This window comes from Rhinoderma darwinii, chromosome 2 (assembly GCF_050947455.1).
Source record: "Rhinoderma darwinii isolate aRhiDar2 chromosome 2, aRhiDar2.hap1, whole genome shotgun sequence".
Lineage (NCBI taxonomy): Eukaryota > Metazoa > Chordata > Amphibia > Anura > Rhinodermatidae > Rhinoderma > Rhinoderma darwinii.
Window position 1 is genome coordinate 143,013,816 of NC_134688.1, and position 144,179 is coordinate 143,157,994.

The following is a 144,179-nucleotide window of genomic DNA, read 5'->3' on the forward strand; positions in this document are numbered from 1 at the left end:
TATGTAAATAGTCCAAGCACAGGGGTACCTGTAGTGGTTCAGACAGTAGCAACGGCTAGGCACAGATGGGACTTTGACAGCAGATACCAGACTTGGTGTAATACAGCAGGCAGAACCTGTGGGAGAACACGACTCCAACAGGTTTAAGGCATAGGAACAAATAGCACGGGATACAGGGTACAGGTAGCAGGGCACGGGAACAACGGGACTTCAATTTCGAAGGTAAAAGGCCAGCAAGATATTGTCATGTATTAAAAGAGGCTTGTATTCGTGGGACAGGGATATAATATTACCACTTTAGAAAGCATTAGTTAGGCCTCATCTAGAATATGCAGATCAGTTCTGGGCTCCAGTTCATAGAAAGGATGCCCTGGAGTTGGAAAAAATACAAAGAAGAGCAACAAAGCTAATAAGGGGCATGGAGAATCTAAATTATGAGGAAAGATTAAAAGAATTAAACCTATTTAGCCTTGAAAAGAGACAACTAAGGGGGGACATGATTAACTTTTATAAATATATTAATGGCACAAACAAAATATATGGTGAAGCCATGATCCATGTAAAACCCCCTCAAAACACAATGGGCACTACCTCCATCTGGAGAAAAACAAAAGGTTCAATCTTCAGAGGTGACAAGCCTTCTTTACTGTGAGAACAGTGAATTTATGGAATAGTCTACCGCAGAAGCTGGTCACAGTAGCTACAGTAGATGGCTTCACAAAAGGCTTAGATAATTTCATAGAACAAAAAAAATATCAGCTCCTATATGAATGTTTAGAATTTTTGTTTCATCCCTTCCCTTTTCCCATCCCTTGGTTGAACTTGATGGACATGTGTCTTTTTTCGACCGTACTAACTATGTAACTTGCTGATTTATTCTCCACTTGTAAGAGGCAACGTTTTGGCTCACTGTGGAGTCTTCCTCAAACAATTACAAAGTGAGTAGGGCCTAGTCTCTATAGTCAATCTAATACAGTCACATCTAATTAAATTAATTAAAAAAATTATTTAAAAGTTAATCAAATAAATATTTCCCCAAAAACTATTTTACATTTGATTCATCAACATATTACATAGTAAAATAAATAGTGCATTTGTGTATATCAAAATCAAAATCAACACGCACATAAATAGCCTTCATAATAACAATGTATCAATTCATATATCAGTGCATAATTGTTAACCCCTTCAGGACTGAGCCTGTTTTGGCCTTGAGGACAAAGCCGATTTTTTTACAAATCTGACACGTCACTTTATGTGGTAATAACTTGGGAATGCTTTTACCTATCTAATCGATTCTGCGATTGTTTTCTCGTGATATTGTAATATTGCACTTTATGTTAGTGAAAAAATTTGGTTGATAAATTCAATATTAATGTGTGAAAAACGTCAAAAAATTACAAGGCTTAGAACTTTAACAGCAATTTCTCATATTTTCAAGAAAATTTCAAAAAGCTATTTTTTCAGGGACCAGTTCAGGTCTGAAGTGGCTTTGAGGGCCTTATATATTAGAAAGTCCCCATAAATTACCCCATTTTGAAACTGCAACCCTCATAGTATTCATAACAGCATTCAGAAAGTGTTTAACCCCTTAAGGTTACGGCCAATTTTGGCCTTGAGGACAGAGCAATTTTTTTTACATTTCCCTCTTTGCATCCCGACGCTCATAACGCTTTTATTTTTTGTACGACGTAGTTGTATGAGACTTTGTTTTTTGCGGGACGAGTTGTTCTTTATGTACGTACCATTTTTTGGTACAAATACATTATCGTTTAATTTCTATACATTTTTAATTAGATTAAAATGCAGAAAAAAGCAGTTGTGCAGCAGTTTTAATATTTTTTTTTTTACACCATACACCGATCATCATAAATAATGTTATACATTTGTAGTACATGTTGTTACGGTCATGGCAATACCAAATATGTCTATATTATTTCATGTTTTGGGACTTATATTTTAAAAAGTTGATTTATTATAAAAAAATGTGTATTTCTGTGTATTTTATTTACTTTTTATTTATTTATTTATCATTATTTTTTTTTTACATTCATTTAACTTTTTTTTTAATCCCATAAAGGTATTTATCATTTTGCTTTTTATTTCGTAACTGTAATGTACTGGCATAGATCTATATGCCAGTACAGTAGCCTGTTACTGATCGTACACAGGCAGTTGTTAGGGCATACCTCAGTATGCCCTAACAACAGGAAATATGTTCAGACAGCCCTGGGGTCCTTCACTGGACCCTGGGCTGTCTGGCCATACGAGTTGTTGGCTTTGATCGCGTCACAGAAAATCAATGTGCAGTCCCCTCTCCTTGAACGCCGCGATCAGCTGTCATCGCTGCGTTCAAAGGGTTAACAGCGGAGAGAAGATGTTTCTCTCCTCTCCACTGTCAGAGCAGGGCCGTGGCTGTGTATTACAGCCGTTGCCCCGCTCTCGATCGCGCGCACAGACGCGCGCAGGGACGGCTGTCACACAGGACGAGTATGCTCGTCCTAATGCGCAAAGTGCTCGCCGCTCCGGACGAACATACTCGTCCTGTGTCGGCAACCAGTTAAACCCTTAAGGCGTTTCACAGGAAGCAAAGTAGAGGTGACATTTACAAATTTCTTTTTTTTTGCCAAAATTCTATTGTAATTAAAAAAAATCTGTAACACAGAAGCTTTTACCCAGAAATGCAACTCAATATTTATTGCCCAGATTCTGTAGTTTTTAGAATTATCCCACATGTGGCCCTAGTCTGCTACTGGACTGAAACACAGGCCTCAGAATCTAAGGTGCACCTTGTGGATTTTGGGGCGTCCTTTTTTTAGAATATATTTTAGGCACCATGTCAGGTTTTAAGAGGTCTTGTGGTGCCAAAACCGTGAAACCCCACAAAAGTGACCCCATTTTGGAAACTCCCGATTACAATGGCAATACCCCATAAATGGTAATAAACTGTTGTTTGGACCCACAGCAGGGCTCAGAAGTGAAGGAGCTTCATTTGGATTTTGTAGAGCTGATTTTGCTGGATTGGTTTTCGGTGACATGTCGCGTTTGCAATGCACTGGAGTGACCAAAACAGTGGTAACTCCCCGAAAGTGACCCAATTTTGGAAATTACACCCCTCAAGGAATTTTCTAGGGGTATAGTTAGCATTTTGACCAAACAATGTTTTGCTCAATTTTTTGGAATTAGTCTGTGAAGATGAAAATCTACTTTTTTTCTGAAAAAACATAGAAATTTTTAATTTTTACAAGAAATAAAGGAGAAAAAGCACCCCAACATTTGTAAAGAAATTTCTCCCGATTACGGCAATATGCCATATGTGGTAATAAACTGCTGTTTGGACCCACATCAGGACTTAGAATGGTAGGAGTGCTATTTGGCTTTTGGAGCTCCAATTTAGCTGAAATGGTTTTCGGGTGCCATGTCGCATTTGCAAAGCCCCTGAGCTACCAAAACAGTGGAAACACCCTAAAACTGACCCCATTTGGGAAACGACACCACTTAAGGGATCTATCTAGGAGTATAGTCAGCATTTAGACCCCGCAGGTCTTTTGCAGAATTTATTAGAATTAGGCCGTGAAAATGAATATCTACATTATTTCCCCAAAATTTTTTAACTTTTTTCATTTTCACAAAGGATAAAAAAGGAAAAAGCACCCCAACATTTGTAAAGCAATTATTCCCGAGTACGGCTTTACCCCACATGTGGTCATAAATGCTTTTTTATAAAAAAATAATTAACCCTTTCTGGACTGATTCATTTTTTTGTTTTTTGTTTTTCCCCTTCCTTCCAAGAGCCATAACTTTTTTATTTTTCCGTCAATAGGGTGGTGTGAGGGCTTATTTCTTGCCGGAGGAGTTGTAATTTGCAGGCTGAAATTGGAAAAAACTGTGATTCCTCCATAGTTTTTTGGGTTTAGTTTTCATGGCTTTCACCATGCAGTAAAAATGACAACTTACATTTTTTTCTGCGACTCAATACGATTACGGTGATACCAAATTTATGTAGTTTTTTATATTTTAATACTTTTACAAAGAAAATCTATTTGTTAAAAAAAAAATTGTTTTGGTTCACTACAGGCATAATTTTTTTTATTTATTTTTGGACGATTGAGAGGTGTGAGGGCTTATTTTTTGCAGGATGAGCTGTAGTTTTTATTGGTACCATTTTTTGGTACATACAACTATTTTGAGCACTTTTTATTACAAGTGATTTTAGAGCTAAGGTGACCAAAAAATAGTGATTTTGGCGTTTTAAATTCTTTATATTTTACGGCGTTCACCGTGTGAGTTAAATAATGGTATATTGTAATAGTTCAGACTTTTACGGAAGCAGAAATACAATTTTTGTGTCCTTTTTAGTTTTTTTTTTGACATTACTTTAGAGAAAAAAACGGGGAAAGTTTTTTTTTGGACTTTAAATATTTATTTAATTTTTTTCACTAATAATAACTTATAAACTTTTTTTTTTCACATTTTATTATTCCCCCTAGGGGACTTGAACCAGCGATCATTAGATCGCTGGTACAATACTATGCAATACTAATGTATTGCAGTGTATTGTCATTTTTACAGGCTCCTGTAAGGGTATGTACACACGACCTATTTTCAGATGTAATGGATGCGTTTTTTACGCCTCGAATTACGCCTGAAATGACGGCTCCAATACGTCTGCAAACATCTGCCCATTGCTTGCAATGGGTTTTACGATGTTCTGTGCAGACGAGGTGTAATTTTACGCGTCATGTCAAAAGACGGCACGTAAAATTAGCCCGCGTCAAAGAAGTGCAGGACACCTCTTGGGATGTATTTGGAGCCGTTTTTCATTGACTCCAATGAAGAACAGCTTCATTTATGTCCGTAAAAGACACCGCGAAAAACGCAAGTACATGCAAAAATGTCTGAAATTCAGGAGCTGTTTTCTCCTGAAAACAGCTCCGTAATTTCAGACGGATTTTGAGCTGTCGTGTGCAAATACCCTAACAGTGCGATTGCTGTACCGATCCGTTAGTCCCGGGTGTTAGCTGTAATACACAGCTGACAACCGCAGCATATGGCGCAGGCTCAGCGTGTAAACCCGCTCCATACATAACCCCCCACACCACGACATGCTATTAAGTCGTGGTGCGCAAAGGGGTTAATGCACAGTGTTAGAACCTATAATACTACTTAGGCAGCATTATAATCACAAGACATAGTCTGTAGTTAAGAAAACCTATATACGCCTCATATAATTATATCCAGAAAAAGAGTCTTTTAGACATATGTAAGTCCAAAAAATGTAGATTTTATTATTCCACAAATTGGAAACCCTCCCAAAGGTACCCATACATATACATACAAAATTAAAACATACTTAAAATTGCACAATCTCCGAAGTCATCAAATGACCACCATAGCCTAATAATTATAATACTGCATAGTATACATCAGGTAGCATAACAGTACAGAGAAAGAGCATGTAGTCTTTAACTCGTAAGAGGTCCTAATGGTATCTGCCTCCACTCTGCCTAAATAACATCTGTTAAAGATGTTAAACTGGCTACCACACATACAGTGAAGGAAATAAGTATTTGATCCCTTGCTGATTTTGTAAGTTTGCCCACTGTCAAAGACATGAACAGTCTCGAATTTTTAGGCTAGGTTAATTTTACCAGTGAGAGATAGATTATATAAAAAAAAACAGAAAATCACATTGTCAAAATTATATATATTTATTTGCATTGTGCACAGAGAAATAAGTATTTGATCCCTTTGGCAAACAAGACTTAATGCATGGTGGCAAAACCCTTGTTGGCAAGCACAGCAGTCAGACATTTTTTGTAGTTGATGATGAGGTTTGCACACATGTTAGATGGAATTTTGGCACATGACCTTAATGTGCTTCTTTTTGAGCCACGCCTTTGTTGCCTTGGCTCTATGTTTCGGGTCATTGTCGTGCTGGAAGACACTGACACGAGCCATTTTTAATGTCCTGGTGGAGGGAAGGAGGTTGTCACTCAGGATTTGACGGTACACGGCTCCATCCATTCTCCCATTGATGCGTTGAAGTAGTCCTGTGCCCTTAGCAGAGAAACACCCCCAAAACATAATGTTTCCACCTCCATGCTTGACAATGGGGATAGTGTTCTTTGGGTCATAAGCAGCATTTCTCTTCCTCCAAAGACGGCGAGTTGAGTTAATGCCAAAGAGCTCAATTTTAGTCTCATCTGACCACAGCACCTTCTCCCAATCACTCTCAGAATCATACAGATGTTCATTTGCAAACTTCAGACGGCCTGTACATGTGCCTTCTTGAGCAGGGGGACCTTGCGGACACTGCAGGATATTAATCCATTACGGCGTAATGTGTTACCAATGGTTTTCTTGGTGACTGTGGTCCCAGCTGCTTTGAGATCATTAACAAGTTCCCCCCGTGTAGTTTTTGGCTGAGCTCTCACCTTCCTCAGGATCAAGGATACCCCATGAGGTGAGATTTTGCATGGAGCCCCAGATCGATGTTGATTGACAGTCATTTTGTATGTCTTCCATTTTCTTACTATTGCACCAACAGTTGTCTCCTTCTCACCCAGCGTCTTACTTATGGTTTTGTAGCCCATTCCAGCCTTTTGCAGGTCTATGATCTTGTCCCGGACATCCTTAGAAAGCTCTTTGGTCTTGCCCATATTGTAGAGGTTAGAGTCAGACTGATTAATTGAGTCTCTGGACAGGAGTCTTTTATACAGGTGACCATTTAAGACAGCTGTCTTTAATGCAGGCACCAAGTTGATTTGGAGCGTGTAACTGGTCTGGAGGAGGCTGAACTCTTAATGGTTGGTAGGGGATCAAATACATATTTCTCAGTGCACAATGCAAATAAATATATATAATTTTGACTATGTGATTTTCTTTTTTATATATATATATATATATATATATATATATATATATATATATATATATATATATATATATATATAATCTATCTCTCACTGGTAAAATTAACCTAGCCTAAAAATTCTAGACTGTTCATGTCTTTGACAGTGGGCAAACTTACAAAATCAGCAAGGGATCAAATACTTATTTCCTTCACTGTAAGTGATAGGCATAGTTACATCTCTATAACCTGTGGCTGACATGATAGCTGTTGATGGTCTCAGGAGAGGAACACCTCATTGGTCCTCATTGGCTTCCGTACACGGCAGCCCGGAGGCAACTGTCTGGCCTCCGTTTGCTGTGACAACCATCGGCAGCGCCCGTGATTGAATGTGGGGGCTGCCAATCTGCTTTAAACCCCTTAAATGTGGCAAATCGCAATCGACTGCAGCATTTAAGAGGTTAATTGCCAAAATCAGTGGCGATGGGCTGCTGATCGGCAACAGGGAGTGCAGGGAATACGCCCTACACTGTTATCCGCCGCTGCGGTGTAGTGCCAAGCGGCGCTTAATTGTTAGAAGTCCAGATATGACCCATGCACACTAGTGCGCATAACAGGGACTAAAAAATACCCCACTGCGCATGGCTATCGTTTTGATTAAATAATAGTCCAAAAACTTAAAAAACATGTGCAGATTTAGTGACTGAGAACACAGTTGGTGTTCAAAATGCGTTAGCGTTTTTGTCATTTGCCTTTGGGTACTCTTAGCCTAAGAGAGGTTTGTGTACTGTTTTACAGAAGACGCTGGATAGTCAAAAGTGAGCTGAACTTTTATTTTTAACACATTTACTGTAGTATCTCAGTAACAAACTGTTCAATAAAGATATCATGTAATTAATAATGCCCGATGAACAGATTAAAATAAAATGTTGGCAGTACAGCCCCAAAAAATAATAGAAGTCAAGCACTAAATTATATGCATAGAAATTATAACTCATCTTGCAAAAAGAAATCAAAGCTTAATACAGCAACCTCAACCTTTAAAAAACAGTTTTATAACTAACGGAATGCAAATAATAAAAGAAAAACACATTTAATTTGGTCCTAAAGACAGAAAAGGGCTTGGTCCTTGATGAGTTAATTAAAATGATCAGTCTTGACACTACAGTACTTTTGAGTTTCACTATATCGAGTTGACATTAATATATGAGTCTGGATTTAACAATGTTCGTAATGTATAATATGCCAATACCATTTATGTCTTTTTACATACAAAATATTGCTCCTCCATAAAATTGTTGGACACGGTTACCAAAACAGTTAATGCATTCATCTTTACCTGTGCTGTATTTATGCACTCTGCCACCATTTTTGCAGACTCCAATACTTGAATAAGAATAATACCATGATTTAATGATGTATGATGTTCAAGGCCATAGTCAAAGTTCTTCTGCTGTAGTTCATTCTATTCTAGTCTATTTAATGATTTGTTTGTTGCATTTTCAGCAGTCCATAAATGTCTGTATATTTGTTAACACTTGTGTTTATTATTTCTGTTGGGAAAACCATGAAGGATATTTCAAGTGATTTTTCACATTTTTAAAACTATTCCTGTCACTTGCTTCACGTTTTCCTTTCAACAGCATCTTAAAATATTACATGTACAATAAAAAACGTTATATACTATATATCTGATTTTATATTCATTAAAGGATAGATTCAATATTATCCAGTGTACAAGGAATAGCTTCTAGAGTATTTCCTTAATTTAATGTGCATTTATAAGTTAAAGTGAATTTAATGTGAACTTCGGCTCTTGAATTTACTTTTGTGTTTTTTAATTTAAATATGTCTAAAATTATGGGCTGATTCTTGTTTTATTTATTTTTTTATAGTGGCTGGAACATTCTGACACATCGCTCCAAATTCCCTACATAGACATTAATTTAAAAGATAACATGCTGGCTGCTTGCCCTCACCACTAGATGGAGCTTAGGAGTTTACTGCATAAAGTTATGCATTAAACTCAATGCTAAGATAGTATGCAGTAAGCTCTTCAGCTCCCTATAGTGGCAGCTGCAGTTAGCCAACATGTTATCCTTTAAATGTATGTCTGTGCAAATGATTTGGAGCCCTCTTAAGTGATTTGCTTTTGGTCTTAGTGTAGAGACTAGCAAGAGGAAGCAGATTTTTTTATACAGGTTGACTGTTTGCATAATTTGGATAAAATATTATCTGATACCTCATGTTTATCATTTTTACAGGATGCAGTTTGGCCTTGTGATGTTTTGGGAAAATGGGGTGTTAGTACTGTGTGTGGTGCACTTAGAAGGTGCTGGGCAGCCTGCATGTTCTAATAATATGGACGTGACCAATAGGCTGTAAGCCAACATGGTGCACTCAAAGCCGCCATCAGGAATTTCTGGGCCCCATACAGCCAATGAGTTACTGGGGGGTGGCAGGGGGAGACATGTTGGTAGAGGCTCTGGGGGGTAAACAACACTAGATAGCAAGGGCTCTATGAGGGAGCACAGGGGGAGACACACATGGCAGAGACTCAGGGGACAAGGGAGAGACACTAGGAGAAAGGGCTCTGTGTGGGCAAGGGGATGGAGGGGCAAGGACTGGGCAAGAGGCAAGGGTAGGCAAAGTAGAGACAGTAGGTGGGCAATGGCTGTGTCAGGGGCAATGGGAAGATATCAGGTAGCAGGGCTATTTGCGGGGAGAAGGGTGGCAAGGAGGCATATGGGACCTGGTAGTGGCTGTGTGAAGGTGCAGGGGCAGACAGTAGGTGGATAGAGGCTCTGGTGGGGTTTAAGGGGAGATCAAAGGTGGCAGAGCGCTGTGGGGAGAGGGCTAGGAGACAAAAAGTAGCATTAACAGGAGAGGGGTCAAGCAGTAGAGATAATCTGGCAGGGGTTCTGTGAAGGAGCAGGGGGATGCAGTGGGGGAGCAGGGGATCTATGGAGGAGCAGCGGGAGACAGTGGGTGGCAGGGGCTCTGTAGAGTGGCAGGGGAGACAGTGGGTGGCAGGGATTCTTTGGAGAGGCAGGTGGAATGAAATAGTGTGACAGTGGCTCTAAGAGGGAGTATGGGGAGACAGTGGATGGCAGGGGTTTTGTGGAGGGGCAGGGCAGAGACAATGGGTGACAGGGGCTCTGTGGGGGAGTAGGGGGAGGAACATAAAAAAATCATTGGACTGAAGCTGCTACTGGCTGTACAGAACAATGACAGGCAGCAGTTCAGTACCTCCTTTACGTACCTCCCACAGTCACTCACCACTGCTTCTCTTGACTGAAATTGCCTCCTCTTCACACGCAGCATGAATGTCACAACGTTGTAAGTATGCGGAGAGTATAAGAGAAGGAGCCCGCCCAGCATTTACCGTCGCCCACCACAGCCCTCTGAACCCCAGTCCAGGAGTGTATAGTTTTTATGGGAAATAACAAGCTCTATTATGCCGCATGGCCCGTTCCTTTTTTCAAGGTAAAATTATATTGGCTGGTGGACCCCCTTATTCATACTTGTGGGCTTATCTGTGTTCAATTTTTATACTAAGCAGATACCGCCCCTCTAAGCAATAGGTGTGCAAGCTGTTCATCAGTTTTTTGCACCAGTGTGACCTCTCTCAAATAGCATTGTGACTACCCTGCTTCCTGCTGCGAATTGGTGTTTCTACCTCCCCTTATAACAGTAAGGCCAGGATCACACACACAGTTTTAATATAGTTTTTGGAGCTTTTTTTTTTTGCTTCGTTTTTTTAGCCAAACACTAGAGTTGATCCAAAGAAGGGAGATGCATGAGTTTTTTCTTTATATCTTTCTTTCATTTTGGATTTACTTCTGGCATTGCCTCAAAAAAATGGAGCCAAAAACTGCTTAAAATAACTGCATCAAAACTGTGTGTTGAGCTTTTCAGAAAAACAGAGCTCTGACCACTATGAGGGTATGTTCACACGGAGTGTTTTCAGACGTTTTTTGGGCCGTAAACATCCCAAAGTACGGCTAAAAAATCAGAAGCAGAATGCCTCTGAACATCTAAACTCCCAAAATTATACCTGATACAAAAATGACATCACTTCACAATTGAGTAAAAAAATGAAAATCTTTATTATCCCTTTAGGGAAAAATTACCCACAAATGACATACATTTAAAATAACAAATAATTAAAAACACCCCGGATTGGATTGTCCACCATAATCCATAGTAATAACCATGTAATTACATGCAGATTATTGCGGAGTATTGCAGAGTATCACATAGAGATCAGGGGTCTAGAATATGATCTACTTGATATGGCATGAGTATATTGCATGACACATGTATATAAATACTAAGTTTGCAAATAGCATGAATATCTATGATAGTTTTATTTACCTGTGGTGGACATGATGACAAGTATCCGATCCGAGGACCACCTCGACGCGCGTTTCGCTTCCTTTGTCAGGAGGTGACTGTGCTAGTTGTTTCCCCTCTTAAATACTGACCCTAATGTGATGATGTTTACTGGCGCATGGCAGATCACACTCATCTCCATACGTCAGACCATCCGCGTCACGGCTGGAAGTTGTACCAGGAAACCAGGACTCGTTCTCAAACCATACTTTGACAACTACCGGTCTGACGTAAAAGAGATCATGTGACCCACACGCGCACCCATCATGTGCCAGGTAAGTGAAACAATTAGTATCAATCGGTATAGGAAAGATGTCATCATCATTATCAGGTACAAGGAGCCAATAAACTGTTTACATGGATAGAAGATTTGTTTACATGGATAAAATAAATAAATATATATATATTTATATATACATATATGTAACTGTGAAAAACAGGTGTTTGTACATAAATATCAGGTCTGTGCATATAGCTGTAATATAATGTACATCAATGGCTGACATAACATGTCTGAGTTTATACATATGTCCCTAGAGATAATCAAACAAACCAATACTATGATGCTTACAAAATATGTATCATTCCATATATAATAAATTAATATATAACCAAAATAAATAAGAGGACCGTGAAAAAGCCGGACCATATCCCCACCCTCATATAATAATAATGAAATAAGAAGTGCAAAAAATAAAAATATATATGAATCTATGGATTCGTGGATGATCACACCAATCAGAAGACCAACCCGGGACATCAAAACCCGCAGGGCACAAAAGTGTCCAGCAGGAAGGGCGCCCGGGACAAGCAGGTCCCAATCGGCATGAGCATCCCGGATCCATATAGTATGTGAAAATTAATATATTATATATAGTGTATAAAAAATATATATGAAAAAAATATATATATATATATATATATATATATATATATAAAAATATATAGTGTTCCTATACTTAAAAATATAATATAATATAATAAATGTATCTGTAAATATATAAATATATTTAATATCTTAATTATGTGCCAACACCACAGTGTATATCAAAAAAGTGATAAATTATAAAATTGTGAAAAAATATATATAATAAAAGTATATTAAAAATATACCAAAAACCGACATTATAAATAAAAATACAATTAATACCTATATAACAGTAATTGATATGTTCACATAGATATGCAATATCATAAAGAAATTATATATTACATAAGGTATCTATACCCAGAAAGGATAAATATGACAACACTCAGAAATTTGTATATATCAGTATCTTTGTTCATATTCAGATATAATGAAATTAAAATTACACCCTTCCATATTCATACAAAAATATATATTAATACTATTATTCATTCTCTAGATCTTCATATCATCCTGCACGTGTTGTTTTTAGCTCTGTTCAGTATGACCTCAATCTTTTCGGTATTCACATTAAGTTAAGGTCCAATTTCTCGACACTAGCAACAAATAAAACAACATTAGTCATAAACCAATGACTATAAAAAAGATACAAAACTTTGTGATTCATTTAAGCCCCTTGGGGACAGAGTGTCTAACGTTATAATCCACTTCATTTCCTTTCTTAAGAGGTTTTTTACACTGTCCCCCCCACGATTTCCCAAATAGATACGATCAATTCCCTTTACTTTGAGCAGCCTCCAATTACTGCCATGACATTCCTTGAAATGTCTTGCAAGAGGTTAGCTTCTGTCACCAAATGCTCTCTCATCATCCCCATTATATTGAATACCCTTAATGTCCTGGATATGCTCCATTACACGTATTTTTAGTTCCCTTGAGGTCATCCCAATATAGATCTTTCTACAGGGACACTGTGCATGATAGATGACATTTCTTGTATTGCAATTTACAAAATGCACAATTTTGTACATCTTGGTGCAATCCGAGCCAGAGATCATGTCAGTCCTCTCCAATACCTGACAGGCTCCACATTTTCCACATGACACATTTCCCCATTTTGGCCCTCTTGATCCAAATAGATATTGATTGGATATGGGGGGAACATAATGACTCCGAACAAGCATATCACAGAGATTAGGGCTCCGACGAGGTGTCATGGCTGGAAAAGGAGTGAGTATTCTAGACAGACATTTATCGGTTTTCAGAATAGACCAGTGCTTATTGAAGATCCCACGCATAATATTCTACTGCTTATTATACCCTGATATGAATCTTACCACGTCTTTATCAGACCCTTTTCTTCCTTGAGGTTTAAGCAGATCAGTTCTAGTCTTGGTCATAGCATATTCATATTCACAAATCACTTCTGATTTTTTGTAGCCTCTATTGAGGAATCTCTTCATCAGATCCTTGGATTGATGTTCAAAACCATCCTCAATAGAGCAAATCCTTCTAGCTCGAAGGAATTGCCCCCTTGGGATGGCCCTAATGATGTGTCTAGGGTGGGAGGAGTCAGCCATTAGATAAGATTTAAAAGAGGTGGTCTTTCGAAAAATATCGGTATTAAGCTTACCATCAGCTTCAACTACTATTTTTAGATCCAGGAAATCTATTTCGGTTTTACTGTATTTGCTCACAAGTTTGATGCCCATTTCATTAGTATTCAAATGATTCAGAAACAAGTTGAGCTCATCCTCAGTGCCCTGCCAAATGAACAAAACGTCATCAATGAAACGCCTCCATGATACCACATGCCTATCATCACAATAATTTTAATTTGTTATAAAAGATCTTTCCCAGAAGCCCATAAATAAGTTTGCATAGGATGGGGTGCAAGTTGCCCCCATCGCAGTACCCCGATTTTGCAGATAGTACTTATCTTAAAAAATGAAAAAATTATGTCTCAACACAAAATCCAAGAGTTCCAAGATGAGTTCAACCATTTCAGTAGCCATATTCCCTGTCTGCAGAAAAAATCTACAAGCTTGTAGACCATGATCATGATGGATTGATGTATACAAGGATTCTACATCACTTGTAACCAGATACATATCCTGTTCCAATCTTAGATCTTCAAGTAATACAAGAATATCAGTAGAATCACGGATATATGATGGAAGAGTTTCCACATGAGGTCTAAGATAAAAATGAATGAATGCATGTCATCTTGCAGATTCCACCTATTCCCGAAATAATCGGTCTGCCAGGAGGGCATTTGACATTTTTGTGCACCTTGGGTAAAAAAATATAACGTGGGTACTTTAGGTTCTCTAACCATCAAACTCTCATGGACCTCCCGTGTGATGATGCCTCTATCTACCGCTGTTCGTAAAATGGTTTCTAATTTGGAACTGAACAGACTTATGGGATTTTGCCCTAAAACCCTATAGGTATCCCTATCATTTAGTTGTCTCCCTGCCTCTTGGTCGTACATATCACAAGGCCATACCACAACATTTCCACCCTTGTCCGCAGGTTTAAATATAATATTTTTCATTTGTTTTAATTCCTTCAACGCCAACCTCTCACAGGGCTTCAAATTGTCGCCAAAATTATTAGATACAGTAAAGGAAATAAGTATTTGATCCCTTGATGATTTTGTTAGTTTGCCCACTGTCAAAGTCATGAACAGTCTAGAATTTTTAGACTAGGTTAATTTTACCAGTGACAGATAGATTATATATAAAAAAAATAAAAATAAATCATATAGTCAAAATTATATACATTTATTTGCATTGTGCACAGAGAAATAAGTATTTGATCCCCTACCAACCATTAGGAGTTCAGACTCCTCCAGACCAGTTACACTCTCCAAATCAACTTGGTGCCTGCATTAAAGACAGCTGTCTTAAATGGTCACCTGTATAAAAGACTCCTGTCCACAGACTCAATTAATCAATCTGACTCTAACCTCTACAACATGGGCAAGACCAAAGAGCTTTCTAAGGATGTCAGGGACAAGATCATAGACCTGCACAAGGCTGGAATGGGCTACAAAACCATAAGTAAGATGCTGGGTGAGAAGGAGACAACTATTGGTGCAATAGTAAGAAAATGGAAGACATACAAAATGACTGTCAATCAACATAGATCTGGGGCTCCATGCAAATTATGACCTCGTGGGGTATCCTTGATCCTGAGGAAGGTGAGAGCTCAGCCGAAAACTACACGGGGGGAACTTGTTAATGATCTCAAGGCAGCTGGGACCACAGTCACCAAGAAAACCATTGGTAACACATTACGCCGTAATGGATTAAAATCCTGCAGTGACCGCAAGGTCCCCCTGCTCAAGAAAGCACATGTACAGGCCCATTTGAAGTTTGCAAATGAACATCTGGATGATTCTGAGAGTGATTGGGAGAAGGTGCTGTGGTCAGATGAGACTAAAATTGAGCTCTTTGGCATTAACTCAACTCGCTGTGTTTGGAGGAATAGAAATGCTGCCTATGACCCAAAGAACACCGTCCCCACTGTCAAGCATGGAGGTGGAAACATTATGTTTTGGGGGTGTTTCTCTGCTAAGGGCACTGGACTACTTCACCGCATCAATGGGAGAATGGATGGAGCCATGTACCGTCAAATCCTGAGTGACAACCTCTTTCCCTCCACCAGGACATTAAAAATGGCTCGTTGGGTCTTCCAGCACGACAATGACCCAAAACATACAGCCAAGGCAACAAAGGAGTGGCTCAAAAAGAAACACATTAAGGTCATGGAGTGGCCTAGCCAGTCTCCAGACCTTAATCCCATCGAAAACTTATGGAGGGAGCTGAAGATCCGAGTTGCCAAGCAACAGCCTCAAAATCTTAATGATTTATAGATGATCTGCAAAGAGGAGTGGGCCAAAATTCCATCTAACATGTGTGCAAACCTCATCATCAACTAAAAAAAAAACGTTTGACTGCTGTGCTTGCCAACAAGGGGTTTGCCACCAAGTATTAAGTCTTGTTTGCCAAAGGGATCAAATAATTCTTTCTCTGTGCACAATGCAAATAAATATATTTAATTTTGACTGTGATTTTCTTTTTTTTTTTTTATATAATCTATTTCTCACTGGTAAAATTAACCTAGCCTAAAAATTCTAGACTGTTCATGTCTTTGACAGTGGGAAAACTTACAAAATCAGCAAGGGATCAAATACTTATTTCCTTCACTGTATCCTTCTCAAATCCTCAGTGACCAATTTAAAAAAGATATCCACCTGTGGACAAAGAGAAAGGATGGAAATGTTGTGGATTTCTTACAAGTACACAAGGGAAATTTAGCTGTAATTGCCTTCAAAATTTTCCTCCCGCAGTTCCTCCAATAATTATTTGTTATTTTAAATGTATGTAATTTGTGGGTAATTTTTCCCTAAGGGTATGTTCACACAGCTTATTTACAGACGTAATTCGGGCGTTTTATGCCTCGATTTACGTCCGAAAATGCGCCTCGATAGCGTTGGCAAACATCTGCCCATTCATTAGAATGGGTCTTACGGTGTTCTGTGCACACAGTCTTTTTTTTTAAGCCCCGCTGTCAAATGGCGGGGCGTAAAAAAGACGCCCGCGTCAAAGAAGTGCCTGTCACTTCTTCAGACGTAAATGGAGCCGTTTCCTATGGACTCCATGGAAAACCAGCTCCATTTAACGTCCGTAATGGACGCAGCAAAAAGCGCCTCAACATGCCATTACGGCTGAAATTACGGTGCTGTTTTCTCCTGAAAACAGCCCTGTAATTTCAGCCTTTACGGACGCAGCCGTGTGAACATACCCTAAAGTGATAATAAAGATTTTCATTTTTTTTACTCAATTGTGAACTGATGTACTTTTTGTATCAGGTATAATTTTGGGAGTTTCGATAACTGATAGTTGTATCTGATGGAATAGTGCATCCTTAGGATACATTTCTGTTGATGCCTCCGAACATCTGCCCATTGATTTCAATGGGAAAAACGTTGTTATGTTCCGACGGGGCGTTTTTTTTACGCGGCCGTTTTTCATAATGGACACGTAAAAAAAACGGCCGTGAAAAAGAAGTGTATGTCATTTCCTCAGCCGTTTTTTGAGCCATTTTTCATAGACTCTATAGAAAAACAGCTCCAAAAATGGCCATTAAAAACACTGTGAAAAACAAGACTTTGAATAAAAATTGGCTAAAAATCAGGAGCTGTTGTCCCTTAAAAACAGCTCTGTATTTTTCAGACGTTTTTGATTTTGTGTGTGCACATACCCTAAAGATGTATTAAGAATTTGAACAGCACAGAATTGTGGACCTAAATGCAACATAGGTGTAAAGGATTTGCCAGACACAGCTTCTGCGTCGACGCCCATGGTTAATCAGTCTGCACCTGCTCCTAGGTCTGATAGAGTGACTCGATCTGCTACCACTCAGGCTGGTAGGCTCAGGAGTGGGAGAACCTATCACAGCCTGGCCAAACGGTTCTAGCGCCCGCCCTCGGTCTATTTATACCTTCATTTCCTGCTTGTCTTTGCCTGTGATTCTTTCCTGTTTCCTGGCTCTGCTGCTCCTGCTATTATTATTGACCTTGCTTCATTTTGACCCTGGCTTTACTGACTACACTCCTGCTCTGCTTTTGGTACCTTGTACACTCCTGGTTTGACTCGGCTCGTTCACTACTCCTGTTGCTCACGGTGTTGCCGTGGGCAACTGCCCCATTTCCCTTAGCTTCTGTGTACCCTTGTCTGTTTGTCTGTCGTACACATATTGAGCGTAGGGACCGTCGCCCAGTTGTACGCCGTCGCCTAGGACGGGCCGTGCAAGTAGGCAGGGACTGAGTGGTGGGTATATTAGGGCTCACCTATCTGAATCCCTACCCCGTCATTACAATAGGGTTAAAAGGATGAAGGTTATGCTGTTGCTCATAGAATTTAATAACATGTTTCATCTTTTATATTATATGTATGATATGATAAAAGAATAGATGAACTACTATGTGAAAGATCCTCAAGTTTTCTATAGCAATAGTTCTCAAATTTTCAGAAATTGTCTTCCTTAGGACTTGTCCACACTAGCTTGTGTGGACGTACTGTAATATAGTCAATTGAACTGTATTTTTACAGGAAATAAATATAATTAACAGGTGAAGTAGCTAAAAAAAAAAGGGATTGATTAATCTCATAAAGCAATAATTCAATGTGTTTTGGTCAATCTTGTATTTACAATGACTAATCATTTGCTGCTCATTAAGCTAATCACTTTAAATCCAAGGAAAAAAATGTCAGCTGCTGCGTAACTACCAATTCTCCAGATGCTTAATAGAATTATCCATTTAATTAACAAGATATGTCTTTTAAATATATTGCATTGAGAGTTTATTTGGAAAATGCCTTGACAGGTCCAGGTGAGAGCCGAATTACTAATACCAGCTTTATTATAACCCTTAAGATTTAGGGCTCATAAACACACATGAGCTCAGACCACGGAGCCTTTACAGGAGAGCATGGAGGCTGCACAGCTCCTTAGTACAGAGTCACACAGATTCTATGCATTGCCATTGAAGATCTATTGAACAATGTACTGTATGTACCTTGCAAAGATATTCTCCACCATTAATATATATTTACAGGTGATGACACATTATATTTTATATATACAGGGTGGGCCATTTATATGGATACACCTAAATAAAATGGGAATGGTTGGTGATATTAACTTCCTGTTTGTGGCACATTAGTATATGGGAGGGGGGAAACTTTTCAAGCTGGGTGTTGACCATGGCGGCCATTTTGAAGTCGGCCATTTTGTATCCAACTTTAGTTTTTTCAATGGGAAGAGGGTCATGTGACACATCAAACTTATCGAGAATTTCACAAGAAAAACAATGGTGCTTGGTTTTAACGTTACTTTATTCTTTCATGAGTTATTTACAAGTTTCTGACCACTTATAAAATGTGTTCAAAGTGCTGCCCATTGTGTTGGATTGTCAATGCAACACTCTTCTCCCACTCTTCACACACTGATAGCAACACCGCAGAAGAAATGCTAGCACAGGCTTCCAGTATCCGTAGTTTCAGTTGCTGCACATCTCGTATCTTCACAGCATAGACAATTGCCTTCAGATGACCCCAAAGATAAAAGTCTAAGGGGGTCACGAAACTTGGCAAGCAGTTTGCCAACTGTAGCATGGGAGATGGGTGGTCTCGTACGGTGTCTTGCATTGAAATCTGCTGCAATGACCTGGGTACTGCGTTCACCAGACATCATTATGGGTGTCAGGTCCGAGCATTCCTAGATGAACAGTTTCCTGGAAAGTGGATTGGTCGTCGTGGGCCAGTTGAATGGCCCCCTAGGTCTCCCGATCTGACCCCTTTAGACTTTTATCTTTGGGGTCATTTGAAGGCAATTGTCTATGCTGTGAAGATACGAGATGTGCAGCAACTGAAACTACGGATACTGGTAGCCTGTGCTAGCATTTCTTCTGCGGTGTTGCTATCAGTGTGTGAAGAGTGGGAGAAGAGGGTTGCATTGACAATCCAACACAATGGGCAGCACTTTGAACACATTTTATAAGTGGTCAGAAACTTGTAAATAACTCATGAAATAATAAAGTAACGTTAAAACCAAGCACACCATTGTTTTTCTTGTGAAATTCTCGATAAATTTGATGTGTCACATGACCCTCTTCCCATTGAAAAAACTAAAGTTGGATACAAAATGGCCGACTTAAAAATGGCCGCCATGGTCAACACCCAGCTTGAAAAGTTTCCCCCCTCCCATATACTAATGTGCCACAAAAAGGAAGTTAATATCACCAACCATTCCCATTTTATTTAGGTGTATCCATATTAAATATATTAATTGTACATTGTTTACACATGTTACATGCATTAGACAAAACATCCTTTCAGTTACGTTTAGCAAAATGAATGTATATCTATAAAACATGAAGCAAAGACAATCCTTGTATAGTGTTAATGTGAAATATTTAGTGTATTAATGAAGATTAAGTTTGCATCTAAAGCTTAAACAGATGAAGTGAGGTTGAAAATATAATGTAGGGATTACATTTATAACCTTTCAGACATTACATTACCATACAATAAAAATACATTATGCATTTTCTGATAAACTTATTTCTGCTACATCTGTTGATAATCACATTCATGTAAAATTAAAAAAATAAATAAAAACATTGTTTAAACTTGATACAACCTCCAGAGTATTTTACATGTACTTCTTTTATAACTAGTCTACTTGTTTTATACAGCTACTGTCAAAGCTACCAAGCCACCCACTGCTCTGGTAAATTATTTTATCTTTCAAAAAGTAAATCGTTCTGTTTTTAATTGGAAGCTACTGGTGGAAGAATTTATTCTGTTTTTTCTTGATGTCAGTTCTCTATGTTGCCTCTGAGAGCATTTTACATTTGCTTCTCAATGATGTTTCACATTTCTCGTTGATGCTGGCAACAGATGGATGCACAAGATTAATTTTTATCCTTCTATCTTGGACTACATGTTTAAAACAAGGAAGGCATGTCCAATCTAGGCTCCATTTTTGGTTCTCTGATTTGATCTGGAACCACCAGGGACTACTAGGAAATATCTTCTTTCATTACATGTAGCAATAAATTGTTTCATGCTGTCAGAGTTAGAGCTGGAAATGTCTACTTAATAGGAAGTTTATGATTGCATATTCTATGAGACTTCTAAATGCTTAATAATTTAACAAAATACAGTCAACTCTGCAGTGTTCTGGTCAAAGCTCCCAAGAAGGTTAGTTAAGATCAAGGTCGTTATTATAGAAATGCTTAGAATTTGTGCAGATTTAAAAAAAACAAAAACATACTAATACTATATATAGACTTAACCAATACATTTTTAAATAATATATATGTTGTACACATGATTACAAGTCATATTGGTAGTATGCCAATTATTTTTACATCTCTTGCATTTAACAGATTTCAATATTGGGCCTGCAGTTCAATTCTTTCTAAGAAGATGTTCACACGCTGAAGTAAAAACGGCTGTAAAATATGGAGCTGTTTTCAAGGGAAAACAGCCTCTGATTTTCAGCCGTTTTTAAAGTATCAAACATTTTTTTATGCGTTTGTTCCAGACGTTTTTCAATTGACACAATGAACAACGGCTCCAAAAACGGCTCAAGAAGTGACATGCACTTCTTTATACAGGGCGAACAAAATACAGTTTTTCCCATTGAAATCAATTGGCAGAAGTTTGGAGGTGTTCAGCTTCCGTTTTCTCAGCCGTTTTTTGGGCCATTTATGCCCCAAAAAGGGCTGAAAACACTGCGTGTGATCATACCCTAATAGATGACAAGGAATCTATTTTGCTTCCATTCCATATAAAACTGCTCTATTTTGTTCATTTAGCTCAAATATACTGTCACATATGAAGCCAATCATTTGCTACACAAATCCTATATGTGCACTCTCTGTTTATGATACACTTAAAGAGAACCTTTCACCTGCCCATACATGTGCAGCTGAGTACAGCATGTAATAGGCAGGGCTTTACAAACACTGTCTCACTTAAACCCCTTCGCGCAAAATGACGTAACTGTAAGCGATGAGGGTTAAGGGGGAGTATGGAGCGAGCTCACAGTCTGAGCTCGCTCCATATACAGCGGGTGATGGCTGTTACAAGCAGCCGACACCTCCCTGCAAAGAGGGGAATCAAAGTTCACTTTGATTCTGCCCGTTTAACACCTTAAATGCTGCGATCAATCGCGACCGCTGCATTAAAAGTGTTAGAATCAGGGCGCGCCCCCTCAAACACGCGATCATGCCCCCCTGTGGCACGATCGGCCAGTTACAACAGTTGCTTTGGCAGCCTGGCCGAGCAAAATACCCCAGGTCCGTCATCTTTGTACTCCTTTGAAGATCTGCCTCCAGCAGGGCTTCAAAGGAGACTGTCAGAATCACGATATACTGCAATACATTAGTATTGCAATATATCATGCAAGCGATCCAATGATCGCTGCTTCAAGTCTCCGAGGGGGACTAATAAAAAAAGTAAAAAATTGTTAAATAAAGATTTTTGTTATGATCCAAAAACAATAAAGTATTAAAAGTAAAAAAAAAACCTTTTCAAATTTTTACCCTAAATCAATGTTAAAAAAATAGAAGTTAACATAACTGGTATCGCCGCGTCCGTAAAAGTCAGAACTATCACAATATAGCGTTGTTTAACCCGCTTGGTGAATGCTGTAAAAAAAATATATATAAAACACACAAATTGCTCTTTTCTGGTCACCTTAGCGCTTCAAAAAAATTAAATAGAAAATGATCAAAAAGTAGCATATATCCCAAAATGGTATCACTGAAAACTACAGCTCGCCCCGCAAAACTTAAGCCCTCACATCGCTAAATTGATAGAAAAATAAAAAAGTTATGGCTCTCAGAATACGGTGACACAAAAGTTTTTTTAAATTTAGCAAATGGTTTTATTTTTTAAAAGTGGTAAAACATAAAACAAAACATATAAATTTGGTATCATCATAATCATATCAACCTGTAGAATAAGGTGAATATGTAGTTTTTACCGCCTGATGGACGCAGTAAAAACAAAACGACCCAAAATATGACGTTTTCGCTGTTTTTTGCCCATTTCACCCCACAAATAATTTTTTTTCAGTTTCCCAGTAAATTATGCAGTACAATAAATGTTGCCATGAAAAACTACAACTTGTCCTGGAAAAAACAAGCCCTCGTATGGTCGATATAGACAGAAAATTAAAAAAATTATAGCTTTTGAAAGGTGGGGAGAAAAAAACAAAAGTGAAAATTTAAAAAATGGCAGTGTCCAGAAGGGGTTAAAAATTCCTATCTTCCTTCGTTATTTACATATCGGTGCCGTTATATTTTGCGCCCGATATGTAAATAAGCCCCTGAACTGTCAATGAGATGTTTCTGTCTAACTAAATGGCAAGGGGGTGTGATGTCTTCGCTCTGACACTATCCAATCAGCTACGGACAGTGTCAGGGCGGCTTGCGCTGTGTCCCCTCCCGCAAGAACACACACAGACTGGTGGTTCTGCAGAGAGCGCTCTCTCAGTCTGTGTGTGTATCTCTGTAGGGTGTGCCCCAAGAAAGAAAAGTCCAATGTTGTATGGGCAGTTGTCACAAATCACAATGCCTAATTTAACCCCTACCCACACCAGGACGTAACTGTCCGTCGTTGCGGGAGGTTACTTCCCGCACGAGGACGTATAGTTACTGAGTTATTCCCGGTGCACACTGTCGGGAGGTCAGCTTTCGCCGACAGCCGACACTCCCCTCTTGCCGGCCAGCGGTCCTTTGCCGCTGATTTCAGCGAATTAACCCCTTAAATTCGGCGATCGGGTGCAATCGCCGAATTTTAGGGGTTTCTAGCATATCGGCAGACCCCCGTCCGAAATCGCGAGGTCTGTCGATAGTTAGTATGGCAAACAAAAGCCAAACAATGGCTTCCGGGTCTGCCATGGACGGAAGCCCATCAGGACCAACCTTCGGCTGGTCCTGATAGGCTTCCTGTCAGAGTGACAGAAAGTCACTGTGCCGTTCCCGATGCACACTGTCGGCGACAGTGTGCATCGGGAACTTCGAGATCAGCTGTCCCCGACAGCTGACACTCTCCAGTGTTGCTCATCGCCGCTGATTTCAGCAATTAACCCGTAACATGCGGGGCTCGATTGCGATCTCCGCATGTAGCGGGTTTGTAGCGCATCAGCAGCCCCCATGCAATCGTGGGGGCTTCTGATGCTTGTGATGGCACCCGGGGGCCAGACAACGGCCCCCAGGTCTGCCATGTATGTCAGCCTATGAGGATCAGCCTCTGCTGATCCTCGTAGACCAACTGTCAGAGTGACTGTGATGTCACACTGACAGTTGGAATACATTACACTACCTAGGTAGTGTAATGTATTCTAGCAGCGATCAGAGCTGCAGGTCAAAAAATGAAAGTGTAAAAAGTAAAAAAAAAGTAAATAAACAAAAATAAAAAGTGTAAAAAGTAAAAAAAGTTAATAAAAATGTTTTATAAAAGTGTAAAAATAAAAGGTTTTGTTTTCCTATAATAAGTCATTTATTATAGGGAAAAAATGAAAACGTTAAAAAAAAGTACACATATTTGGTATCGCCGCGTTCGTAACGACCCAATCTATGAAACTATAATGTTCATTTTTCCGCACGGTGAACGCAGCAAACAAAATAAACTGAAAACTGTCAGCATCGCTATTTTTTGGTCACCACCCCTCCCAAGATATAGAATAAAAAGTGATCAAAAAGTTGCATTTACCCCAAAATGGTACCAATAAAAACTACAACCAGTCCCGCAAAAAACAAGACCTCCCACAGCTTTTTTGACGAAAAAATAAAAAAGTTACGGCTCAGAATAGCGTGTCTCAAAAAATAAATAATTTTATAGAAACTTAATTTTATTGTGCAAACGCTGCAAAACGTAAAAAAAACACTATACACATATGGTATCGGCGTAATCGTACCGACCGGCAGAATAAACTAAAAGGTAATTTATTGCGCACGGTGAACGCTGTAATAAATAAAGAATTTAAAGCGCCAAAATTGCTGTTTTTTGGTCACCTTAGCTCTAAAAAAGATCCTGAGGGGCCAAAATGCTCACTATACCCCTAGAAAAATTCCTTGAGGGGTGTAGATTCCAAAATAGGGTGACTTTTGGGGGGTTTCCACTGTTTTGGTCCCTCCGGGGCATGGCAAACCCGACATGGCACTCAAAATCTGCGCTCCAAAATCCAAAAGGCGCTCCCTCCCTCCTGAGCCTTGCTGTGGGTCCAAACATCAGTTTACAACCACATATGGGGTATTGCCGTAATCGAGAGAAATTGCTTTACAAATGTTGGGCGGCTTTTTCTCCTTTATTCCTTGTAAAAATGAAAAAATTCTATGTTTCCACAGAAAAATAGGTGATTTTCTTCTTCACAGACTAATTCCACTAAATTCTGCAGAAAAAAACCGTGGGGTCAAAATGCTAACTATACCCCTAGAAAAATGCCTTAAGGGGTGTCGTTTCCAAAATGGGGTCACTTTGGGGGGGTTTCAACTGTTTAGGTACCACAAGACCTCCTCAAACCAGACATGGTGCCTAAAATATATTCCTAAAAAAAGGAGGCCCCAAAATCCACTAGGCGCTCCTTTGATTCTGAGGCCTGTGTTTCAGTCCATTAGGACACTAGGGCCACATGTTGGATATTTCTAAAATCTGCAGAATCTGGGCAATAAATATTGAGTTGTGTTTCTCTGGTAAAACCTTCTGTGTTACAGATTTTTTTTTATTACAAATGAATTTCGGCAAAAAAAATGAAATTTGTAAACTTCACCTCTACTTTGCCTTAATTCCTGTGAAACGCCTAAAGGGTTAAAATACTTTCTGAATGTGGTTTTGAATACTTTGAGGGGTGCAGTTTTCAAAATGGGGTGATTTATGGGGACTTTCTAATATATAAGGCCCTCAAAGCCACTTCAGAACTGAACTGGTCCCTGAAAAAATAGCCTTTTGAAATTTTATTGAAAATATGAGAAATTGCTGCTAAAGTTCTAAGCCTCGTAACGTCCTAGAAAAATAAAAGTACGTGAAAAAAAATGATGCAAACATAAAGTAGACATATGGGGGATGTTAACTAGAAACTATTTTGTATGGTATTACTATCTGTTTCACAAGCAAATACATTTAAATTTAGAAAAATGCATATTTTTGCAAATTTTTGCTAAAATTTTAAGTTTTTCACAAATAAATATTGAATTTATCGACCAAATTTTTTCACTAACATAAAGTACAATATGTCACGAGAAAACAATCTCAGAATCGCTTGGATAGGTAAAAGCATTCCGGAGTTATTACCACATAAAGTGACACATGTCAGATTTGAAAAAATCATCTGTGTCCACAAGGCCAAAACAGGCTGTGTCCTAAAGGGGTTAATTTTATGAATATAAAAAAAAATGTACAGCTAAAATTAAAAGGAAATATTTTGGCGTCTTTCAAGCTATTTATAGATTACTGTAGTTTAGGTTTCTTTTTGGAGGTGATTGAGCCTTTAAACAAAAAGCATAATAAAAAAAGACCAAAAACAATCCCTTGCCCCCTGAAACACGAAAAATATAAAAGTGTCTGTCAAAATGCAGTGATATATCGCTCCTGCAGGTAAAAAAAAAACTGTGTCCTTATGTGGTTAAAGTCACTTCAAGAACTTTACTTTATAAGCTATGTCCACCTTTGCAACCAATCTTTTTTTAATGCTACAAATGCTACAATGCATCTTAAAAAAAACCCAAAGAAAACAACAATAATCTTGGTTAAAATGTCCCTACTTTTTTTGTCTACAACTGTTGTGCTGAGCTATGTGTCTCAATGGTTAGAAACTGCTATCAGTCTGAAAGCACTCTTGTTTACCTCCCCTAACATTGCAAAGTAGCAAAGTATAAAGTAATGAAAACCACTTTAGGGTCTCATCTATTAAGGTTGGACACTGCCCAGTCGGCCCAGGCTGCCACATCTCTGCAAATTTTTCATGTGACTATGACTCCCAGCTGGAAAGTTCCCTCGGTAGATAATTTGGCAGATTTTACTGGTTCAAACTGGAAATTAGGCAGATCTTTTGAAGATCAAGAGCTTTGTTGCCATAAGAACGTTGGAAGATAAATTACAATAGATGGATTGCTAATGGCACCAGTTCTGGTGTGAGCTGGATTGTGGTTGAACAGATAAACTTAATGGCAACTACTATTGCAGACCAGAGGGGGATAATTTGGGAGCGATACCAATATTATTTACAAAGTTGCAATCAGTGGTGTAATTATAGGGAGCTCAACTGTCGCAATTGAGACCGGGCCCAGTGTGATCCTGTCTGCTGGGCCCTCTATCTAAGCCTACCACATGGTAGGCTTAGATATATGACCGATGTGTGATCCTGTCTGATATACCCTGTATCTAAGCCTACAACATGGTAGGCTTAGATACTTGGCCCATGTGTGATCCTGTCTGCTGAGCCCTGTATCTAAGCCTACAACATGGTAGGCTTAGATACATGGCCCATGTGTGATCCTGTCTGATGGGCCCTGTATCTAAGCCTACCACATAGTAGGTTTAGATATATAGCCCATGTGTGATTCTATCTGATGGGCTCTGTATCTAAGCCTACCACATGGTAGGTTTAGATACAAGGCCCCAGCAGACAGTAATTTTATACTGTATGAGATGACTGTATGCTGAGAGCCCGGTATCTAAGCCTACCATGTGGTAGGCTTAGATACAGGCTCCATCAGACAGGATCACACATAGTCCGATTCTGTATGCTGGGGCCCTGTATCTAAGCCTACCACATGGTAGGTTTAGATACATTACACACGTGTAATCCTGTCTGCTGGGCCCTGTATCTAAGCCTACCACATGGTCTCCAGAAGACAGTAATCTTATACTGTATAAAATTATTGTCTGCTGGGCCTGTATCTAATCCGACCTTGTAGTAGGCTTAGATACAGGGTCCACCAGACAGTATCACACATGGGCCCTGTAGCTAAGCAAACCACATGGTAGGCTTAGATACATGACCCATGTGTAAGCCTGTCGCTGGGCCCTATATCTAAGCCTACCACATGGTAGGCTTAGATATATGGGCCATATGTGATCCTGTCTGCTGGTCCCCGTATCTAAGCCTACCACATGGTAGGCTTAGATATATGGCCGATGTGTGATCCTGTCTGATGGGCCCTGTATCTAAGCCTACCACATGGTAGGCTTAGATACTTGGCCCATGTGTGATCCTGTCTGATGGGCCCTGTATCTAAGCCTACCACATAGTAGGTTTAGATATATAGCCCATGTGTAATTCTATCTGATGGGCCCTGTATCTAAGCCTACCACATGGTAGGTTTAGAAACAAGGCCCCAGCAGACAGTAATCTTATACTGTATAAGATTACTGTCTGCTGGGCCTGTATCTAAACCTACCTAGTAGTAGGCTTAGATACAGGGTCCAACAGACAGTATCACACATGGGCCCTGTATCTAAGTCTACCGCATGTGTTACTAATAATTTTTTTTTTGTGTTTTTCTTTTTTTACAGGTTCGGTTGCTGTACAGGGAAGAGCCGGGTGCGATGCAGAACGCGACCATCTCCAGTGATGGTTGGGCACTGAGGCAGCCGCAAGCTAGTATTATTAGGCCGGGAAAACCCAAAAATAGTGGGTCTTCCCAACCTGATAATGCTAGCTTGCTGCTGCTGTGTTGTATTTCGCTGGGTATGAAAAATGGGTACACCCCACATCACTTTTTATTTTAAAAAATAAATAATTGGAAAAAATGGTGTGGGTTCTCCCCTATTTTTCATAACCAGCCAGATACAACATAGCAGCAGCAGGTTAGCATTACCAGAGTGCAAAAAAGGGCCAAGGTTTCTGGCCTTTCCCAGTCTAATAATACCAGCCTGCAGCCGCCCCAGTGCCCGGCCAACACTACAGATGGTCGGGTACTGGATTGCACCCAGCTCTTCCCAGTACCCCTGGTGGTGGTGGGTGGGTATTGGGGTAATAATGGGGGTTAGTGCTAGCATTCACTGGCTAGTATAAAGCCCTGCCTTAGTAATTGGCGGTAGTAATAAATTTTATTTAGTATATTGAGAACAAAAAAAAAGTTCTGGAATCCGAAGTAGTCAAACAACCGAACTAAAAAACACAAATACACAATTTTTTTTTTAGTAGTAACACATAAACCAGCAAAGCAATTATTATACTTACCTTTCCTGGGTCCAGCACTGGAGCTGCAATGTCAGCGAGCTGGGCCCTATATCTAATCCTATCATGTGTGATACTGTCTGCTGAGCCACTGTATCTAATCCTATCATGTGTGATACTCTTCTGCTGAACCACTGTATCTAACCCTATAATGTGTGATACTTTTTCCTGAGCTACTGTATCTAATCCCATCGTGTCGAATACTGTCTGTTGGGCCTTATATCTAATCCTGTCATGTGTGATAAAGTCTTCTGAGCCACTGTATCTAAACCTATCCATAGCTATAGGGTCATAGCGCTATAGATATGCTGACATACTTATATATACAGCTGGTCCCAGGTGCTATAAATCAGGCCTCAGTACTCTGTAGAGCCTGCTCTGTGGCTTGAAAAAACAAGTGGGTTGTAGATCAAGTGGAGTTCCAAAAACCGGAGTTGAAAAGAGGAGTTAAAGCCCCAGTAAGTGCTCTTCTACTTCTTTATCTTTTTGATTAACAACTGTTCGCTGTTTTTTTGTAACTGGGATAATGGCCAGTAAGATTGGAGGTTTTCTTCAGTGCACAGTTTGCCATATGTATGCACGACTGGAGCCGGAGTTCCAGGGTGAATATCTCTGTGGCAGATGTGAGCATGTTGGTCACCTGGAAGCTATTATTAGAGATCTGGAGGAGCAGAATGCAACACTGAGGGCAATAGACAATCTTGAGCTGAGCTTGCTGCTCACGGAGCATGCAGTTAGTGGGTTAGAACTGGAGGGTGAAGACATGGGTGAGCAGGGTCAGGTAAGTAGCTGGGTTAATGAAGTTAGGGGCAGTAGAAAGGGGTCAAAGAAAAGGAAGGCCGATCCGGTTTCTGACATTCCAGGCAAAATTGCCAAGTTGGGTGATGATGCGAGGGTGTCAGTCTCAGAAATGGCAGCCCTAGTGGATACTGATCTCCCTAACAGCCGGGAGAACAGCCCAGCTATTAGTCGGCGGGATGGTAATGCAGGTAAGCCAAGACAATTGATAGTCGTAGGGGATTCTATAATCAGGAAGACGGATAGAATAATTTGTCGCCAAGACCACCTCAACCGAATGGTTTGCTGTCTCCCTGGTGCCAGGGTTCGGCATGTGGTGGAACGGGTGGACAAATTGCTGGGAGGAGCTGGTGATGATCCAGCTGTCGTGGTCCATGTCGGTACCAACGACAGAATAAATGGTAGGTGGAGGAGCCTTAAGAATAATTTTAAAGAACTAGGCTACAAGCTGAAGGGAAGGACCTCCAAAGTAGTATTCTCAGGAATACTGCCTGTGCCATGCGAATCACAGGAAAGACAGCGGGAGCTCAGGGAGTTAAATGCATGGCTGAAGTCTTGGTGTAGAGGATAAGGATTTGGGTTCCTAGAGCACTGGGCTGACTTTTCATTGGGGTACAAACTGTATTCTGCAGATGATTTGCACCTAAATGGAAGGGGGTCCGCTGTGCTGGGGGAGAGAATTCTAGCTGGGGTGGTGGAGTATTTAAACTAGGGCTGAGGAGGGAGGTCAATGTAGAAAAAAAGGGGTAGCCAGGTTAGAGAGGGGTCAGACTATATTGGTGGGGGGGGGAGAAACAGAATGTGGGGAGAGGACTAGACAACAAGATAAGGAGATCCTTTCGTTACAAAACATCAGTGTAAATAAAAAGGCCCAATTAATGTCAAATCACATTTCTGATAATAAAAGTGAAAAACTGACAGGCAAGTTAAAGTGTATGTTCACAAATGCCAGAAGTCTAGCAAGCAAAATGGGGGAGCTGGAGGCCTTGATACTGGAAGAAAATATAGATATAGTTGGTGTTGCTGAAACATGGCTGGACTCTTAACATGACTGGGCTGTAAATCTACAGGGTTTTACACTTTTTCGGAAAGACAGGACAAATAGGAAAGGGGGTGGTGTATGTCTGTATGTGAGAAATGATATGAAGGCGAGTCTGAAAGAGACAATAGTGGGTGAATACTGTGAGGAGGTTGAAACCTTGTGGGTGGAACTAGAAAGGGAGGTAAACACTGAAAAAATTACTTTTGGTGTAATCTATAGACCCCCCAATATAACTGAGGAGATTGAAGTTCAGCTATATAAACAGATGGAGCGGGCTGCACAGGCGGGTACTGTAGTGATAATGGGAGATTTTAATTTCCAGATTATTAATTGGTGTCATGGTTCAGCTTCAACTGCAAAGGGGAGACATTTCCTCAACCTGTTGCAGGAAAATTTTATGGGCCAGTTTGTGCAAGACCCGACTAGAGGTGAAGCTCTGTTGGATCTGGTAATGTCTAATAATGCAGATCTTGTTGGGAATGTCAATGTTCGTGAAAACCTCGGTAACAGTGATCATAATATAGTTACATTTTACCTATACTGTAAAAAGCAAACGCAGGCTGGGAGGGCAAAAACATTTAATTTTAAGAAAGCCAATTTCCCCAGGATGAGGGCTGCAATTCAGGATATGGACTGGGAAGAACTAATGTCAAATAATGGAACAAATGATAAATGGGAGATTTTCAAATCTACTTTGAGTTATTATAGTGCAAAATTTATTCCTATAGGTAACAAGTATAAACGACTCAAATTAAACCCCACATGGCTTACACCTTCTGTGAAAGGGGCAATACACGACAAAAAAAGGGCAATTAAAAAATACAAATCTGAGGGTACAGCTGTAGCCTTTGTAAAATATAAAGAGCTTAATAAAATCTGTAAAAATGTAATAAAATTAGCAAAAATACAAAATGAAAGGCAGGTGGCCAAGGATAGTAAAACAAATCCCCCAAAATTCTTCAAGTATATAAATGCTAAAAAGCCAAGGTCTGAACATGTAGGACCCCTAGATAATGGTAATGGGGAGTTGATCACAGGGGATCAAGAGAAGGCAGAGTTACTAAATGGGTTCTTTAGCTCTGTATATACAACAGAAGAAAGAGCATCTGATGTAGCCGGTGCCAGTGCTGTTAATATATCAGTTGATATACTGAATTGGATGAATGTAGATATGGTCCAAGCTAAATTAAATAAAATAAATGTGCACAAGGCCCCGCGACCAGATGGGTTACACCCTAGAATTCTTAAAGAGCTTAGTTCAGTTATTTCTGTCCCCCTTTTCATAATATTCTGAGAATCTCTAGTGACTGGTATAGTGCCAAGGGACTGGCGCAGGGCAAATGTGGTGCCTATTTTCAAAAAGGGCTCTAGGTCTTCCCCGGGTAATTATAGACCAGTAAGCTTAACATCCATCGTGGGAAAAATGTTTGAGGGGCTATTGAGGGACTATATACAGGATTATGTGACAATAAATAGCATTATAAGTGACAGCCAGCACGGTTTTACTAAGGACAGAAGTTGTCAAACTAACCTAATCTGTTTTTATGAAGAGGTGAGCAGAAGCCTAGACAGAGGGGCCGCTGTGGATTTAGTGTTTTTGGACTTTGCAAAGGCATTTGACACTGTCCCTCATAGACGCCTAATGGGTAAATTAAGGACTATAGGTTTAGAAAATATAGTTTGTAATTGGATTGAGAATTGGCTCAAGGACCGTATCCAGAGAGTTGTGGTCAATGTTTCCTACTCTGAATGGTCCCCGGTAATAAGTGGTGTACCCCAGGGTTCAGTGCTGGGACCACTATTATTCAACTTATTTATTAATGATATAGAAGATGGGATTATTAGCACTATTTCTATTTTTGCAGATGACACCAAGCTATGTAATATAGTTCAGTCTATGGAAGATGTTCATGAATTGCAGGCAGATTTAAACAAACTAAGTGTTTGGGCGTCCACTTGGCAGATGAAGTTTAATGTAGATAAATGTAAAGTTATGCATCTGGGTACCAACAACCTGCATGCATCATATGTCCTAGGGGGAGCTACACTGGCGGATTCACTTGTTGAGAATGATCTGGGTGTTCTTGTAAATCATAAACTCAATAACAGCATGCAGTGTCAATCAGCTGCTTCAAAGGCCAGCAGGATATTGTCGTGTATTAAAAGAGGCATGGACTCACGGGACAGGGATGTAATATTGCCACTCTACAAAGCATTAGTGAGGCCTCATCTAGAATATGCAGTTCAGTTCTGGGCTCCAGTTCATAGAAAGGATGCCCTGGAGTTGGAAAAAATACAAAGAAGAGCAACAAAACTAATTAGGGGCTTGGAGAATTTAAGTTATGAGGAAAGATTGAAAGAATTAAACCTATTTAGCCTTGAAAAAAGACGACTAAGGGGGGACATGATTAACTTATATAAATATATTAATGGCACATACAAAAAATATGGTGAAATCCTGTTCCTTGTAAAACCCCCTCAAAAAACAAGGGGGCACACCCTCCGTCTGGAGAAAAAAAGGTTCAAGCTGCAGAGGCGACAAGGCTTCTTTACCGTGAGAACTGTGAATCTATGGAATAGCCTACCGCAGGAGCTGGTCTCAGCAGGGACAGTAGATGGCTTTAAAAAAGGGTTAGATAATTTCCTAGAACAAAAAAATATTAGCTCCTATGTGTAGAAATTTTTCCTTCCCTTTTCCCGTCCCTTGGTTGAACTTGATGGACATGTGTCTTTTTTCAGCCGTACTAACTATGTAACTATGTAACTATGTATATATAAAGGCACACACATTTTTTTGTGGGGTATATATATTGGGGCTATTGCCCCTGATGTTTTGAGACCTTGAGACCTTATCACGCCCCTGGCTGCTAGTACTGCATCGTTGGGTCACTTGGGAGGCCCAGCGATGCTGCGGAAAGCTGTGGGCTGTCGGCCATGAGAAGAAGTTGGGGGCCCCAAGAAGGACTTTTGCACCTGGGCCCATGAGCCTTTACACCCCTGGTCTACGCCCCTAGTGGAAATATTTTGACATTTGAAAGATATTCTCTATTTTAAGAAGTGTTACATTAGATCACATATTCATTATTGATTAATATTCCCCATTATGTTTCAGGTAAGTAATCAGACAAACAAACAAACAAACAAACAAACAAACAAACAAACAAACAAACAGTTCTTGCGGTATTGGCTGCGGGTTGTGCCAAAAAAATCTAATGATATTTTCAAAGAATCTGCTTTTATGAAAGCTTATAAACTGTACTTTGTTCGGACATGTCACGACTATGTATCACCTGGTCACCCTTTCTTTAAATTTTCTGTGTAGCGGCAGAAAAAAAGATTCCCCCAGCCATAACAGCTCATCCCCAGTGATGCTTCATTCTAACAATGGGTAGTCGTGATGTGGCAATCTTTTTATGCTGTATTGATTTCTAAGTTTCTAAATAAGTGCAGCTTAATTTTATATACTTAAAAAGGCTCTGTCACCAGATTTTGCAACCCCTATCTCCTATTGCAGCAGATCGGCGCTGCAATGTAGATAAGAGTAACGTTTTTGTTTTTTTTTTAAACGAGCATTTTTGGCCACGTTATGATCATTTTTATATTTATGTAAATGAGGCTTTCTAAAGTACAACTGGGCGTGTTTAAAGTTAAAGTACAACTGGGCGTGTATTGTGTATCTACATCTGGCCGTTTTTACTTCTTTTACTAGCTCGGCGTTGTGAATAGAAGTATCATCCACTTCTCTTCACAACGCCCAGCTTCTGGCAGTGCACAGACACAGCGTGTTCTCGAGAGATCACGCTGTGACGTCACTCACTTCCTGCCCCAGGTCCTGCATCGTGTCGGACGAGCGAGGACACATCGGCACCAGTGGCTACAGTTGATTCTGCAGCAGCATCAGCGTTTGCAGGTAAGTAGCTACATCGACTTACGTGCAAACGCCGATGCTGCTGCAGAATCAACTGTAGCCTCTGGTGCCGATGTGTCCTCGCTCGTCCGACACGATGCAGGACCTGGGGCAGGAAGTGAGTGATGTCACAGCGTGATCTCTCGAGAACACGCTGTGTGTCTGCACTGCCAGAAGCTGGGCGTTGTGAAGAGAAGTGAATGATACTTCTATTCACAACGCCCAGCTAGTAAAAGAAGTAAAAACGCCCAGATGTAACGAACACAATACACGCCCAGTTGTACTTTAACTTTAAACATGCCCAGTTGTACTTTAGAAAGGCTAATTTACATAAATATAAAAATGGTCATAACTTGGCCAAAAATGCTCGTTTAAAAAAAACAAAAAACGTTACTCTTATCTACATTGCAGCGCCGATCTGCTGCAATAGGAGATAGGGGTTGCAAAATCTGGTGACAGAGCCTCTTTAAAGGGAACCTGTCACCAGCATTTTAACGATCAAACCAGCAATACCTGGTGAAAGTGGGTAAAAAAAATGATTGATATGTAACCTATAAATATCTTATAAGTAGGCTCTGTACCTTAAGCATTCCGTTTTTCAGTGTTCCCGCACCGTATGCAAATGAGCAGAAAAGAGTCAAATCTTTATTTGAAAATAGTCATAATTTCATTCCTCCAGCGTTTCTGAGTTGATGCCGCCTCCTTCTTTATGATTGACAGCTCCTCTGCCTCCACTTCACATGAAATCCCGCGCTTGCGCATTGAGACACCAAAGCTGCTGTTATCATCAATCTGTCCATTTACATACCAAAAATAGTGTTATTGATGTTGTATCCTGGTAGCAACAGCGTCTTCTCTCTTCGCCGACCGGAAAGGCGTTATTATGTGCAGTATGACGCAGTAAGGGAGTGTGCACGACAGCGGCGCATGCACCGTCAATTGCTTCAGGGACGAACGAATCAGGGAAGGGTAGTGTAGCATGCATGTGCGATATTTTTAACGAGATTTCGCCATTTAAGGGCCGTACAGGTGGTGGCAGTGGGCAGTATTAACAAGCTACGTCATAGAGGGAAAATGTATTACCATAAATGGCACAAAGATTTTAAACAACGATATTTACAGAAAGAGGAGGACTTTATGAGAGGGGAGAACAGAAATTAACTTTGGACAGCTGCGGCCATTGAGGGGTCAGGTGAGTTTAACAGGTAATAGGTTGATTACAGGATCCCTTTAAGTAATAAAGAGAGAAAGAAATGAAAGATTTACAAACATTTTATTGGGAAATTCTATTCTAGTATAGACAATATTTCTCAAAATGGGCAATACCTGTTAAATATTACAGCGTTAACTACTCTTAGGCCAGGATCACACACCACTTTTGATGCAGTTTTGACACATTGTTTTTTAAAGCCAAAGCCAGAAGTAGATCAAAAAGGAGGAACTTCTGTGTTTGGCTCAGAAAACTGAGCTAAAAACTGCTTTAAAATTGTGTGTGGGATCTTAGCCTTACAGGTAAACTCTTGGACTTCCAAAACTTAAGCCTTTTTTCTCACTTCAAGTAAGTTTGTTGCCTTCAAATGTTTCCTGAAGTAAGTGTCTCCCAAGACACGCTTGAGTGTTTTATACTCAAAAGTTGTATGATGTCCCCCTGTGTGAAGATATTAAAGGGGTTTTCCCATCAGGGACATTTATGGCATATCCACAGGATATGCCATAAATGTCAGATAGATCCGGGTCCCACACCTATCTCTAGAACGGGGCCCCCCAAACCCCCTTCTACGTTTCTATGTTCCGGCTGATTCGTGTGATTCCCGACCATGAAGAAGAAAACAGCGTAGCTAGCTGAGCTGCGCTGTTTCTTTAAGTCCCAAAGTAGTGAATGGCAGTTACGGAAACAGTGTAGCATGCGAGCTATGCTGTTTCTGTAACTACCATTCAGTTCTACGGGACTTACGGAAATAGTGGGGCCTAACCGTTCTACCAGCGTCTCCTGACTTGTCTCCCACCTAGCACATCTGGGACGTCATTGGTCGGCAATTGCAAAGGGAAATGCCAGCAGCCAATCTTGATGATTTGCGTGCCCAAGTGCATTCAGTATGGCATAATATTCCTCAGATAACCATTAATAACCTCATTGATAGCATGCCAAGGCATTTAAGTGCGTGTATTTCTGCACGTGGCGCTCATACTAGATACTGAATAAATTAAGGTGTTTGAAGTATTTTGTTTACATTTTTTACAATTTGCACATCATTAGCATGTCTATCGATCCTGTGATTTCCACAATTCCAAAACTTTTTCTCCTTGGTGTTGCAATTTCAATGTTGAGGAGTGTAGATATGCCCCTGGGTTGAGTGCAGTATAAGTAAGCATTCTTCTGTCAGAGCATACAGCATAGAGATACCCTAAGGCCAGTTTCCAAAGGGTCGAATATGCTGCGTAAAATCTGTGCAGCGTATCAGACCTGAAACCTGCAGCACCTTCCGTTCGAAAAACTGCACCACATTGTGGTGCGGTTATTCCAACAGAATTTCCGGTGCGGAAAGCAGCACTGTGGAAAGAAAATAATCTGTTCATATTTACTAAGGTTGTCACGATACCAGAATTTGGAGTTCGATACCGATACTTAGAGTAGTCTTGGGATACTCTCTACCAAACCGATACTTTCCCAACAATAAAAATCCAATAAAAATATCCTTCTGTTTTCTGATGTGAGGCACATGGTATTATCAATTTTGAACCTGCGCATGCGCAGCAGTAGTGCTGTCTAAATCCCAGCCTGCACTCGGGAACTGGCAACTGTTCCCGAGTGCTTTTGCTAAACTTGCATTTCAGCAAGACTGTATGCACCTGGGAACCGGCGACTGTTCCCAAGTGCAAGCTAAGATTTGGACAGCGATGCTACTGCAGTACCAGTACTTGTAGCAGACGCTGAAATAGTAAATTATAATCACTCGGGAACAACCGCCGGTTCCTAGGTGCATACAGTCTTCTACAGTGATGCAACTGCGCATGCGCAGTAGCGCACGCTGAAATACAAGTTTAGAATAAGCACTTGGGAACAATCGCCGGTTCCCAGGTGCAAACAGTCTTGCTGGAATGCAAGTTTATCAGAAGTATTCGGGAACAGTTGCCAGTTCCTGAGTGCAGGCAGGGATTTGGACGGCGCTATTGCTGTACATGTGCAGTAGCAGCTACAGGCTTGTAGTCACACCAAGCATTCGGGAATAATCGGAAGCTTCCGAGTGCAAACAAAATAAAGCATGTTCATGAGAACATTCAAAGTGACCACAAAGCCATACTATGGTCTGGATGAGTCTTTTCCCGACCATAGCCAGAGGAATGTGTTATGGTCGGATCCAAGGGCATCCAGTAACACAACAAAACTTCTAACAGAGGCATGGTAATAATATATCTTTATAACAGTACATTTTAAAAAAGAACATGTAATTGCACAAATGTGTAACTGCCATTTATGGACACATTTAACTGTATTTTAATTTGTGGGAAAACCCCTTTAAATTCTGCACCGCAGGACAATTTATTAACGTTTATGCTGCATTTTTTTTTTCATTTTTTGAACCTCATAAACTTTGCTGCTACTGTTAATGCTGAGGAATTTCTGCATAGAATTCCATTGTGGAAATTACACAGTGTTTACATTACGTGGGAACCCAGCCTAAAGCCTCATATAGTATGTGTTGGGAATGTAGTCTACTGCTCAATCATGAACTGCATCTATATTTTGGACCAGACCTAAAGGATTGGGCACCCTTTCCCACAGCAATGGGCATTTTATACCTAATAAAAGTCTGGCCATGGTGGTGAGACCAAAGAGACTTTTATTAACTTCATGGCTTAGAACTGCAGGACTAACTCTGCAGGTCAGGACTCATCAGTTTATCTACATCTGACACAGTGAAAACCACTTAGTTAAGATGGAAATGTCTTCAAGATGTATTTTCCAGTGGACTGACTTGTTTAGATCAAATTGTTTCATTGTGCTACCACAGCTTGGCTTTGCAGAGACTACTGGGTCATGGCAAAGTAAGTTTGTAACACATATAATTCATGTAGCCTATTTATTACATGCATACCATATAGCAGTACGACATAAAAAAACTGATGATTTTTGTGCAATGTCAAGCACAATAACAATCTAGCCGCTGAAACAGAAGATAAACTTTTATCACATAGTTGTAGGCTTAGAACAATATGAATTGTTTAATGGTAGTGGCAGGCTTCTGCAATCCATTGTTTAACCACAACTGATATTTTCGTTATGATATTGGACTTATATTTTTATAAGTAAAATTTCTGGGGTTAAATTCCTTCCAGTAAAAAAGAAAACACAATATTGTTAAATATTTTTAGATTTAAAAAAATAAAAAATAAAAACTTTTGGACAGAAACAATTGTATCTAATTATTGTCACATATCTGTACAATGTGACATCAGCATTTCAGCATTGTACTCTTGTAGAACAGCAGTGTCTTGTCATAATCAAAGGTAACCGTTATGTACTGTAGTAAGCTACAAATTGTTTGATAGAAAGTCAAAGTTGTATAACATTTCAAAATTAATTAAAAATAATAGTGGAGCATCATACTAGGATAAAAAAGTCAAAATAAGTAAAATTGCAATTGATAACAGTAGGCCATTCTATTTCTTTATATCAGAAATGATCACTGCGCAGTTGTGTACTCATCACTGTCAATATAAAATTGTTACAAAAGAAAAATAAAGAATGTCACAGTTAAACAATAAGCGTATTGCCTACTGTTTTTATGGTGATCATTTAGACATACTGTGGTGCAGCTATTCACAGTTATTCCCTCATTATTCTTACCTTAAACTATACTCTGAAACGAAAACATTGGAAGTTCTAGGAAATTCCCCAAGGAAAATGTTCAATTTGTAAAATCTTCTCAAAAAAATCTGTAATACATTAATGCCTACAATATGGAATAGTGTAATACTTTTGGCATAGCATTTAGCTAGCTAGGAAACCAGTAGATATAACTATTGGGAGATCTTTGATAGGTCCTGAGTGGTTTACCAATGTTTAAGTTCGACAATAAAGATGCTTCAGTCCACAGTCTTGAACTCAAAGGTCATTATAGGATAGTCAAGCCCAATGTGCCCAACTATAATCCTGATAATTATTATCACCATAATCCGCTGGTGTGCCTGAAATTTGTTTCTGTTACTAAAATGACTGATATAGCCTTCTTCTGCTCCGATGATTAAGTTATTATGTGATAACATTTGAATATGCTGCAAATATACAGTGGCGCAGTATGTACTTATTCCACTTCTATAAACTCATACAAATGTTTCAGAGAAAGTGGGCAAGGATTCAGAGACTTGCCAAGCGCAACTAATTTTTTTCGGCACTTACAGAAAACTATGATAAATACGGTCCGATCCGGAATTGCTTTTCCACTATGACAGGTTTATCAACAGGACATTCGCTCCGGTGATGAACTTGGTGCATTCTGCTCTGGAGGAGAAAACTTTTAAAGGCTTATGATATCTCATTGAAATATAGTAATCACATGAATATATTGTTTTTATTACTTTTGGGGCAAATACTTAAACATGGCCAAACATGTATTGATATGATAGTATCTTAAAATGGTGAGAACATTGTTTATGGCTTAAACAAGGGAAACAAGATATTTTTACAATGGTGTATTTTGTAATATCCTGGCCTAGATGAGGGGTACGTTCACACATTTTCCAAAGTATGTTTAATTTAAAAAAAAGTTGATGATGTCATTAAAACAGCGTTTAGTGCTGGTACAAAGGAAAAGTGAAGTAGATGCCTATGGCAGCCAATCACATTGCTGCTTTCATTTTTCAAAAGGCCTCTGAAAAATGAGAGATGAAAACTGATTGGTTGCCATTAGCAACTACTTAACTTGTCCTTTGCACCAGCTTTGATATATCTCCTCCAGTGTCTTTTTTTATAGGCGTTTTTCACCTTTTTTTGAAGTAATATTAAGTTATATGGAGAAAAAAGGCAGAAAAAAATGCCATCCCTTTATCATGTTGCATTTGAAAAAAAATAAAAAAAAATAAATTACACTGACACCTCGAAAACCTAAATTCTTTGTGTGTAGACTCCTACAAAACATCTGGCCACAGCATTTTAGTCTACAAAAAATGCTATTCAAAATGCCACAGAAAATGCTTTGTGTAAAACAGTCCTAAATTTGATTATGTGTAAGTGTATATGATTTAAAAGGCATCAATTTTGAGTTTTGATATCCTTTGTAATAAATTATGTACTACTTCATGGTAATATTTCCAATTTGATTTCATTATAGATTTAACAATAGGTAAGAATCCTATATCTTCCAAGTGATCATCTCTGCCTCATTTTTGGATTTGTGTCCCTGTTTTTTAGCACTGTATTAAGATACTCATCAAGTCAAGCAATGTCTATCCAATCCAGAACTTTACAGTGTTTGCACCACTGAACTAAGGTCAAAAGGGTCAATTTGCCTACTGGGACATATTACAGTTTGCTAATTGGGAACAGTAGAAGGGGATGCTAAGAATGCATTAGTTTTGTGTTACTCTGTTTATTTTTCTTGCAACACTCATTCGTTCTTGAGAAAGTCATTTTTAACCTTGATCCTAGAAAATAAGCTGTGTTTTTGGGGGAAAGAGATAGATTCTGTAAATTAATGTGTATTCTAAAGGAATCAAAATAACTTATATGTAAGTAACTACATGTCCATATTTATGGATGATATTCTCAAAATGGAAAATGGTCAATCCCTAGATCGCTGGCACCCATCCGTGCTGTTTATCTGAGGTGCTGCAATACTCTGGGATGAATATATGTGTGTATATATAGATATATATATATATATATATATATATATATATATATATATATATACACACACACTACCGTTCAAAAGTTTGGGGTCACCCAGACAAATTTGTGTTTTCCATGAAAACTCACACTTATATTTATCAAATGAGTTGCAAAATGACTAGAAAATATAGTCAAGACATTGACAAGGTTAGAAATAATGATTTTTATTTGAAATAATAATTTTCTCCTTCAAACTTTGCTTTCATCAAAGAATGCTCCATTTGCTGCAATTACAGCATTGCAGACCTTTGGCATTCTAGCTGTTAATTTGCTGAGGTAATCGGGAGAAATTTCACCCCATGCTTCCAGAAGTCCCTCCCACAAGTTGTATTGGCTTGATGGGCACTTCTTGCGTACCATACGGTCAAGCTGCTTCCACAACAGCTCTATGGGGTTGAGATCTGGTGACTGCACTGGCCACTCCATTACAGATAGAATACCAGCTGCCTGCTTCTTCCCTAAATAGTTCTTGCATAATTTGGAGGTGTGCTTTGGGTCATTGTCCTGTTGTAGGATGAAATTGGCTCCAATAAAGCGCTGTCCACAGGGTATGGCATGGCATTGCAAAATGGAGTGATAGCCTTCCTTATTCAAAATCCCTTTTACCTTGTACAAATCTCCCACTTTACCAGCACCAAAGCAACCCCAGACCATCACATTATCTCCACCATGCTTGACAGATGGCGTCAGGCACTCTTCCAGCATTTTTTTAAGTTGTTCTGCGTCTCACAAATGTTCTTCTGTGTGATCCAAACACCTCAAACTTTGATTCGTCTGTCCATAACACTTTTTTCCAATCTTCCTCTGTCCAATGTCTGTGTGCTTTTGCCCATATTAATATTTTTCTTTTATTAGCCTGTCTCAGCTATGGCTTTTTCTTTGCCCCTCTGCCCTGAAGGCCAGCAACCCGGAGTCACCTCTTCACTGTAGACGTTGACACTGGCGTTTTTTGCGGGTACTATTTAATGAAGCTGCCAGTTGAGGACCTGTGAGGCGTCTATTTCTCAAACTAGAGACTCTAATGTACTTGTCTTGTTGCTCAGTTGTGCAGCAAGGCCTCCCACTTATCTTTCTACTCTGGTTAGAGCCTGTGTGTGCTGTCCTCTGAAGGGAGTAGTACACACCATTGTAGGAAATCTTCAGTTTCTTGGCAATTTCTCACATGGAATAGCCTTCATTTCTAAGAACAAGAATAGACTGTCGAGTTTCACATGAAAGCTCTCTTTTTCTAGCCATTTTGAGAGTTTAATCGAACCCACAAATGTAATGCTCCAGATTCTCAACTAGCTCAAAGGAAGGTCAGTTTTATAGCTCCTCTAAACAGCAAAACTGTTTACAGCGGTGCTAACATAATTGCACAAGGGTTTTCAAGTGTTTTCTAAACATCCGTTAACCTTCTAACACAGTTAGCAAACACAATGTACCATTAGAACACTGGAGTGATGGTTGCTGGAAATGGGCCTCTATACACCTATGTAGATATTGCTTCAAAAACCAGAAGTTTGCAGCTAGAATAGTCATTTAGCACATTAACAATGTATAGAGTGTATTTCTAATTTAATGTTATCTTCATTGAGAAAAACTGTGCTTTTCTTTCAAAAATAAGGACATTTCTAAGTGACCCTAAACTTTTGAACGGTAGTGTATATATATATATATATATATATATATATATATATATACTTCTCTTGCATGCTAGGCAAAGCAAATTTTCCTGCAGCCATCGTTGCCTAAGTACAAATTCTTACTGTCCCCACAAGGGTAGTCAGATACACCGATCTGCCATAATATTAAAACCACTGGCAAGTGAAATGAATAGTATTTATTATTTCATGACAAAAGAAATTTAATGACTTGAAGTAGCACTCCAAGTATATTTTAAATCACCCAGTTTTAACAGCAACGTTTCACCTTCTCATTGAAGGCATTTTTTTGGATTGGTATGATCTTGTGAGAATGCCACCTATTAAGGAGTGGGATATATTATGCAGCAAGCGAACAGTCAGTTCTTAAAGCTGATGTGCTGGAAGCAGGAAAATGGGCAAGTGCAAGGATCTGAGCGACTTTGACGAGGGCCAAATTGTGGTGGTTCGACGACTGGATAAGAGCATGGTCAAAATGTCAGGTCTTGTTGGATGTTCCCAAGTATGCACTAGTTAGTACCTACCAAAAGAAGTCCAAGGAAGAACATTCGGGGAATCGGCGACATAGTCAGAAGAGCTATTGTTGCACAAACTGCTGAAAAAATTAATGCTGACTATGATAGACAGGTGTCAGAACAAACAGTGCATTGTAGCTTTCTGTGTATGGGGCTGCACAGCAACAGACCGGTCAGAGTGCCCATACTGACCCCTATCCTCCACCAAAGCGAATAGAACAGGCATGGAAACCATGTGCTGAATGCCAATACAAAAAACAGTAATCTCTATCAGGAAAGTATACAGTGGAATTCGACATCAAATGTACAGCATAAATACGCAAAAGTAGTAATGATAAAACCATCCATGAACTGTTGGCCTTTATGTAGCACCCCTCGAGTAATGCCGTTTTCCACTCTTATTTATTTATTTATTTATTTATTTATTTAACTTTTTGGATAGTTATTGCCCTGGGGTTGGAGAAAGCTAGGATAACATGATCTGTGTCAGCCCAATCTCTTTAATGGCAGAGTACTATACAGCTTGATCTGTCTTTAAAGTTAGAATTGTAGATATATAGATGTATACATCAAGAGTACAAGCTGTGCTACTCTACTTATATAGTTCGCCATAGCAAACTAAATAGCTAGCGTGCCATGGTGAACTACTTAAATAAAGTGGTGTGCTGTCTGTACTGTACCCTAGCTGTATGGGCTATTAGCAGCTAGGACGCAGAGCTATAGATTGGCAGAGGGAAAGGCTTAAATGTTATGTAAAGTTTGTTGAGGTGGGCACATTAGTACTCTATTTAAATGTACATGTGTTGTATTTCGGCAACACATGCACCATAATAGCCAGTATTTTATTAATGATGTTACACGCTATTTATAATGCTATAATGCTCTCTATAGTGCTTGATTTGTTTTCATACACCACCCTACAGCTAATTCGACCTGGGAAATGAAGGCATATCTTAATGGCTTCTGTGCATCCAATGTACCACACACCATTTTAAAAGTTTGGTCATCTTATATGGCAGAGGGTCTTTTGGGCCCCCTCCGGAGCCAGGGCCCAAGTGTGACTTCTACCTCTGTAAATTCTATAACTAGACCACTTCATCCAGCAATTCCCTACTATACATTACCCAACTGGTAATTCAGATAGTGACGAGGCAAACCATTTCTCTGAAATAAAGTCTGAGGAAATGAACTTATGCTCCAAGCTTTGCTCACTCACTGAATCTGATGGTGTACAAAATGTTTAACATCTCGATGCAGTTTGTGTTCTTTTTAGTAGATCTTATGCTGGTAGAGATCTCACTATTAAAATACAGTTAGGTCCAGAATTATTTGGACAGTGACACAATCTTCATGATTTGTGCTCTGCATGCCACCACATTGGATTTGAAATGGAAAAAACTAAGCTGCAAATGAAGTGTAGACTTTCAGGTTTAATTCAAGGGGTTGAACAAGAATATCTTGTGAAACGTTCAGGAATTGAAACCATTTTTCTACGCAGCCTGCTCATTTCAGGGGCTCAAAAGTAATTGGACAAATTAACGTTACCGTAAATAAAATGTTTTTATTTAATACTTTGTAGAGAATCCATTGCAGGCAATGACTGCCTGAAGTCTGGAACCCATGGATATCACCACACGCTGTGTTTTCTCCTTTGTGATGTATAGCCAGGCCTTTACTGCAGCTGTCTTCAGTTGTTGCTTGTTTGTGGGTCTTTCTGCCTTAAGTTTTGTCTTAAGCAAGTGAAATGCATGCTCGATCGGGTTGACACCTGGTGATTGACTTGGCCATTGCAGAATATTCCACTTCTTTGCATTAAACAACTCCTGGGTTGCTTTCACAGTATGTTTTGGGCCATTGTCCATCCGTACTGTGTAGCGACGTCCATGCTGTTCCAAGCCTTCTCCATACTATATTCCTCCCATCATTCTGGTACAGGTTGATTTTAGTTTCATCTGTCCATAGAATGATGTTCCAGAACTGGGCTGGCTTCTTTAGATGTTGTTTGGCAAAGTCTAATCTGGCCTTTCCATTTTTGAGGCTTATTAATAGATTGCATCTTGTGGTGAACCCTCTGTATTTGCTCTCATGAAGTCTTCTCTTTATAGTAGATTTAGATACTGATACACCTACTTCCAGGAGTGTGTTCTTCACTTGGGTAGATGTTGTGAAGGGGTTTTTCTTCACCATGGAAAGGATTCTGTGATCATCCACCCCTGTTGTCTCCTGTGGACGTCCAAGCCTTTTGGAGTTCACGAGATCACCAGTGCGCTCACTTTTTTTCAAGAATTTACAAAACTGTTCATTTGGCCACTCCTAACATTTGCGCTATCTCTCCGATAGATTTCTTCATTTTTTTCAGCCTAACGATGGTCTGTTTCACTTGCATTGAGAGTTCCTTTGACCACATGTTGTGGGTTGACATCAACAGCTTCCAAATGCAAATGCCACACCTGGAATCAACTCCAGACATTTTACCCGCTTAATTCATGATGGATTAATGAGAGAATAGCCCATGCAGCCCATTAAATAGCTTTTGAGATAATTGTCCAATTACCTTTGGTCCCTTGAAAAAGAGGCAGCTACATTTTAAAGAGCTGTAATTCCTAAATCCTTCCGCAAATTAGGATGTGAATATCCTCAAATTAAAGCAGAGAGTCTGCACATTAAACCCATATTGATTATATAACTTTATATTCAATATGTTTTGGTAAACAGCTAAAATGCCAAAACTTGTGTCACTGCCCAAATAATTCTGGACCTAACTGTATATTGTAACACAAAAAGAGTGCCTCAATAGAATAATTTGGTCAAACACCAAAGTCATAGTTTAAACACACATGCGAAAAATCAGTGTTAAATGACCCAAACATTTTGAAAATAAAATAGTTTTTAAGTCCTCACAGTAAAGTACTGAGTGGGCTACTGGCCATAGCATCTATACCATATATAACTACATTGTAAATAAACAGCCATAGTAAGTCACATAACAAAAATAAAAAACTGTGAAATAGACCAGAATCAATGGACAGAACTGGCAAGGTAGCCAAAAAATGAATAAAAGAGAAGTTGACAGACCATGCAGATATACAATGGGGTAAAGAGTAGCGATGTGCCAGTAATCCACTTACACCCAACGCGTTTCGCCACCAGGCTTTGTCAGGGGGAAAAGGATGAAGGCTCTTTGACAGTATGAGGTGCATATATATATATATATATGTCTACAAATCTTAGTTTAATTGGATTTACCTGAGGTATGGTTGGTATGATCGTGAAAACCAGAAGTGAACTAGTTTGGGGCAGCAACTCCCCATATTCAATAAGCAATTTTGTAAAAAACTCAGTGAGAACGGAAGTAGGTGTAAAAACCACAAGGATTGGATGAGGTAAGTGCCAATCAAATCTAGCAACCGGAAGTAGGTCAACACGAAACCGGAAGTGAGCTAATTTGGGGCGGTAACTCCCCAGGTCCAATAGGAGACTTCATAAAAGACTCAGTAAGAGCAGGAATCGATGTAAAAACCACCGGGATTGGGTGGAATGAGTGTCAATCAAAGGACCGGAAGAAGGTCAATACAGCAAATGATGAATCCGAAATGGAGATTAAACGGAAATGCATCATTTGGGGAAAAACTAATCAATTGGTCAAGCAGTCTTTCCATCAATAAAAAGGGGCGGTAGCAAAGTCACCAAGAGTAGGGAGGGTACAGAAACTTCCATACCGAATGGGGCATGCGCAGAAATTCAGCTGTGCAGGCACCGTCCAGGAGGGAGGTCCGGGAAGTGGGCAGGAGGGAGAGAATGGGAAGGAGTAAATGGGAAAGGCGAGGAGCAAGTGACAAATAAAACAATTTACTGTAGCAAAAGAGGTGATAAAGTGCTGTGTGCAAAAGATATACTACATATATAGCAATGATGAAAAATATTTCATAATGACAACGATATAAAAGTCATGATCAAACAACAAACTTAACAAGCAATATCACAATAAAGTAATAAACAATAAATATCATAAAAAATCATACACGCACACTACTAGTGTAAATTATGCAAAATGTAAAACCTGAGTAATAAGGTAAGTACACATAATGAAAACATAATGTGAAGGATGCAAAGTGGCATAAATGCAAAAGTGTGAAAATGGACAAGGGAAAAAAAAGGGGAAAGGAAAGGAGGGGAGGGATGGAAGGGAAACAATACATCACTGCTGTAAAGTGCAAACATGATGTAAACAAAGTCAGAGAAAACATTTTGATGAAATCAAAAGTATTCCCCTTAACCCCTTAATGACCAGCCTATTTTAAACCTTAATGACCAGGCTATTTTTTACGTTTTTCCATCGTGGCATTCCAAGAGCTATACATTTTTTATTTTTGCATCAACATAGCTGTATAAGGTCTTTTTTTTTGCGGGACAAGTTGTATTTTTTAATAGCACCATTTTGAGGTACATATTATTTATTGATTAACTTTTATTAACTTTTTTTGGGGGGGGAATAGAAAAAAATCTGAAATTTTGCCACTCTTTTTTGCATCCTAAATCTACGCCGTTTACCGTGTAGTATAAATAACACAATATCTTTATTCAGCGGGTTGTTACGATTGCAACGATACCAAATTTGTATAGTTTTTGTATGTTTTACTACTTTTACACAGTAAAAACGCTTTTTTTTCAAAATTATTTGTTTTTGTGTCTCCATATTTGAAGAGCCGTAACGTTTTTATTTTTTTGCCGATGCAGTTGTATGAGGGCTTTTTTTTTTGCGGGACGACTTGTAGTTTTTATTGGTACCATTTTGGAGTAGATGCGACTTTTTGATCACTTTTTAATCACATTTTTTTAAAGTCAGGATTCACAGAAAACAGCAATTTTTCCGTCGTTTTTTATTACATTTTTTACGGCGTTCACCGTGCGGGTTAAGTAATGTAATAGCTTTATAGTCGGGGTCGTTACGGACGCGGCGATACCAAATATGTGTAACTTTTTAACTTTATTTTGTTTTTTTAATAGTAAAGCAGTTTGTAAGGGGAAAAAGTTGTTTTTTCATTTTTTTTCAAATTTTTTTTTAAAATTAACTTTATTAAACTTTTTTTTACTTTTTTACTAGTCCCATCAGGGGACTTTAATATGCGATTCTGCGATCGCTATTATAATACACTGCAATACTTCTGTATTGCAGTGTATTACTGCCTGTCCGTTTAAAACGGACAGGCATCTGCTAGGTCATGCCTGCGGCATGATCTAGCAAGCATTCATTACAGGCAGACCTGGGGGCCTTTATTAGACCCCCAGCTGCCATTAGAGACACAGACACTTGGCGATCTTATCGCCGGGTGTCGGTGGGAGAGAGAGGGATCTCCCTCCCTCTCTCCAAAACCACTCAGATGTGGTGCTCGCTATTGTGCACCGCATCTGAGGGGTTAAACTGGTGAGATCGATACTAATATCGATCTCAGCCGGCAGAGCAGGGACGCTCCCAGCCCTCGGCTGCCTCTTGCAGCTGAGAGCAGGGAGATTTGACAGCTCCCTGCTCTGTTTACTTATTCCGATGCCGCGACGTAAAAAGTCTATGGCATCGGAATAAGGCCCGTTAGTGACCGACGTAAAAACACTATGGGCCGGTCACTAACGGGTTAACCCCTTTGGACGCAGCCTGTTTTGGCCTTGTGGCACAGCCAATTTTTTCAAGTCTGACGTGTCATTTTATATGGTAATAACTTAGGAATGCTTTTACCTATCCAAGCGATTCTGAGATTGTTTTCTCGTGACATATTGTACTTTATAATAGTGGAAAAATTTGGTTGATATATTTTATATTTATTAGTGAAAAACACCAAAATAAAGAGAAAAGTTGCAAAAATTTGCATTTTTCTAAATTTTTTATGTATCTGCTTGTAAAACAGATAGTAATACCACACAAAATAGTCACTAGATAACATTTCCCATATGTGTTTTTTTCACATCCTTTTATTTTTCTAGGACGTTACAAGACTTAGAACTTTAGCAGCAATTTCTCACATTTTCAAGAAAATTTCAAAAGGCCATTTTTACAGGTACCAGTTTAGTTGTGAAGTGGTTTTTAGGGCCTTAAATATTAGAATCCCCCAATAAATCACCCCATTTTAAAAACTGCACCCATCAAATTATTCAAAACAGCATTCAGAAAGTTTCTCAAGCCTTTAGGCGTTTCACAGGAAATAAAGCAAAGTAGAGGGGAAATTTACAAACTTCTCTTTTTTTTGCCGAAATTCATTTGTAATAAAAAAAATTCTGTAACACAGAATATTTTACCAGAGAAACGCAACTCAATATTTATAATATCCTACATGTCGCCCTAGTGTGCAAATGGACTGATACACAGCCCTCGGAAGCAAAGGAGCACCTAGTGGATATTGGGGCCTGCTTTTTTTTAGATTATATTTTAGGCACCATGTCAGGTTTGAAGAGGTCTTGTGGGGCCAAAATAGTGGAAACTCTCCAAAAGTGACTCCATTTTGAAAACGATACCCCTCAAGGAATTTATCTAGGGGTATAGTTAGCATTTTGACCCAACAGGTATTTTGCTATATTTATTGGAGTTAGTCTGTGAAAATGAAAATCTACTTTTTTTCTGAAAAAACATAGAAATTTGTAATATTTACAAGGAATAAACAAGAAAACTCACCCCAACATTTTTAAAGCATCTTCTTCCGATTACGGAAATACCCCATATGTGGTAATAAACTGCTGTTTGGACCCACAGCAGGACTCTGCGCCATTTGGGTTTTGGAGCCCAGATTTTGCTGGATTGGTTTTCAGTGACATGTCGTGTTTGCAACACCCTGGAGGGACCAAAACAGTGGAAACCTCTCAAAAGTGACACCATTTGGGAAACTACAGCCCTCAATAAATTTTTCTAGGGGTATAGCGAGCATTTATACCACACAGGTTTTTTTTTCAGAATTTAGTAGAATTAGGCCGTAAAAATGAATATCAACATTTTTGTCCACTAAAATGTTGAATTTTTTCATTTTCACAAGAGATAAAGGAGAAAAAGTCGCCCTAAATTTGTAATGCAATCTCTCCCGAGTATGACAATACCCCACATGTGGTAATAATTAATTTTTTTAATAGAAATTAATTAACCTTTGCAGGACAGATCCTTTTTTGCTTTTACAATTTAGTTTTTCACTCCCCGCCTTCCAAACACCATAACTTTTTATTTTTCCATCAATAAAGTGGTGTGAGGGCTTATTTTTTTTGGGATGGGTTATAGAATTTCTATTGACACCATTTAAATTACCTTATAATGTACTGGGAAACCGAAAATAAAATTATTTTCAGGGTGAAGTTGGAAAAAACTGTGATTCCTCCTTTGCTTTTTGGGTTTAGTTTTTACCACTTTCACCATGCGGTAAAATTAACAACTTAACTTTTTTATGCGAGTCAGTACGATTACGGTGATACCAAATGTATATCTATTTATTAAAATTTTACTACTTCTACAAAGAAAAAACTATTCGTTAAAAAAAAAAATTGTTTTGTATCAACACATTCTGAGAGGCATAACTTTTTTATTTTTTAATCGATTGTTATTTTTGGCGGGACGAGCTGTAGTTTTTATTGGTACCATTTTTTGGTACATACAACATTTTGATCACTTTTTATTACATTTTATTTAGAGCTTTGGTGACCAAAAAACAGTGATTTTGGCGTTTTATATTCTTTATTTCTTACGGCGTTCATTCGGGTCGATACGATTACGGCGATATCATATGAATATAGTTTTTTTAATGTTTTGAAGCGCTTGCACAATAAAATCACTTAATTATAAAATAATTTATTTTCTGTGTCACCATATTCTGAGAGACATAACTTTTTTATCTTTCAGTCAAAAAGCGGTGTAAGGGCTTATTCACACGAACGTATAATACGTCCGTGCTACGCGCGTGATTTGCACGCACATCGCACGGGCCTATGTTACTGAATGGGGCCGTTCAGACTGTCAGTGAATTTCACGCAGCATATGTCTGCTGGGTGAAACTCATGACATGTCCTATATGTGGCCATGTTTTGCGCTGCACGCACCCATTGAAGTCAATGGGCGCATGCAAATCGCGCTCGGCACACGGAAGCACTTCCGGGTGCCGCACGTGATTCGCGCAACAGCAGTAAAAACAATGAATGAAAACAGAAAAGCACCACGTGCTTTTCTGTTTGTAAACATAAAACCAGAGTGTCATCATGATGCCGGCTACACGAAAATCACGCAGCCACGCACCATATGCTGATGACACACGGACCTGCAGCATTTTTTGCGCGTGCAAAATGCACACACTCGTGTGAATCCCGCCTAAGGGCTTGTTTTTTGCAAGACGGGCTGTAGGTACTTTTTTGGGGTACATGCGACTTTTTGATCACTTTTTATTCAATTGTGAGGTCTGCCGCCGATGTGCTAGAAACCTCTAAAATGTGGCGATTGCAATAGAGCGAAGAACTGTAACCGCACGACCTTATTACAACCAAAAATCAAATCAATGAAGACGTGTCTCCAAAATCAACCGGTGAGACTGATAGCTGACTTGATAGCTGACAGAGCTAGGGAGGTTAAAGCTATTTTGTCCAAGTTTTTGCCTATTTTGACACAGCATAACACACTAAAACAATTAATTTCTCCCCAGCCTTCTATTACTTACCGGAGATCTAAAAATTTGAGAGATACTTTGGTACACAGCCATCATCGTGGTACCCAGCCGATAAATGCTTTTGGATCACGTGATCCAAAATGGGATTGTTTCAGATGTGGTAAGTGTGTATCATGTACCAATATTGTATCCATTGATATTTTTTGGAACTCCATACACAGTCGTGATTTTAAAGTTACCCATCACATCGACTGCGCCACAGTTGGTGTTATCTACTTTGCAGTGTGCCCATGTCACAAGATCTATGTGGGCATGACTTCACGACAACTGATACGACTGATTAGAGCAAATGTTCTCGATATTGATGCAGCAAATAATGTCTGGATCCATCTACTCTCAAGACCATTCCACGCCACTTTAAGATGTTTTACAATTGTGATAGTTCTCTCTTCCAAGCCTGGAGATTTGATCCGATTTTTATCAGCATGCAAGGAGGAGGTTGGAAAAAACTATTAGCCCAACGTTAGTCAATGTGGAACCACAAGTTGGACACAATAACTCCTATGGGTTTAAATTAATATAATGGTTTTGTTCCCTTCTTATAACTACTCTGTATTTCTAATACTACTCCACGTTTCCTATGCATTCACTCAGCAACTGTTGTTGCTTTTTATCATACATTTTATATATTTTTCATCTTTATTCCTCTGTATTTTTATTGTACACTTCAGGATATGACTCCTTCATATTGCAGTTTATGTTCTCTTAGTAATTACTAAACTTCTTAATCTTCCTTTTTCCCTAGGCATGGACTGACGATCCAACGATTGGACATTTTTTATCAATTTTTTTATTTATTTTTAACTTCGTTATTAAGGGGAATCTTTTCGATTTCATCAAGATGTTTTCTCTGACTTTGTTTACATCATGTTTGCACTATGCACTTTACAACAGTGATGCATTGTTTCCCTTTCTTCTCTCCCCTTCTTTCCTATCCCCTTTTTTTCCCTTGTCCATTGTATTGTTATTGGATACTTCATGTATGTATATATTTATGTATATCTCATCATACCCATTTATTATGGACACAAGTATAGGGCTTTATATCTTTTGATATTGTATCTTAGCCTTGATTTTATATGTTACATTGATATTCTGCTGGCATTGCATCACGTTTCACATGATCCTATCGTTTTATTTTTGTTTTGCTGTGTCCATTTTCACACTTTTGTATTTATGTCACTTTGCATCCTTCACATTATGTTTTCACTATGTGTACTTACCTTATTACTCAGGCTTCACATTTTGCATAATTTACACTAGTAGTGTGTGTGTATGATTGTTTTAATGATATTTATTAATTATTACTTTATTGTGATATTGCTTATTAAGTTTGTTGTTTGATCATGACTTTTATATCGTTGTCATTATGAAATATGTTTCATCGTTGCTATATATGTGGTATATCTTTTGTACACAGCACTTTATTACCTCTTTTGCTACAGTAAATTGTTTTATTTGTCACTTGCTCCTCGCCTTTTCCATTCCCTCCTTCCCTTTCTCTCCCTTCTGCCCACTTCCTGGACCTCCCTCCTGGACGGTGCCTGCACAGCTGAATTTCTGCGCATTCCCCGTTCGGTATGGAGGTTTCCCTCCCCTCCCCACTCTTGGTGACTTTGTTACCACCCATTTTTATTGATGGAAAGACTGCTTGACCAATTGATTAGTTTTTCCCCAAATGATGCATTTCCGTTTAATCTCCATTTCGGATTGATCATTTGCTGTACTGACCTCCTTCCGGTCATGTGATTGACACTCAGTCCACCCAATCCCGGTGGTTTTTACATAGATTCCTGCTCTCACTGAGTCTTTTATGATGATTTGTGAATGCCATGTGAGACCTGTAATGACCAGTGGGTTGTGGACCCACTGTGCTACTAAACTGGTTTGACTTTGGACCTCCTTTAATGGCGTTTTGTAAGTAGCTTTCCAGGTATTCACCCTTTAACCCCCGTACGGGATTATGGGCATCACAGCGGGAAGACTACCAGGTTGCTACCTCTTGATGTAGTCCCGGAGCGAGTAGCAGCTGGCCCTATGGACCAGTGAAGCACACAGTAGAGTCAGGTACTGTCATTTGATAAAGTAGCAAGCGTGAATAGGTCAGAGGTCACAGTTTGTGTCAGGTAGCAAGTTTCAGGCTTGCAGTAGGGTACAGGTTGCCAACAGGTAGTGGCCAACAGGCTAGTATCAGGAAGCAGAATATTTTCTAGTAGCAGGATACAGACTGGTAGTGGGTAGCAGGATTTGAATGGAGCCTTTTCAGGAGCAAAGCCAAAGTTGCTCAGGGATCAAGTGATCCATTAAACTGCCATAAATAAGCAATGAGCATCATGGATTGGATGGGGATGATTGTGAATGTACGCACTGGTTCTCTAAGAGACGTAAACGGAGCGCGAACGCATTCACATCACAATCATCACATCAGCGCCCACCGGGGGAGACAGGATGCCAGCGTCATGGACCGCCAATACAACAGGAAAGCAAGAGCGCCGGTAGCTGGGGTGAGCATTAAAAATCCTATTGCTTATCAGTAGATTGGGCTGTGTTGCACTACAAATGTATGCTGTATTGGTACACTACAAAGGGCCTCTCTCATAGACTGGTGTATGGCTTAGCCTATAAGCTACTGTAACGTTTATGGCCGAGGGCCATCGTCCCGGCCATGGACGTCTGTGTTCTCGGCGGCATCTCCCTCCAGGGAGACACCGGCACTCACTTCCGGGTTCTTAAAGGGCCAGTACGCGTCTAGTTGTCATTAATCAGTAATTAGCCCAGAATGCTGCAGGACCATAAAAAGGGATGTGACCACTTGATCCTTGCCTGAGCGTTGTTGTATACCTAAAGTTTGTCTTGCAAATGGTCTCCCAGTGTTTTCCAGTTCCCAGTGTTACCCGTTCCTGCTGCATGTTCCCTGTATCTCATGCTACCATGCCTCTGTGCCATCTACAGTGAAAGTCAAGTTGTGTCTTTCGCTGCATCTACTGTGCCATCTACAGTGAAAGTCAAGTCGTGTCTTTCGCTGCATCTACTGTGCCATCTACAGTGAAAGTCAAGTTGTGTCACCGCTACTGTCTACATTGCCTCAGGTACCCCTTCTGGACTATAGACATTGTTTTGTACCTAGTTGGCCAGCTGCAATCCCGCTACGCGGTACGGCCCAGTGGGTCCACTCCCCGCGCCGTGACAGTGACATCACAAACATGACTACCTGTTACTCTAGAATTCTTGTGCCAAGTATCATAAGACAAAAAAAATACAGTAAATGCACCAGAAAATACTTCAGATACCAAACATGAGGTGCGGATAAACAATCACTATATACGATATATGACAAAGAAAGATACAGCAGAAATAAAGGCTTGCAGGTTAAAGCAGTCGTACAGACTTTTCTCCAGTTTAGTTTGCAACAATTGTATTAACTCTTCTTGAAAATTGTCATTAATAGGTTGCAGATCCAGCAGCATACAACACTATTGAGACATGACTTCCACTCTCTCAATCTGTTAAAGCATTACATTAATTGCCCTGCTTTGCTGTAACTCTTTACTGATGTTACCAACGTTTTTTTTTTTTATTAGGGAGAAAACATTTACATTTTTCTTTATCTATTTTTTTTTTTTAATTATAAGATTCTTTTATGTAAATTTATTGATTGACAAAAAAAAAACTCCTATGGCATTGTACAGTACTTTTCTTTTTACTCCGTAAAAGTGTTCTATTGAAGGTCAAGGTAAATTGAATGTAACACTAACTATATATTGACCCTATGTTTTAACAAACACTATTTGTCATCTTATTTGATCTGTGACTGCAGATCATTATTCTTGATACATGTGTATCTTTTCCAGAATCTGTCACCCATAATAATCGGTTTGATAGAAAAAGTGAATAAACTGAATTTCTATTTCATTTGTGAACTAAAGGTATACACTGTTTCTTCTCTTAAACTAATCTGATCACATTACAAGAGGAAAGAAATTAAGAATATATATAATGTTGAGATGTTTTCTGTGAAAAACAATAGCAAATTTAATGGAATTGTCTGATGAAAATAAAGATGATTTATTATTTTTCTTTTCTGAAATGAATAAACTTTGTAATATACTTTCTTTTCCAAACCTGCACAGACACAGGTTTTCAGTTCCCATCACGTGGACATGGTAGTTCAGAGCCGCCGTTCTTATGGTGACGCGCTATCACAGACTTTGGGGGAGCTCCACCCACCTCTCTGTGTGTCGATGACGCGGTTGAAGGGGCTGGCTGCCTGGTTTAATTAATCAGCTAAGCCAGCCCCCTCATCCATCACAGCTGATTCGGAGACCGAGAAGGAGGGCTGATGAACTGAACCAGACAGCCGGCCCCTTCATCACATCACCTTTTTGGAAAAGAAAGTATGTTACAAAGTTTATTAATTTCAGAAAAGAAAAATAGTAAGTCGTTCATATTTTCATCGGACAACCCCTTCAAACCTTTTTACTCTGTAAAAGAATAATTAACAAAGATGGAACAATGATGCTTGTATTATAACCTCTTTCTGACCGCCCACAATCTTCTGCAGCAGGCGGTGCCGATTCAGGTCCAAAATCATGGATTGATAGCAAAGCACAAAGGAAGAGAGTGCAGGGTGAAATCTAAAAATCAAGATGGTGTCTGATCAGAAGCAGACAGGAGGATGAACTGTAGGGAAGTGAGTACAATATACATAAAAGAAAACTAGAGCATGACAGGCATTCATGTGGGGGGTGCCGGGATGGAAAGTTATAGGTCTTCTCCATTTGAGGTATTATACCAATATGTTTTATTTTTTTGTTGCTAGAAGATTTAGACAAGCCTTTATTAACCCCTTAAGGTCTGAGCCTGTTTTGGCCTTAAGGACACAGCCTATTTTTGCAAATCTGACATGTGTCACTTTATGTGGTAATAACTCCAGAATGCTTTTGCCTATCCAAGCGATTCTGAGATTGTTTTCTCGTGACATGTTGTACTTTATGATACTGAAAAAAATGTTGTCGTTAAATTCAATATTTATTTGTAAAAAACACCAAAATTTAGAGAAAATTTGCAAAAATCTGCATTTTTCTAAATTGTAACGTATCTGCTTGTAAAACAGATCGTAATACCACACAAAATATTTACTAGTTAACATTTCCCATATGTCTACTTTATGTTTGCATCGTTTTTTGAACGTGCTTTTATTTTTCTATGACCTCACAAGGCTTAGAACTTTAGCTGCAATTTCTCGCATTTTCAAGAAAATTTCAAAAGGCTATTTTTTCAGGGACCAGTTCAGTTCTGAAGTGGCTTTGAGGGCCTTATATATTAGAAACCCCCTATAAAACACCCCATTTTAAAAACTGCACCCCTCAAAGTATTCAAAACCACATTCAGAAATTATTTTAACCCTTTAGGCGTTTCACAGGAAATAAAGCAAAGTAGTGGTGAAATTTACAAATTTCAATTTTATTTTTTTACAAAATTCATTTGTAATACAGTTTCTTCTGTAACACAGAAGGTTTTACCAGAGAAATGCAACTCAATATTTATTGCCCAGATTCTGCAATTTTTAGAAATATCCCACATGTGGCCCTAGTGTGGTAATGGACTGAAATACCGGCCTCAGAAGCAAAGGAGCACCTGGTGGATTTTGGGGCCTCTATTTTATTAGAATATATTTTAGGCACCTTGTCAGGTTTGAAGAGGTCTTGTGGTGCCAAAACAGTGGAAACCCCCCAAAAGTGACCCCATTTTGTAAACTACACCCCTCAAGGAATTTTTCAAGAGGTATAGTTAGCATTTTTAGCCCACAGGTTTTTTGCTAAATTTATTGGAACTGGTCTGTGAAAATGAAAATCTACTTTTTTTCTGAAAAAACATACGATGTTTTAGTTTTTACAAGGAATAAAGGAGAAAAAGCACCCCAACATTTGTAAAGCAATGTCTCCTGATTACGGCAATACCCCATATGTGGTAATAAACTGCTTTTTGGACCCACGGCAGGGCTCAGAAGGGAACGAGGGCCATTTGGATTTTGGAGCGCAGATTTTGCTGCATTGGTTTTCGGGGCCATGTCGTGTTTGCAAAGCCCTGGAGGGACCATAACAGTGGAAACTCCCCAAAGTGACCCCATTTTGGAAACTACACCCCTCAAGTAATTTTTCTAGGGGTATAGTGTGCATTTTGACCCTACACGGTCTTTGATGAATTTATGGGAATTATGCCGTAAAATTGAAAATCTAAATTTTTTCTATTAAAATGTAGTTTTAGCTCAGATTTTTTAATTTTTACAACAGATAAAGGAGAAAAAACACCCCAATATTTGTAAAGCAAACTCTTCTGAGCACAGCAATACCCCATATGTGGTAATAAACTGCTGTTTGGACACATGGCGGAAGTTAGAAAGGACGGAGCGCCATTTGACTTTTGGAGCTCAAGTTTTGCTGGAATGGTTTGCGGCACCATGTCACATTTGCAAAGCCACTGAGGGGCCAAAATAGTGCAAACCCGGCAAAAGTGACCCCATTTGGGAAACTATACCCCTCGTGGAATTTATCTAGCGGTATAGTGAGCATTTTGAACCCACAGTCTGTTTGTGGAATTATTGGGATTATGCAGTGAAAAAGAAAAATCTACATTCTTTCCACTAAAATGTTGAATTGTTTTCATTTTCACAAGGAATAAAGGAGAAAAAGCGCCCCAACAATTGTAAAGCAATTTCTCCCGAGTACGGCAATACCCCATATGTGGTTATAAACTGCTGCTTGGATACACCGCAGGGCTCAGAATGGTAGGAGTGCTACTTGGCATGTAGATTTTGGTTGATTGTTTTTTGGGCGCCATGTCGCATTTGCAGAGCCCCTGAGGTACCCGTACAGTAGAAACCCCTGAGAAGTGACTCCATTTTGGAAACTTTACCCCTCAGGGTAATCATCTAGGGGTGTACTGAGCATTTTGATCCCACAGGTGTTTCATAGATTGTATTAGAATGAGGCAGTAAAAATGAAAAAAAAATTTTTTTCCCAAAAATAAGTAGTTTTGCACCCAATTTTTTTTCCCACAAGGGGTAATAGGAGAAAAACAACACATAATTTGTTACCCAATTTCTCCTGAGTACGGCAATACCCCATGTGTGGCCCTAAACTGCTGTTTGGGCACATGGCAGAGCTCAAAATGGAAGGAGTGCCATGTGGCTTTTAGAGCACAGATTTTGCTGGACTGGTGTAGGGGCGCCATGTCGCATTTTCAGAGCATTCTTAGGTACCAGAGTAGAGTATAAAACCATGAGAAGTGACCCCATTTTGTAAACTACACCCCTCAAGGCATTTATCATTTGCCTGGACATATGACAGAGCTTAGGAGTGACAGGCGCATGTGAGACCTATTTTGGTGATTTTCGCAGCATTAGCCCACAACGGCAGGGCTCTGAGGTCAAATAGTAAAACAAACCCCCAAGTAGTGACCCCCATTTTTGAAACTGCACCCCTCAAGGCATTTTGACCACACAGGTTTTTTTTTCTATTAGAAATGAATGCTCAGTGGATAGTGCAAAGTGAAAATTGCAAATTTCCACAGGTATGTGCCATTTTAGTGCACAATATTTTGTGCCCAGTTCGTGCCACTGAAGACAAATACCTCAAACTGTTAAACGGGTTCTCCCGGGTATGGCGATGCCATATATGTGGACGTACACTGCTGCTTGGGCACGCTGCAGGGCGCACCATTTGGCTTTTGGAGCGTGGATTTTGCTCGCTAGTTGTTTTGTTTGGGGTTTTGCTGGTATTTCAGTTATGATGTGGGGGGGCATATGTAATCTGTGCGGATATGTGGCCGGTGTCACACTGATAAATGGCGCCCGATCTTATCCGCTTTTTGACACTTTGCACATTTTGCATCGCCATATTCTAAGAGCCAAATTGTCTTTATTTTTTCTCCACCGGAGCCGTGTGAGGGCTTATTTGTTGCGGGACAATCTGTAGATTTCATTGGTACCATTTTGGGGTACATGCGATTTTTTGATCACTTTGTATTTCATTTTTTTGGCAAGCAAGGTGACCAAAAACCTGCAATTCTGATGTTTTTTATTATTTATTTTTTTACGGCGTTCGCCATGCGCTATGAATGACAATTTTACGTTATTCTGTGGGTCGGTACGATTACGGTGATATCAGATGTATATAGTTTCTTATGCTTTGCAGCGTCTGCACGATAAAATCACTTTTGTTTCAAATAATTTTTTTTTGGTGTCACCAGATTCTGAGAGCCATAACGTTTTTATTTTTCCGTCAAAAAAGCGGTGGGAGAGCTTGTTTTTTGCGGGACGGGCTGCGTTTTTTAATGATATAATTTTGGGGTACATGCATTTTTTAGATCCCTTTTTTTATTCTGTTTTGCGAGGGGTTGTGACTAACAAACAGCGATTCTTGAATAGTTTTTTATTAAAATGTTTTACGGTGTTCACCGTACGGGTAAAATAGCGTGATATTTTTATAGTTTGGGTCGTTACGGACGCGGGGATACCACATATGTGTACTTTTTTTATGTTTTTTGTTTTTTCCTATAATAAAAGACTTATTATAGGAAAAACATTTTTATTAACTTGTTTTAACTTTTTTTTTGTCCCACTAGGAAACTTGAAGGCATTAAGCCCTGATCACTATTCTAATACACTGCACTACCTACATAGTGCAGTGTATTAGAGCTGTCAGCTATTCACTGACAGCAAGCCTATTAGGCTTCGCCTCCCGGCGGGGCCTAATAGGCTTCCGTACTAGGAAGCGATTGTTAGGCTATGGTTACCATAGCAACCATCGGAACACTCGCGGGTGCCGATGGTTGTTATTAGCAACCATAGGGTACAATCTAATCACTTAGATGCAGCGATAGCTGCATCTAAGGGGTTAATCGGCCGGATCGGAGCCTTGCTTCGGTCCTGGCCGTTAGGGCACGATGTCAGCTGTGACAAACAACTGACACCCGCGCCCGTGGCAACCATCGTGGTTGCCGACAGGCTACAAGCCACTTCGATGCATCGATCACGTTGATCGATGCATTGAAGGGGTTAATCGGCCGGATCGGAGCCTAGCTCCGGTCCTGGCTGTTGCAGAGGGGCGTCGGACAGTGATTTCCCGGCGGTGATAATGCTGGCTCAGCTTCTGAGCCAGCGTCATCACATACACACGTCATAGAGCTGTGATTGGTCAGTCTGCTTTGACTGACCAATCACAGCGATCGACAGCAGGGGACCGCTGTGAATGGTCCCCTGCCGTCTTACTGTGCCGGTCAACTGTCATAAACAGTTGACGGCACAGTTCTGTCACCTTGTCCTTTGACAGGGTGACAGTTTTTAGCCAGGACGCACCGGTACGTCCCTGTGCCTTAAAGCACTTCAATGCAGGACGTACCGGTGCGTCCTGGTGCGTTAAGGGGTTAAGTTGCACCCTGTATTTTAAGTTTGGAAGTGATATACAGCTATTACATCTATTCTTTGACACACTCCTAGTTTATTCATAATTATTAGCAATATTGTATGTTTCATAAATGCTTTTTGTACTGTTTTGGTGTACTCTCAACAGACATTTTTTTTATATAGAGTTCCATTTATAATAATATTATAAGTGGCATTTACATATTATGTGCACACTAAGTTATTCTGCTGCATAATTTGTCTTTTCTTTTTTTACAATGCTTTGCAAATACTAATGTTAAAAGCTCAATCAAATTGCAGGTAACATTACAGAAGAAGAACGAGAAACACTGTTCATGACTCAAATCCCTTGTGCTGGATTTACAATGTTTAAATATACAGTCAAATGCTAACCTATAAAAATCACTTGCAACCTTCTATCAAGAGCACAGTGATATTTCTGTAATCCCTAAGATGGCTGTCAATTGAAAGAGCAGCATTAAGGTAAAATACAAAAGTAAACAAGTTGTTTCCTTTTATAAAGGTGAAATTAGCAAAGGAAATTGTGAAACTGAATCTTCTGGTTACGTGACGAGCATCTACTTAGCTGATCAATAATTGACTAAGAATAAATGAGCATTTTCAGTTCACCTTGTCTAAATAAGATCACCAAAGGTATGCTACAAATATCTTAACAAAGTCATTTCTAAATAACAAGGATTTGTGAGGCTAATATATAGAATATTTCAGTAATATAAACAATTCATTTTTAAAATAAATTGTGGGGAAAAAAATGACGTGATTATGTTCACACAGTGTGTAGCATACTGTAGCATAATAGTAATACTTATAATAAAAACACCTCTGCAGTTAGCTCCTTCTACAAATATAATGACAGTTTAAAAAAATATATTTTTCCCTTTTTGTTTTGCAAATGTTCCTGTCCGTGAGTAGTTTTTATCTTACAAATTTCTGAAATTAAAGTTTTAACTAATTCAAACTCTCGAGATATTCTTTGCCAATATTAATTTTAAAAAGTATATACTTAAAAGGGATGTCTCTTGAAAATAACACCTACTCAACCACTTCCAGATATTTGACGTACATGTATGTCATAGTTGGGAGGGTAAAGTATGGAGCGGGCTCACAAGCTAATAACTAGAGATGAGCGAACTTTTCAAAAGTTCGGTTCGGCTAGTTCGCCGAATTTCACAAAAAAGTTCGATTCGGACCGAACTAGTTCGGACCGAACCTGTCACTTCCGTGTGCCGAGCATGCTACTGTCCAGGGTGCTGATAGAATTAATGGGCTGCACTAACTCTTTCAGCAACCTTGACAGTACATGCTCGGCGTGCGGAAAATAAAATTTTAATGTAATAAAAAAATAAAAATAATATGTTCGCACTTACTTTCTTCCTATCCGGCCTCCAGCGATGACCTTTCATCCCTTTCGCCGCTGCAGCCAATCACAGACTGTAGTGGCGGTCACGCACGTCAGGATGACGCTTCATCCCACGTGACCGCCTCTGCAGCCAATCACAGGCTGCAGCGGCGACATGGATGAAACGTCATCGCTGGAGGCCGGATAGGAAGAAAGTAAGTATGAACGTATTATTTTTTTTTTTTGGCATGTATGTATGTTGTCATGTATGTATGTATATATGTGCATGTATGTTTGCATGTATGTTGGCATGTATGTATATATGTGCATGTGTGTATGTATATTTGCATGTATATATTTGCATGTATGTATGTTTGCATGTATGTATGTTTGCATGAATGTATGTATGTATGTATGTATGTATGTTTGCATGTATGTATGTTTGCATGAATGTATGTATGTTTGCATGAATGTATGTATGTTGCCATGTATGTATGTTGTCATGTATGTATGTATGTATGTATGTTGTCATGTATGTATGTATGTATATATGTGCATGTATGTTTGCATGTATGTTGGCATGTATGTATATATGTGCATGTTTGTATGTATATTAGCATGTATATATTTGCATGTATGTATGTATGTATGTATGTTTGCATGTGTGTATGTTTGCATGTATGTATGTTGTCATGTATGTATGTATGTTGGCATGTATGTATATATGTGCATGTGTGTATGTATATTTGCATGTATATATTTGCATGTATGTATGTTTGCATGAATGTATGTATGTATGTTTGCATTTATGTATGTTTGCATGTATGTATGTTTGCATGTATGTATGTTGTCATGTATGTATGTATGTATGTATATATGTGCATGTATGTTTGCATGTATGTTGACATGTATGTATATATGTGCATGTTTGTATGTATATTTGCATGTATATATTTGCATGTATGTATGTATGTTTGCATTTATGTATGTTTGCATGAATGTATGTTTGCATGTATGTATGTATGTATGTTGTCATGTATGTATGTATGTATATATGTGCATGTATGTTTGCATGTATGTTGGCATGTATGTATATATGTGCATGTTTGTATGTATATTTGCATGTATATATTTGCATGTATGTATGTATGTTTGCATGTATGTATGTTGCCATGTATGTATGTATGTTTGCATGTTTTTATTTTTGCATGTATGTTTGCATGTATGTTTATATATATGTGCATGTATGTAATTATGTTTGCATGTATTTATGTTTGCATGTATATTTGTGCATGCTTGTATATATGTATGTATGTATCTTTGCATGTTTGTTTGTATGTATGTATGTATGTTTTCATGTGTGTGTATGCATGTATGTATGATAGTTTGCATTTATGTTTGTATATATGTGTGTATGTTTGCATGTATATATGTGCATGCTTGTATGTTTGTATATATGTATGTTTGTATATATGTATGTATGTATGTTTGCATGTGTTTGTTTGTATATATGTCTGTATGGCCATGTATGATACTGTCTGCTGGCGCCTTGTATCTAAGTCAACTTCGTGGTAGGCTTCTATACATGGTATAACAGTCAGTATCACACATTAAACTGAATCTAAGCCTACGACATGTTTTATTGAAATTTTTTATTTTTTTTACAGGTTTGGTGTTTGGACTACGTCGGTTTCGAGGACTACTTCAATGACGGTTTTTTTTCTACAATAAAATGGTTAATGAGGGTTGTGTTGGGGGTGCTTTATTTCAATAAAATATTTTATCTATATCTTTGTCTTTTTCTTTTCAAATTTTATTACTACCACTTTAGTAATGGCCGCTGTCTGAGTGACAACATCCATTACTAAGGCGAGGCTTAGTGTTAGCTGGTGCAGAGGCTAACACTAACCACCATTATTACCCCGGTACCCACCACCACCAGGGGTGCCGGGAAGAGCCAGGTACGATCCAGTACCCGACCATCTGTTGTGATGGTCGGGCCCCGGGGCGGCCGCAGGCTGGTATTATGAGGCTGGGAAGGGCCAAAAACAGTGGACCTTCCCACCCTTGTAATGCTAGCCTGCTGCTGCTGTGTTGTATCTGGCTGGTTATAAAAGTGGGGGGGACCCCACGTAATTTTTTTAAATTATTTATTTATTTATTTTTTTTAAAAAGACATGGGGTTCCACCCAATTTATCATAACCAGCCACATACAACACAGTGTTATTAGCCTGGGAATGGACAAAACCAGTGGCCCTTCCCACCCATGTAATGCCAGACTACTGCGGCCTTGAATATGGCTGGTTATTAAAAATGTGGGGAACCCAACGTCTATTGTTAAATTTGTTAAATTAAAAAAAAAAAACGATGTGGGGTCCCCCCATTTTTATAACCAGCCCGATACAACACAGCAGCAGCAGCCTAGCATTACAAGGGTGGGAAGGTCCATTGTTTTTGGCCCTTCCCAGCCTCATAATACCAGCCTACGGCCGCCCCAGTTCCCGACCATCACAACAGATGGTCGGGTACTGGATCGTACCAAGCTCTTCCCGAAACCCCTGGTGGTGGTGGGTACCGGGGTAATAATGGGTGGTTAGTGCTAGCCTCTGCACCGGCTAACACTAAGTACCGCCTTAATAATGGACGCTGTCAATCAGCCAACTGCCATTATCTAGGCACTAATAAAGTTTAAAAAAAAACACAAAGACAATTCTTTTTTATTGAAATAAGAAATCCCCAACAAAACCCTCGTTAACCATTTTATTAAAATTTGAAAAAACGTAGATCTACGCAGTAGTCCAACAAATCGAAGATGTAGTCCAATCGGTACATCAAAATCTGCAACAACATAAAAAACAGTTATCAATGTGAACAATACCAATACTTCTACTCACCTACACACATATATACACGCACACACAAACAAACAACCATACACAAACACACACATATACACAAACACACAGATACACAAATACACACATATACACAAACACACCCATATATACACAAACACACACACAAACACACACACATATACAAAAAACACACACACAAACATCTACACACAAACATATACACAAATACACCCATATATACACACACATATACACAAACACATATACACAAACACACCCATATATACACAAACACACACATAAACACACACCCATATACACACATATACACAAACACACACATATACAAAAACACACACACACACACAAACATCTACACACAAACATATACACATACACCCATATATACACACACATATACACAAACATATACACAAACACACCCATATATACACAAACACACATATACACAAACACACATATAAAAACAAAAACAGACAAAGACACATACCCAAACACACACACTGTTTCTTTTAAATACTGCTGGGGAACCCGCTCGATCCACTATATAAGGCTGCACTATAGTGCAGCATTTAAAAGAAACAGGATCCTGACCTGTCCATAGAGTTTAAGGCAGCACAGAGTATTTCAGGAGATGAGCGTGCAGATTCAGTGCTGCTGTGAACTCTGCTCTTACCATTACGTAGCTCTCAGTCTCTTACCTCTCCTCCACTCCTGTCCTCAAGAACACCTTCACATGATTGGCAAGTCACCACGTAATGGTAAGAGCAGAGTTCACAGCAGCACAGAGTATTTCAGGAGATGAGCGTGCGGATCTTGTGCGGGGTGGTGACTTGCCAATCATGTGAAGGTGTTATTGAGGACAGGAGTGGAGGAGAGGTAACAGATTGAGCTACGTAATGGTAAGAGCAGAGTTCACAACAGCACAGAATCTGCACGCTCCTCTCCTGAAATATTCTGTGCTGCTGTGAACTCTGCTCTTACCATTATGTAGCTCTCAGTCTGTTACCTCTCCTCCACTCCTGTCCTCAAGAACACCTTCACATGATTGGCAAGTCACCACGTAATGGTAAGAGCAGAGTTCACAGCAGCACAGAGTATTTCAGGAAATGAGCGTGCGGATCTTGTGCGGGGTGGTGACTTGCCAATCATATGAAGGTGTTATTGAGGACAGGAGTGGAGGAGAGGTAACAGACTGAGCTACGTAATGGTAAGAGCAGAGTTCACAGCAGCACAGAATCTGCACGCTCCTCTCCTGAAATATTCTGTGCTGCTGTGAACTCTGCTCTTACCATTACGTAGCTCTCAGTCTGTTACCTCTCCTCCAATCCTGTCCTCAAGAACACCTTCACATGATTGGCAAGTCACCACCGCGCACAAGATCCGCACGCTCATCTCCTGAAATACTCTGTGCTGCTGTGAACTCTGCTCTTACCGTTACGTGGTGACTTGCCAATCATGAAGGTGTTATTGAGGACAGTAGTGGAGGAGAGGTAACAGACTGAGAGCTACGTAATGGTAAGAGCAGAGTTCACAGCAGCACTGAATCTGCACGCTCATCTCCTGAAATACTCTGTGCTGCCTTAAACTCTGTGGACAGGTCAGGATCCTGTTTCTTTTAAATGCTGCACTGTAGCGCAGCCTTATATAGTGGATCGAGCGGGTTCCCTAGCAGCATTTAAAAGAAACAGGATCCTGACCTGTCCACAGAGTTTAAGGCAGCACAGAGTATTTCAGGAGATGAGCACGGCCGGCCACAGGCAGCCGGTCGTTTTTCCAAGTCGTGCTCCCATTATGCACATGACCGTAAAAACACCCGTTATTGCGGGTCGTAATTACGACCCGCAATAACGGGCTCATAGACTTCTGTTACCCACGGGTACCTTCCCGTTTTCTCACGGGAAGGTGCCCGTGCCGTTAAAAAAATAGAACATGTTCTATTTTTCTATTTTACGGGCTGTGCTGCTATAATTAGGGTATGTTCACACGACAGCGTCCGTAACGGTGGAAACATCCCCGTAATTTCAGCCGTAACGGCATGTGCAGGCGCTTGAACGCCGCATCCATTACGGACGTAATTGGCGCTGCTATTCATTGGAGTCAATGAATAACGGCTCCAATTACGGCCAAAGAAGTGACCGGTCACTTCTTTGACGCGGGCGTCTATTTACGCGCCGTCATTTGACAGCGGCGCGTAAATATACGCCTCGTGTGAACAGACAAACGTCTGCCCATTGCTTTCAATGGGCAGATGTTTGTTAGCGCTATCGAGGCGCAATTTTCGGGCGTAATTCGGGGCAAAAACGCCCGAATTACGTCCGTAATTAGTGCGTGTAAACACACCCTTAGGGTATGTTCACACACACTAATTACGGAAGTAATTTGGGCGCCTCGATAGCGCTGACAAACATCTGCCCATTGAAAGCAATGGGCAGACGTTTGTCTGTTCACACGAGGCGTATATTTATACGCCGCTGTCAAATGACAGCGCGTAAATAGACGCCCGCGTCAAAGAAGTGACCTGTCACTTCTTTGGCCGTAATTGGAGCCGTTATTCATTGACTCCAATAAATAGCAGCGCCAATTACGTCCGTAATGGACGCGGCGTTCAAGCGCCTGCACATGCCGTAACGGCTGAAATTACGGGGATGTTTTCAGTCGGAAACATCCCCGCAATTTCAGCCGTAACGGACGCTGTCGTGTGAACATACTCTTATAATGACAGCACGGCTCGCAAAAGCGGCCGGCTGCCCGTGGCCGGCCGTGCTCGTAATTACGAGTCGTAATTACGAGCACGGCCCGTAAAATAAAAAAATAGAACATGTTCTATCTTTATAACGGCACGGGCACCTTCCCGTGAGAAAACGGGAAGGTACCCGTGGCTAACAGAAGTCTATGGGCCCGCTATTTCGGGTCGTAATTACGACCCGTAATAACGGGTGTTTTTACGGTCGTGTGCATGAGGCCCCGTAATGACGGGTGGCTACATGTGTGCACCCATCATTAAGGCAGCGTTGCTAGGCGACGTCAGTAAATAGTCACTCTCCAGGGTGCTGAAAGAGTTAACTGATCGGCAGTAACTGTTTCAGCACCATGGACAGTGACTACCGATCACAATATAGAGTACCTGTAAAAAAAAAAAGACGTTCATACTTACCGGGAACTCCCTGCTTCCTCCAGTCCGGTCTCCTGGCTGTTGATTTGGTGACGCATCCCTCGCGACATCCGGCCCGACATTCCTTGATGACGATGCAGCCCATGTGAGCGCTGCAGCCAATCACGGGCTGCAGAGGCCTCTGCAGCCAATCACAGGCTGCAGAGGCCTCTGCAGCCAATCACAGGCTGCCGCGTCAGAAAAGAAGGTCGGACTGGAGGAAGAAGAGGGACTCGTCACCAAGACAACGACCAGGTACGTATGAAATGCTTTTTATTTTATTTTTAATCAGCAGCCTCTTTTCTCTATCAGTGATTGATAGAGACAAGTGGCTGCCGATTTGTATAATATTTTTGACCGGGCTCGGTCAAAACGGGTTCGGCCGAACCCGGTGAAGTTCGGATTCGCTGCGAACCGAACTTTTCCGGAAGTTCGGACTGAAACCGGGTTCGGTTGTCCCGGTTCGCTCATCTCTGCTAATAACCTCAAATACGTTCATTTAATTGCCTAGATGCCATGTAGTAGGAAGGCAGAACTTCAGGAAGTATAGGACCAGCTGGAGAAAAATAGGATATGTATATTCTACTATACTGTGCTATCTGATCGCAGCATTGGGTAGAGGCGGAGATGCTAAGCTGAACGATATATCCCCCTCTACCATATACTGCTCAGAGAGGGCAACATAGGAGACGAGACAGATCTGCTTTAAGACAATGATCATGTAAAATCAAAACTGAACATGAAATAATTTTGTATAAATTTAGGGCAGGCCCTAAAGGACCAATTCCTTAAATGGGCCTAAAGTTCTACTATACTTCTATAACATCAAAGTATGTAAACAGATGTTCAATAAGTAAATCCTTTACATACAAATTTGATTATGAAATCCAGCAATAGTGTGGTCACTGCAACAATGCAATAATGTAATGTTCCTAGTAAAGAAATGTTAACAAAGATAGGAGGGGACCAACCAGTGGTCAACAGAAAGTATAGAAGGATGGAGTTGGATAGGAGGCATAGGGAAGTATAGGAGGCATAGGGAAGTTTATTGGTATTGGGATATGGTAATATAAAGATGAGGAATGAGGGCAGCAGCAAGATAAACCCTTCATATTTTATAACAAACTTTGCCCACTTTTAGACACCCAAAGAAGATTTTACTTCTACTTGGAGCAATATTATACACTGTTTGAGTCTAAAAATCTCAAAAAGTGATGCACCTTAAGTTTCAGCAAACTGCCCTTTACAAATTCTTTTGACAATATAATAAAAACATTTAAATGCACAATGGGGAAACAATAAAGCTATTCTGTGACATCACTCTCAGGATTTATTATCTGATGATAACAATAAATCAGACTAAATCACATAGAATTGTAAGCAATGGTGTATATTCTAAAGATGGAAAATAACAAATTATGTGCCAGAGTTTCTATGCTAAAGTCAGTTATGTTTATTTTGTTTGCAATTAACTTAGGAAATAGTGTGTTAGGCATTGGATATTACTTTGTTGATGAGACTATTATCTAAAGGTATAAAAGAATATAACCGTATCTTGCATTCAGATTTTAAGACATTGGAGACTTTCCTTTTTACTGTTTAACACCCTGTGCATTTCTCGATTATCTCCCTCAAAACAAGCTCCAGATTGCTTCCCAGATATAATAATTTTGTGGTTCATAAAGGAGAAAAATTGTGTTCAAATAATATTGTTATTCAAGGCCCAGATAACATTTAATATGATATTACTATGTAGATCTATCTTGGCTATTAATATTACCTCTTATACAGTATATTATTTGAATTACATTTTGTCTCCCCATTCATATACTGTATATTCTTTTGAGTCTATGTTTTATCTCTCATGCTTCTTGAATTTACCTTCTTTCATTGGCATTTTTTAGTTTCAGGCTAACGCATTTGACTGCTTTAACTTTCCTCATAAATAATCCAGGTACTCGTGTTCTATGTAAATATAAATTGGATCAATGGAAATTATTGAATGTCAGTTAATATTTTTTATTAATTTGATTAAATTGTTTACTTATATAATCAGGTTAATTGGAAGGGGTGGATGGTTCCTCATCTGTATTGCTAAATTTGAGTTTAAGTAATTCTTGTGTAGTTGTAAAATTTCTTCTTTTTAAATATCTATTAATTTTGCAAATAAAACAAAATAATATTTAATACAATAACTTTTTCTTTTTTATTGCTATTTTCTTATAGTTAATAATATGATCAGGCATAAATTGATATTGTGTTTATTTTTGACCACTTCAAAATATAAAGTTCTTAATCAACCTAGTGCCATAGTTCTACTGATAAATAGACTCTTAGGCCGTGCATTCACATTTTAATTACTAGCAATGAAAGCTGATGATATTGAAATATTGCACTTGGTCAAAGCTATTAATGCTGAAGTGACCCATTTAATAATGACCCACAGTATCAAAGTATGGATTTAAATTGGTAATTAATAAATTATATTTTACAAAATGCTAATAGAAGCATTTAATAAAAATGCAAAGTAGCTTCCAAATATCACTGGCAGATTATTGACATTGTATTATATATTGTTATAAGTGACCTCATTTGTAGGTATAGAATATTAAATGACAGGTCGTGACAATGGTTTCTCTTTTCTGAAACCTTTTAACAGATCAGAGCTAAAGTTAGAAGACCCATCTAACTCACTTCTGTAGTTTTAATCCTGTTTTATAATAGAAAAACACAGCGTGATTTGGTATTAAAGCAGCAATATACAAAATGAATCCTTTATCTCACACTGCAGAGAACAAGGTTTCTGATTAAATAATAAGTGGGGCTCATCATGCTTCATTTGTTATGTCCAAGATAGAGAACAAATGTGCAACTTACCATGCAATCTTTTAGAAAAATGAATACTCTTACACTCAAATGATGCATGGCTTCTTTGGTTCAATTACTCTACTGTGGGCTAATAAAAATGTCTGATACTAAACTCATTTGCTTTTGCAGAAATTCTAAAATGTTAAACTAATATTGAAATGAAGTCATGGCAGCAATCAATGTGCAAGGACACATACAACATTTTGCCTACCTAGAATCATTGATAACAGCATAATGATATTCATTTCAAGAATAAATGTAACAGAAAGATATACATTTATCTATTTGAGTCTCAATAAATATGTGACCAGAGGAAGTAAAATCTAAATGTGCTATGCTTAGAAATCAGTGATTAAATAACAAAAAGGGCAAGAAAATCTAAGACTTAAGTTGTTTTATATTGGTAAGTTTTACAATTTCTGTAAAAGTTGAAATTTTTGCACAAAGTTATTAAAGTTGCAGATGCCTGTGTACAAAACATGCAAGAAATTATATATAATAAGCTGAAGATCGGAAAATGTAGGGAGGAAATGTAGAAGGTTCATTATTATGTAAACATTGAAAGTATTGGAGTGAATTAAAAAAAAAATATTTCCTCTTCACCCCTGTTTCAAATTCAGCAAGGAGTGGCCTATTTTTCATACAGATGTGTCCAACCTTACTTTTTCTTGAATTGTGTTAAGTTGTACAATTTCTTATGATACCTTTGCAATACAATCTTGTGCCATCCGGTATAAATTAAACATATGCTTTTTTAACATGTGAGTCGTTTGGCGTCATATGCCATCCGTCAACAATCCGTCGCTTATAGACTTCCATGTTAAAATAATGTATACGTTTAATGTATACATTTTTTTAATGGATGACTGATGTATACTTTTTTTTAACATGGAAGTATGAGCAACATATGACTTACGGAGCCTTGAAAAAGCGCTTGTAATGCGAAACGGTCGTAGGCTTTTCCACATCAGACAGACCGAGTTCACTTTCAATAAACCCCTTTATTTCCACTAACGGTGAGTGTCTTGAGTTTCTACTTTCTACATATGACTTACGGATGTCATCCATCGAAGACGTAAATTGGTGGTATGCAGTTACTAAGAAATAACAGAGCAACTGTGAATATCAAGAGAAAGGCCTCATGCTCATGGCAAATGTGCACAGAGACTATATAGAGGCACACAGAGTTCCCATAGATCCACATTACAGAGCCATAGGCACTCCATGTGCCATCATATTGTGATCTGTATGGCATTGTATTCCAGAGATATTGAGATATTCTCCCTAAACAACTCTGTAATACATACCAAAAATGTATGCAAAATTTGATAGAAAAAAAGCTCTGTATGTCTCATGAAGTTGAAGACAAATAAGGTACAGTAGGGCCCTGTAGAATTCAATGGGGCTGTATAACAAATGTGTGCATTAGTCTTAATATCTTCGGGGGGCTTGACCAGCGGCGTATGGAGGAAGTCGTGTGTTTGTATAGCTCCCGAGCATTTTCGGCCCAGAAAGCGGCACAACCAGCTACACATGCTTACCACTTCTCTTGTTCGAGAGTCCAAGCTCCCTGGATTCCCTGCAGCTAATGGTGCGCCAGAAAACGAAACAGAGCCCGGTCAAATTGACTAAATTATTCCCGGCTGCAGAGGTTTCCCAAGATGGCGACGACAAGCTTCTTCCTGCAGAGACAGCAGACCACCATGCCCGAATTAAGTCTACATCTCCTACAGCGGTGATTGCATCTTATTCCCCTGAGACTTCTACCTTCTCAGCTTGCCCGACTTTGAGCTGCTCGTCCCCAGCTTTTGCCTTCCCTCTGGAGCAGGGGAGTAGATGAGGAACTAAGGCCCAGCACTCAGGTGACCTGGTACCTGGAGTACAAGGCCAGTCACTGCACGGCTCTCCTAACATGGCAGGCAAGAAAAATAACCACATTACTGAAGCATTGATGAGAACAGTGCTCGCAGACCTTAATCTCTCAATTCATAACGAGATACAATCTACCTTTTCTAAACTTCAGAATGAGCTTATTACCTAGGGCAACCGCACCTCACATATTGAAACTAAAATGGTGAAGATCCCTACTGCTCATAATGAGATTGTAGATGTGGCAAACTCTGTGGAGGATGAGCTATCTGAATTAAAGGCCAAGATGGCAGATATTAAAGACATTTCTCATTGTAATAATGTAAGCTTTATAGATAATCCAGAGGTGACTAAAACTGAGGAGTTACGTGACTTTCTTATGGATATGTTTGCTTGCCTGTTACCACAGGCTTCTGCCACAAATTTCATTATGGATAGAGTGCATAGGCTTCCTAAGCCTTACCTTCTTCTACTCCAAGGGACATTATTGCCCAGATCCATTTTTTTCACATTAATTAAGGAGCAAATAATGGAAGCCATGAGTAACAAACTAAAATTGCCTGAAAGATTCCTAAATATCTCTCTGATTGTTGACCTGTTCGCTGCCACATTAGCCAGGCGACAACATTTTTTAGCGGTACAAAAATTATACATGAAAATGCTATTCCCTATAAATGGGGATTACCCGTTGAACTCATCATTACTGGTGATGGTATGAAGCATATGGTATCCTCAGCTAAGGCAGGGATCCTTTTATGTCAAGAGTGGAATCAATCTTACTGCTGTGGGGGATACAAGTGATTCTAGTAAACACAGCTCCCCACATTGTCTTACGGAACAATTGACGACAGTGTTTTATAGTAAACGCTGCACAGTCTAAATCCTTAGGGTAACTCTCCTCATTTTCTCGCTACTGTCTGGTTACAAGTGGTTAGATAAGCCATTGATATTGGACAATTACGGAGTCCCATCGTCTATGTCATCTGAGTCCCGAGACTCGCAGTTCTTATGTTTCTTATCTCCCTATCCCTTTTTTTATTTGTTTGTATTATGAGCAAGTTCTTGCATTATGGGCTGACACTGGCTAGGTATTATCCTCAGATGTTTTTTATTTTGAGCCATCTATGCGGTAGACTTCCTTTCCGTTTACTCTCTGGTAAAACTTGGATGTATATTGTACAGAATATCATCAGTTTACAGGCTATTTTGTTTGTTATGTTTTTTTCTTATGCCTACATATTGTCTTTTAACGGCTTATTTAGAGGAACGTGTAATATGTCCGTGCAAGGCGCGTGATTTTTACGCGACTCGCATGGACCTGTGTTAGTCTATGGGGCCGTGCAGACTCTCCGTGAGTTTCACGCAGCGTGTGTCCGCTGCGTAAAACTCACGACATGTCCGATATTTGTGCGTTGTTCGCGCATCACGCAGCCATTGAAGTCAATGGGTGCGTGAAAATCACGCGCAGCACGCGGAAGCACTTCCGTGTGACTCGCGTGATTCACGCAACAGCAGTAAAAAGTATGAATGAAAACAGAAAAGCACCACGTGCTTTTCTGTTTACAAACATACAAACAGAGTGTCATAATGATGGCGGCTGCGTGAAAATCACGCAGACACGCATCATACGCGTCTGACACACGGAGCTGTTAAGTACCTTTTGTGCGTGCAAAACGCCAAATTTTTTGCGCGCGCAAAACGCACACGTTCGTGCAAATATGGCCTAAGGATGATTACCAGCATTTACTATGTGAATTGTAACATGCCTTGTTGCACTATATTTCTTAATACCAATACTACATTCATGTTGACTTCGGCCCATCGCTATCCATGAACATTTAGATATGGCATTTAACCCCTTAAGGACTGAGCCTGTTTTGGCCTTCAGGACGAAGCCGATTTTTTCAAATCTGACGTGTTACTTTATGTGGAAATAGCTTCAGAATGCTTTTACCTATCCAAGTGATTCTGAGATTGTTTTCTCGTGACATATTGTACTTTATGTTAGTGAAAAAATTTGGTCCATAAATTCAACAGTTTTTTGTGAAAAACACCAAGATTTTCGAGAAAATGTGCAAAAGTTAGCATTTTTCTAAACTTAAATGTATTTGCTTGTAAAGCAGATAGTAATACCACACAAAATAGTGTTTACTAGTTTACTTTTCCCATATGTCTACTTTATGTTTGCATAGTTTTTTGAACATTCTTTTATTTTTCTAGGACGATACAAGGCTTAAAACTTTTAGCAGCAATTTCTCATATTTTCAAGAAAATTTCAAATGGCTATTTTTTTCAGGGACCAGTTAAGTTCTGAAGTGGCTTTGAGGGCCTTATACATTAGAAAGTACCAATAAATCACCCCATTTTGAAAACTGCACCCCTCAAAGTATTCAAAACAGCATTCAGAAATTGTTTTAACCCTTTATGCGTTTCACATGAATTAAAGCAAAGTAGAGGTGAAATCTACAAATTTCATTTTTTTTTGCCAAAATTCATTTGTAATAAAAAAAAAATCTGTACCACAAAAGATTTTACCCAAGCAATGCAACTCAATTTTTATTGCCCATATTCGGCTATTGGAGCTCAAATTTAGCTGAAATGGGTTTCGGGTGCCATGTCGCATTTGCAAAGCCCCTGAGAGGCCAAAGCAATGGAAACACCCCAAAAGTGAAACCATTTGGGAAACTACATGACTTAAGGAATCTATCTCGGGGTATAGTGAGCATTTAGAATTTATTAGAATTAGGCCGTGAAAATGAATATCAACATTATTTCCACTGAAATGTTGATTTTTTTCATTTTTACAAAGGATAAAGGAGGAAAAAGCACCCAACATTTGTAAAGCAATTTCTCCCAAGTATGGCTATACCCCACATGTGGTCATAAATGTTTTTTCAGTAGAAATTAATAAACCCTTTCTCTACTGATCCATTTTTTTTCTTTTTCGTTTTTCCCTCCCCGCTTTCTAAGAGCCATAACTTTTTTATTTTTTCATCAATAGAGTGGTGTGAAGGATTATTTCTTGCGGGAGGAGTTGTAGTTTCAATTGACACCATTTAAAGTACCATTTAATGTACTGGGAAAATGAAAATAAAATTCTTTGAAGGCTGAAATTGGAAAAAACTGTGATACCTCAATTGTTTTTTGGGTTTTGTTATTACTGTTTTCACCGTGAAGGAAAAACGGCAACTTAAATTTTTTATGCGACTCAAAACTATTATGGTGATACCAAATTTATTTTGTTTTGTTTCAACATATTCCGAGAAACATAACTTTTTTTATTTTTGCGTCGATTGAGCGGTGTGAGGGCTTATTTTTTGTGGGACGAGCTGTAGTTTATATTGGTACCATTATTTGGTGCATACAACTTTTTGAGCACTTTTTATTACATTTTTGGGTAGAGCCAAGGTGACCAAAAAACAGCGATTTTGCCGTTTTAATTTCTTTATTTTTCACGGCGTTCACCGTGCAAATTAAATAATGGTATATTGTAACAGTTCGGAATTTTACAGACACAGTGATACCAATTTTGTGTATTTTTTTATTTTTTAACATTACTTTTGCGAAAAAATGGGAAAAGTTTTTTTTTTTGGACTTTGATAAATATTTATATGGGGCCGGTGTCGCACTGATAAATGCTGTCCGATCTTATCCGCATTTGGAACACTCTGCACTTTTTGCATTGCCATATTCTGAGAGCCAGAACTTCTTTATTTTTTCTTCACCGGAGCTGTGTTAGGTCTCATTCACATGAGCGTATCTGATTCACGCATGTGGAAAACTCACATGAATCTGGTTCGTATGTGTTGCATTATGCGTCAGTGTGCTTTGCGAGTGGAATGCGTCATTCACGCACTCGCAAAGCACATCTTTTATTTTTTTACATTATTTTCAACTGAATTGATGGGCAAATCACGCAACGCACATGCCTGGGCATCCATGTGCGCTGCATGGTTTTCACGCGCCCATTGACTTCAATGGGCACGTAGGTGCGTGATAACGAACCAATATAGGACATGCATTGAATTTCACGCAGTGGACTCTCGCTGCGTGAAAAATCACGCATGTGCGAAGGGCCCCATTGAAATCAATGGGTCCGTATGCTGTGCGTTGTTTCAACGCACAGCACACGGAACGTGATTCACGCTCGTGCAAATGGGACCTTAGAGCTTATATGTTGCGGGACAATCTGTAGTTTTCATTGGTACCATTTTGGGGTAGATGAGATTTTTTTGATCACTTTTTATTATATTTTTTGGCAAGCAAGGTGACCAAAAAACATCAATTCTGACAGTGTTTCTTATTCTTTTTTTTTTACGGCGTTCAACCTGGGCTATGAATTTAAATTTTACTTTATTCTGCAGGTCAGTACTATTACGACGATACCATATATATCGTTTTTTTTATGTTTTGCAGCGTTTGCGCAATAAAATTACTTATTTATAAAAAAAAAGAATTTTTGTGTCACCGTATTCTTAGAGCCATAACTTTTTTATTTTTCAGTCAAATAAGCTGTATAGTTGTTTTTTGCGGGACAGGTTGCAGTTTTTATTGGTACTATGGTATGGCACATGCGACTTTTTGTTCACTTTTTATTCTATATTTTAGGAAGGGGTGGTATTTTTTTACTTATTTTTTTTGCGGTGTGTACTTTTTTTTTAACGTGTTAATTTTTTTCCTATAATAAAAGTCTAATTATAGTAAAAAAAGCATCGTCATCGTCATTGTGACGTGACAGTCACTCTAATAGGAAGCCTATGAGGACCAGCCTCCGTCTGGTCCTCATAGACTTCCATACATGGCATCCTGGAGGCCTTTGTCTGGCCTCCGGTTGCCGTGACAACCATTGGCAGCCCCTGCAAATGCATGTGGGGGCTGCCGATCTGCTCTAAACCTTTTAAATGTGGCGATCACAATCGACCGCCGAATCTAAGGGGTTAATTGCCGAAATCAGCGGCAATGGGCTGCTGATCGGCAACACGGAGAGCTGGGCAGATATCCTGCACAGTTAACTGCTGCTGTGTTGTAGCGTCGTGCGGCAGTTAACTGTAGAGATGAGCGAACTTTTCAAAAGTTCGGTTCAGCTAGTTTGCCGAATTTCACAAAAAAGTTTGATTCGGACCGAACTAGTTCGGACCGAACCTGTCACTTCCGTGCGCCGAGCATGCTACTGTCCAGGGTGCTGATAGAGTTAATGGGCTGCACTAACTCTTTCAGCAACCTTGACAGTACATGCTCGGTGCGCGGAAAATAAAATTTTAATGTAATAAAAAAATAAAAAAAATATGTTCGTACTTACTTTCCTCTTGTCCGGCCTCCAGCGATGACGTTTCATCCCTTTCGCCGCTGCAGCCAATCACAGGCTGTAGTGGCGGTCACGCACGTCAGGATGACGCTTCATCCCACGTGACCGCCTCTGCAGCCAATCACAGGCTGCAGCTGCGACATGGATGAAACGTCATCGCTGGAGGCCGGACAGGAGGAAAGTAAGTATGAACGTATTTATTTTTTTGGCATGTATGTATGTTGTCTTGTATGTATGTATGTATGTATATATGTGCATGTGTGTATGTATATTTGCATGTATATATTTGCATGTATGTATGTTTGCATGAATGTATGTTTGTATGTATGTTTGCATGTATGTTTGCATGAATGTATGTTGGCATGTATGTATGTTGTCATGTATGTATGTTGTCATGTGTGTATGTTGTCATGTATGTATGTATGTTGTCATGTATGTATGTATATATGTGCATGTATGTTTGCATGTATGTTGGCATGCATGTATATATGTTCATGTTTGTATGTATATTTGCATGTATATATTTGCATGTATGTATGTATGTATGTATGTGTGTATGTTTGCATGTATGTATGTTTGCATGTATGTATGTTGTCATGTATGTATGTATGTTGGCATGTATGTATATATGTGCATGTGTGTATGTATATTTGCATGTATATATTTGCATATATGTATGTATGTTTGCATGAATGTATGTATGTATGTATGTTTGCATTTATGTATGTTTGCATGTATGTATGTATGTATGTTTGCATGTATGCATGTATGTTGTCATGTATGTATATATGTGCATGTATGTTTGCATGTATGTTGGCATGTATGTATATATGTGCATGTTTGTATGTATATTTGCATGTATATATTTGCATGTATGTATGTATATTTGCATTTATGTATGTTTGCATGAATGTATGTTTGCATGTATGTCTGCATGTATGTATGTTGTCGTGTATGTATGTTGTCATGTATGTATGTATATATGTGCATATATGTTTGCATGTATGTTGGCATGTATGTATATATGTGCATGTTTGTATGTATATTTGCATGTATATATTTGCATGTATGTATGTATGTATGTTTGCATGTATGTATGTATGTATGTATGTTGTCATGTATGTATGTATGTTTGCATGTTTTTATTTTTGCATGTATGTTTGCATGTATGACTATATATATATATACACGTGCATGTATGTAATTATGTTTGCATGTATTTATGTTTGCATGTATATTTGTGCATGCTTGTATATATGTATGTATGTATCTTTGCATGTTTGTTTGTATGTATGTATGTTTTCATGTGTGTGTGTATGCATGTATGTATGATAGTTTGCATGTATGTATGCATATATGTGTGTATGTTTGTATGTATATATGTGCATGCTTGTATGTTTGTATATATGTATGTATGTATGTTTGTATAAATGTATGTTTGCATGTATGTTTGTTTGTATATATATCTATATGGCCATGTATGATACTGTCTGCTGCCGCCCTGTATCTAAGTCAACTTCGCGGCAGGCTTCTATACATGGTATAACAGCCAGTATCACACATTAAACTGAATCTAAGCCTACGACATGTTTTATTTCATTTATTTTTTTTTTTTACAGGTTTGGTGTTTGGACTACGTCGGTTTCGATGACGGTTTTTTTTTCTACAATAAAATGGTTAATGAGGGTTGTGTTGGGGGTGCTTTATTTCAATAAAATATTTTTTCTATATCTTTGTCTTTTCTTTTCAAATTTTATTACTACCACTTTAGTAGTGGCCGCTGTCTGAGTGACAACATCCATTACTAAAGCGAGGCTTAGTGTTAGCCGGTGCAGAGGCTAACACTAACCACCATTATTACCCCGGTACCCACCACCACCAGGGGTGCCGGGAAGAGCCAGGTACGATCCAGTACCATCTGTTGTGATGGTCGGGCTCTGGGGCGGCCGCAGGCTGGTATTATGAGGCTGGGAAGGGCCAAAAACAGTGGACCTTCCCACCCTTGTAATGCTAGGCTGCTGCTGCTGTGTTGTATCTGGCTGGTTTTTTAAAATTATTTATTTATTAATTTTAAATTTTTTTAAAAAAAGACATGGGGTTCCACCCAATTTATCATAACCAGCCACATACAACACAGTGTTATTAGCCTGGGAATAGCCTGGGAATGGACAAAACCAGTGGCCCTTCCCACCCATGTAATGCCAGACTGCTGCGGCCTTGTATATTGCTTGGTTATTAAAAATGTGGGGGACCCGTCTATTGTTAAATTTGTTAAATTAAAAAAAAAAAACGACGTGTGGGTCCCCCCCATTTTTATAACCAGCCCGATAAAACAAAGCAGCAGCAGCCTAGCATTACAAGGGTGGGAAGGTCCACTGTTTTTGGCCCTTCCCAGCCTCATAATACCAGACTACGGCCGCCCCAGTACCCGGCCATCACAACAGATGGTCGGGTACTGGATCGTACCAAGCTCTTTCCGGCACCCCTGGTGGTGGTGGGTACCGGGGTAATAATGGGTGGTTAGTGCTAGCCCCTGCACCGGCTAACACTAAGTACCGCCTTAATAATGGACGCTGTCAATCAGCCAACTGCCATTATCTAGGCATTAATAAAGTTTAAAAAAAAAACAAAGACAATTCTTTTTTATTGAAATAAGAAATCCCCAACAAAACCCTCGTTAACCATTTTATTAAAATTTGAAAAAACTTAGATCTACGCAGTAGTCCAACGAATCGAAGATGTAGTCCAATCGGTACATCAAAATCTGCAACAACATAAAAAAACAGTTATCAATGTGAACAATAACAATACTTCTACTCACCTACACACATATATACACGCACACACAAACAAACAAATAACCATTCACACAAACACACACATATATACACAAACACAACAAGATATACACACACTCACACACACACACACACACACACACACACACACACACACACACACACACACACATAAACAGACAAATACACACACATATACACGAACTCACACATATACAAACAAAAACACATATCCAAACACACACATATACACGAACACACACATATACACAAACACACACACACGTATACACAAACACAGCTTATGTAGCCGGTGCCAGTGCTGTTAATATATCAGTTGATATACTGAATTGGATGAATGTAGAGATGGTCCAAGCTAAATTAAATAAAATAAATGTGCACAAGGCCCCGGGACCAGATGGGTTACACCCTAGAATTCTTAAAGAGCTTAGTTCAGTTATTTCTGTCCCCCTTTTCATAATATTCAGAGAATCTCTAGTGACTGGTATAGTGCCAAGGGACTGGCGCAGGGCAAATGTGGTGCCTATTTTCAAAAAGGGTTCTAGGTCTTCCCCGGGTAATTATAGACCAGTAAGCTTAACATCCATCGTGGGGAAAATGTTTGAGGGGCTATTGAGGGACTATATACAGGATTATGTGACAATAAATAGCATTATAAGTGACAGCCAGCACGGTTTTACTAAGGACAGAAGTTGTCAAACCAACCTAATCTGTTTTTATGAAGAGGTGAGCAGAAGTCTAGACAGAGGGGCCGCTGTGGATTTAGTGTTTTTGGACTTTGCAAAGGCATTTGACACTGTCCCCCATAGACGCCTAATGGGTAAATTAAGGACTATAGGTTTAGAAAATATAGTTTGTAATTGGATTGAGAATTGGCTCAAGGACCGTATCCAGAGAGTTGTGGTCAATGATTCCTTCTCTGAATGGTCACCGGTTATAAGTGGTGTACCCCAGGGTTCAGTGCTGGGACCACTATTATTCAACTTATTTATTAATGATATAGAGGATGGGATTAATAGCACGATTTCTATTTTTGCAGATGACACCAAGCTATGTAATATAGTTCAGACTATGGAAGATGTTCATGAATTACAGGCAGATTTAAACAAACTAAGTGTTTGGGCGTCCACTTGGCAGATGAAGTTTAATGTAGATAAATGTAAAGTTATGCATCTGGGTACCAACAACCTGCATGCATCATATGTCCTAGGGGGAGCTACACTGGCGGATTCACTTGTTGAGAAGGATCTGGGTGTACTTGTAAATCATAAACTCAATAACAGCATGCAGTGTCAGTCAGCTGCTTCAAAGGCCAGCAGGATATTGTCGTGTATTAAAAGAGGCATGGACTCGCGGGACAGGGATGTAATATTACCACTTTACAAAGCATTAGTGAGGCCTCATCTAGAATATGCAGTCCAGTTCTGGGCTCCAGTTCATAGAAAGGATGCCCTGGAGTTGGAAAAAATACAAAGAAGAGCAACGAAGCTAATAAGGGGCATGGAGAATTTAAGTTATGAGGAAAGATTGAAAGAATTAAACCTATTTAGCCTTGAAAAAAGACGACTAAGGGGGGACATGATTAACTTATATAAATATATTAATGGCACATACAAAAAATATGGTGAAATCCTGTTCCTTGTAAAACCCCCTCAAAAAACAAGGGGGCACTCCCTCCGTCTGGAGAAAAAAAGGTTCAAGCTGCAGAGGCGACAAGGCTTCTTTACAGTAAGAACGGTGAATTTATGGAATAGTCTACCGCAGGAGCTGGTCACAGCAGGGACAGTAGATGGCTTTAAAAAAGGGTTAGATAATTTCCTAGAACAAAAAAATATTAGCTCCTATGTGTAGAAATGTTTCCTTCCCTTTTCCCTTCCCTTGGTTGAACTTGATGGACATGTGTCTTTTTTCAGCCGTACTAACTATGTAACTATGTAACTATGTAATTCACACAGTTATACACAAACACAACAAGATATACACAAACATACACACACACAAAGAGACAAACACACACACACATATACACACACATATACACGAACTAACACATATACACAAACACATATACAAACAAAAACACACATACCCAAACACACACATATACACAAACACACACATATACACAAACACATGTACACAAACAGACCCATATATACACAAACACACACATATACACACAAACACACACACACAAACATATACACAAACACATATACACAAACACCCATATATACACAAACACACACACATAAACACACAAACACACACCCATATACACACATATACACAAACACACATATACAAAAACACACACACACAAACATCTACACACACACACACACACACACACACACACACAGTTCACAGCAGCACAGAGTATTCAGGAGATGAGCGTGCGGATCTTGTGCGGGGTGGTGACTTACCAATCATGTGAAGGTGTTTTTGAGGACAGGAGTGGAGGAGAGGTAACAGACTGAGCTACGTAATGGTAAGAGCACAGTTCACAGCAACACAGAGTATTTCAGGAGAGGAGCGTGCAGATTTTGTGCTGCTGTGAACTCTGCTCTTACCATTACGTAGCTCTCAGTCTGTTACCTCTCCTCCACTCCTGTCCTCAATAACACCTTCACATGATTGGCAAGTCACCACCCCGCACAAGATCCGCACGCTCATCTCCTGAAATACTCTGTGCTGCTGTGAACTCTGCTCTTACCATTACGTAGCTCTCACTCTGCTACCTCTCCTCCACTCCTGTCCTCAATAACACCTTCACATGATTCGCAAGTCACCACCCCGTACAAGATCCGCACGCTCATCTCCTGAAATACTCTGTGCTGCTGTGAACTCAGCTCTTACCATTACGTGGTGACTTGCCAATCATGTGAAGGTGTTATTGAGGACAGGAGTGGAGGAGAGGTACAACTGAGCTACGTAATGGTAAGAGCAGAGTTCACAGCAGCACTTAATCTGCACACTCATCTCCTGAAATACTCTGTGCTGCCTCAAACTCTATGGACAGGTCAGGATCCTGTTTCTTTTAAATGCTGCACTGTAGCGCAGCCTTATATAGTGGATCGAGCGGGTTCCCCAGCAGCATTTAAAAGAAACAGGATCCTGACCTGTCCACAGAGTTTAAGGCAGCACAGAGTATTTAAGGAGATGAGCACGGCCGGGCACGGCCGGCCACGGGCAGCCGGTCATTTTTCCGAGCCGTGCTCCCATTATAAAATATATTACCGTAATGACGGGTGGCTACATGTGTGCACCCGTCATTACGGCAGCGTTGCTAGGCGACGTCAGTAAATAGTCACTGTCCAGGGTGCTGAAAGAGTTAACTGATCGGCAGTAACTGTTTCAGCACCCTGGATAGTGACTACCGATCACAATATAGAGTAACCTGTAAAAAAAAAAGACGTTCATACTTACCGAGAACTTTCTGCTTCCTCCAGTCCGGTCTCCTGACCATTGCCTTGGTGACGCGTCCCTCTCGACATCCGGCCCGACCTTCCTGGATGACGATACAGCCCATGTGATCGCTGCAGCCAATCACAGGCTGCAGAGGCCTCTGCAGCCAATCACAGGCTGCATAACCCTTTGCAGCCAATCACAGGCTGCCGCGTCTGAAAAGAAGGTCGGACTGGAGGAAGAAGAGGGACTCGTCACCAAGACAACGACCGGGTACGTATGAAATGCTTTTTATTTTATTTTTAATCAGCAGCCTCTTTTCTCTATCAGTGATTGATAGAGACAAGTGGCTGCCGATTTGTATAATATTTTTGACCGGGTTCGATCAAAACGGGTTCGGCCGAACCCGGTGAAGTTCGGATTCGCTGCGAACCGAACTTTTCCGGATGTTCGGACCGAAACCGGTTTTGGTTGTCCCTGTTCGCTTATCTCTACCTGTGAACATACCCTTACACGTCATTTCTTAAATATTTTATTAACATTCAGATCTCGTCTAACTCCTTCTTCGCTCCTATCCCTGGTTGTGGAGAATGTGTTCAATAGCGTTACCTTGAGGAAGTGCTTAAAGTTTTTGATCTTTCAGTTAGATTAATTACTACTATTATGGCTTTATATACCTGAGCTTCTGCTAAGGTCTTTACTTCTTTATCGCTCCCCAAACCTTTTAAGATCACTAATGGTACACACCAGGGGTGTCCACTATCCCCTATTATATTTGCTATGGTTATGGAACCATATACTCAGAGTATCCGTATCTGCCCTGATATTGCAGGAATCTGGATTGGAGACATTGATGACCGCATCGGATTATTTGCAGATGATGTATCATTTGTTTATCATCCCCAGAATGTTCTTTTGCTACCACTGTGAGTCTTATAGAAGCCTTTAGTATGGTTAGTTACTATAAAATCAGTTCCACCCTATTTTAGATCTAGGTGCTTTACCTACAGTCAAAGCACTTCTCCAGGCTGAGTACTGCTTTAAATGGGCGGATGATGGCATTCCCATCTGGGTAATTATCTCACCTATCCATCCACTCGATTACTTTTCTCAAACTTTAACAAATTGTCTTCACAAATATAAAAAGATATAACCAAGATTTATTCTGGAGCTTTCAATGTGTGTTGGAGATGCCATAAAGATATTGGCTCGTTACTACCTATATGGTGGATATGTATTATGATCCAAGATTTTTGGATCCAAATTAGGACTTTAAAATGCGGTATCTTACAATCCCCCTTCTCTTGGGGTCTAGAGGTGGTTTTCTCTGACTATGGATGACACAGGGGGGATGGGGTTTATATACAGGGCTGATGGGCGTTATATTCAGGGATGATAGGGTTATATACAGGGATGATGGGGATAATACACAGGGAAGATGTGGCTATATACAGCGATGTATACATCATCCCTGTATATAACCCACATCATCCCTGTGTATTACCCCCAACATGCTATACAGGTATGATGGCAGTTATTTACAGGGATGATGGTGGTCATATACAGGGATGATGTCGGTTATATACAGGGATGATGGGGGTAACACACAAGGCTGATGGGGTAATACACAGGGATGATGGGGTTATATACAGGGATGTTGGGGGTTATACACATGGATGATGGGGGTTATACACAGGGATGATGGGATTATACACAGGGATGATGGGAGTTATATACAGGAATGATAACCCCATCATACCTGTATATAACCCCATCATCCCTGAATATAACCCCATCATCCATGTATTTATTCAACCCCATCATCCCTGTATTTATATAACCCCCATCATCCATGTATTTATGTAACCCAGTGCGGGCGATGGGAGAAGAGGAGGGGGTGTGTACGAGGAGAAACATGGCGGCCAGGCAGTGAGGGAACTCCAAGAGAGAAGAAGGAGGGGCGTGGACGTCAAGATAGGAGGAGGGGACGTGTACTAAGAGAGATGACGCTTTGCATCTTTGCTCAGTCAGCACTTCCGGCTGAGAAGAGGCACGGCGCGTCATCAACTACATTTACAGCAGGGGTCTCAAACTCGGCCGGGTAAGTGGGCCACACATAGAAAAAAATTGAAGTTAATGGGCCACATTACTTTCAAATTTCATACAATACAAAATTATTGTTAATCAATTAGTTATTTTAATTACTATAACAATACTACATTACTATAATAATACCACATTACTATAACAATACTACATTACTATAATAATACCACATTACTATAACAATACTACATTACTATAATAATACTACATTACTATAACAATAATACAACATTACTATAACAATACTACATTACTATGATAATACTACATTACTATAATACTACATTACTATAATAATACTACACTACTATAACACTACATTGCTATAACAATACTACATTACTTTACTACTACATTACTATAACAATGCTGCATTACTATAATATTACATTGCTATAACAATATTACATTACTATAATAATACTACACTACTATAATACTACATTACTATACTACTGCATTACTATAATACTACATTACTATAACAATACTACATTACTATAATACTACATTACTATATCAATATTACATTACTATAATACATTACTATAACAATATTACATTACTATAATACTACTACATTACTAATACTACATTACTAAAACAATATAACCTTTCTATAAAAATTACTACATTACCATAATACTACATTACTATAATAATAGTACATTACTTTAACAATTCTGTTTTACTATAATACTGCATTACTATAAAAATACTACATTACTATAATACTACATTACTTTAATAATTCATTACTATAATAATACTACATTACTTTAATACTACATTACTATAATAATACTACATTACTATAACAATAATACTTCATTATTATAATAATACTACATTACTATAATACTACATTACTATAATAATACTACACTACTATAATACTACATTACTATAATAATACTACATTAGTATAACAATACTACATTACTATAACAATATCACATTACTATAATACTACAATACTATAATAATACTACATTACTATAACAATACTACATTACTATAATAATACTGCTAGGTTTAAACTTAACATAAATTTGCGAGTTTAATCCACATGCTTATTTTAACAATCCAGTTTCCTGTTTAAGTGTCACTAAATACAGTCTGGCTGCTCAGTTGGCAGGGTTTAGCAGACACAAGAATGTCAAGATTGCAGCCTTTTTTAGATAATGCCATAGTGCCCTCTGTAGATACTGCCACATAGCCACCCATAGATAATGCCATGGTGCCCTCTGTAGATAATGCCACAGGGCCCTCTGTAGATCATGCCACACCCCCCTAGATATTGCCACAGTGCCCTCTGTAGATACTGCCACACACACCCATAGATAATGCCACAGTGTCCTCTGTAGATTATGCCCCCACTAGATAATGCCACAGTGCCCTCTGAAGATAATGTCACAGTACCGTCTGCAGATAATGCCACACACCCCTTGTAGACAGTGACACACACACACACACACACACACACACACACACACAATAGATAGCTCCATTGGGGCTCCCTCTAGGAGTGGAATCCCCAGCCAGAGCATTACCGATGCTTTAGCCGGGGTTTCCTCTGCTGGAGTAGCCCCTGACGTCTCTGTTCATAGGCAGTGTCGTCAGGCGATCCTCCTGGACCGGAATGTGATGTCAGGGACAACCCCAGAGCTGGTGTCCCAGAGCAGAGCACTAGTATAGGCTCTTGGGAAGCCACCGTCCTCACTGTCCATATAAGTCAGGCTTGCCCAGAGCCAGAGTCCCGGAGCATTCAAGCACTCTGCCTGGAATTCCATCTCTGCTTCTGACATCACTGTCCACATATGAACAGTGATGTCAGGTGCAACCCCAGAGCTGGAGTCCAAGACAGAGCGCTAGTATAGGCTCTGTTATAGCTCAGCATCAGCTGTTCCATATATGGACAGTGATGTTAGCGGATTCCACAGAGTCCTGAAGCAGAGCCTACACTAGCCCTGTGCCTGGGACTCCGGCTCTGTGGAAGACCTTGACCTCACTGCCCTCCTGTCTCGTCGTCCACACCCCTCCTTCTCTTTTGGAGTTCCCTTACTGCCTGGCCACCGCCTCTCTCCTCGTACACACCCCCTCCTCTTCTCTCATCATCCACGCTGCAGCCAGGCAGTGAGGCAACTTCGAGAGAGAAGAACGAGATGACGAGAAAGACGACGCTTCGTGTCTTTGCTCAGCCAGCACTTTCGGCTGAAAAGAGGCATGGCGCTTCATCAACTACAGGCAGTGGGACCACGGGCAGAGCTTTGAAGAGCTCATGAAACATCCGCATGGCCCATTGCCTGTAAACCTAGTTGATGACGTGCCGTGCCTCATTTCAGCCGGAAGTGCTGGCTGAGCAAAAACACGGAACGTCATAGTAAATGAAAAGTTTACTTTGGATATGGTCACATGACCGCTAATTAAAAGTAAGTAACCGTTCCAAAAATAAAAAGCCATTATATTAGAAAGTTAATTGTACAAGGCACCTATGTCGATGCTCTGTCCCGGGATTCCTCTCCTGGAGGAGCCCCTGACGTCTCTGTCCATAAGTGGATAGTGACATCAGGGGCTTTTCCAGGAACGGAATCCCCAGCCAGAGTGTCGGCATAGCTCTGGCCAGGGATTCCGGTCCCGGAGGAGCCTCTGACATCAGGGCATCCCTCCAGGAGCGGAAATCTCTAGACAGAGCGTCGGCAACAATCTGGGGAGATTCCGCTCCTAAACAGGGGCTCCCTCTAGATCTGGAATCCCCGGCAAGAGCGTCGGCACCTGGCGAACAATTGGGCCCCCCCCCAAGGGCAGTGGGTCCCAGCACTTTCCCGGGTTCGCCGGGTGCAGACACCGGCCCTTGCCATCGCTGCCATCTTTCAGATGGTATTTCTGAAGCGAGGTACCAGTGTCGATAAACAAAAGCGTGGTGGTATAATCTGTGGTCAGGGCTGGCAGAGTTCATACAACATAATAATACAGATACAGGTCAGGGAAGGCAAATATTTAAAGGCAGGAAACATTCTGGGTCAAATGAAAAATTAAAAACAACAACTGGACAAGAATCCCAGGCAAGATGTGGCAGTTCTGAGCAGTTTTAAAGAGGCTCTGTCACCACATTATAAGTGCCCTATCTCCTATATAAGAAGATTGGCGCTATAATGTAGGTGACAGTAATGCTTTTTATTTAGAAAAACTACCTATTTGAAACCACTTTATGAGCGATTTTTAGCTTTATGCTAATGAGTTTCTTAATGCCCAAGTGGGCGTGTTTTTACGTTAGACCAAGTTGGCGTTGTACAGAGGAGTGTATGACGCTGACCAATCAGCGTCATACACTTCTCTCCATTCATTTTCACTGCACTAGTGATATAGTTATATCGTTATGTGCAGCTACATACACAAACACTAACATTACTGTAGTGTCCTGATAATGAATATACATCACTACCAGCCTGGACGTGATGTTTATTCAGAATCCTGACACTTCTGAATCTTTTCTGTGAGATTCCAGCAAGGCAAGCGTAATCTCGTTTGAAATGACAGGTTACATCGTAATCTCGCGAGATTACGCTTGCCTTGCTGGAATCTCACAGAAAAGATTCAGAAGTGTCAGGATTCTGAATAAACATCACGTCCCGGCTGGATGGTCATGTATATTCATTATCATGACACTACAGTAATGTTAGTGTTTGTGTATGTAGCTGCACATAACGATATAACTATATCGCTAGTGCAGTGTAAATTAATGGAGAGAAGTGTATGACGCTGATTGGTCAGCGTCATACACTCCTCTGTACAACGCCAACTTGGTCTAACGTAAAAACACGCCCACTTGGGCATTAAGAAACTCACTAGCATAAAGCTAAAAATCGCTCATAAAGTGGTTTAAAATAGTTATTTTTCAAAATAAAAAGCATTACTGTCACCTGCATTACAGCGCCCATCTCCTTATGTAGGAGATAGGGCACTTATAATGTGATGACAGAGTCTCTTTAAGTAATCAGTGGTGATCAGTTGACACAGGCCTGTCTATATAAGATTTAGCACAGTTGCTTGTGTCCCACCATAAAGAGGCAGGAAGCGGCGGAAGATGTTGCCTTCACAGGCATCCCGTTATACTTGATTTAAAGAATATAACATTTTCTCATTATATTTTCGCTTTAAAATCTATACATTAAAGTTACAAAGGGTTTTATTTTTTTGGTCACATGAACTCATACATCTGCAGGAACAATAAAAAAAAATGTATACTAATATGAGCATCACTAATATTTAAGTATATAACGCATCAGATGCCAATAATTTAAGAAGTGGAAATATCTGCTGGTAATTTTTTTTCATTTCTCCATTTATTCCTATATGCTTGTTAGAGATTGAAAAATAATAATGATATGATCTTTATATTTGTTTAATGGTTGCCGTTGACAGAGTAATAGAGTGTGCTGCAAAACTAATTATTCATAAATTAAACTAATGAATGTCAACTTGCATCGGAAATCATTTTAAAGTTAGATCTTTAATTAATTGTGTAATTAAGCTCTTGACAGTGATAAATCATTTTCCTGACAGGGGTAGATGGCCTGTGTAAATTAGCACCAGACAAAAACTCTGGTAATAGATGGCACCAATTTAGAAAGGCTTAAATTATAATCCCACCTGTGTAGAGGTACAAGTAATGGCAAAACTCACACAGTACTAGAATATCTTAAAGGAAGTGTTTATCGATCTCCTGTATTTTAAACGTGGCATTAAAAGCAGGAATATTGGCAAGTTGCATTACTCATAATGTGTTTTATATATATATATATATATATATATATATATATATATATATATATATATATATATATATATATATATAAAGTTTATGCAAAGACTCAATATTTACAGTGTTGACCCTTGTTATCCAAGACTTCTGCAATTTGCCCTGGCATGCCGGATTTCAGCTTCTCGGCCAAATGCTAACTGATTGCAACCCGTTCTGGCCTAATTGGTGCTTGGAGTTTATCACAATTTCTGTGTTTTTGTTTGTCCACCTGCTTTTTGAGGATTGACCACAGGTTCTCATTGGGATTGAGATCTGGGGAGTTTGTTGGCCATGGACCCAAAATGTCAATGTTTTGTTCACCGAGCCACTTAATTACCACTTTTGTCTTGGTGACATGGTGCTCCATCAAGCTGGAAAAACATTGCTCATCACCAACTTGCTTAGGAGAAGTTGTTAGGAGAAGTTGCTCTTGGATGATATTTAGATACCATTCTTTATTCATGGAAGTGTCCTTAGGCAAAATTGTGAGTGAGCCCAATCCCTTGGATGAAAAGCAACCCCAAACATGAATGGTCTCAGGATGCTTTACTGTTGGCACGACACAGGACTCATGGTAGCGCTCACCTTTTGTGAGTCTGTCATTGATGTTTTTTTTGGAGAGAAGTGGCTTCTTTGCTGCCCTTCTTGACACCAGGCCAGCATCCAAAAGCCTTTGCCTCACAGTGTGTGTTCAGATGCACTGACACCTGCCTGCTGCCATTCCTAAGCAACACTGCACTGGTGTTGAACCGATCCCGTAGCTGAATCCTCTTTAGGACATGGTCCTGGCACTTGCTGGACTTTCTTGGGCACCCTGAAGCCTTCTTCGCAGCAATTGAACCTTTCTTCTTGAAGTTCTTGATAATCCGATAAATGGTTGATTCAGGGGCAATCCTACAAGCAGTAAAGCCCTTTTGATGCAAAGCAATTATAACTGCACATGTTTCTTGGAGGTAACCATGATTAACAGAAGAAGACAATGATTTCAAGCACCATCCCCCTTTTAAAGCAACCAGTCTGCTCTTATAATTCAATCAGCATGACAGAGTGCTATCAGCTGCCTTGTCCTCGTTAACACTTTCTCCCGAGCTAACGAGAATATCACTGAAATGATGTTAGCAGGTCATTTTGTGTCAGGGCTGAAATGCAGTGGAAATGGTTTTTTTGTGATTAAAGAGGCTCTGTCACCAGATTATAAGTGCCCTATCTCCTACATAATTGGATCGGCGCTGTAATTAGATAACAGTGTTTTTAAATTGAAAAATAATAATTTTTAAGCAAGTTATGAACAATTTTATATTTATGCTAATTAGTTTCTTAATGCCCAACTGGGCGTGTTTTTTAACTTTTGACCAAGTGGGCGTTGTAAAGAGGAGAGATCATCGCGAGATCACGGTGTGCTGTCACATACACCCACATTCAGTTTACTGAAGTGTCTTGAGAGTGAATAGACATTGCCTCCAGGCAGGATGCGATGTCTATTCAGACTCCCAACACTTCGGTAAAGTTTCTGTGGGACTTTATCACACAGCACAGCGTGATCTCGTGATGTTGAAAGATTCTCCCAGTATAACAATAATTGAGGTCGAAATTTAGCAAAAATGAGGAGTGGATGCAGAAAAAGAGAAGTATAAATGTTTTCATTGTACTTTTTGGTGTTCAGGGTCCACTCCCTGTTTTTGCTTAAAAATAAAAACAAAAATTATCCAAAATATTACCCAAATCTGCAATGTATGCATAATATTTAACACTTATCAACGGCAATTAACTACAAAGATAAATAGCAAATGATAATGCTGTTACTTGCTTATTATCTTTTAATCAGAGTGTGTAGAGCATTTGTAAGAAGCAGAATTAGATGTTTACTGGAAATAATGATAACCCAACATTGAAATATTGTGTAGATTATCAGATAATGCATACCATATCTGTATAAGGGATTTCATTACATATCATAATATGTACAAGATGTGAGCAGTATATAAGTATATATTCAACAAATAAGAAAAAAAAGATATAGTCTGCATATTCTATATTTAACAACTAAAAAACAGAGTACCCAATCTATCAATAGTGATGGACATGATCTAAATAATGCATTATCCATAAGGTTCGAGTTTATATGCGTTTATAAAACAAACCTACATCGAGTCTGTATCAAGGTAGTTATGCAGATTTTGCTATGGATTTGGCATAATGGATGAAATCTGCTGAGACAAATCATGAAGAAATCTGCAACAGATAGGGAATTTTCTTGGCTCTATCCACAAGACCTTTTATTTCTAAAAATGAACAAATTATTGAAACTAAAGTGGTTACTAAAAGCCAAGGTGAAACTAAAAAAATCATCCAGGAATTTATAAAGCATGGTACTTTCATTGGAGTTAAATGTGGAGTACAAAATTGTGTGAGTGCTTAAAAATGTTGCAACTCATGTATAAAGTGCACGCAACATTGTCTACACAAAAAAGTACAAACAGATAAGGCTATGTTCAAATCTGCGTTGTGCAGTTCTTTTGTTCTGCTTAGTCAGAGGAGCAGAACAAGGGAATAACGGAACCAACGGTTCCATTGCACAATGGACACCGCTGGTTGCAGACGGAACCATTGACTTTAATGGATTCCATTGGCTTTCCGTCGGGGGGCGTGATTTTACCGGACACAATAGCGCAGCGTGGTAAACCCTGCCGGATCTTCGATGGAGGCCCCTAACGGAGCCTCCGATGCAAATATGAACAGACCCTTTCACCAGGTCAGACCTCGTGTACATTGTATAAAGAGTGAAATATCACACGTGCATAGGGCTGCAGCAACACATGAATGATGAAGTGTCGATTACAATGTATATATAACAGTCTATCACTGGGAAATTCTGAAGTTAGACCCAGGGTGATCAATTGATCACCAGGCTAGCTTCAATTAAAAAAAGAATGGGTTATCTTCATGAGACAACTCTTTTAAGTAGTTGTGTGCCAAATTAGTATTCTGAGTATATATGGAACTTGTACAAATTGTCCAAATACAGATGTGTCCTTCCTTATATTTCCTCTTATCTCAAGATATCCTGAGAAGTGTAGTAGAAGTACTGGTAGTGTAAAAACCAGCGTAGATATTGCCACACTGAGTGACCCTTATAGATGGTGCTCCACACTTCCCCCAGTAGATAGTGCCATACACTTCTCCCTGTAGATAATGCCACATGGCCCCCCTGTAGATATTGCCACACACTGCTCCTTGTAGTTATTGCCATGTGCTGCTTCCTGTAGATAATTCCAGAGTGCCCCCTGTAGATAGTGCCACATGGCCCTCCTGTAGATAGTGGCACACATCTGTTTTTCAGATAGTGCCACAGTGCCCTCTATAGATAATAGCACAGTACCCTCTGTAGTTAGTGCCACAGAGCACCCTGTATATAGTGCCACACAGCCCCCTGTAGATAGTGCCACACAGTCCCCTTGTATATAGTGCCAAACAGCCCCCTGTAGATAGAGCCACACAGCCCCCTATAGATAGTGCCACACAGCCCCCTGTAGATAGTGGCACACAGCCCCCTGTAGATAGAGCCACTCAGCCCCCTGTAGATAGAGCCAAACAGCCCTCTGTAGACAGAGCTACACAGCCCCCCTGTAGATAGAGGCACACAGCCCCCCTGTAGACAGAGCCACACCTCCCTCCTTGTAGATGATGCCACACAGAACCCCATAGATGATGCCACACAGCCTCCCTGTAAATGATACCACACAGCCCCCTGTACTTGATGCCACACAGACCCCCTGTAGATGATGCCACACAGCACCCCGTAGATGATGCCACACAGCCTCCCTGTAAATTATGCCACACAGCCCCCTGTACTTGATGCCACACAGACCCCCTGTAGATGATGCCACACAGCCCCCCTGTAGATGCCACCCTTTGGCCGGGGATTCCTCTGCTGGAGGAGCCCCTGACGTCACTGTCTATTGACAGTGACGTCAGGGTATTCTCCTGGACCTGAATGTAATGTCAGGGGCAACCCCACAGCAGGAGTCCCGTACAGAGCGCTACTAGCACTCTGCCTGTGACTCCAGCACTGCTCCTGACATCACTATTCATATATGCACAGTGATGTCAGGGGCTTCCCCAGCTGGAGTCCGAGAGCAGATTCGCTTCTAGCACTATGCCTGGGGCTCCTGCTCTGCTCCTGACATCACTGCCCATATATGGACAGTGATGTCAGGGACTTCCCCAGCCGGAGTCCCTGCGCAGAGCCGCAATGCTCTGGCCAGGGACTCCGCTGCAGGAAGGACCTTGCCCTGAGGTCACTGCCCTTATATGGACAGTGAAGTCAGGGGCTCTGACTATGAGCGGAATCCAAGGCCAGGGCATCGGCAATGCTTTGGCCAAGGATTCCGGCGCTCCAGGAGGAGTGAATGGCAGAGCAGGAAGTGGATAGTTTCCTGCTCTGCCATAGTATTTAATTGTATCTTGTGTCCTGAGGATGCAGATACAATTGAATGTAGCAGTTGCCGGGACAAGTCCCGGGACAGTAATTTGCCGGGACTGTCTCTCTAAATTCGGGACAGTCCCGGCAAATTTGTGACTTTTGGCAAGTATGGTTGTGATATGCGATATTGTATTGAATTGGTTTCATTATAAATTGGAGTCCTTAACCAAATTCAAGCAAAGGTAAGGGTGGACACATCTGTATGCCTCTTATACTTACTAAAATATTTTGTATATATCCCTGCTTAGTGTAATTCTAATGAACGACAAGTCAGTGACTAAAGTTTTATGCCAATGTATTGTATATTGTGAGAGCATGGTGCTCTATACGTAACCATCTGACTGGCACCCTTATATAAGCTTTATCTGTGTGCAATGATAATACTAAGCAGTCACCCTCTTTATGAATAGTAGGTGTGAGAGTGGCTGTTGATCAGTATTTTGCACCTGCAATGTCCCTCTATGTAGCATTGTGGATTGTCTGCATGCTGCTGGGATTTGGTGTTTAATCCTGTCCTTGTATCAGTAAGTTTGGTGTCTTTTAGTGATTTTAAGTAAATTTAATTTGTTTTCAGTCATTTGTTAATATATAGCAAAACATACACAACCTTTTTGTTTAGATACCTTTTTTTTAATCAAATCTTTATTTTTGGACAAAAATAAACAACATACAATTCTCTGTGATAATATTGAAAAGGATATCTAGAGATACCTTTTTGAATGCAAAAATATTGCAGAATCATATTTCAATTAAGACACATTTCAAATAAAATGAACACTTTTTTTCTAAGATGTCATTTTAGAAATAAATGTTAAAAAAAACAGCGTTTGAGTTAAAAATAAAGACATATAAAACTGATATGTTAATGTAGGAAAGTGATGTTATAAGCACCCAGCTTATTATATGCAAAGAAAATGTAATATGTGTAAGACATTTTCCCTGGGAGTTGCACATTACAAATGTATTAATACAGAATTCATGGTATATGAGTGTCATTTTACTGTCAATCTCTCCTTGTGCAAGTGACAGGAATTTCAGGATAAGACATCTTGATGTCGCACAAAATACGCTAAAATTACTATTGGAGTATATATATTTTCTGGTTCCCTTATTTTTTCTGCATCACTTCTATTGTACAAAAATATAAAAATAACACATTTCTGGTTCATATTTATAAACAAATAGGAACAATAATAACCCCTTCCCGACATTTGTCGTATGGATATGTCATGGAAAGCCAATGCTTCCCACATTTTGACGTATCCATACGACAAATGAATGGCACCGGCTCAGAAGCTGAGTCGGTGCCATCATCGCCGGATATCAGCGGTGTATTACAGCTGACATCCGCCTGTAATGGCGGGGACCCAAATTAGCTTCAATCCCCGCCATTAACCCCTTAAATGCAGAGGTCAAAAGCGATCGCTGCATTTAAGCAGTTTTCAGCTCATCGGCACCACAGCAATTAAATTGCCTGGGTTCCGGTGGCTGCAATAGCAACCGGAGGCCTAATACTGGCCTCCTGATCTGTCTAGCACGGAAGCCATTCCGGCCACTCCCAGAGGCGGGGCCTGAGATGCTTCCATAGCCGACGACAAGATGGTGTTGGTTCAGGAGCTGAGCCGGCGTAGTCAGCGGTGAATGCCAGCTGTATTTTATAGCTGACATCCACCTGTAACAGCAGGAACCGGATCTAGCTCCGATCCCTGCCATTAACCACTTAGATGCAGCGATTGAAAGCGATCGCTGAATCTTAGAGGTTGCTAGCAGATTGGCAGCCCTGCCATGCGATAGCAGGGTTGCTGAGTGCTGCTATGGCAACTGGAGGCCTAACAATAGCCTCCTGCGCTGACATTATGCAAGCCAATTAGGCCCCGCCCGGAGGCAAAGCCTAATCGGCTTGCTGTCAGTGAATGACTGAAAGTTCTAATACATTGCACAACATAGGTAATGTAATATATTAGAAATACAAAATCAGACAGTTGGACCTAGTCCCCTAGTGGAATATGAAAAAAAAGTGTAAAAAAAAAAAGTGTCAAAAAAAGTGAAAAAAAAGTTTTAAAACATATGATAAAAGTTTTAATTAATAAAATAACATACAATCACACTTTTCCCTTATCATGTCCTTTTATTATTGAAAAAAATAAATAAACCATATGTATTTGGTATCGCCACGACCGTAGGGGCCTGAACTATTAAAATCTTGCTATTTATTTTACACAGTGAATGGCGTAAAAAAAAATAACGAAAGAAACTATACCATAATTTCTGTTTTTTGGTCACTTTGCCCTACAAATATTGGCATAAAAAGTGATCAAATTCTCGCATGTATCCAAAAATGTTACCTATAAAAACTATAGCTCGTCTTGCAAAAAACAAGCCCTCATACAGCTTCGTCAACTAAAAAATTAAAACGTTATGGTTCTCACAACTTGGTAATTTTATTGTGCAAAAAGTTGTAAAACATAAAAAAGTGCTATAAATCGGACTGACCCGCAGATTAAAGTTAAAAAACTATGCCAGAATTGCAGTTTTTTGGTCACCTGACCTCCCAAAAATGGGATAAAAAGTGATCAAAAAGTCGCATGTACCCCAAAATGGTACCAATAAAAACTACAACTCATCCCGTAACAAAACAGCCCTTATATACCACTATGTCTATAAAAAATAAAATTAGTTAAGGCTCCAAAAAGTCACGGGTAACAACAGGAACGGGAAACACTAAGGGACCATTTGCAAGACAGACTGGGAAAACTAACAACGCTCAGGCAAGGATTAGAAGGCCAGGGGCCTTCTTATAGACCAGGAAATCGTGGCAGTTGATGATGATGACAATTTCCTTATTGTGCGCACTGGCCCTTTAAGGCCGGGCGCGAGCGTGCGCGCGCACCCTACGGGACACAGCCGAACGGAGCGGAAGTGAGCGCTGGCGTCTCCTAGGAGGGAGACAGGGACCAGCGCTCACAGATCCATGGTTGCGGGCGTCGGGAGGTGAGTAAACCCGACAGCCCGCCGCCATGTACGCTACAGTGCCGAGTGTGGACCAAAAGGGGGATAAGGAACAACACGATTTCTCAGTGCGACGCTGGCCGGTGCAGCTTCACCTCGTAACACACATCTATGAATTATTTTATAGTTTATTTTTACCCCATTATTATACCCCTTGACTATGCCCCTGATGTACTTTGCCCACCTTACAGGTACCCCCACATTATAAACTGAAATACCAGTAATATTCCAAACAAAACTACTACCAAGCAAAATCCACACTCCAAAAGCCAAATGGCGATCCCTCCCTTCTGAACCCTACAGAGTGCCCAAACAGCAATTTACTTCCACATATATGGCATCACCATACCTGTAAGAAACCTTTTAACAATTTTTGGGGTGTGTGTCTCCAGTGGCACAAGCTAGGCACAACATATTTTGCATCATCCGCAGCGCAATCATTTATGGAAAAGACCTGTGAGTGAAAATGCTCACTTCACCCCTTAATAAATGCCTTGTGGGGTGTTGTTTCCAAAATGGGGTCACTTCTCAGCGGTTTCTTTTATTATTTCACATCAGAGCCTCTGCAATTGTCAACCAATAGTTTGTAAATCACCAAATTGGGTGTCAATTTTACATGGTACTCTTTCACTTCTGAGCCTTGTCAAATGTCCAGGCAAAATATAAGGGTCCCATGTAATAATAATAATCTTTATTTATATAGCGCCAACATATTACGCAGCACTTTACAATTTAGAGGGGACATGAAACAAACAATATCAGACATTAAATAGTGACAAAGTTCATTTACAATTCAAATCTGGGGAGTGAGGACCCTGCTCGCAAGAGCTTACAATCTATGAGGACATAAGGGAGACACAAAGTGTAACAGTGTTTGTTCTGTACAATGGTCCGGCCATTTTTATACACATGCGGTGGTAACATAAAGCTGCATGAGCCGGTCACCAGCCAGTATCCGTGTATGACGGACATGAAGAAAAGGAGTGTGAGGGAATCTTATTCTGATGACTAATCTAAAAGGAGGGCCATGGAAAGGGGTCAGATTAGGGAATGTTGAGCGCCCATCAAGAGCGGTAAGCCGCCCAGTACTCACTATAGCAGCGCTACATATGCATTATATTTTGCACCGATCCAGTCCCCAGCACGGCTCAGTGCCCGACGAAGGTCTTATCGACCGAAACGTCGACGTCGCACATGTAGCCTCTGGCATCCATCCAATAAAGATATATATTTTTGTAACACAAGCAAGGTGTGCCGACTACAAATTCTTAACCTATACCCGGGTTGGGACCCTACCTCGAGCACCCAAAAGAAACCAGTGCCATCTGAACACAACTACAGCAGGGGAGAGGGACTGGAGGAGGTGTGAGGGGACAGGATCACTAGGGCAGGTAGTAGGACGAGACGAAGAGAGGAGCCTCGACACTTCTTCTTCAGTTATTGGGTCAAATGCTGAGAGTGAAGAAGAGGGAGTGCGGGAGGGAAGGGGATCGATGTTACTAGGGGACTGGGAGATAATATCATACCGGATGTTGTGCATTTTAACTTTAAAATAATTGGCCATGCCTTCAGCACAGAGATCTGTGATCGGCGTCTGCACTTTAGGACTAAGGAGGGAGTGAAAAGTATCAAAGAGGAGTTTTGGATTATTAGATAGTGTGGAGATGAGAGAAGTGAAATAGATGTTTGGCTCGGTGAAGGGCAGAGTTGTAAGATTTGAGCATAAATTTGTAATGGAGGAAATCTGCATCCAAATGCGATTTTCTCCACAGTCGTTCGGCACATCTCAAGCACCGCTGAAGAAAGCGGGATTGAGGCGTGTACCAGGGTTGACGTCGTCTTTGTCGGGTGGTTCGGAGTGTAGGGGGGGCTGCTTCATCCAATGCATTTTTGAGAGTGTTATTGTAAAGTTTGGCAGCCAGATTGGGACAGGAGAGGGAAGAGATAGGGGACAATGAGGACTGTAGACTGTCTATGAGTTTCACAGTGTTAATAGCATGTAGATTTCTGTATGTCTGATACGTAGGGATGACCTGAGGAGGCAGAGAATATTTGATAGTAAAGGAGAGAAGATTGTGGTCAGAATGCGGGAGAGGAGAGTTAATAAAGTCAGAAACTGAGCAGAGCCGGAAGAAGACCAGGTCAAGCGAATGCCCGTCTTCATGTGTAGGAGAGTTAGTAAGTTGTGACAGACCTAGGGACGAGGTTAAAGATAGAAACTGGGAGGCAGATGAGGAGATTGGGTTATCAATGGGGATGTTGAAGTCACCCATGATGAGAGTGGGTGTTTCAGAGGATAGAAATTGTGGAAGCCAGGCAGAAAAATGATCCAGGAATTGGCGGGGTGAGCCCGGGGGGCGGTAGACAACTGCCACTCGGAGGGAAAAAGGGTGAAAGAGTCTGAGGGTGTGGACTTCAAAAGAGGGAAATGTGAGTGAGGGGACCGGGGGAATGACCTGAAAAGTGCAGTGTGGAGAAAGAAGTATACCTACTCCTCCACCCTGCCTGTTCTCAGGTCTGGGGGCATGAGAGAACTGAAGACCACCATAAGATAGAGCAGCAGGGGAAGCAGTGTCAGACAGTGTTAGCCATGTTTCTGTAAGAGCCAGAAGGTTGAGAGAGTTAGAAAGGAATAAGTCATGAATAAAGGTGAGTTTGTTGCACACGGACCGGGAGTTCCAGAGAGCACAATTAAAAGAGACAGGAGAAGACATACAAGGAATGGCAAAAAGATTTGCAAGGTTTCTATGTGTGACAGGTAAGTGGTTGAGCTTGGCAGAAGAAAAGGGAGGACCAGGGTTGGGAGAGATGTCCCCTGCAGCTAGTAGCAGGAGAATGGAGAGAGACAGCAGATGGTTCTGTGATTTATGAGAGCGTTTTTTATGTTGGGCAGTGGGATGAGATGGGTTAAATTGACTGAGGAAAGTGAATAGTGAATGGGAGCTGTACATGGGCGAGGCAAGGAGAGAGGGACTGATGTGGACTGTTTTTTGGCAAGGCTTAAATGGGTGATAGGATTGTAAACCAAGAGCAGCTATAATGATGAGAGCGTTAGCAAACATGTTTGTTTGTAAACAGATAGAGTTTGAAATCTAATAATTAGAGCGTGTGATAGTTTGTTTGTTTTGCTAATGCAGCTTACCTGTCACTGACCCTGTCCAACTGCCATGTATAACTGCCAGGACACTTTGACAGTATGACACTTCGACAGAGATGACTTCTGCCTTCGTGCCCCCCTGCACGAGTGCCTTCCCCATATGCTACATCTAAATTTATAGGGGAGTAGATGCTCAGATCTAGGCCTAATTAAGCTCGTTCAGCTATTAATCAAATCAACAAGACACATGAGGTGAAAAGCTATGCATAGATAAACAAACAAACTAGCAGGTCTGGATGATCATAAAACTTAACGACGATCAAACACTTTGACAAAACTTAGGGATAACATTAGACCATGTAGGGTGTTTCTAAAACCGGGAAACACAGCCTAATAATTAGAGTGCTGTCTTGTTATGGTGGGCCAAGCTGGGCACCACATATTGGCATATCTATGGAAAAAAATATCACATTTCACTCTGCAACATTGATTGAACACTCATTTGTGCAAAACACCTGCGGGGTTAACATGCTCACTACACTCCTAAGTGAATACCCTGAGGGGTGTAGTTTCCAAAATTGTCACTTCTGGGGGGTTTCCACTGTTTTGGTCCCACAGGGGCTTTGCAAATGCTACATAGCGACCAGAAACCAATCCAGCAAAATCTGCACTCCAAAAGCCAAATGCTGCTCCTTCCCTTCAGTGCCCTACCATGTGCCCAAACAGCAGTTTATTACCACAAATGGGGTATTCATACTCAGGAAAAATTGCTTTACAAATGTTGGGGTTCTTTTTTTCATTTATTTGTATTGAGAAAATGAAAAATTTTGAGCTAAAGCTACGTCTTATTGAAGAAAACGTTTTTTTTTAATTTTCACTGCCCAATTCTAATAAATTCTATGAAACACCTGTGGGGTCAAAATGCTCAGTACACCACTAGATGAATTCCTCGATGAGTGTAGTTTCCAAAATGGAGTAACTTTTTGGGCATTTTCACTGTTTTGGTCCCTCAGGGTCTTTGCAAATGCCACATGGCCTCCGCAAACCATTCCTGCTAAATTTGAGCTCCAAAAGCCAAAATGCACTCTTTCCCTGCTAAACCCTGCCGTGTGTTCAAACAGACATTTATGACCACACGTAGAGTATTTTTTTACTCAGGAGAAATTGCTTTACAAATGTTGTGGTGCTTTTTATCCTTTAGGATTTGTGGAAATGAGAAAAACTTAGCTAAACCTACATTTTCTTTTAAAAAATGGAGATTTTAATGTTCACGGCCTACTTCCTGTAATTTTGGAAAAAACCCTGTGGCGTCAAATAGCTCACTATATCTCTAGGTAATTTCCTCAATGGGTGTGGTTTCCAAAATGGGGTCACTTGAGTGGGGTTTCCAGTGTTTTGTCCCCTCAGGGGCTTTTTTTCAAATGCGACATCACCTCTGCAAAATATTCCTGCTAAATTTGTGCATCAAAAGCCAAATGGCGCTATTTCCCTTCTAAGCCCTGCTGTGTGTCCAAATAGCTGTTTATGACCACATATGTGGTATTGTTTTACTTGGGAGAAATTGCTTTACAAATGTTGCAGTGTGTTTTCCCCTTTTGTCCATTACAAAAAATTTGCTAAACCAACATTTTCTTTGAAAAAATGTAGATTTCAATTTTCAAGGCATACTTCCAATAATTTCTGAAATAAACCGGTAGGGTCAAAATGCTGACTATACTCCTAGATAATTTTCTTGAGGGGTGTAGTATCCCAAATGCTATCACTTTTGAGGGATTTCCACTGTTTTGGCACTGCAAGAGCCCTTCAAACCTGACATGGTGCCTAAAATATATTCTAATAAAAAGAAGGCCAAAAATCCACTAGATGCTCTTTTACTTTTGAGGCCGGTGCTTCAGTCCATTAGCACACTAGGGCCACATGTGGATATTTCTTAAAACCGAAGAACCTGTGCAATAAATATTGAGTTGCATTTCACTGGTAAAACTTTCTGTGTTACAAAAAAAATGGATTAAAACTGAATATCTGAAAAAAAAACGAATGAAATGTGTAAATTTCACATCTACTTTGCTTTAATTCATTGATTAAAGGGTTAAGAGACTTTCTAAATGCTGTTTTGAATACTTTGAGCGGTGACGTTTTTAAAATGGGGTGACTTATTGAGGGTTTCTAATATATAAGGCCCTCAAAGCCACTTCACATCTGAACTGGCCCTTGTAAAAATAGCATTTTGAAATATTCTTGAAAATGTGAGAAGTTGCTGCTGAAATTCAAAGCCTTGTAACATCCTAGAAAAATAAAAGGATGTTCAATAAAACTATGACAATCTAAAGTAGACATAAGGGGGATGTTAATTAGCAACAATTTTGTGTGGTATAACTGCCTGTCCTACAAGCAGATACATTTAAATTTAGAAAAATGCAAATTCTTGCAATTTTTCACAAAATTTTGGTGTTTTTCACAATTAAATACTGAATGTATCGAGCAAATTTTGCCAGTAGCATAAAGTTCAATGTGTCACGAGAAAAAAATCTCATAATCGCTTGGATAGGTAAAAGCATTCTGAAGTTATTTCCACATAAAGTGAAACATGTTAGATTTTAAAAATGAGGCTCTGTCAGGAAGGTCAAATGTGGCCAAAGGGGGAAGTGGTTAATAAGAATAATAGCAACAATAAAAGCCATAAAACACATAATTTTGCAAGACAACTCTTAATATTCAATGTTATAAAATATTGAACAATGCATTAGCACTATGGAATCCTATTTTTGCCTCCATTGTCTTATACACTGGCAGACTGCACGGCTATGTGCTTGATTTTATACACCTGTGGCAATAAAAAGAAATGAATCAGCTTAATTTAATGATTAAGAGGTGTGTCCTAATACCTTTGTCCATATAGTGTATGTGGTCATTACAAAAAAATGACACATGATTTATTCATTCCAAGAACTATACAAAGGACCAGGGAACATTCATTAGGTGTGGATGAAACCCAATTCAGACTTCAATATATATATATATATATATATATATATATACACAAACTTCTTTCATAGTAGCATTATAAATACTTTTAGTCAAAAAGCTTAAAGGGGTTTTCCGGAAGCAAACAATCAAATTCAGTTAAACTAAACAATTCAAAACAAATATTTTTACAATATACTTACGTTTGATCCGATGTTCCTAGCGGCGTATCGCATCTTCTGTCACGTGACCGCTCGTTCCTCCACAGCCCCATCTATGAGCTCTAAATTCCGGTTTCCTGTTCTGTGAGTGTACAGTCACGTCACATATGACGTGACTGTACCATGTGTTTAGGGGTTGTACAATGTACTAATTACCCTTTTCAGAGCATTCATGGTTGACACACACTCTGTGTCCAACAGGCATGCTCTGTTATCTGATATGTCTGTGGTTTCTACTGTCAGCTATGCCGACGTGTAGTTCAAATTGCGCATACGCTGTTCCATACCAATATAATTTTTAGAAAGATTATAGGCAGTCTCTACTTATTCAATAATAGAATGAGAGCACTAAATTGGCGACAGTGTTTACTAATTTATAAGAACTGGGTGGTGTGGGCGAAGTAAGTCACTGCTTCTGACGCATTGCATGCTGGGACGCAGGCGGTGCTTGCCGAGAGCAGAAAGACTGGAAGAGAAGGGGAATGAACATACTGAGGTAAACAAACCTCAAAAGGTAAACAATACAGCATAATGATACAAAAAAAATTGAAAAAAATATAGTCAGAGTGCATCAATATATCCATAGAGAAGCGTTGCATTGATTATAAAAAAAAAAGATTGGAAAATCGCTTTAAAGAGGTTTTCCGGTTACAACAAGTTACCCCCCATACGTTGGGTAAGGAGTAACGGGCTGATCGGTGGGTGTCCGACAGCTGGGACCCCACCATTTGCGAGAACGGGGGTCCCGTACCACTCATTTGAACTGAGCGGCAGGTCGCTCATGCGCACTGCAGCTCCATTCTCTATGGGAGCGCCAGAGATAAAAGAGTACAGCGTTCGGCTATTTCCGGCGCTGCGATAGAGAATGAATGGAGCGGCAGTGCGCATGTGTGACCTGCCACTCAGTTCAAACGAGGGGTTTGGGACCCCCATTATCGCAAACTGTGGAGTTCCCAACTGTCGGATACCCAACGATCAGCAAGTTACCCCCCTAGGGGGTAACTTGTTGTAACCAGAATACCCCTTTAAGAAAAATAATAGGGACATATACAATGTTATAATTCTGGGCAAAAGCTAATTTATTTATTTTTTGTGTTTAGCTGGAGTTACACATTTAGTATTTGCTCTTATCATTTTTCTTAGATCTGCATAACAATTTATTTCCAGAACTGAAGTATAGAAATACAATAAACAGGGCTGCAATGTCCATGAGGCAAGGTCTCGCATCAGGTGGCACCCTGCTGCCTCTCTGAGGGGGCGGCGGCACCACTGAAACCAACTGCCGACACTTCCTCCTTCACTATAATCATATATGCGTCTATAGGACGTAATACAATTACAAAGCTAACTAGTGTTGGCAGGTCAAAGAGCATTAGCTCCTTACCCTGCCATTCAGCACCTTTCAATGATGCAAGCGGCGGGATGACATCATTGAAAGGTACTGAATTCCAGGTAAAGGATGCCATTGATCTCTGTACTGAGCTGTATTTGTACTCGTGCTGTATTTATGTACTGAGCTTTGTTTTGGTACTGTATATATGTAGTGCGCTTGGTTCTGGTGTTGTATATATGTATTGAGCTTTGTTCTGGTAATGTATTTTTGGAAGGAGCTTGTTCTGGTGCTGTTTTTATGTATTGAGCTTTGTGCTGGTGCTGTATTTATGTACTGATCTTGGTTCTGGTGCTGTTTTTATGTACTGAGCTTGGTTCTGGTACTGTATATATGTAATGAGCTTTGTTCTTGTGCTGTATATATGTACTGAGCTTTGTTCTGGTGCTGTATTTATGTACTGAGCTTCGTTCTGGTGCTGTATTTATGTACTGAGCTTGGCTTTGGTGTTGTATTTATATGCTGAGCTTGATTCTGGTGCTGTATTTATGTACTGAGCTTGGTTACGCTGTTGTATTTGTGTAGTGAGCTTGGTTCTGGTGCTGTAATTATATAGAATATATTTAAAATAACAAAATTGCAGGGAAAATGAAATTGTTGCGTTTTACTGTCTATTTAATGGGAACCTGTCAGGTAGTTTTAACCACTTGTACCACTACCATACAGTAATACAAGACCTGACAAAATATCGAAACATTCCATTGTATGTTTTTTTTAGATGCAGCAAAATCTATCAAATCAACTTTTAAATTGGTGCACGCTATATGCTAATTACTCTTTAAGGGTTCATGGGGCGGTGCCGCTACCGTGAAGAGTCACACAGTCCTGCCTCCAAACCCACCTTTCCATGCTTCATTGACATCTTCCTGGCTGTTCTACATTACTACCAGTCTCCTCCAACTTTCTCGAATGTGCCATTGCCTTGCACTCCATGGGCATGCACCATGCAGCGAGGTGTAGTCTGCCTGGCTTCATCACTGCATAGCGCAATCCAGGGAAGTACAAGCAATGGCGCATCCGCAAGAGTTGGAGGAGGCTGCTAGTGATGTAGAACAGCGAGGGAGATGTCAATCAAGATCTGGGGGGGCGCCATTTAAATTTTCACCTCAGGCAACAGAAAAGCTAGAATCGGCCTTGACGATATAAGTGAAAAGACTAGTTTGTTGATCGGTCATTCTGTGTGTAAGGGGTAACTCCGGCCCCTACAAATTGTAGACTAACACTACACTTTTAAATTGTAAAATATCTTTCTTCCAGTGTTCCCCCTTCCCTATGTTCCACTCCTTGAACCTGTTTCTCCCATGTCGAATCCTGATGAGGTTGTCCTGCTTGTCTGTTTTCCCTGCTCCCTGTCAGCGTCACGCAAGGAGAGCAGTTATTTTTTGCTGTATTAAGGGAGCTTAGCTACTAAACCAACAGGGGAGATAGCATGAGTGACGTGTATTGGGGAAGAGTGTGTTGCGGATCAACGCTCAGAGGGCATTGGGACACAAGTAGGAAGCTGCATGTATTGTGAAGAGAGCAAGAAGGAGGGGTCACTTGCTGCAGTGTTCATGTTTACTTGCAGTAAGACCTGCTGTGTGTGTTAAGTGAGCAGCAGCTGTTGACGCGAAAGACTTCTTGGACAGGAAAGCGTTGGAGCAGAGAGAATGTACTGAATGCAATTAACCACAAGGATATTCCTTATCTAGTTAGTCAGAAGGAGAGTGCTGGTGGGGCAAATAGAACTTTATCTTAAAACACTCCTCCTCATTATGGTGGGGAAAAAGCAACTGTTTATTGAGAGAAATGTTCAGAATACACTGCTAAACAGGCAGTCATTTGCAAGCAATTTATTTCAGGTGTTAAAGAGGTTGTAAAAGAGACAGTACCCGATTAAAAGACTTTGCCTAAGGACTATGTTCATGCCACCCCATGGCCTGGGACCATTCTCTGTTTTTCACGCAGATAATATGGATTGTTTAAATTACACATATAAGGCCAAAGGATTTGGGATCCATGAGGGCAGTGGCATAGCGACCACCGTGACCCATGGAGACACAGGGCATTTCCCTTACAAAGTGACTGGTGCCCTCTGGAGATACTATATCTTTAGATGGGCAAGCTGTGTAGTAGAGGGTAGGCCCTCAGTGGCTCTTGGTGGCACAATTGTGACAGCCTGTAGACACTTTGGTGCTGCCCAACTTGGTGGGAACTCTTGTGGAGGTGAAGATTTGTTAAACTGAAAGATCCAAGTTGTCTTCTCAAAGCCCTCCCCTGTTAAATGTGTCCAACGTATAACAGAACCTTCTGAGTCTTAGCACAGACCTTGAGCAGTATGGCAAAGTAGAATTTTATTTTGTGTTCCTTTTTTTATGTCTTCAATTTAACATTAGCACATTTTTTTCTAGTCTTCTAAATCATATCTTATGAGCATTCAAAAAGAAATCAAATATTTCAATACACAAAACAATTAAAGGATAATTAGTTTGAAATCGTTTTAAGAAATATTGTTTTGTATTGAAATACGGGGGAAGTTTATATGTAAATCATTCTTACTTAGGATTTAAGAATATTTGAAACAATTCTTATCACTTCTGACAAGAAGAAAATACAGTTCACATAACCACAGCATAAATAATATTTACTATGTCAGAAAAATAAGAACAACAGAATTTACTGGTTATATTTGTATAACATCAAAAGTTCAACCAAGTGAATAAATGTATTTTTTGAAGAATTGCAGGCAGAAACAAAGTATGATAAAAAAAAAACAATTATTGTATTTTTAAGGCAGTTTAATTCAGAATAAAATCTTGAAGGTCAGATATTTGTTGTGTACAGTTGTAAGAGTACAGAAATCCACATATTTGGATCTTTATATAATTAAGTTAACATTGACAAGTCATTGAAAAAGAACCTGTAATGCTGTAAGTACTATGATACTGAGAGAAATAACCAACCGAATAGCACAATTTCACCTATAGCACCCACCTTTGCTATGACTTTGGTTAGGCTCAAAGTACTCAGTTAGCCCCAGGATTCAGTAGCTCTAAAATTGTACCTCTTATATGTGGAATATCAATTTGAAACTGGTTTGCCACACTAATAATACATATATACCCACAGTCATCCCTTGGATATACATCTACAGTATATTTGCACATTCAGTACCAGTACAATAAATGTCTGTAGCCTATTTAGTTTAAGTTGTGCACCGAACAAAAACAAGAGAACTTTGTTGTGCGTGCAGCACATCTTTTATCTTTCTGCTATACGCCCCCAAATTTAACATTTTAAAGGCTATGTACAAATTTCAAACAACTTTTAAATGGACTTTTATTAAAATTGTGTTCAACTTTTTAAGATACATCTTCTATGTATCCTGTATACATAGAAGCTGTAACGTTCTGTCAAAGCCGCGGCCGTCAATTCAGCTGAGCTGACGACTCGGCTGAAAGATGGGCCTGCATGTCTCTGGTACACATGATCCAGCTAATAAGGATTAAATCTAAATTTATAAACAGGCAGAACCAGTTTTCAGGCAAGCCGTCAGTTCAGCTGACCTAATGGAATCGTCTTTGACGGAATGATACAGCTTCTATGTATACAGTATACATAGAAGCTGTATCCTAAAAAGTAAACAAAGTTTTTAATAAAAGTCCATTCAAAAGTAGTTTCAAATCACATAAATCATTGATTTATTAACCCGTTAGTGACCGCCAATATGCCTTTTCGTGGCGGCCACTAATGGGCTTTATTCCGATGCATACGCCTTTTCACTGCGCTGCGACAGAATAAATAAACACAGCAGGGAGCCGTTAAATCTCCCTGCTTTCTGCAACCATAGGTACATAAGGGCTGGGAGCAGCCCTTTTCGAATGGGCGAGATCGTTATCAGTTATTGATCTCACCAGTTTAAGCCCTCAGATGCGGCACTCAATAGCGAGTGCCGCATCTGAGTAGTTTTGGAGAGGAGGGAGGGAGCTCCCTCCCTCACCCCACCGGCATCCTGCGTGTGATTGCAGAATGCCGGTGTATTCTATGGCAGCCGGGGGGGTCTAATAAAGGCCCCCAGGTATGCCACTAGTTATGGCTACTAGGCAATGCCAGAGGCATGGACTAGCAGATGCCTGTCCCATTTACACGGATAGGCACTAATTCACTGCAATATAAAAGTATTGCAGTGTATTATAAAAGCGATCAGAGGATCGCATAGTGAAGTCCCCTAGTGGAACTAGTAAAAAAGTAAACAAAAAGTTGAATAAAGGTAATAAAAAAAATAAGTGAAAAAAAAATGGAAAAATCCACTTTTTCCCCTTACAAAATGCTTTATTATTAAAAAAAAAACTAACAAAAAGTAAGAAAGTTATACATATTTAGTATTTCCACGTCCGTAACGACCCCAACTATAACGTTATTACAATATTTAACCCGCACGGTAAATGGCGTAAAAAATTAAATAAAAAACAATGCATAAATTGCGGTTTTCTGTGAATTCTGCCTTAAAAAATGTCATAAAAAGTAATCAAAAAGTTGCATCTATTTCAAAATGGTACCAATAAAAACGACAAGTCGTCTTGCAAAAAAATAAACTCATAGAACTGCATCGGCAAAAAAAATAAAAAAGGTATGGCTCTTGAAATATAGACACAAAAACAAATAATTTTGAAAAAAAAGAGTTTTTACTGTGTAAAATTAGTAAAACATACAAAATCTATATAAATTTGGTATTGTTGCAATCGTAACAACCCGCTGAATAAATTTATTGTGTTATTTATACCACATGGTAAACGGTGTAAATTTAGGACGCAAAAAAGTGTGGCGGAATTGCTGTTTTTTTATATTCCCCCCAAAAAAAGTTAATAAAAGTTAATCATTAAATTATATGTACCCAAAATGGTGATATTAAAAAAATACAACTTGTCCCGCAAAAAACAAGACCTTAAACAGCTATGTCGACAGAAAAAAATAAAAAAGTTATAGCTCTTTGAATGAGACGATGGAAAAACATAGCTTGGTCATTAAGGCCTCAAAGGTGTTAAAGAAAAATGTTGCTTTCAAATGTGTACATAGCCTTTAACCCGTTGGCGCATAATCACGTACATGCACGGCACAGAATGCAGCCGTTAGCGCATTCCGCTGTGCATGTACGTGAAGGAAGCCTGTGCGGGCACAGATCGCCGCGGGTGCCTGGCTGTGACTGAAAGCTGGGCTCCCGCTGTAATGGCTAGGATTGGAGAAACCTCCAATCCCGGCCGTTTAACACCTTAAATGCCGTGGTCAATAGCGACCGCGACAAGTTGTTTGACAGAGGGAGGGAGTTCCTCTGTTACCGATTGGCGGCCCGCGAATACAATAGCCGACCTCCGACGGGTGTCCATGAAAGCCGGGAGACTAACAAAGACCCACAGGCCTGCCTCGGCTGTATGCCTATTAGGCCATGCCAGCGGCATGGCCTAATATATTGCCTGTCAGTTTTACACTAACAGGCAGTAATGCTTTGGTATACTAAGTGGACCAAAGCATTATATAAGCAATCAGAAGATTGCATGGTAAAGTTCCCTTGTGGGACTAATAAAAAAAGAAATAAAAACATTTACCTTATTTTTCGGACTATAAGACGCAGTTTTTAGCAAGAATTAATCTTGCTAAAAAGTCCCTGGGTCTTATAGCCCGCAGTCAACGGACCCGGCATCGCCGGGCCCCCTGACCACTTCTTTACCTAACCCCTTCCCGACCCATGACGTGCCGGCACATCATGGAGCAGGGGGGGGGGGGATTTATGGAGCGGGCTCACGCGCTGAGCCCGCTCCATACACTGCAGGTGTCAGCTGTGTTTTCCAGGCTTGCTCTAACAGCCAGGAACAGTAATTTCGCTGTTCCTAGCCGTTTAAAGGGGTTGTGTCATAAAACACATGCATCCCCTATCCACAGGATAAGGATAAGGAGAACGGTGACCAAAAGTCACCAAGAGCGCTACATGAGAACCTTTAACTTCTGCGTTCTGTGTCCGGCAGCTCCATTGAGATGAATGTGATTTTTCTGCGCATGCGTGAGTGGCTCTCCATTGATTTCTATGGATCTGCCGAACAAATAAGCTGGACACAGAACCTGGAAGGCCAAGCTACTCATGTAGTGCTCTGGGTGACTTTCAGTCCCCTGTTCTCCTTATTGCTGAGGGTCCCAGCGGTTGGACCCCCAGCGGTCCCACATGTAGCCCCTATCCTGTGGATAGGGGCTACATGTGGTTTATGGCAAACACCTTTAATTAGTTAAATGCCATGGTCAATAGCGACCGCGGCATGTAAAGGGTTTTTTCTATAAAGTACATTTATGACATATCCACAGGATATGTCATAAATGTCAGATAGATGCGGGTCCCACCTCTGGGACCCGTACCTATCTCTAGAATGGTGCCCCCTAAACCCCGTTCTAGCTTTCTATGCTCTCGGCCACTTGATTACATGCGGAGATACTGAAACAGCATAACCCGCTAAGCTGTGCTGTTTCTGTAACTCCCATAGAACTGAACAGTGGTTACAGAAACAGCGTAGTTCGCATGCTACTCTGCTTCCGTAACTGCCATTCACTACTATGGGAGTTACGGAAACAGCATAGCTCAGCGAGTTACGCTGTTTCAGTAACTCCACATCTAACCAAGTGGCCGCTGGTTCAAGTCCCCTAGGGGAACTAATAAAAGGTGTAAAAAACAAAAACAAAAAAAAACGTTGGATACATTTTGTGTAAAAAAAGTATTAAAAGTTAAAAAAAAAAAAATGTCCCATTTTTCCCCAAGCACAATGTAAAAAATAAAATTATTTGGTCGCTGCATCCGTAAAAGTCTAATCTATAACAAAATACCATTATTTAACTTGCATAGTGAATGGCGTGAATGTTTTTTTTAAAAAAAACATCAGAATAGTTTTATGGTCAGCTTAGCGCTTAAAAAAAATAAATAAAAGAAGTGATCAAAAAAATCGTATGTACCAAAAATTGGTGCCAATAAAACTACAGCTTGTCTCACAAAAAATTAGCCCTCACACCGATCAATCGATTAAAAAAATAAAAAAAAGTTACAAATATTTTTTTTTCTATTTTTGTTGTCTAAAACCTGGGTGCATCTTAAGATCAGGTGCGTCTAAGGCCTCATGCACACGACCGTAGCCGTGTGCACGGCCGTGATTTTCGGGTCGGCCGGCTGCGGAATGTCAGCGGACTGTCAGCCGCAGGCCGCCGGCAAATCGTGGGACATGCACATGGCCGCGGCTATTGTTTTCAATGAGCCCGGACCGCAGAACCGGGCCGTAATAAGACATGCCCGTTCTTTCTGCGGTCCGGGCTCCCGGGCCGTGCACGGACCGCAAAAACTACGGTCGTGTGCACGGCCCCATAGAAAAGAATGGGGCCGCAATTCTCCCGTGGATTTTCGGGGGAATTGCGGCCGCAAAAACACGGTCGTGTGCATGAGGCCTTACAGTCCAAAATATACGGTAAATAAAGTTTGTTCAAAAATAAAAAAAAAGATTACAGGAAAAATTTAAATAAAGCCACTTTTTTCCGTAAAAACGACCTGAGTAATAAAGTTAACTCATTACTTAAATTGCCGGGTGAACGCAATACAAAAAAAGCACACGGTGAAAATATTTTTTTTCCATTCCCAACACCAAAAAAATTTATGAAAGTTAATCAATAAGTCCCATGTACTCCAAAATGATACTATTGAAAACTACATCTCGTCCCGTAAAAAACAAGCCCACATAGGGCTACATCGACGCACAAAAGAAAAAGTTACGGCTCCTGAAATGCGGCATTGCAACAACAAATAATTTTAGTTTAAAAGTCTTTTAATTGTGCAAAAGTAGTAAAACATAAAAAAACATACACATTTGGTATCACCGTAATCGTACTGACCCATAGAATAAAGGTAACATGTTATTTACACCGCATAGTAAACAGCGTAAATTTGAAATGCGAAAAACAATGCTGGAATAGCTGTATGTTTTTTCAATTCCTCCCCTAAAAAATTAAAAAAAGATAAGCAATATAATATATACACCCAAAAATTGTGCACTTGAAAAATACATCTCGTCCCATGAAAAACAAGGTAGGAAAAAAAAGAAAAAAAAAAAGGTTGGTCCTTAAAGAGGCTCTGTCACCAGATTATAAGTGCCCTATCTCCTACATAATCTGATTGGCGCTGTAATGTAGATAACAGCAGTGGTTTTTATTTTGAAAAACGATCATTTTTGAGCAAGTTATGAGCAATTTTAGATTCGTTTCTTAAAGACCAATTGGGCGTGTTTTTACTTTTGACCAAGTGGGTGTTGTAAAGAAGTGTATGAGGCTGACCAATCAGTGACTAATTAGCGTCATACACTTCTCATTGTTCCAGCCCAGCTTCTTTCACTGCACAATCACACTGTGCTGTGGATCATGCTGGGCTGGAACAATGAGAAGTGTATGACGCTGATTAGTCACTGATTGGTCGGCCTCATACACTTCTTTAAAACACCCACTTGGTCAAAAGTAAAAACACGTCCAGTTGGTCTTTAAGAAACGAATCTAAAATTGCTCATAACTTGCTAAAAAATGATCGTTTTTTTTCAAATTAAAAACCACTGCTGATATCTACATTACAGCGCCGATCAGATTATGTAGGAGATAGGGCACTTATAATCTGGTGACAGAGCCTCTTTAAGGCCGAAATATACCTGGTCCTTAAGGGGTTAAGTATAAATACAGTATTGAAATCAAGCTTAATGCACCAGAACCAAGTTCATAGCATAAATGCAGCACTAGAACAAAGCTCATAACATAAACAAAGCACCAGAAGCAAGCCCATAACATAAATACAGAACCAGAACCAAGCTCAGTACAGATGCAGTATACAGCACAATAATGAAGATCCATGCATATATACTGCACCATAACTAAGCTTGGTACATAAATACAGCACCAGAAGCAAGCTCATAACATAAATACAGTACCAGATGCAAGTTCCGTACATATATACAGCACTAGAACTAAGCTCTGTACATGAATACAGCACCAGAACAAAGGTCAGTACATATATACAGCACTAGAACAAAGCTCCATACATATATAGAGCACTCGAACCAAGCTCAGTATATAAATACAGTCCCTGAACCAAGCTTAGTACATAAATACAGCACCAGAACAAAGCTCATTACATAAATAAAGCAACAGAACCAAGATCATATATAAATACATACAGTACCAGAACAAAGTTTTTAACATAAATACAGTGCCAGTACCAAGCTCATAGCATGAAAACAGCACCTAAACCAAGCTCATGCATTAAGTAGCAGAACCAAGCTCATAACATAAAGTATGAGAATCAAACTCAGTCTAAATACAGCACCAGATACAAGTTAATAACATAAGTACAGCACCAGCACAAAGCTTGTAACATAATTAAAGCATGAGAACCAAGCCCAATACATAAATACAGCACCAGAACAAAACTCAAAATATAAATACAGCACCAGAACCCAACTCAAAGGCTGGGTTCACACGACCTATTTTCAGACGTAAACGAGGCGTATTATGCCTCGTTTTACGTCTGCAAATAGGGCTACAATATGTCGGCAAACATCTGCCCATTCATTTGAATGGGTTTGCCGACGTATTGTGCAGACGACCTGTAATTTACGCGTCGTCGTTTGACAGCTGTCAAACGACGACGCGTAAATGGACTGCCTCGGCAAAGAAGTGCAGGACACTTCTTTGCCACGTAATTTGAGCTGTTCTTCATTGAACTCAATGAAGCACAGCTCAAGATTTACGAGCGTCTCAGACGGCTCGCAAAATGCGAGGAGGAGCATTTACGTGTGAAACGAGGCAGCTGTTTTCTCTTGAAAACAGACTGTCTTTTCACACGTAAATGACAGCTAGCGTGTGCACATACCCAAAGTCTAAATACAGCACCAGTTCAAGCTCATAACATAAATACAGCACCAGAACAAAGCTCATAACACAAATACAGTACCAGAAGCAAGTTCATACAAAAATACAGCAACAGAACCAATCTCATAAAGCACCAGAACCAAGCTCGATACATAAATACAGCACTAGAACAAAGCCTAGTACATATATACAGCACCAGAAGCAAGTTCATAACATAAATTCTCACGAGTACATCTTCAAATCATTCTAATTAGAGATGAGCGAACCGGGACAACCGAACCCAGTTTCGGTCCGAACATCGGGAAAAGATCGGTTCGCAGCGAATCCGAACTTCACCGGGTTCGGCCGAACACGTTTTGACCGAACCCGGTCAAAAATATTATACAAATCGTCAGCCACTTGTCTCTATCAATCACTGATAGAGAAAAGAGGCTGCTGATTAAAAATAAAATAAAAAGCATTTCATACGTACCCGGTCGTTGTCTTGGTGACGAGTCCCTCTTCTTCCTCCAGTCCGACCTTCTTTTCTGACGCGTCAGCCTGTGATTGGCTGCAGAGGCCTCTGCAGCCTGTGATTGGCTGCAGAGGCCGCGGCAGCCTGTGATTGGCTGCAGAAGCGGTCACGTGACGTGCGTGACCGCCACTACAGCCTGTGATTGGCTGCAGCGAGCGGCGACATGGATGAAACGTCATCGCTGGAGGCCGGACAGGAGGAATGTAAGTATGAACGTATTTTCTTTTTTTTTTATTACATTAAAATTGTATTTTCCGCCCGCCGAGCATGGTACTGTCAAGGTTGCTGAAAGAGTTAGTGCAGCCCATTAACTCTTTCAGCACCCTGGACAGTACCATGCTCGGCGCACGGAAATTACAGGTACGGTCAGAACTAGTTCGGTCCGAATCAAACTTTTTCGTGAAATTCAGCGAACTAGCCGAACCGAACTTTTCATAAGTTCGCTCATCTCTAATTATAACGATGCATCGGAGAGATCACAAAGATACGGAAGTTCATCAGTATCAGTCCTGTGGCATTTATCTGGTGCTTGAGGCCGTGTGTGGTCTATTTATACACAATAGGCAAATACAAGTTTGAAAACCCATAGAAATCATATATGATTCAGTTCCAGCCCACTCACAAAGGTAGCTTAACCAATCACATTAAAGGTTACTTCATCGTATACAAATATATTATTTGCATAAAGAAACTATGGAAGCATATCTATATATGATCTCAGGAAACGCTCTTGAGCCCCCTCCGGCGGCGATACCAATTATGTATAGTTTATTTGTTTGTTTATATATTTTTATTAATAATAAAGGACTGATAAGGAAAAAGGGGGGATTTTTAATTTTATTACTTTTAAATCTTTTATTTTCTTATTTTTACACATCTTTTTTTAACTTTTTTTTAACTTTATTACTTTGTCCCATTAGGGGACTTGAGGGCAGGAGGCCCTGATCGCTATTCTAATACACTGCACTGTTTGGTGTCCGGTTGCCATAGTCACTATCGCCGGCCGCTATCGTGTAGCAGGCTGGCGATGGTAGCTTAACCCCTAAAAATCCGGGATCGCTATTGAACACGGTTTTCCAGGGGTTAATCAGCGGGGACACAGCGATCGGTCCCCGCTGTAGGAGCTGTGGCAGCTGCTGTACGAGACAGCAGCTGTCACAGCTCCTGTATGTGTCGGGAGGACGGCCGAAATGGCCGTTACTCCCGAGACGTACTATTAGGTCATGGAGCGCGAACGCTATGGTTACCATGACCTAATAGTAGGTCCAGGAGCGGGAAGGGGTTAAGGATGATAATAATAGCAGTAGCAGAGGACCAGCAAGTCTAATCAGTTTATAAATACTTACAGCATACCTGGCACTGAGGCCAGTGTGGTGCTGCTTTAAATATGGCACCTTTAATTCTGACAAGAGACTATATACTACTAAACCATATTTGCAAGCTCACAGTGTATAAATGCTTCTCTTAAAGAATTTTTTAATTTTGTATTTTATTATAATCATTCGTATGTATTTTTGATTATTTACTTTTATTTTAAGCAGTTCTTAGATTGTAAATTATTCTGTAAATTCATGACAATTATCAATACATATAGAGCCGCAAGAGAAAAGAAAAGAAAAAAACAGAAGTCAGAACACAAGGATTTTTTTCTATCTGAAATCAAGGGTTGTAACTGTAAAAGCAGATTGCCATTCGGTAATAACGTGTTTGTACAGAAATGAGGTCAAGACCCCAGTTGAGCATTTAGACTTGAAAATATTAAAGTGCAGTGATTCAACTGTAGGAGAAAGGAGCTGTTTAGTGGTAGAACACATTTTCCAATCAAGCTGGTTTTCCTGCACAAAAATGAGAAAAGCCATTAAAAAAAAGTTGTCAATCATGGAATAAAGGGACTGTAGCAGATCAAATACAGGATTATGTGACTTACCAATTGTTTCATGTAAGTTGTACCTGATAATTGAACAATCCCTTGCAATTGAAAGCAGTGTCTCTTATAATGGTATAAATCTATAGTTTTCTACATTTTTTATTTACATTTGTTTTTACTTTTTTCCTTGAACAATTCACAGTCAGTGTCACCATCAATTAAATTTTTTATATCACAATCAAACTTTTCATTGGGAGATAAATGACTTCATAATATAGTATGTTAACAAGTTCTATCCCCCTACCAATTTTATTATTCTATCTCATTCAACTTGCATAACCAAGTAAGCAAATAATCGGATGCACGTTGTCATGAAAAATCTATATACCTAAGTCAGTTTATGTGAAGACCCATTCCTTCCTGTCCTCATATGCGTGTATGCTCCATGTGCCTCCCAGAGTACTCTCTACTTGCAGAGATGGTACTTCGGCTATTTCCGGCTGCACTCGCCTCTTAGTTGACATAATCTGCAGAGGCACCTTGTACCGCCATGGATTACAATAATAGCCAGACTTAGGCTGTGTTCCTCCTGAGTTTTTTGCAGGAGGAAAATTTCTCCTGGAAAAACTGCTCCAGACGGTTTTTGCACAGTGGTTTGACAAAAACTCGTCAAAACACTCGTCGAGGCGTTTTTTTCCTCTTTCTGACTGATTGAAATGGGGTTCTGGAGGCGGAAACCGCCTCAAGATGGGTCATGATGCTTCTTTTTACTGCGACACGTTTTTTTTACTCGCGATAAAAAAACTCGTCCAACTCCCATAGAAAGTTTTGCGGCGCGGTTTCTGCGGCAAAAAACTCGTAAAAAAACTCAGTGTGAACAGGGCCTTAGACTAGTTGTAGTGCAGTGAGCACTCCCGATGCGGCCGCTCTGAACTATGGGAAGTGAGGCAACATCAGTACGGGGATTACTGGCACGCAGCGCAGGAGCGGGTTCCCGCCTTCTCAGCAATGCTGCAGTGCCAATTTTGAATGGAGAAAATGGCGCTTGGGCAGGGCGAATAACTGAGAAAAAGCACTCAAAAGGTAAAGAAAGTGCATAGAATTGATTGTAATGACATTGTAGCACAAATATGCTTATTTTTTTTTGCGTGAAATGATAGGTACACTTTAAGAAGTAAAATGCTTATGGTATGGGCAACAAAACTCAGCTTTGAGTATCTGGAAATTGAAAACCGCATTAAAACTTCTGATGCATGTTCCTAACAGTTATGGTCACTATTTTCACAAGGCTGTAGCTTAGCCAGCGAAGACATCTTTATTTTCTAAAATGTGATAAAAATCAAATAAAACATTCCAGAGTTTACCTGTATCAACATTTAGTACATGGAGGGAGATAGTGGCCATATAATCATTGCTGTATTTAGTGGTGTATTTGGCTATATTTGTTTGTAATAAACATACAGGGGCAGATTTATTAAGTCCTGTATGTCAAGTGGTGTAGAAAAGTCACAATTTGCGCAAAACGGAGCTTTTGCACCAAAGTTTTCTGCTTTTCGCCTTTTTAGGAAAGGCGAAAAGCCTTTTGCAACTTTTCCAAAAAGTGTCCAGGGCTCAGTAAAAGATGGTGTGGCCTGTCATAGCTTGACAAATTTACTATAAGTAAACTTTAAACTGGCAAAAAGTATAGCAGAAATATACGTCAGCTCGTAACTGCCATAGATTTCCCTTTTAGGCACACAGACAGCCAGAGATTAACCTACTTTATTACGAGGCATTTTCCTCTTAATAAATTAGGCACATCTTACTCCAGCATCTATTTATTAAGACTGGCATATGAAACGCCAGTCTTAATAAATCTTGCCCCTTGTATTCAAATCATCTTTGCCTCATCACATTTCGAGAGTCCAAAATTTCGAATGTTTTCATTGATGTGCAATTTGGGGTGTATTTTTTATTCGATTATTATTCTATACATATAACCTAGTATGTAATTTAATTATTTTTTTTTCAGGCTACATGTAAACTTCATTTTTAACTCAGTACAGTCCTGGGGACCTTTGTTAGGATCAGGGTTGTTCCTTTAAACAAATAGCCCCAACAATATTTATTGGGGGCACAACGGGAGCCTCCCTCCTTTTTTGATTCCACAATTGTGACTATTATTCGCCTTTGCGCTCTTCCTCTGCGTTATGTGAAATCGCAATTCTGTAAATGTATGGCACTAAGTACTAAGACACAGCCATCAATATTATTTTTTCCTCAATAATAGGTCCAGAAAAACATCTTATCACATCATCATGAATGTATCTGACCTATCACGACTTCTGATATCCTATAGAAACATACATACTGTATATACATATTTATGGGTTAAATTAGCAGCTGTTTTTATAAGCTGTACTTTTATTCAATGTATACACTTAGTATAATGTTAAATGGGCTTGGGTGTTGTAGACAGAGTAAAATAAATATCACTCATTTTCTAGGCTCCAATGCTAGTATAAATTAACTGCATTTGCAAAGAACAATGACTATTTTTGATGTGCCAGAACAAACATGTTTATCATGTGACAATATAATGCTTTCATGCGTGATATACGAACATAGATTTAGGTCAAATTTTAATAACCTTGTAAAGACGAACTATAAAATAAGGAGCACTAAAGAATATAGTATTTTTTAATGGTGTTTTTATATTATTTTATTTGATTACTATATGAGAAACAATTCAAGTGGGAAGTAAACAAAATTTCTGCAACTATACAATTTCTACAGCCAAATAGTAAGAAAAACAAACCTTAAAAAAATATGATTGTAATCATGACTGTTAGTAAATCAGGTTGATATATTATTGTGAAAAATCAATGCAGTAGTAGTTAAGCTATTTTCAGATTTTAGACATCTGGTAATAGGTTCTTTTAATTTATTGCTAGTTCATCTATATTATCAAAACCATAAGTATTCATTGTCAGAAAATTCAAATTCCCCTAGGTAGTTTTATAGCATTATAAACAAAAGCATTCTGGACAGACTTTTTATGTAGGTAGAAAACATTAAACTCAGTCCAATGTAATTAGCCCTGCAGCATTCTCTCTTGAGGAGAGGTTACATTTACCCATGCATTATTTATACATTTTGGGAAATCACCTTTTAGCAATATAGTTAGACTCTATTTGAACTTGAAAGGCATTGTAATTTCAACGGCTCCAGCTGAGTTTAATTCACTTTCATTTATCCAACTTGCTTGAGGAGTTTGAAGGTCTGGATGTAACCACATACTGTCATTAACCTGTCAATGTGTGATATGGACAGATGTTCTAAATAATAAAACAGCATGTTATCAGTGCTAGAAATGAACTGCTAATAAACTAAATATACAGTATGTAAAGACAATGTCTGTGAAATGTTCAGCGTTATACTTGAGTCTTCCAAAGTACCCTTTGCCTTTCATCCAGTAGAGCTCAGAAATTACTTTTTCTTTCAGATGAGTTTTTTAATTCAATAACCCCAGACATCAAATGTAAACTTTGTATATAAAAATAACAGAAAAATGATGTTGTTTGATGTCTTGAATATATTGAATTTAGAAGCATAGCATTGCAAGTGCAACACCATAATACTTTTTGGGGGGCACGTGTTAACAACTCTAAGAAAAATCTCTATAAGAGCTTTTTTCATGTAGAAAAAAGAGGAGGGGACCCTCCAGCTCACCTTGTGTGTACAGATATATGTACTCTGGTCTCCGCACGGATCCTCGCGTCGGCACGCGTTGTGTGAGATGCAGGAAAAACAGGTGGGTTGGATCCAGCGTAGCTGCGGATAAAAAGGAACTTGTTCCAAGTTTAATGAGGATATTTGTAAAAAGAGGTCGATCAGAGTGATGTCCTCGAGTGCTGGGAGAGAGGTGGAAGGATTGAAGAAGCCTACGCGTTTCAAACGCTAGCTGCGTTCTTAGTCATGGCTGGGATAAACTGACTGACTCGTCTGGTGTATTTATGTGTGAAATGTCTTAATTGCATTCCAGGTGCTGGCACTTTCCCTGAACGTGAACCGGAAGTATGGAGACTCTGCGTTCCAGAAACTCCAGCATACGGTAAGTGTAATTATTTTGACAAACTGTCTGGATGCAACTTTATTGAGGGATCAGAGGCAGGGGATAGTTTAAACATGAGAGTTCCCCGTCAGTTTTGTGTTTGTATGTGGGACGGGAGGAACTACGCAAGAATGTATCAGTTTGTGATTTTGATCTCCTTGGAGATAGATGTCACTTCCGGTCTTGACTTGTGTGTTATTGTTTTGCGTTCCAGAGTCATGTGGGTCTACTGGAACGCAAACCGGAAGTGGTGCCGTTCGTAGATGTCGAGGCATAGACACCGCTCTCTGGTGGAGCTGAATTGTGAGTATATTAGTTTTATTTTAATATGTGTTCGAACAAGATGTGCGGGAAAGTGCCTTTTAATGGGTAAATGGGGAGATGCGGTTGTTTTATATGTATGTATAAATAGACACCAGTTCATATGTACTATGTTGCCAGAGCAAAAAATGGAGAAAATAAATGGGCTACATTTTTACTTTTTATTATTGTGTATTTTATAAAGAGTTTTTTATTAAGAGTTTTTTTATATTTTTATATTGATATATGTATTATTTTTTCTATTTATTTTTTGAGTGTCTTTTACTTTTGCTCTTTTGGGCAATAAGTATATTTGTGTTGATTGTCAGTTAGAAATTTTGGTGGTTGAGCCACTTAGAATTGTGGGATAAGAAACATTGGGATGGGTATTCGGTATGGGGGGATAACGGGGTAGTGAGCTAAAAAACTTATATCTGAAAGAGTATATGTTACTGTTATTAAATTCAAGGGGAAAAAGAAGAAAAATAATAAATTATTTATTTAATGACTATTTATGATGAAGAAGGTGAATTAAAAATGTTGGAGATCAGTTTTTAAGACTGATTATTTATAATATCTTTGTCAGTGGTTTGTATTTGTAAGTGCCACTTGATATAACCCGAAAAAGGAAAAGGAAAGTCTTGTCTGTGTACCAAGCCGAAGGTTGGAAGAATGAAACTGTAACAATGTTTACCTTGGGCTAAAACCTGTCACCGGATAGAAATTATGTTGTCTTACGTTATAGTTGATTGGGCTGATCGGGGGATAAGTAACTAAATAGGTAGATGACTGTCTTTCATCTATTGCCATATTTGAATATTTGAATGATGGTGGTCAAGACCTATCTGGTGTAAACCTATCAGGTATGGGAAATGTTTTGTAGGGTCATTCTGAGCGTGGTGTAGTTATTGATTAATAATGGAACATAAGTTCCTTTTTTAGGTTAAGGCCGTTGGGGACTCTAGTGTCGAGTCTGTATATCCAGAACGCCTCTCTCTGATGGATTTTGTGTTGCAGATCACCACCTCTTTTTGGGGAATGTACTTTTTCTATGGCGTAGCATATTAGTGATTTTATTGTTCTATTGTGACATGATATAAAGTGTCTAGCCACGTTCGATATGTTACAAATATTAGGGTTTCTTATGTAGCCGAGATGTTCTAGGATGCAAGTTTTAAATTTTCTGCTGGTGCAACCTATGTATTTCAAGCTGCATGTGGTACATTCAATTGCATAGACTACCGAAGTGGTATTACAATTGATGTAATTTTGTATTTTGAACGTTTCAGAGTTGTTTGAGTTCGAAAAAGATTTGGTGGGCTGAACCAGAGTGCATGTTTTACAGGGGTGTTGGCCACATCTGTAGAAGCCCTTACTTTCTAGCCAGGTGGTTGTGGTTTCCTCTGATACGAAGAGAGAAGGGGAAAGAATGTTACCCAATGTGGGTGCTTTTCGAGCCACTATCTTGCAACCTCCTTGTAGAATGGATCGTAGTCCATCGTCCTCCATCAGGATAGGTAAATATTTGTTTATAATTTGTTTAATTTCCATAAACTGATTGCTTTGTTGTAATACTAAAACAGGTACATTTGGGTCTAGTTTCTTGTTTTTGTTAGACTGTTTAAGGAGATCAGCTCTAGAAATTTTGTGGGTGATATGATTTGCTCGATTGAGTGACCACTTTGGGTATCCCCTGTTTTTTAATCTTGATTGTATCTGTTTCTGTTCCTTTGTATAATGTTCTTCTGAACTGCAGTTTCTTCTTGCTCTGTACATTTCGCCAATGGGGATGGCCGTGATGGTTTTCTTTGAGTGGTTGCTATTGGCATGTAGTATTGTATTGGCAGTGTTAGGTTTACGAAAGGTTTTGGTTTCTATGATTGACCCTGTTTTCCCCTCTAAGACTAGATCTAAAAATGTTATTATAGTTCTGTCGTAATTATGAGTAAAGTGTAGATTGTATGGATTGCAATTCAAAAATTCTACGAATTTTCGGATATTTGAGGTGTCACCCCTCCATATAAATAAGAGGTCGTCGATATATCTACCAAACCATGCAATGTTGTGTCCAAATGGGTTATTTGTTGAGAAGATATACTGTTCCTCCCACCATGCCATGGTTAGGTTGGCTATTGAGGGGGAGAATTTTGCTCCCATTGATACCCCTCTTAGTTGTAGGTAGAATTTATCATTGAATTGAAAGTAGTTGTTTGTCATCAGAAACATAAGGATGTCTAGTATGTAATTTTGAAAATTTTTAGTGAAGGTACTGTGTGTAGCCAGATGGTATGTCAGTGCAGCATATGCAGTTTGATGAGGAATACTTGTGTAGAGTGCAACAACGTCACAGGTAAGCCATACATCATTTTCGTTCCAAACTCTATTCTGGAAGGAGACTAGGACGTCTTTGGTGTCTTTTATAAACCCAGGTGTTCTTTGGGCTAGTGGTTGAAGTAACGTGTCTAGCCACTCTGACAGTCTTTCCAATAGGGAGCCTATACCCGAGACAATCGGTCGCATGGGTGGTGGAAGCTGGTTTTTATGAGTCTTAGGAAGAGCATGGAAGATTGGTGTAATTGGTTGTTCCACAAAAATATAGTCTGCTTGTTTTTGATTGATATGTCCTTCTCTAACGCCCTCGTTTAGGAGATTTTTCATTTTATTCTGAATTTTTGTTGTGGGATTGTTATCAAGACATTTGTAAGTATTTTCATCTGATAGGAGATCTAAGATGGAGTTTTTATAATCAGATTTGTTCATTACAGTTATTCCTCCTCCTTTGTCAGACATTTTGATGGTTATTTCTTTATTATTTCTGAGCGATTTAACTGCGTTCTTTAGACGAGGGGGAAGATTATGTTCGATTTTGGTTTCTTTGAGTCTGTTAGATAGTTCTTGAAGTTCTTTCTCAACAGTAGTCTGGAAGCGGTAAATAGACTCTGTCCTTGATTGTTTGGGATAATATTTGGGATTGGTTGTATGAAAGTCAATATTATTGTTGGTAAACGTATCTGGATCTTCTGTGCGTAGGCTGTCTAAACAGACGATGGTTTGTAACTCTTGGAATGAAAAATCTTTTGATAGTTGATGACACTCTCGATAAGATTTTCTGGGAGATTCTGTTGATATGTTTGTTGTTGGAAGTAATGGAGATGTATTCTCTTCTTCTAGAATCTCAGGGATCTCACATTCATGTGTGAAAAAATGTCTCTTGACGGTTAAATTCCGGATACATTTATTGACGTCGAGAAGGGTGGTGAAAGGGTCGAAGTTATTGTTGGGAGCGAAATTCAGTCCCAATGAAAGTGCTTTGATTTGTGATGGTGTAAGCGTGGTTGATGACGTTCAGATCTAAGGTTGGAACTTGCGGGACCGGAGGTGACGGCTTAGGACCTGATCTTGTCGGTCTATGTTTCTTGCCGCCCCTCCTTCTTCGTTTTTTGACGCATACTGGTTATCATCTTGTCTATAGTTGGATTTCGTGCGTGTTCTGATGGAATCGTCCTCGGAAAGTCCGTCAATTGAATCTGGCTCTGTGGAGCTGAAGCTGACTCTATGGAGTGTGTCTCTTTGTTTTTTGCGTTGGTTTCGTTGTTTGAGAATGGGTCTAGGTCGGATTCTGCTCCTGTCTCTGTTGTTCCAGTTGTAGACTTCATTGGAACTGTAGTCCCTTGTATCTCTTTGAAATTTTGTTTTTTTAGTTTCTGCTATTGCTCGGTCAAGCTTATCTATGTATTGAGAGGTGCGGGTCTCAAGGAGTACAAGATCTGGTGAGCTGGGGAAACTGTCTATTTTAGACTTGGTTTCGAATATTTTGGCTTCTAGTTCCGTTAATTTGATTTTTTCTTGTTCTGTGATTAGCATCATGAGTTTTATGGAACAGTCTGATAGAATTTTGTTCCATTCTTCATTGAAGGTTTCTGAATAATTGAAAGATGGTATTTTCCTTAGCCTTAGGCCTCTTGGGATCATAATCTTAGTTATGTAATTGTTTAAGGTGGTTAAATCCCACCAAATTTTAGCTTGTTGTGCCATATCTTTCTCAAGACCATGGAATAAAATTTCTAGGTCCTGGTCTTGTATATTCGTGCTGTTTGGATTTCCAAAAACTTTCGCGGCCATCTGGGCTCTTGTGAGAGGTATTTCTTGGGTCATATTAGTGGTTGAATTGATTCTTGCCACTGATATTCTCTCCAAACAAAATGTCGGTGATTAAAATCAAGGATAAAGGTTTTAGCCACTATATTTACCTATCAGAAAAAGTTACGTTGTTGCTTATAGTTGTAAATGGCTCACATATGAAGGACTCTCCTACAGCACTATAGTACGCATGTAATTGGATGCGTTTGTTATTTTATAGGAAAAAATATATATAAGTTTCCAGTGGTGGGTGAGCACGTGAGGTACAAAGCCGAAAAATATGTAGAAAAAAGAGGAGGGGACCCTCCAGCTCACCTTGTGTGTACAGATATATGTACTCTGGTCTCCACACGGATCCTCGCGTCGGCACGCGTTGTGTGAGATGCAGGAAAAACAGGTGGGTTGGATCCAGCGTAGCTGCGGATAAAAAGGAACTTGTTCCAAGTTTAATGAGGATATTTTTAAAAAGAGGTCGATCAGAGTGATGTCCTCGAGTGCTGGGAGAGAGGTGGAAGGATTGAAGAAGCCTACGCGTTTCAAACGCTAGCTGCGTTCTTAGTCATGGCTGGGATAAACTGACTGACTCATCTGGTGTATTTATGTGTGAAATGTCTTAATTGCATTCCAGGTGCTGGCACTTTCCCTGAACGTGAACCGGAAGTATGGAGACTCTGCGTTCCAGAAACTCCAGCATACGGTAAGTGTAATTATTTTGACAAACTGTCTGGATGCACCTTTATTGAGGGATCAGAGGCAGGGGATAGTTTAAACATGAGAGTTCCCCGTAAGTTTTGTGTTTGTATGTGGGACGGGAGGAACTACGCAAGAATGTATCAGTTTGTGATTTTGATCTCCTTGGAGATAGATGTCACTTCCGGTCTTGACTTGTGTGTTATTGTTTTGCGTTCCAGAGACATGTGGGTCTACTGGAACGCAAACCGGAAGTGGTGCCGTTCGTAGATGTCGAGGCATAGACACCGCTCTCCTGAAATTTCAAGCCAATGATGCTTTGCAGCAATCACCATACTTTTCATAGTTTTTGTGGGCCTTCCATTAGGGATAGGAAAATTTAAAGGTGTTTTTCGGTACTTAAACATTGATAGTGTATCCTTAGAATAAGCCATCTATAGGATCACTGACGTTCAGCAGAATGAGGGGGCCGTGGGGCTCCAGCGAGAGCTGTGTCCCCTTCATTATGTACACAGGCCCAGTGTTTCATTTGTACAGGCCACTGTGCCTTGTAATGCAGCTCAGTCCCATTTACTGCTGATCTAAAGGGGCCTTAGGGGTTGGACCACCACCAGTGAAACATTGATGACCTATTTTAAGGATCCAGAAAAAAACTTTAACTCCTTAACACCACCCACCAAATGGGGCCTGAACTAAATGTCTCCCTATGTGATATTTTTTCTGCAGGATTTTCTATATAATGGAACTGACTGATAGCACTTCCCCTTGATTAACTCAATAGGGATCCTTACATGCCAAATGTCTCTTCAAGAATTATTAAAGGACGGCGTTCTAAATCCAACTTCCACCCTTTAATCACTGAGATAGATGTCTCAACTATTTCCCAGGTATCAATTTGCTTACCATACCTGAAACATTTGTGTCACAAGCTAAATATCCATGAAGAGTTTTATCTGGCATTTACAGGCACATCCTTCTTCTTAACTTTGAGCCTAAAATGCTTTGTCTTCATCCGTTCGTTTCCTTTTCATTTTTTTTATTTAATAGATTTAATTGCAGGGACTCTACAGTGTAACAATAGGCAGCGATGAACGGGTGACTCAGTACACTACTATAAAAATGTCAAAATATTAGAAACGGACGAAGAAGAGGACAGTATTAAAAATAAATAATCATAGATAGGCATGGAAAACTGTCATATAAAGTGTAGAAATCAATGAACTCCTTAACAATGAGTGACGAATACATCCATTGCAAGCAGGTGCTATTTCCCGCATCATGACGATTATTTACATCTCTCATCTCTTGTGGGTACTGCCATTGAACTCACGAAATCAGCGGCAGGAGCACGACTGCTTAAATTCCAGCAATTTGACCCCTTAGATGCCGTGGTTAATAGCAACCGTGCCATCTAAGGTGTTTGACAGAAGGAGGGAGTTACATTTGTCACCCCATCAGCACACACGCAACACGATTGTGGGGCGCCAATGGGTTTCTATGGCAGCCGGGGGCCTAATAAAGGCCCCAAGGTCTGGCATCAGTCACTGCTGGAGGCATGGCCTCATACATTGCCTGTTAGTTTTACACTCTCCTCCCATACCCTCACTCCGACAGAACTATCAGTCTTACAAAAAGGCCTGTCTTTCTGTCCCACCGCCCCCTGTAATACATTCATCCTCCAACAGGAACAAAACAATTTTTTTAGATCATTGCGACTTGGGACACACTTTGGATTATCTAATCCACCTATCCCTCAACAACCCACAGACGTGTCTTCTGAACTCTCTATCTCCAATTTGGTTTACGTAGCAAAAGTAATTTTGCTCCTCCCAAAATTTACCACGCCACTGAATCGGTGATTGAACTCATACAAAGAGACATCAATGTCATCTTACATGACTATAATTTAGGTTACTATCCCCATCAAAAAAATGTGTCAACTATAGAAAGGATATCATTAAGAAGTCTACAACAAAATTGAGAGATTATAATTAAACCAGCTGATAAGGGAGGGACCATTGTTATACTTGACTACAACAATTATGTCTCTGAACTCAATCGCCAACTTACAGATAGCCATGCATATTTAAAAATACCCAGAGACCCAATTTTAGATATACATTCTAAAATCAATTCCATAATTGACCATCACTTTGACATTAATACCATTGACGAGAAAACATACAAATTCCTACAGAATCCATTCCCCATAACTCCTGTCTTCTATACCATACATAAAATTCACAAATCCCTAATCAATCCCCCTGGTCGACCTATAGTAGCTTCCACTGACTCTATCCTATCCCCATTAGCAGTATTTCTAGAAAAAATATTGACTTCCTTCATTAAAAAAACAAAGTCATTCCTATTAGACACCAGTCATTTTCTACAGGTCATTAAAAGCTTGAACCAAATTGAGCCCAGTAGTCTTCTCATCACTTTGGATGTTAACAGTCTCTATACATCCATTTCACATAAAGATGGCTTATCAGCTTCGAGAAGCCTTCTCGATACTACCAACATGCCTATGAATTCCAAACTACTATGTCTGGAATTATTAGAGCTAATTTTTGACGAGAACTACTTTCTATTTGGGGATGACTTCTACAGGCAGATCCACGGCACTGCAATGGGCTCTAATGTGGCCCCCCTATATGCCAATGCCTATATGGCAGCATTTGGAGTTACCCATATCTATCCCAATTCCAAATTCAGGGATAACGCAACATGCTGGTATCGCTACATAGACGATATCTTCTGCATATGGAGAGGAACCGAGCAATCTGTATCAGATTTTGTTCATGAGATCAACACAATACGTGAGGGTCTAAAATTCACATTAAACATGAGTCTATATGAAATCAGTTTTCTGGATACATTGGTCAAAAAGAGCAACACTGGTCAATTAGCTGTTGACTTTTATATACTAAACCTACAGATAGAAATGGCATTCTTTATTTCCAGAGCAATCACCCATTCAAAACAAAAACCTCTCTACAAAAATCACAATACAAACTCATTTCAAGGATTGTCACAGATAATACGACACGTAACATGAGATTTCAAGAAATCACAGACAAATTCCTAGACAGAGGCTATCCATCAATACAAGAGGATCATTTACCACATACCACCCACTCTTAGCAACACAAAACACAATAGGATTCCATTTATACATACGTATCACCCACTGGTACCAAAATTCCAACAGATTTTCAAAAAACATTGGCATCACCTCAATATGGCCTATCCAACTATTAACTAATTTGCCTCCCCTGCCGTGATGTGCCTTAAACGCCCCCCTAACTTTAGGGATAAACTGATCAGAGCTGACTTTGGCAGCAATATGAAATTACCCACACAATCCTTCTTAAGATCCAGATGCAATGGTACATTTCCATGCCTTCACTGCTCATGCTGTTCCAATGTCATTAAGGGTGATCGATTTCAACATCCCCATATAAACAAATCTTTTCCCATCAAAGGATTTTATACATGCGACACCAACGGATTCAATAGGGAATTTGATCTAATGAGTTAATACGTTATTATTCTGTTACATCCTTATCATTTATACTATATATACTAATGTTATTTTAAACTCTGATTGGTTATCATATTCTTATTCTATGTGTTTCTCTCTTGTTCTAGACATGCTAGAAACATACATCCATATGGACCAGGTAATTAATACAATAAAACCGGCTGTCATGTTCCATCTTTATTCATTCTCTTATCTCATTTTCTTCTCTCTGCTTTCCATCTATGACACACTACACACATCACCATGGTAACAGTATATACCAAGTCTTTAGTTTATCACATGATCATTTTAATAATTAAATGTTTATAGTTACTTATATATATATATATATATATATATATATATATATAGATACATATACATCTTTATGATATACTCTATGATCTCTTCTCCATCCACATTACGTTTTAACACATTCTGCACAACGGCATTTATAATGCCGGCAACGTCACCGTCCTTTTCTTAATTACACCTGATACATCGCCATGACAACCAAATCCATCACGTTATTTCTTGATATTACTTGTTTTATATTTATCCGATACCCACTCCAAGACATATGAACGTGGCCATTAACACACATACATACATTTACATCACACTTACCGTTCTGTCTATCTTCATCCCATTACGATATCAGCTGTCAGACGGCAATCCCAGCACCGCTGACGTCACTTCCGCCACTCGACACTGATGTTCTTCCGGTGCCTCTTATATAAACACTGGCGATACTCACCCGTTCCAGATACATAGGGCAGATCCGGCGGACATCCCATACAAGTGACACTTTACAATCAGGTACAACTCTTTTTTTTCTGTTTTCTTCTGTTTTCTTCTCTTTTGCTTCCCTTTACCTATTTCTCTCCGGTATTTTGTGGTATGGTCTATTACCATGAGGACTCTCTCCTCTTTCCGTTCTACTACAGTATATCGTTATTCCTATTTTAGCTACTCAGCCACCAGTGAAATATACACAGGTGATTAATATACTCAAGTCGCTTGTACTCAATATCACTATATTATCTTTTGACACATTATTCCTTTTGTAATACCTTAGGTGATATATCCTGATACTGTACCAAAAAAAGAAAAGACTGTATCATCTATATGTTTATCTATACATGATTAATATTTTTTGTAGAAATCTTCATTTGTTAATTATATATTAACCTGTTATATTGCTATTATGTTAAAAAAATGTTTCATTATTTCAGCGACAGTGACAAAGGTCGTGGATCGGCCGAAACGTCCTATCAAGTCGCTCACTATTATACTATTGCCATTTATGTCGCAATAAAACTCAAATACTTTTGCATCTTGATCCTTTTGTATTTTTGTGTGTGCTGGGGTTTCATCTTCTTCATATTACGGGATTTCGTCCCTACCCTACTAGCACCACACCAACCAATTGAGGAGTGCATCCCAATATTTATTCTTGTTAGTTTTACACTGACAGGCAATAATGCTTACTACGTACAGATGTAGCGGTCTTTATCCTGTCTTTTAACACATTAAATACGCAGTAGCAAGATCCTTTATCTTGACTTTTTCAATGACTTTCGTTGTGTGATATCACGCTGCAACAAATTATCTAAGTCAAGATAACGTTGGCTACATCTGTATACCAAAGCATTATATCTGCGATCAGAAGATCGCACTATGAAGTCTCCTAGTGGGACTAAAAAAAAAGCAAACTGAAAAAAAAAAGATTACAGTAAAAATAATCATCTACAATTATGCAAGTGGATGGGGGTTTTAGAAACTCCATCCACATGTAGCGGAAAAAATCTGTGCAGAATTTAATGCATGCTGCAGCTTTTCTGATCCGCAGCATGTCAATTTTGTTGTCGATTTTCACTGAGGATTTCAACCTGCAGATTTTGTGCCAGATTCACAATGGAAAAAATCAGCAGTATATGGACATAAAACAAATCTGTGGCAAATCCGAAACAGAATTGAGATTCTGTGGATTAGAAAATCTGCCACATGCTGTCAATTCTGCCGAGATTTGTTACACTACATGTGGATATGTTTTTTTAAATTGCTTCCGATTATCAGTGCAGAATCCACACTAAAAATCGACAACGTTTGCGCAGCGTATGAATTCACCCTGTAATATTGCCATAAAGCTGCTGACTAAGGCTCATTTCACACATTTTAGGTTCTGCCTATGGCAAGTCTGATGAGTATTTTCCAAAGAATTCATCACAGAAATACAAGGCTGATAGTGGGATTTCTGCCACAGATGTGTCAGCAGATCCGCACGTGTCTTAGCCACATTGTCAAAAAATTCATGACTATATCCTCATCAAATCCAGATCATGTGAACATAGCCAAAGGCGGCTACTGTTGTAATTGATACATCTAAATATTTAACATAAATTGAGAAACAATTAGCTGATAATAAGGTTTACTGACAGGCTATTACAGATCCTAAATTTGACATTATGAAAGACATTTTCATTATCATGGGTTATCATCATAAGCTTTACATTAAAGTACAATACCTCACCAGTTAAGTGGTGTACCAAACATGAAGTATGCATATAATGGAATCCCAGTCAGGGGCAGCATTTGGCTAATATATACTCCAACTGCAGACTTTTCCCAAATCTAATTTGGAAAACTTAGGCCTGCAGAATGGCTGGATGCACCTTTATTATAGATGCCTTTTTGTATTTGTTTACCAAAGCTACAAAGGAATTGCTAAACTCTCCTGATATAAAGTAAAAAGCAGATAAGGCTTCGTTCACATCTGTGTCAGGGTACCATTCTGACGTTCCGTCGGAGCTTCCCGTCAGAACGGGATCCTGACTAAAACAAATGGGCTTCTGTTTGCATCAGCATTGATTTCAATGGTGACGGATCCGGTGCTATTGGTTTCCGTTTGTCTCAGTTTTGCAAGGGTTCCACCGTTTTGATGGAATCAATAGCGTAGTCGACTGCGGTATTGATTCCGTCAAAACGACGGAACCCTTGCACAACTGAGACAAACGGAAACCATTGAAATCAATGGTGATGCAAACGGAAAACTATGGTTTCCGTTTGTTTCAGTCAGGGTTCCGTTCTGACTGGAAGCTCCGACAGAACATCAGAACGGGAGCCTGACGCAGATGTGAACTAAGCCTAAGAGATAAATTTACAATCTGTCATAAAATTTGACATAGCTAATAGTACAAAAAAGACACAAGATTCCTGAGTAATCCTAGAGTAGTCAATACCTACCTTTGAACACAGTTTATATATAAAATTATAAATATAAATTATTAGTAAATTATAAACATAGATTAATAAAAATAAATAAAATAAAAGATATATGTAAAAAGCAGGGGCAGATTAAATGGAGGGCACAAGCGCCACCCTGGGGCTTCCACTACCATCACAACCTAGGGGGCCTCCACCACCGACAAAGTCGGGAACTAGTATTTGGGGCACAATGTGTAGCACTTTTATTGGAGGCACTATGCATATGGCAAATAATTTTAGGGACACTATGTGATTACCAATTTTTTTGGGGGTGACCACGAATGTTTGGGGATCTTCTTTTGAAATCGCTGGTTCGGCCATATCTATAACTCTGATAGACTTCAGTGGAGAGGACTGCATGAATGGCCACCTCTCATACAAATATATGGCTGCAATAGAGGGTCAGATAGGGTCCAGGTCCCAGTGGTGGGATGGGGTTCCCCACCAACCTTAAAAGCCCTGGGAAAAAGCAAAGGTGCCCATACACATTAAATCAAAGTCAGTCAAACCTACCGGTATCAGCTGGGCTGGATAACGATCTAATATGTATGGGGGTCTCCTGACTCTCCCCAACAGTAGATAGGGTAAAGAAGGATATTGAAATCTAACATGTTTGATCCTTTGTTCCCACAGAAGGTACAGCAAGTCACTGCCAGGGGTGCCAGCAGTGGCTCACTCCCCTCTTCTCATTGAAATAAACATGCAGACGACTGAGCGATCATTTTATTGTTTTAGTTGAGAGCAATAGCTGTTGTCCAAATAAACGTTCGGTTAATGGGCCCCTTTGCTTAATAAATGCATTGCATTACATATCTTGTAGTGTTCCTGAGTCCTCTATCAGGCCACATTCACACGTTGAGGGTTCTGACAGGATTTAGATGCAAATTCCACATATAAATACTCACAGAATCTGCTAGCATTATGCCGGCAGCACACTCCAAAGGGGGGGGGTTTATGCAATATTCACATGCTCTAGAAAAAATTAGCGCAAAATAATGTGGTATTAAAATCCACAGTAAGTTCATCACAGATTCTGTACTAAAAAAGCAATGGATTAGCTTTATTTCATTAAAATGGAGCTATTCCACGTGCTGATCCTCATGTTGCTCGTCAAATGTTGCAGATTCAGCTATGGATTTTTCCTGAATATTATATATCTTTACTATCCATGGAGAATTTGCCCTAGGGAAAGGTACAATGTGAACATACCCTTACAGTCCAGAGTCCTACAAAATTCTACAGGCTTCAAAGCTGAAATCTTCCAGTATTAAATTGCTGGCTCAATGTCTGCACAGTGCTTACTCTATTGTTTGTAATTGTGAAAAGTAAAGTCTTTATACCAGGCACTGTATAATAATTAAACACAGGTAAAATAAACTATCCTTGAAGATTATATGGATTCAGAACTCAGGATCAAGATAAGTATTGCAATATTTTTACAAAAGCCACTCAATGTTTTAAGTGGATTAAACCTACATAGGCAATGTAAAATGATAAATGAACCCTGCAACCCCTTAGTGAGTTAACACAATGGACTAAACCAACACTTGAAAATTCAGCTCTTCTCTATCTGCAGCTAGTGAAAAATAGAAAAAAAAATATTTTGTTAAGAGAGAGAAGTTCTGAAATGACTCAGGTTTAGAGAGTATGAACTGGTAAAGTCATTATAATCCAATTGTATCAATTTAAATGTGTGTCAGAATTTATTAACATCTATTTGTAAAATAATTACCAGCAAGTAAATTAAATAAATTGTCTGTTAAAAAATTTAATTGCATTTAATAGATCAGAACATCATACAAGAAGATCTCAGTCTAGTTAATTTCTCAGTAACTTAATATAAAGTATCTGGCTTCATTCCCATATTGTCTGTCTTATGACTATAAGTTGATAGAAAACATACTTTACAGTTTGGCTGGCTGATTTCAGAGGTGACATTTCCATTGGGGATTTTTAAGTTTCCTAATTGTAACAACACATTTTTAACTCCTTGAGGACCACAGCTTTTTTTATATTTTTGCTGACAAAGGTGTATTGATAGTACCATTTTAACATACATATTAATTAGCATTAATATAACAAAAATGTATCTAAACTTCCTTCACACAATCCTGAAGCGTAAAAAAAAGGAGAGCCTTCGCAAATTCCCATACAGTCATAATTTACATACAAGATCCCCAACTCTTAACAGGTTACCATCTGAAAAACTCTTCCTAGACTCCTATACAAATAATCAGGAAATCATTAAACAGGGAAAGTAAGAGGCCTCCATGTATTCACAGATGCTGAAGGCAATCTCAGTCGGTCACCTGCGTAGACGAAGTGTATCTCATTTATCATACTCACAAATACACAATAAAAACAAGCACATCAAGAATAAAAACACCGGTTTCCTAATCCCTAACTCAAGTTACATCTGCTCGGCTTCATCTGGGACACCGCAATCAAAACATTTAAAGGGAACCTGTCACCAGCATTTCACCTATTAAACCGACTATACCTGGTGGTAGTGGGTGAAAAATAATTTCTATATAACCTATAATTGTCTTCTTAGTCGGCTCTGTAGCTTTAGTATTCAGCTTTTTAGTGTTCCCACACCGTATGCTAATGAGCAGAAAAGAGTCAGATCTTCATTTGAAAAGAGTCAGATCTTCGTTTGGAAGGAGTCATATCTTCATTCCTCAAGTCTTTCCGCGTTTACCCCGGCCTCCTTACTTTTGATTGGCAGCTCCTCGCCTTCCCCCAGCACACAAAATCCTGCGCTTGTGCATTGATGTGCTCTTCTGGTGTGTGCGCACAAAGGGACACCGCATAATTACGATAAAAGGCGCAAAACGTTTGCAGACCGATATTTACAGTCGGAAGAGGAGTTTAGGAGCGGGGATAATGGCAATGAACTTTTTATAGCAGCGGCCAGTGAGGGAGAAGTAAAGTTCAATGGGTGAAATGCTGGTGACAGGTTCCCTTTAAGTAGGCTACATTCACACGAAAGGGAAAAACGACCTTGTGATGGCCATTGTTTTAACTGCTGTCACACGGCCATTTTCAGAACAGCGTAGTTTTATGGCTGTATTCATACAGCCATTTTTTTAACGGCCCGTAAATAATGCCTGTCTAAAAAATGGGACGATTCCCATAGAACTCAATGGATCCGTTTTTAGCCACCGCTTTTTCAGAAATCAATCCTTGTGACGGCTGTTAAAATCTGATCCTGGCCCTCACAAGAGGACTCCCTGGGCACAGTGCTACTTCAAGCGCTGAGCTCGGGGAAGCCCTTGACGTCACTGTCCATATATGGACAGCTATGCAAGGGGCTGCTCCTGGACGGGAATCCCCGGCGAGAGCATTGCCGAAATCCTGGCCGAGGATTCCACTCATAGAAGGAGCCCCTGATGTCAATATTCATATATAGACAGTGACATCAGGGGCTCCTCCAGGAGTGGAATCCCCAGCCAGAGCATTGGAAACTCTCTGCCTGGGGATTCTACTCCTAGAGGGAGCCCCTGGCATCACTGTACATAAATGGACAGTGATGTCAGGGGCTCCTTCTTGAGCAGAATCCCTGGCCAGAGTTGCCGACATTCTGACCAGGGATACAGCTGCTGGAGGAGCCCTGGTGTCACTATCCATATATGGACAGCGACGTCAGGGGTTGCTCCTGGAGCAATAATCCCCAGCCAGAGCATTGGCACTGTGGCACTATGTGGCACTATGTGGGCACTGTTTCACTAAATATCTACAGGGGCATTGTGCCACTATCTACATGGGCGCTGTAGTCTTTTCATGGGGTTGGGACAAAACAAACCCTGACAAATTAAATCCATCCGTTTTTTTTAACGGCCATAAAAAACGGATGGCAAACGGATGAAAATGCCCATTAAAAATGGTCAGACGCGGGCGTGATCTGAGCGTGGAGATGAGCAGGCGTGCGGCAGAGGAACTCCCTAGACTTCTGACATTATCTGCAGCAATCCTCCTACCCTGGGACCTCCAGACACCTCTTAACAACTGGGGTACTTTTGGCTGGAGAGGGGGAACACTTTAAGACCAATTTTGGTCTGTTTGGAGGACATCGCGGTTGCAGCCTACTGTCCCGTAGCACACTACGGCTGAAATTTAAATCCGGACCGGACGCGGCCACGACGGATGCTGCAACTTCACTGAGTGATCTCTGGATTGCCACTATTCCCACCTGCACAGCCCTATACCAGAGGATTGAGCAGCATACCTAGTGCAGCGCTTAAGGCTTGCATCACTCACTATCCCTCAGTGGAGAAGACTATCCCTTAGGAATTACAGGATGGTCTCATTTGAGCCCGTTTGCATCACCTCAGATATCCCTTTTGCTAACTGGGGATCGCACCTGGAAAACATAAAGACTGCAGTTGGACACTGACTACAGAGGGGAAGAGACCTCCAAGCTACACTCTACTACAACTGCAGCATCTAGCCTACAACAGTGAGTACTACCTGCTGCCTAATATACACTTTAGCTAGACAGTCCTCTAATCACCAGCTGTCTATATCCAGCCAGTGCCCACATTATACAGCTGGAGCAGTGATACAGACCCAAACTCTTGCAGACAGGCTCAAAGGCCTGAACTAAATCTATTACACAGAAAAAAGCATTGTCCTGCAGAAATGTATACATGGCAGCTTATACTTTGCAACAGTGTCTTCCACTGAGTAAAACCAGACACCCTGACACTGCTCACCCATTACAAATCTTTTATTTATAAAAAAAATTCCTCTACCATCGCAACGTCCAAAATTAGGACACGTCTCCCCAATGCTACTAGCATGAACATTCTATACCACGGTATGTAATTACAGATCGGTATGTAATTACAGATATAGCCGTCTTTTCCTTTTTTTTCAACGCATTAAATAAACAATGGCTAGATCCATTTTCTTGACTTTTTCAATGACTTTTCAATGGCTTTTGTTCTGTGATATCACACTGCAGCAAGTTATCAGAATCAAGTTAAAGATGGCTACATCTGTAGGTACATAACCTTTTCTCTCTCAGAGCTATTATGGTTGAATACAGTCAAGCACCCACTAGGGAAAAGCCAAATACTTCTAAGTTCTCAAATGTTCAAGGTGATTTAGACAAGTTTGTTTGGAAATCCACAAATGAATCTGCAGACACTAGTGCTAAAATATCACTTACACCTACACGTGGACAACCCACGCCACTTGAGTCAGGGGACGATGAGCTAAGTAAAACTGAAAATCACTCTTTACCAAACGAACTACCAGTTTTAAGGACGTTCATGAAGAAAATAATCACCCAAGCGATGACACCAATTATAAAGAAAATGTTAGATATAAAGCATGATGTTGAACAAATAGGCAACAGATTTGAATCACTCAAGGGCTCCCAAAATGCCATAATATAATATACTAAATAAAAACAAAAAACAAAAACACAGCGCACATAGTGCATGAAACAACACAAGCGTTATGTGTTATAGTAGGTGACCAATTCTGCTCACATGATAGAGTTGCACGCACAGGGAGCACAACATCCACTGAAGCAATCTACAGTATAATATGCCAGAGTGGACTATAGATCTAGATGAATTGCAGCCTGGGTTCCGGTCTGGATGAAGAGTTGTCCAGAAATATCATAAAGGAGTAAAAAGCAACCAGATAGTCCCACTGGCGCAGCGTGAGTTCTAGAAATTGAGGATAAACGGACAATTTTTCGGGATTAGTCCAAAGGATTTTTTGTTTGCACTTAGAAAACACAACGCATTTCGAGGCCGGACCAGAAACGTTAACATATACAATCACTTTTATATAAAACCAAGGATAGGAAAAGGACAACCGTTGAGCTTTGGTCATGATCTGTAACCTCAGAGTTGTGGATCACAGACAGCATGGCCGATCATGAGTAGATGGATCGGCTACAACGAGAAAGATGTCTCAACTGTTGAGATATCTAAAATAATCTCGCAACCTAGGAAATGCATATAAAACAAGGGGGAAATAAGCCACATGTATAAATATATTTTCATTTATTAAAAAGAAAAGGAAAAAGTTGTTTATGTATTTAGTGGATATTTTTTCCACCAGCTGATCAGCAGTGTGGGAGTGGACCGGCACCTCAGCCTTTTATACTCGTGGTATCTGCTGTCATAAAGCTCTATTTCCCATTCTTGTTTTGGTGCCGAAGTTATTAGACCATTTCTAGAGGGTCAGAATTGAAAAGATATTAAGGGTACACTAGATGTCACATGAATATGAACTGTTGCAATGGTAACAGGACGCTTTGGGAGTATGGAAGTCTGGAAGGCTCAAAGGGTGTGTGCATGAAAGCTTTGGAGCCTTCTAGGGAGACTGTGGTGATTGGAAGCTGAAAATTATACGGAAACCTGAAAGGCTCAAACTCAGGTATTTATATCTCTAAGCCTTCTACGAAGCACTAAATTGGTCCGAGGATAGTTGGAACAAGGTCAAGAAAGTCCTCCACATCAGGAGTCTGTGGGTTTTGCAACAAGCCGAAGTAGCTAAGTTAAATTGATCTTATAAAGAACCTGTAAAAAGACTAGCATAAAAAAACAACTTTTAGAGTGAGGGATGCTGGTTATACAAATTGTTATGATTAATCTGTCTGCTTTATATATAGATGTATATAAATATAATGCTGACAAGATGAATACAGTACAGTTATAATAACTTAAAAATGAAGATCGTGCTTAATTTATCTATTACATAAGAATTAACAATTAAAACTGATTAGTTATTAAAAGTCGGAGGACAGAAGGAGACTAATAGTAGCAGGAGGGGGGTGTATAGGAAAGGTGAAAATATGACGATGAGAAAGTTGTTTATGATAGTATGATGGTGTGAGTTGGTCATAAGTTACAAAGTGAAAAAACGTCAAATGTAGACACATTAGACCAGCGAGCAGAAAACCCCAAAGAAAGATACATTAGTGTACTGATTCTTATCCTACAGATCGCAGACATTGCACTATTGTCAGGTAATTTTTTTTTTCGACACATATAAAAAAGTCCTTGTGTTTCTCCTTAGGCCTTGTTCACACGGCGTAAATGTGCTGTGTTTTTTCCGCGCCGAAAAACGCGTTAAAAACACATGCCTTAAGCTTCCCATTGACATCAATGGAAAAACTCATGGCAGTGCATACGACGTGTTTTTTTTACGCACGCATGTTTAAAAAAACGCATCATGTAAAAAAATAAGCATCAGGTCAATTATCGGCGCGTAAAATGTGCCAAAAATGCACCTAATTCCCTAATTACGCGCCCAAAATAACGCGCCCAAAATGCGTCAAAAACTAGTCTAAAAACGTGTAAAAAACGCTAGCGTGTGAACAAGGCCTAAGATGACGCTTACACCAATACCGAAAGATAGTTATGGCTAGCATTACTGTAGCAACATTTAATGTTAGGGGCATAAACTCCCCGGTGAAAAGAGGAAAAATACATTCTTTACTACACAAAGAAAAAATAGACATCTGTTTTTTAAAGGAAACTCATGTTAGTAGGCCTAACAAATCACCCAATTTATCTAGATCCTACTACCTGTCATGGTTTCATAGACTTTCTGGCGCTGGCGCTTCAAAGGGTGCCAGAATTGGCCTACATCGTAACCTCTCCTTTACATTAATAGACCAATGCGTTGACCTGGAAGGGCAATATATTTGGCTTAAAGGCAAAATAGGTTTACAACTCCTCACCTTGGGTGGTTTATATGCCCCTAACAAAGGACAGGCATCCTGGTGGTCCAACACAATGCAAACTTTAAATGTGTTTAAAGAAGAAGAAGTAATACTGGGAGGGTATTTAAATGCAACATTGGACCCCACTTTAGACTAATCCACAAGGCAGTCAGCTATATCCTATAAGGCATTAGCCTCGCTATGAAAATCTCCACACAGTTTTGACCAGATAGATGTGTGGCGCACCCTCTACCGTTAGGTAAAAGATTAGACACATTTCACTCCTACACACTCCTCATACCAAAGGTTGGACTATCTATTAACAACTAATGCTATGGTTAAGAGGTGCGGTAAATCCAAGATTGGTTTCTTGTTGCATTCTGATCATGCAGCGGTGTTTGCAACCTTTACATTAGGTAACTCTCCACCCAAATTACAGTGTTGGCAATTGAATGAATGTTTGTTAAGCAATCCAAAACATAAATCATGATTGTAAAAAAAAATTAAGGAAATCTTCCAAATTAATCTTTCTGCCAACTCACCCTTACCAATGATTTTCGATGCCGTAAGGCCTTTATTAGAGGGGAATTCACTTCTGAAAAAGGAACAAAATGCAAATATTGCTACCTTGCATGCTCAGATACACAAATTGGAAACTATT